The sequence below is a fragment of the Odocoileus virginianus genome, chromosome 3 (genome assembly GCF_023699985.2).
Source record: "Odocoileus virginianus isolate 20LAN1187 ecotype Illinois chromosome 3, Ovbor_1.2, whole genome shotgun sequence".
In the NCBI taxonomy this organism is placed as follows: domain Eukaryota; kingdom Metazoa; phylum Chordata; class Mammalia; order Artiodactyla; family Cervidae; genus Odocoileus; species Odocoileus virginianus.
In genome coordinates, this window is record NC_069676.1 from 4,373,096 (window position 1) to 4,478,233 (window position 105,138).

General features: G+C 51.2%; 6 protein-coding genes and 1 long non-coding RNA gene across 18 annotated transcripts; 5 read left to right on the forward strand and 2 right to left on the reverse strand.

Annotated features, from left to right (window-relative positions):
- Positions 1–318: 318 nt before the first annotated feature.
- On the forward strand, positions 319–2,193 carry JUND (JunD proto-oncogene, AP-1 transcription factor subunit). The gene has a single exon (XM_020884453.2). The coding sequence runs from the start codon at positions 463–465 to the stop codon at positions 1,504–1,506; it is 1,044 nt and encodes a 347-aa protein (XP_020740112.2). The 5' UTR covers positions 319–462; the 3' UTR covers positions 1,507–2,193.
- Positions 2,194–6,375: 4,182 nt separating this feature from the next.
- On the forward strand, positions 6,376–28,005 carry IQCN (IQ motif containing N). 6 transcript variants are annotated; one of them, XM_020884436.2, is made up of 4 exons: positions 6,376–7,081; positions 16,051–16,220; positions 17,262–20,927; positions 26,997–28,005. In XM_020884436.2, the coding sequence occupies exons 2-4, from the start codon at positions 16,164–16,166 to the stop codon at positions 27,918–27,920; spliced, it is 4,647 nt and encodes a 1,548-aa protein (XP_020740095.2). In that variant the 5' UTR covers positions 6,376–7,081; positions 16,051–16,163; the 3' UTR covers positions 27,921–28,005. The 6 variants fall into 6 exon arrangements, with proteins under 6 accessions (XP_020740095.2, XP_020740100.2, XP_020740096.2 ...); XM_020884441.2 differs by having other exon boundaries at positions 16,051–16,176; XM_020884437.2 differs by lacking the exon at positions 6,376–7,081 and adding an exon at positions 7,101–7,254.
- A 1,008-nt stretch (positions 28,006–29,013) lies between these two features.
- Positions 29,014–33,912, forward strand: CIST1 (colon, intestine and stomach enriched 1). The gene is made up of 4 exons (XM_020884462.2): positions 29,014–29,165; positions 31,741–32,145; positions 33,499–33,650; positions 33,766–33,912. The coding sequence occupies exons 1-4, from the start codon at positions 29,066–29,068 to the stop codon at positions 33,811–33,813; spliced, it is 705 nt and encodes a 234-aa protein (XP_020740121.2). The 5' UTR covers positions 29,014–29,065; the 3' UTR covers positions 33,814–33,912.
- A 2,697-nt stretch (positions 33,913–36,609) lies between these two features.
- Positions 36,610–62,837, forward strand: PDE4C (phosphodiesterase 4C). Of its 6 annotated transcripts, none has more exons than XM_070461801.1 (20): positions 36,610–36,672; positions 37,050–37,114; positions 42,041–42,167; positions 42,549–42,597; positions 42,687–42,822; positions 44,086–44,967; positions 54,286–54,477; positions 55,446–55,482; positions 55,570–55,643; positions 55,863–55,915; positions 56,182–56,294; positions 56,374–56,467; positions 57,004–57,167; positions 57,366–57,464; positions 57,888–58,052; positions 58,139–58,238; positions 58,829–58,983; positions 60,354–60,476; positions 60,733–60,915; positions 61,445–62,837. In XM_070461801.1, the coding sequence occupies exons 6-20, from the start codon at positions 44,726–44,728 to the stop codon at positions 61,835–61,837; spliced, it is 2,187 nt and encodes a 728-aa protein (XP_070317902.1). In that variant the 5' UTR covers positions 36,610–36,672; positions 37,050–37,114; positions 42,041–42,167; positions 42,549–42,597; positions 42,687–42,822; positions 44,086–44,725; the 3' UTR covers positions 61,838–62,837. The 6 variants fall into 6 exon arrangements, with proteins under 6 accessions (XP_070317902.1, XP_070317907.1, XP_070317905.1 ...); XM_070461806.1 differs by having other exon boundaries at positions 57,408–57,464; XM_070461804.1 differs by having other exon boundaries at positions 56,185–56,294.
- LOC110131683 (uncharacterized) lies at positions 47,884–51,980 on the reverse strand. The gene is made up of 2 exons (XR_002312250.2): positions 51,892–51,980; positions 47,884–50,284 (listed from the first exon to the last, which is right to left on the reverse strand). It is a non-coding gene; the product is annotated as an uncharacterized lncRNA (long non-coding RNA).
- A 4,365-nt stretch (positions 62,838–67,202) lies between the features above and the next one.
- Positions 67,203–72,893, forward strand: RAB3A (RAB3A, member RAS oncogene family). Of its 2 annotated transcripts, none has more exons than XM_020884467.2 (5): positions 67,203–67,384; positions 68,480–68,707; positions 69,831–69,949; positions 70,968–71,092; positions 72,040–72,893. In XM_020884467.2, exons 2-5 carry the CDS (start codon positions 68,480–68,482, stop codon positions 72,228–72,230), a joined length of 663 nt encoding a protein of 220 aa, XP_020740126.1. In that variant the 5' UTR covers positions 67,203–67,384; the 3' UTR covers positions 72,231–72,893. The 2 variants fall into 2 exon arrangements, with proteins under 2 accessions (XP_020740126.1, XP_020740125.1); XM_020884466.2 differs by having other exon boundaries at positions 67,204–67,364.
- Positions 72,894–72,943: 50 nt separating this feature from the next.
- MPV17L2 (MPV17 mitochondrial inner membrane protein like 2) lies at positions 72,944–76,314 on the reverse strand. Its single transcript, XM_020884468.2, has 5 exons — positions 75,838–76,314; positions 75,016–75,186; positions 73,951–74,027; positions 73,689–73,817; positions 72,944–73,432 (listed from the first exon to the last, which is right to left on the reverse strand). Exons 1-5 carry the CDS (start codon positions 76,067–76,069, stop codon positions 73,340–73,342), a joined length of 702 nt encoding a protein of 233 aa, XP_020740127.2. The 5' UTR covers positions 76,070–76,314; the 3' UTR covers positions 72,944–73,339.
- Positions 76,315–105,138: the final 28,824 nt, after the last annotated feature.

The following is a 105,138-nucleotide window of genomic DNA, read 5'->3' on the forward strand; positions in this document are numbered from 1 at the left end:
GGCCCATCACGCCACCCGGGACGTGCCTTGGCGGGAGGCGGCGCTGGGGGCATTGGTCGTACACGGCACTCCTGGGGCGGAGTGACCAGGCCCGGTGCTCGGCCCGCCCCCATGACGTCAACCCACAAGGCAGCGCGCTGTTGTGCCGTTTACCGCGCGTCACCCGGACAACGGCAGTCGGTGGGGGATGAGGGGGGTGTTATTGACTTGGCCCCACCCCATCATGCAAATGAGAGACGTCACTCGTGCCCAATGGCGAGCGGAGACAGTGAGCTCATCGCGCCGGGCCGAGGCTATAAGGGGGCGCACGGGTTGCGCGGCGCAGGAGCCGCCGCCAGCGGAGGGCCGGGCGCAGCGGCCGCGGCCGGGGCGGGCGCAGGGCCGAGCGGACGGGGGGGGCGCGGGCCCCCGGGCGGCCGCGGCCACTCCCCCCCCGGGCCGGCGCGGCGGGGGAGGCGGAGGATGGAAACACCCTTCTACGGCGATGAGGCGCTGAGCGGCCTGGGCGGCGGCGGCAGTAGCAGTGGCGGCGGTGGCAGCTTCGCGTCCCCGGGTCGTCTGTTCCCCGGGGCGCCCCCGACGGCGGCGGCCGGCAGCATGATGAAGAAGGACGCGCTGACGCTGAGCTTAAGTGAACAGGTGGCGGCAGCGCTCAAGCCCGCGGCCGCGCCTCCCCCGGGCCCTTTGCGCACCGACGGCGCCCCGGGCACGGCGCCCCCCGACGGTCTGCTTGCCTCCCCCGACTTGGGGCTGCTCAAGCTCGCCTCGCCCGAGCTGGAGCGCCTCATCATCCAGTCCAACGGGCTGGTTACCACCACGCCGACGAGCACGCAGTTCCTCTATCCCAAGGTGGCGGCCAGCGAGGAGCAGGAGTTCGCCGAGGGCTTCGTCAAGGCCCTAGAGGACTTACACAAGCAAAATCAGCTGGGCGCGGGCGCGGCCTCCGCTGCAGCCGCCGCCGGGGGACCTTCGGGCACGGCTGCGGGCGCCGCGCCTCCCAGCGAGTTGGCCCCAGCGGCGGCCACGCCCGAGGCGCCCGTCTACGCGAACCTGAGCAGCTACGCGGGCGGCACCGGGAGTGCTGGGGGTGCTGCGACGGTCGCCTTCGCCGCGGAGCCCGTGCCCTTCCCACCGCCGCCACCCCCAGGCACGTTGGGGCCGCCGCGCCTGGCCGCGCTCAAGGATGAACCGCAGACGGTGCCCGACGTGCCGAGCTTCGGCGAGAGCCCGCCGCTGTCGCCCATCGACATGGACACGCAAGAGCGCATTAAGGCAGAGCGCAAGCGTCTGCGCAACCGCATCGCTGCCTCCAAGTGCCGCAAGCGCAAGCTGGAGCGCATCTCGCGCCTCGAGGAGAAAGTGAAGACGCTCAAGAGCCAGAACACGGAGCTGGCGTCCACGGCGAGCCTGCTGCGCGAGCAGGTGGCGCAGCTCAAGCAGAAGGTCCTCAGCCACGTCAACAGCGGCTGCCAGCTGCTGCCCCAGCACCAGGTGCCCGCGTACTGAGCCCGCGCACGGGGCGCATGCGCGGCCCCTTCCCAGAGAGGCGGGCTCGCGTGGGGGGGGGGGGGCGTGGGCGCCCCGGACTCGGAGAGGGCGCGGCCCCGGGGACCCCCCCCCCCAGGGTGCCAGGACTCGAAGAGGGCGCCTCAGACTCGACAAGCTGGACCCCCTGCTCCCGGGGGGGTGAGCGCATGACCTCCCCTGCCCCGCTCTTGCGCTGCCTTTCTCCTGGGCGCGCGGTCACCCCGTGTTGCACAGACCCGCGCGTCCTGGCCGCCCCTTTGTACACACCGCCGCCGAAGGAGGCTCCGAGGGGGCGCAGCCTCAAGCCCTGCGCTTCCTTTTTCTTTTACCTTTTTTTTTTTTTTTTTGACTTTGGAAGAGAGAAGAACAGAGTGTTCGATTCTGCCCTATTTATGTTTCTACTCGGGAACAAACGTTGGTTGTGTGTGTGTGTGTTCTCCTGTGTTGGTTTTTTAAGGAAATGGGAAGAAGAAAAAAAAAAAAACCCTCTCTCCTCCCCTTTCCTCGCTCTCGCTTCCCTTCCCCTTCCATCCCTCCGACACCCCCCTCCTCCCGCCCTTTTTCCTCTGTTTGTTTTTTTGTTTTGTTTTGCTACGAGTCCACATTCCTGTTTGTAATCCTTGGTTCGCCCGGTGTTCTGTTTTCAGTAAAGTCTCGTTAACGCCAGCTCGGCTCTTCGCCTCCTTCTCTTGCAGGGGCCTGACGGGGTGGGCGGGGCCTGGCCGGGTCCCATCCCCTCCTGCCTCCTTCACCTCCTCCCTCCGCCCCTGCTCGGAGGAGGCCGGACTCCGCGTCCGGGAAGAGCCTGTGCATCTGGCGCTCGGCGAGCGCCATCTAGGCGCCCGGCCGACTCTGGTGGGCTTGGGTGGGGGACGTTGGGGTTTGCAACCTGCCTTTGGAAATAGCCAGCCCACGGGTGTCCTCTTTGCGTAGGAGGGACTGCGAGAGGGAAGCGGGGGGCAACTCCAGCCCGAGACTGAGTGAAAGGCAGAAACTTGAACTTGCCGGGCTGCTGTCTGCTTGTCTCTAAGGTGGGCAGAGCAATAGTAAACTTGTCCCATAAAGTTGTGAGGATTAAGAGCGTTTGTTTACAGAGCAGGTCCTGGCTTACAGGTGGTGCTCAATCTAAGCTTGTGTTATTTGTTGTATGGGAAACCTGAATCTCAGGACCAGAAGAAAGGCTGTCTTCCTCCAGGCCTGGGGTGTGGGTAGGTTCTGTGGGACCTCCCTATTATAGCACTAACTTGAAATACCCCTCCCTCAACATCCTATTCTCCCGTTTTGAAGAAACGAAGGTTCAGAGAGGTTGAGTGACTGGCTTGAGGTCACAGCCTTCTTAGGAGCCTGTGCCGGGATGTATGGGTCTTGGACCTCTCACCTCCAGAGCCTTGACTGACTTCCAGGTTCCCCTCTTCCCCTGCCTCCTCTGGCCTTTCCTATTGTGGGGGCGAAAGACCCCAGACCTTGGGCTTCTGCCTCCCTTGAGGTCCCCAGGGACTTGAGCTTTGGTGGCCAAGGACACAGGGCAAGAGAGTTTTGAACTGCAGTTGTGTACCCAACCCTGCTAGGGAAGGTGGGCAATCATGCCTGTTTTACAGATGAGGAAACAGGTACAGAGAAGGAAGGCCTTGTGCCCACAGTCCCCCATGGCCCTCAAAAGAGAGGGGCCTCCACCTACGAGTTCATTTCTCCTCCAGGTCACCCTGGCTGCCCACTTTTCAAGGCTTCGAGAGCTGCTTTGGGGTTTGTTTTTTAACCATGTGACCTCTCCTTGGTACCACCTTCAGGCAGACGTTTCAGGAGAGGGCCGGGGAGTGAGAAGAGGGCTGATAACTGAGCTTGGGGTGTCCACACAGAGGAGACCAAGAAGAATCATGCTTGGGGGGGGCAGAGCTTCACTCTTCAGGAGACTTGGGTCCCAGCCTAAATGCCAGGGTGCCACTGCAACCCTCAGCCAAGTTCCCTCCCTGCTCTGGCCTTCACGTCCTGTGCTGTGAAAAAGGATGTTTCCTGTGTCCAGGTAACAACATGTCTCAGGTCAGAAGTTGGAAGTGCTCAGGAGACAAGCAGTAGAGAAAGGAGTCAGGCGAGGTGCGCCCTGTGCAGCCCCAAATCTAGAGAGAAGGGGGGACCCCAGGGAGGTTACAAGATCTGCTGACGCCCCCTGAGATGCTTTTATTCACAGCACTTCTGACATCAGATGCATGTATGTTTTATTCTTCCCCACACCAAGCAGTTCTCCAACTGGGTATCCTACAATTCTCTACTGGAGTTAAAAGAGACCGCACAGGTGAAGGGTTCAAGACTGCCCCACTTCAGATCAGTCCTAGATTACTGCCTATACTCCTTTATTTTTTAATTAAAAAAAAATTACCTATTTATTTATTTTTGGCCTCGCAGAGTATGCTAACCAGGATTTGAACCTGTGCCCCCTGCAGTGGAAGTGCAGCATCCTAACCACTGGAGCGCTAAGAGGTTCTCTGCCCCTTATACTTCTTAACGACTGATAATAAACCCGAGAGTTTCCACTACCCATTCCTCAGGTTCAGTAATTTGCTAAAACAGCTCACAGACTCATTATTTCCAGTTGATTATGAAGAAAACAACTCAGGGACAAGCACATGGAAGAGACTCACAGGGCAAGGTATGGGAGAAGGGCAGGGAGCTTCCCTGCCCCCTCTAGGTACCTCATCTTCTGAGCATCCCATGTGTTCACCAATGGGATGAAATCACTGGCCTTTGGGGATTAACTCAAAATCCAGCCATAACCTCTCCCAGGAGGTCTGGGAAGTGGGGGCTGAAATTTACAATCACCTAGTCACGCCTTCCGTGGAGTAGGAAATGGCAACCCATTCCAGTATTCTTGCCTGAAGAATCCCACGGACAGAGGAGCCAGTGGGCTAAGGTCTATGAGGTTGCAAAGAGTAAGACACTAAGTGACTTCGCAGCACAATCATACCTTGGTCTTTTTGGAGACCAGCCCCCATTCTGAAGCTACTTAAGTGCCTTGGGCCACTGCTTTTCTTATTAACATACAAAAAACACATCACTCCGGAGTTCATCAAAGTTTTAGAAGCTGTGTGCTAAAAACCAAGGACAAAGATCAGATATATCTTGGGACTTATCTGGTGGTCCAGTGGATAAAGGCCCTATGCTCACAGGGCAGGGAACCCAGGTTGGATTCCTGGTCAGGGAGCTAGATCCCACATGTGAGAACTAAAAGTTTGCATGCTGCAACTAAGACCCTGCACAGCTTGCTAAATGGCAGCACCGGGGCCTTTTACCTCCCTTGAAGGAGACTTGGGCCTTGGTGGAAGGCCAATCTTTTCACTGGAATGTGCCATGAAGGGCTTTTTGGAAACCACAGATCTGATACCTACTTGATACTTTTCTGAAAAAAAAAAAAAAAAAAAAGGCTTTGACTGCACTTGGCCCTGGGCAGGTGTCTCTTTCCAGGCTCCACCTCCCACCCAAACTGTTGCCTTTCCTTCTGGCCTCAGGGCCTTTGCACAGCTGTGTAGCCTGATATACCTCTTCCCTCAGCCACACCGCTCATCTCCACCTTACAGCCTGTGCTGCAGGTGCCCTTGTGGGGCTCCATCGGTGCTGGGTGCTTCTTCTGTTATTGCCCTGATCACCCTGGATTTGTGTTTGGCTCTCTTAGGGCCTAGATAGGCGCTATCCTGGTGACTGCCGAAACAAAAGAGCTAAGTTTTGTCCAACTGCCATGTCGCTGGTTTTGCCCAGAACCACACCCACAGTGTGGAAAACACAGGGTCTTTGCAGGGGAGGGCTGAGCATCTCTGATGGCCCCGTGCTTGGATGTCCCCCCAGCCCTGCAGGCTCCCCAGGGAGGCCAGCCAGAGGCCTGTGGGCCAGGCTGTGTGGCTTTGGCAGGACTTTGCTGAGCCAAAGTGTGTGTCAGCCGGGACCCAGCCAGCAATGATTCACACCAGGCCTTGGCCCAGCCCCAGGAGGTGACTGGAGACGGTGGCCTCACTTCCCCTTCCAGGACTGTGGCTCAGGGTCAGTGCCCACTTTTGCCAAGCAGTGGTAAGTTCCCAAGGGGCCCTGGACCTGGCGCTATCCTAAGGAGGCCCCATCCTCAACAGCGGGAGCCCAGCGCCTGAGCTCCTCTGCTTTAAACCCTCTCGTGGCTTCCCTGCGCCATCTCAACAAAACCTAAGCTGCCATCCTCCTCTCTGAAGCCCCCCCATACCGTCACCCTCCCTCAAGGGCTTAGCCTCCTCCACGTTCTCCACGGTCTTACCTGGCGGCTCAGACAGTAAAGGATTCTTCCTGCAGTGCGGGAGACCTGGGTTTGACCCTAGAGTCAGGAAGATCCCTTGGAGTAGGAAATGGCAACCCACTCCAGTATTCTTGCATGGAGAATTCCATGCACAGAGGAGTCTGGTGGGCCACAGTCCAGGGGTGTGGCAGAGTCTAACAACCGAGCACTAACGCTTTCACTGCGTTCCCTGAACATGACCAGCTTGCTCTCACCTCAGCGCCTTTGCCTGTGCCCTGCCTGCCATCCATCTGGATGCCGTGCTCACAGCAGGCCCCCAGTCAACTCATTTTCTCTCTCCGTGGGGTTCAGCCCATCCTACCCCCTCTTTGGTTTGTGAAATGAAATATTTCCTTCTGAATCCAGTGGGCAAGAAATGTCACTGCCGTCAGCAATTTCTGGCTTCTAAATGTAAATGAGGACTCCCAAAGGGAACAAGATCCCTTGGATCCAGCAGCTGCCCCCCATGGTGATTGCTGAGGAGCTGGGTGGTGGGAGGTTGGGGGGGAATGCAAGAAGCAGCCATTTGCCACACCTGCCACCCCTTACGGTGAACAAGGAAACAGGATTTGGCCCCAGATGGCTGAGGTGCATAGGAAAGAAATTATTTCAGTGAGCCCAGAGGCTTACATCTTTTACATAGTGCACTAAATTCTTTAACTTGATACCTGATTTTTCTTATCTCACAATCATCTTTGATGTTCTGACTTTGTTGCAAACTTGTATATAGCCTGACTCCCCCTCCCGCCTCCTTGGAGCAGTTTTCTCAGCGCTACTGAGAAGCTGGCTCCCGGGCTCGGTGTCCTTAACATTCCTACCAAATAGAACAATTCTCTATTTACAGGTTGTGACTATTTTTTAGTCAACAGGTTCCTTCCTAACAGTTTCACACCCCTAAATTATTTGAGTTGTTTGTGTCCCCAGCACAAAGGTCCCAGCACAGAGTGGGTGTTCAGCAAATGCCCGAGGGATGAGAGAGGCTGAGGCCATCTCTGGACACATGAAGGGGAGAATTTGGGGTCCCCTCTGTGCTCAGAGCCCTAACTTTTCTATTTGGGATGGGCAGGCAGGATGTAGCATCCACCATACCCTTCAGCCCTGACCTGGGTCCCGCCCCTCCCCCACCCCACTGAGTCAGCCTTCTAGAACCCCCTCCCATCAGGAACTGGTGGGGATTGGCCGGAATCTGGCTGAGTCACAAAGCCACCGTGACACCAGCGCCCCAAGGCTGGCCGTTCGGGCTGGTGGGTCCAGCTTCAAGGGCAGGTGAGTGAGGCTGGTGGTGGGCTGGGTAAGGGTGGGTACGTGGAGACCTGGTCATTCTTCCAGGGCCCCCAGGGCCTTCAGGGTCCTCCTGGGCCTTCCAGGCCGCTCTGAGAGGTGGGACAGCCCCACAGCCCCTCACAGCAAAGGTGCAAGGGGCCCCCAAAGCCCTGATGGTGAGTGTGTCTGCCTTGGGGACCCAGCCTGGAGAGCCTATCACATTTTCTTGGGAACCTGGGAAGGTGGTCTTTGCTCATGTGACACTAAATGGAGACCCAGAGGGGTTTACTCAAAATCGCCCACCAGCCCCTCAGCTCATGTATCTGCAGCTCTTACTCCTCCTTCTCATTTCCTGACATCCTGTTTCTGTCCCCCTGTCCTTCCTCTGTCTCATTCTGATTGAGTTTATGGAACAGGCTGAATCATGTGGTTGAGGAAACCTCAGAACCTGAGATGGGCCAATTCAGATCCTGAAGTTGCCGTCTCCAAGTTCTGCATGCTGGGCCACATCCATCCATGTATCCATCCTTCCATTCATTCTTCCATTTATCCATAAACCTCTCTGTTTAAAAAAAATATATTTATTTGGCTATGCTGGGTCTTAATTGTGGCACTCAAGATCTTTGATCTTCCTTGTGGCATGCAGGATCTTTAGATGAGGCATGCACACTCATAGTTGGGGCATGTGAGATCTAGTTTCCCAAACAGGTATCAATCCCTGGGCCCTCTGCATTGGGAGCACAGAGTCTCAGTCACTGGACCACCAGGGAAGTGTCCCCATAAATATATCTTGGGCACCTACTATATGGACTGTTCTAGGCACTGGGACTCAGAAGCAGACAAAGGGCCCTACCTGGTGGTCATCTCATAGTCTAATGGGGGAGGCAAATAAGAAACAATATAAAGAAGTGAGACATGGTATGTTGGCTTCTCTGGACCTCAGTTTCCTCCTCTGTGACATGAGACAGTGACTGTGCAGACCCTCGGGAACCAGCCTCAGGCCAGTTTGCTGTTATGAGTCAGTTCCCATTGATGCCCATTGTGCCTGGGCCTGGCCCATCTTGGGGCCAGATATTCAGACCATCGTACAAGTGAAGTCAAAATGTCTAATGTGAAAGGAGGTGGTGCTTGGGTCTTTGAAAACAAATTGATTGTGATCATCTTTGTCTTAAGGTATTTAGTCCATTACCATATCAGTGATTAATATGATTGAATTTAAATATACCATTTTACTAGTTTTCTTTCTGTGGTCTCTGAATTTTAGTCCTCCATTCCCCCACCTTCTGCCTTTTTTTCTAAAAAAAAATTATTATTTGAATCATTTTTAGAATTCTATTTTAAATTCTACTGCCTCCCCCCCCCCCTTTTTAGGGGCTGCTCAAGGAATTGTAATCCTTAAAAAACATCCTTAAGTCATAACTGAATTAGAGGTACTGCTGTTCTACTTCATCTAAAATGTAAAAATCTTCCTACCATGTAGGTCCTTTTACCCTCAACATTGTTGTTTATTCTCTACTTTTCATGTGAAATACAGCTACATAGATTATAGATGCCACAAGACCATGTGTTAATCTTTGCTTATACTGCCATGTGTTTTTTTAAAAGATGAAAATAATAGTCTTTCCTATTTATGTGAGTATCTATCATCCCTTATGTATTTTTCATTTCTCCCCAGATATGTCTCCCTCAAATAAAATTCTCCTTCAACTTGAAGAAGTTTCTTAGCATTTCTTATAATGCAGATGTACAGGTGACAAATTCTTTTAGTTTTACCTGAAAATGTCTTTAACTTTATTCCCAAAGGACATTTTCACTAGGTATAGAATTATCAGTTGGCAGTATTTTGCTATTGTTGTTTGTTCAGCTCTTTAATTATGTGCATGTCAATCCTCAATCTATTACCTCTTGCCACCAAATGTACCTTTCACTTTGTACCTTATCTGTAATAAAAACAAAGGAGTTCCTTTCATTGTCTCAAGTGAGTATAATATTAGTGTTTCTTAGTAGAGGTTGCTGGTAAGACGTTGCAGGATGGGTCAGTAATAGAAGTGTGAAGATTCCTGGTGAATCTGCCTCACTTCTGAGATTTTGCTGGCTTGGCCTGGTGAAGACCTTTCTGTAGCCTTCTTGTCATCAGAGCCCCCATGGTAGCCCACACACCCTGCAGACCTTCTGCCTCCACCAGCAACTGGATTCCTGATATGTGTTCACATCACCAGTTACTGGTCACCTGTTCCCCCATCTGCACTTCTGGGGGAGGGTGCTTTTGCTTGCTTGGAAACTCCAGACCTGCTTCAGTCTAGCCAAACCAGCTGGTGTCTCTGCCGTCTGGTGAGTCATACCACATCCTCTCCAAGGAAGTCTGAATTTCTTCCCAATTTGCCCTTCTTTGGAGATATAGCTCAACCCTAGGAAACCACATTAGAGTTTCTTTTTACCTTATAGTTACTGTTTTATTGTCATAAACAGTACTTTACATTAAACTTCCTTCATTTAATCTATGGTTGGTTTTGATCTCCTGATTGGGCCCAGACTTGCTTCAAAGTGGTTCCACTGTCTTCTGGCTTCCATAGTTTCGGATGAGAAGTTGGCTGAATCATGGCTCCACGGAAAGTTATCTGTTTTTCTGTGACTGAATTCAAGATCTGATCTTGGCTCTTCAGGATGTTGACTCTGTTGAGCCCAGGTGTGTTTCTTTGTGCTTATCTTGTTTAGGGTTTTCTGAGCTTTTTAAACCTATACATTTTTTTTCAACAAATTTTTGACCACTATTTCTTTACATATTTTTATACCCTCCTCTTTTTTTCTGGGACCCCAATTACATTTATTTGATATTGTCCCATAGGTACCTAAGGCTTGCTCTATGGCCCATTCTTTACCCCTTCTGTGTTCTTCAAATTGGATAATTTCTGTCTATTTTCAAACTCACTGACTCTTCTGTCATCTGCACTCTGCTTTTTAGCCCATCCAGATACTTTCTGAATTCCAGATATTTTATATTTTTAATTTTAGGATTCCCATCTGGTTATTTTCTAATATCTTCATTTTCCTGTTTATCTACTGAGATCCTCCACCTCTATTCCTTATGAGCATGTTTTCCTATTAAGTATAATTATAATAACTACTCTAAAACCCTTGTCTGATAATTACAAGAACTGGGCCTCTTGGGGTCACACTCCACTGATAAACTTTTCTCATGAGAATGTTTCATTTTTTTAAAAATTTATTCAAATTTCCTGTCATTTTGGATTATATCCTAGATATTGCAAATGTTAAGTTGGAGACACTCTGGGTACTGTCATAGTCTTCCAAAAGTATGGGTATTTTTGTTTTAGCAGGATGGTAACTTGGACTCTTTTACCACATGCATTGCAAACTTTTTTCCTAGTCTCTTGTACTTTGGCCTTATTTATGGCATCATTAGTCATACACTTTTTTTTCTTTATGATGTCAAACATGTTTATCTTTTTCAAAGCTCTTGGGTTTCCTGTTTAGTTTCATAAGAGCTCACTAACTTACACACACATAATAATAAATGTTCTTATAATTTTTCAACCCATCTGAATTTTTTAGAATATGGTATGAGGTAGAGGTCTAAGCATATGTTCTTGCAGATAGATTGCCTTGTACCATTTATTTAAACACAGAATTTCCCTCTCTCGAATTGAAATACTTTATATCATTGGTATTTTGGTACATTGGTATTAATTTCTGGTTTCATTTTTCTGTCCCACTGATTTATTTTTCTAGTCATGTATGTGAACCATGCTGTGATTATGATGGCTTTTAAGTCTATACATCTGGCTAGTCAAATTCTCTTATTACTGTTATTTTTTATGATCTTTTTGGCTTCTCTCACTTACTCTTCCATCTGAACACTGAAATTATTCCATTTCCAAAAAACTCCGCTTTGAGATCCTAATTGGACATGAATTATAGTCTGTGAATTGTGACATTGTGTAATAATTGTTATAAGAATTCTTTCTTCCTCCTAAACTGGTGGTACATCAGGTGCTAAGGTACCTGTAGTTTGCAACTTGCATTTTTCATTTAATGTATGCTCTGATTATTTGCTTGTCTCATTACATATTCCTCAAAATCACTTAAGAGTATTTTGGCCTCCATATGGTGATGCAGAGAGAAAAGCCTCCAAGAGATCTTTTGTCTGTTTTCCTAGCCTTCACGTAACTCCTTTGGCTTTTGTGTAATATTTGTTCCTGTGAATTGTATAGTTTTGGACATCACTATGAATTTTTTTTCTCATTTCACATTTGTAGCTCGTTTTTTTTGTATGCAGTCATATGCCTTAGGAACGATGGGATATATATATATACACACATACATGTGTTCTGTATGTGTATACATATATGCTTTTAAAAAATAGACTCTCTTGGATCTTCCAAGTTGACAATTCCTGCTAAGTCTCTTTTCAAACATTTTGTTACCTTGCTTTTGCTGTAATTACCAAAAATAGTGATACCCACAGCAAGGGTGGGCAGCATCTCTCTCCTTTTACCAAAAATGACTTCAGAATTTCAGTTTTAAAATGGCATTTGTTATGGTTTTGTGGTTAGACTTACCATTTTTATGTACTATCTTATCTATTTTTTAAAATACTTATTATAAATAGCTATGGATTTGGGAAAATGCCTTGGGGGCACTATTTGGAAAACCATATGGCTATCTTTTAAATTCCTAGATGTAATGAATTACCTTGTGAATTTAAAGATACTAAACTATTGTTACATCTTTAGAATAAATCCTACTTGGGTATAGTATTATTCTTCTGATAACTGGTCTTTTTTTTTTTTAGAGTATTTGCATCATATCTGTTGGTGAGAGCTAGATTTTGGTAATGTTTTTCTTTTTTCTTCTTTTTTAAAAAGGAAATTACAAAGTTTTTCTTTTCCTTTTTTTATGGAAACTGGTGGCTCATATGGTAAAGCATCTACCTGCAGTGCGGAAGACCCTGGTTTGATCCCTGAGTCGGGAAGATCCCCTGGAGAAGGAAATGGCAACCCACTCCAGTACTCTTGCCTAGAAAATTCCATGGATGGAGGAGCCTGGTGGGCCACAGTCCATGGGGTTGCAAAGAGTTGGTCATGACTGCGCAACTTAACTCTCTTTCTTTCTTTTTTTAGAGTTGGTTTGTTTTTGAGTTATAGTTTTCTTTTTTAAAAAAAAGTTTCCCCCAAGTTTTATTGAAATATAACTGACATACAGCACTGTGTAAATTTAAGGTGTATGGCATAATGACTTGCATATATCATGAAATAATGACCGCAAGAAGTTTAGTGAACATTGGGACTTCCCTGGTGGTCCAGCAGTTAAGTCTCTGAGCTCCCAATGCAGGGGATGCTGACTTGATCTCTGGTTATAGGTCAGTTGGTAAAGAATATGCCTGCAATGCAGGAGACCCTGGTTCGATTCATGGGTTGGGAAGATATGCTGGAGAAGGGAAAGGCTACCCACTCCAGTATCCTGGCCTGGAGAATTCCATGGACTGTATAGAACATGGGGTTGCAAAGATTTGGACATGACTGAGTGACTTTCACTTTCACTTGGGGAATTAATCCACATGCTGCAAGTCATGGCCTTAAATAAGTAAATAAAAGAAAAAAATGTTTAGTGAACATCCATCATCTCATATAGATACAAAATAAAAGAAAAAGAAAATTATTTTCCCTTGTGATGATAACTCAGAATCCATCATGTTGTACATTACATCCCTAATATTTATTTATCTTATAGCTGGAAGTATGTACCTTTTGACTGTCTTCATCCACTTCCCCCTCTCCCTACCCCACTCCGTCTGATCTCTCTTCCTATGAGTTTATTTGTTTTGTTTTGTTTTTGGCGGTACCACAAGGCATGTGGGATTTTAGTTTCCCGACAAGGGATTGAACCCAAGATCCCTGCAGTGGCGGTGTGGAGCCTTAACCACTGGGCCACCAGAGAAACCCATGTTTGTTTGTTTGTTTTTTTCCATTTATTTTTATTAGTTGGAGGCTAATTACTTTACATCATTACAGTAGTTTTTGTTATACATTGAAATGAATTAGCCATGGATTTACATGTATTCCCCATCCCAGTCCCCCCTCCCACCTCCCTCTCCACCCAATCCCTCTGGGTCTTCCCAGTGCACCAGGCCCTAGCACTTGTTGTTTGTTTGTTTTGAAGTGTAAAATTGACACACAGTGTTAAGTTAGTTACTGGTTTACAACTTAGTGATCTCATGTTTCTATGCATTAAACAATAAACACCATGTGGTGACACTGTTTTAAAATATTCCATCATTCTTTCTATGTTTGAGTGAAGGAGTGAAGGAGGCCAGGTTCCCACATCATATCCTTCTGCCACCTTGACTAAGAGGCCAAATTCTAATGTTTTAAGTGAAATTTTGTTTATTAAAGTGCCCCCTAAAAAAAATAAGTACCCCCTGAGTCTACTCCTTACACACACACACACACACACACACACACAATCACTTGTCAATTTAATGTTTATCCTTCCAGATTTTTTTATGCCTATTCTAGTGTGTGTGTGTGTTGTGTGTGCTTTATATGGGCTATTTTTTAAAAAGTCAAGTCCTGGGACCTCCCCAGTGGTCCAGTGGTTAAGAATCCACCTTCCAATGCAGGGGATGTGGGTTTGATCCTGATTGGGGAACTGAGATCCCATATGCCATGGGGGCGGCTAAGGCTGCACACCGCAGCTACTTAGCCCACATGCTGTGAGGAGAGAAGAGCCTGCCTGCCACTACTAAGACCTGATGCAGCCAAACACATGAATAAAAGAAAAAAAAGTCAAGTCCTATAGTGCTTGTTGTTTGTAACTTGCATTTTTCATTTAAGGTATGCTCTGATTATTTGCTTATCTCCTTACGTATTCCTCATTATCACTTAGGAGTATTTTGGCTTCTATATGAAGGTGATGCAAAGAGAAAAGCCAGGCCATGTTTTCACAATCCAAAGAAACCGACGTGACTGGCCTCTCAAGCCCCCTCATGTCCCCTCTCAGTCACCTCATTTCTGTATTTTACTTTTTGGCTGTGATGGGTCTTCCTTGCTACACCCTGGCTTTCTCTAGTTGCCGCGAGCAGGGGCTGCTCCTTGTTGTGATGCGAGGCCTCACTGGGGCGGCTCCTCTCGTGGAGCACAGGCTCTGAGTGTTGGGCTTCAGTATTTGCAGCACATGGGCCCCGTAGTTGTGGCACACAGGCTTAGCTGCACCTTGGCATCGTGGGATCTTCCTGGACCAGGGATCAAACCAGTGTCCCTTACCTTTCAAGGTGGATCTGTAACCACTGGATCACCAGGGGGAGGCCCTGTCCAGACTTTTAACAGCAGAGTTTAATTTCTTCTCTTCTCTTTTGTATGTCCTATAACTGGAGTAACCAGTTTGTCTTCTTTTATGTTCAGTTTCTTTCACTCAAAACAATGTATGTGAGATTCCTCTATACTGTTGACCGCATTCTCACTGACATGTCAAATAGGATCCATTGATTTATAAATAGGTCAATATTTTTAATTCTACTCATTTATATACTAATATATTGATGGATATACAGTTGACTTACTCATTATTCTGTTGATGGACATTTGGATGGTTTCTGGTTTGGGGTGAGTATAAACACTTGAACCTCCTGAGTATATTCATCTGAGTGGAATTGATGAGTTGTCTTCAAGATATGGATCCAAGTGGTTGTAACTTGTTCACCTTTTAAATTTTACCTATTCTTGTGAATGTGGACACCATTTCTTTTTTTAAACGCTTTCTTTTCTTTTAAAAAAATATTATTTGGCTGTGCCATATTTTAGTTGCAGAATGCAGGATCTTCAGTCTTCACTGAGTCATGAGAATTTTAGCTGTGGCTTGTGGGATCTTGTTCCCTGACCAGGGGTCGAACCTGGGTCTCCTGCATTTAAGCCACCTCCTGCTGATAAGCATTGTGGTTTTCAGTTTTGACTCTCACAAACAATACAGTGATGAACGTCCTTGAGCACCCTTCTTTATGCACTTGTTAACTGACCCCCTAGCAATCACCTTTTTGGTTATTTCCAGTTTTTTGGTTTTTTTTTAGGTACAAAATAACACTAGATACATATCAAATCTATAACCAAATGGACCTACAAGATAACACAGGGAACTATGCTCAATATCTTGTAATAACCTATAATGAAAGAGAATGTAAAAAAGGAATATATATGTGCCTTCCCTCATGGTCCAGTGGCTAAGACTCCAAGCTCCCAGTGCAGAGGATCTGGGTTGAATCCCTAGTCAGGGAATTCCCATATGCCCCAGCTAAAGTTCCCACGTGCCGCAGATAAGACCTGGTGCAGCTAAATAAATAAAATAGCACAAATAAATATTTTAAAAAGGAATATAGATATGCATATATAACTGAATCAATTTGCTATATACCTGAAACCAATACAACATTGTAAATCAACTATATTTCAATTAAAAAAATTTTAAAAAGGAATAAATTTCCTTGCACATTCATTTTTTGGACTTAAAATTCTTTGTTTTTGGTGTTTCATTGTTAATCCAAAGACGTGAACATGGAGGATATTCACTGACAGTTATAGCCAAAAATGCCAATTTTTAAAAAAAGATTTATTTATTTATCTGGATGCACTAAGACTTAGTTGTGGCATGTGGGGTCTAGTCCCCTGGCCAGGGACTGAACCCAGGTCCCCTCCACTGGACATGATAATTAGTCACCACATTAGCTACTAAACCACCAGGGAAGTCACACAAAATGCCAATTTCCCCCCACGCCCCCCAGGTTCCAAAATGCCAATTTTTGATGGTGGCTTTACCCTACTCTTTGACTTGATGGGTATTTCTCTAGTTTTACCTCTGAATAAGTGAACTTTGCAATAAAAAAAGGTTTTGTTTTTTAAATAAAATTTAGGTTTTTTTCGTTTGTTTGTTTTAACATGCCTTCACTTTGGTCTTGGGGACAGAGTCCGCCCAGGGCAGTGTTGCTGCACGTTGCGTGGGATGAAGGGCTGAAGGCTGCTGCTTCTTGCAAGCTGGCTTCTGAGATTGCACCTTCTCCTGCTCCTCATCCAACTCTATGATCTTCCAAGGTATGAAGTCTGTGGTTCCAGCCAGAAGGGGGGACTCCTGTAAAGTAAGTGTCTTATGCTCCAGGGCTGCCTGAGTGAATACTCTGCACTGGGGTACTTCTGAAATCTAGTCACCTCTTCATTTTTTCCTCTACCCAGCCTTCCATCTATCATTGATCTATCCATCATCTATGTTATCCCCCATCTATTTACTGATCCATCCAGTCATTCATCAATCCACCTCCTTTTCATTGATCTCTTTACCAATTCCATTACCTTTCTTCATTCACTCACTTATTTATCTACTCATATTTCATCTATTCACCCACCCACTCAACTATCCTCCCTCCCTCCATCTATCCAATTATCCTCTACACACACATTCATCCATTTATCTGTTTACCCTCTCATCCATCCATCCATGTATCCATTTCCTTATTTACTGATCTGTTTGCCAATTCATTCATCAACTTCATTTACTCACCCATTTTCAACCCAAACTCTTTTATCTGTTCCTCCAATCGATCCAATATTCATTCGTCCACTAATTTATCCATTCAGGATCTAGTCATCCATCTATCTTCAATCTGCTCACCTACTCATTTATAGCCAAGCTAGCCACTCAGAACATTTACCTTTTCACAACTGGGAGCCCAGGCCCTGTGACTGAGATGGGGCCACAGAAATGAGTCGGGCTCGGTTCCTACCATCTAAGAATTCAGAATACCATCAGTCAGTGGGAAAAAGCAAATAACACCAAGCATACAGACACAGACAGGGTATTTCCAAAACAGTACGATCAGTGCTGTCCTTATAGTATGTTCCAGATACAGAGGAAAGGTGAGGAGCAGGTGGGTGGTCAGGCATTCAGGTGAGACCGTGCCCTGGGTGCTGACGTCGGAGTAGCCTCAGGATGATGTGGCCTGGGGACGAAAGGCCACCCGGGCATGTGACTGGGAAGGAGTCCCTGCCAAGGAAAGGAGGAAGATGGCAAGATGCCAGGAACCAGAACAAGTAGTTTCTGTGGGGTGAGTACCCACCCCAGCCAGGAGGCCTCCTGCCTGCACCATGCTGCTCCCTGACCACCTCCCTACTGCCCCCCGCAGGCAGAGCTGACCCGCCTAGGAACCAAGACAATGCAGCAAGCAACACAGCTACAGGTGTCCCCCAGCAGGCAGAGCTCCTATCAGTCCATCCCCAACTTCCAAGATAGAGTGGGGACACCATGTTCACAGCCACAGATGTCGCCCAGTGGGCAGAGCTCCCATCAGCCCGATCCCAGTCTCCAAGACAAACCGGGAACACTGCATCCACAGCCCCAGCGTGAACCACCTGCCTCCAAGGAGACCCTTCTGGAACAGCCTGACAAGGACAAGACGGTGGCTCGTCGTATCCCTCGCCTCCGGGCTGTGGTGGAGAGCCAGGCCTTCAGGAACGTCCTGGTGGATGAAATGGACATGATGCTGTCCCGCGCAGCCACCCTCATTCAAGCCAATTGGAGGGGGTACCGCCTCCGGCAGAAGCTCATCTCCCAGATGATGGCGGCCAAGGCCATCCAGGAGGCCTGGCGACGCTTCAACACCAGGCGCCTCCTCCGGTCTGGCAAGACAATGGAGAAAAGAGCGAAGGTGGAGGAGGGGGACATCCCTTACCACCCGCCCCAGCAGGTGCGGTTCCAGCATCCCGAAGAGGGCAAGTCCCTGCTGGCCCAGCCCACCATGGTGAGCAAGGAGACCCAGTTCCCTTCCTCCGACAGCCTGGCCACCTATACCCACCAGCTGGCCCTGCTGCAGTCCCAGGGCATGTCACCGCCTGGGACGTGCTCTGTCGGAGGCCCCAGCGTCACCTTCCTGCCACACCAGACAGTCGCCATCAAACTTCCGTGTCCCGTGAGTCTCGAGGCCAAGTGCCGCCCATGCCTGATGACAAGAACCGTCAGAAGCCCCTGCCTCGTCCAAGTGGAAGGGGACACAACGAAGACCAAGCAAGTAACTGCCAGAGCCAACAAGGCGGGAGCCATGGGGCCACCACCATCTGGAAGGTGCGCCCAGGCAGTTCAAGGACAATTCAAGGCCCAAACCCAGGCCCCCATGGAAGCAGAGGTCCTCAAAATGCTACCCCAGACAGGCCCTGTGATAACCAAGACCCTCTCCCAGCCAGGGCCCACTTTGACCATGACCAGAACTCCCTTCCAGATGTACCCGGCGGCCACGATAACCAAGACTTCGCCCCAGGCTTGCCCAGTGCCCATGGTAACAATAGCCAAGACCCCACCCCAGGTGTACCTGGCAGCTGCAATGACCAAGATCCCCCTGCAGGTGTACCCAGCAGCCCCCATGACCAAGACTGTGGCCCAGATGTCCCCAGCGGCCACCATGATCAAGACTCCCCTCCAGTCGTGCCTGGCTGCCATGATGAACAAGACCCTACCCCAGCCATGCCCAACGCCAGCTGTCACAATAACCAAGGCCCCACCCCAGGTGTACCCCCCAGCCCCAGTGGCCAAGATCCCACCTCAGACGTGCCCGCCAGCCACAGTGACCAAGACCCCACTCCAGTCATGCCTGGCGGCCATGATGAGTAAGATCCAACCCCAGCCGTGCCCAGGGCCCATGATAACCAGCGCCAAATCCCCACCCCAGCCCTGCCCAGTGACCCAAGGGACCAAGACCCCAGGCCCCATGCGACCAACAGCCTCCATGACCAACACTCCACCCCAGACGAGACCGCCAGCCACTTTGACGAAGGTCCCACCCCAGCTCTGCCTCCTGGCCTCGATTTTCAAGTCTCCAACTCAGACACGGCCTGCGGCCACAGCGACCAAAGTCTCGCCCCAGGCGTGTGCAGTGCCCTTGCTGACCAAGATCCCAGCCCAGACACGCCCAGCAGCCATGGGGACCAAGGCCCCACTGCAGACGTGTCAGTTGGCCACAGTGACCAAGACCCCATCTCATCAGATGCTCCAAGGAGCCTCGGTGACCAAAACAGCTCCTCCCCAGACGCGCCTGGCAGCCATGATCAATAAGACTCCCGCTCAGCTACGCTCAGCGGCCGCCATCCTCAGAACCCTGTGCCTGCCCCCATCAGCAGCTGGGAACCTCAAGCCTCCGTTTTCAGCAGCGGCGACAGCTGGGATTTCCGACACCTCATCCCACACGTGTCTAAGCGGACCAAAGGCCAGGGCCACGGTGAATGTGAGACAGGCGACAGGGGTTGTCAAGGTCTCGTCCCGCTCCTACTTGACAGAAGGGAAGGTGAAATGCTTTCCCGCATCGCATCTGGGGTCTGCGGCTCCTAAGCCTGCAGCCAGGCCTCCTTTGGAAGGCGAGAAAATCAAGGCCTTCTCCCAGAAGCAAGTGAAAATGGAAACCATGTCTGACACCAGCATGGCCATGGAAATGCCCGGGGATCTGACCTGGGCAAAAGTGGCCAACGACAGGAACAAGCGGGCACAGCTGAGGACGGACGTCTTGAAGGTTCAATCCCAGCTGTATGGGCCTGCTAGAACAGCTGGGCTGCCGCTGAGCACATGTCTGCCTCAAGCGCAGCTGGCCCCTTGTTCAACCACAGGCTTGCCCCAGGCCCAGCTGCTGGCCGAGCTGACTAAGGCCCTGCCCCAGGAGCACGTGTCTGCCAAGCTGACCAAGGCCCAGGGCCCAGGACACCCAGCGGCCCAAGCCCCCGCAGCCGTGGCCCAGCCACACCTGAGTGAGTGTCTGTCCAAGACGCTGTCCCAGGCCCACCTGCCCGCCAAGCTGGTGAAGGCGCAGTCCCAGGAACAGCTGACCACAGCAGTGATCAAGATACAGTCCCAAGGGCATCTCCCCACGGGATTGACGAAGACGCAGTCCCAGGCCCAGCTGGTCACAGACACAGCTAAGAGCCTCTACGTGGCCCACCAGGCTGCTGAACTCAGCAGCAAGACACAGTCGCAGCCACTCCTGGCGGGCTTCAAGGCTTCCACCCAGCCCTGCCAGCACATCGGCACTCTGCCCCGAGCCAAGCCAGAAGACAGACTGACCCAGCTCCCATCCCACAGCTATGTGCAAGGCAAGGCCACCCTGGGCCTGCGCCAGGGGGCCTCTGAGACCCACAACATGCTGGTGCCTCTGCTGGCCCCTGCTGGCCACACCACGTGCAACGCTGAACCCTGGGGGGACAGTGGGGCTGCCCGGGCCCAGCCGTCAACCACCGGCGCACCCCCGCCCAGCCAGGAGGAGCTAGCGGCCTCCCAACTCGCCTCCCTGTGTGCTGATCTGGCTGCCGTGCTGGGCTCCCAGGAGGACCTCCGCGCCCTGCTGGCCAAAGCCCTCTCCCAGGGGGAAGTGAGGGCGGCACTGAACCAGGCTCTGTCCAAAGAAGTCTTGGGAGCCACGATGGCCAAGGCCTTGCCCCAGGGCATCCTGGGCACGGTGCTGGTGAAGGCGCTCTCTTGGGGCGAGCTGGGCACCAGCCTATCCCGCGCACTGTCCCAGGGTGAGCTCACTAAGGCCATTCAGAGCAGACTGGCGGATGTGCTTAGCAAGGCCCTGACGGAGGAGGAGCGCGCCACCTTGAGCCAGGCCCTGTGTCAGGGTGAGCTGGGTGCAGTCCTCAGCCAATCTCTCTCTCAGGCAGCCCTGAGGTCTGGAGTCGGCCTCCCCAAGGCTGCCTCAAAAACGGTGGGAAGCGGGATGACTGTGATGCCGGCCCCGGTGGAGGTGGACTTCAGGGGGAGCCTGTCGGCCGCGTGGGGGCCCACCTTGGGCCCCATGAGACTACAGCCCAGCAAGGTTAGGGTTCCTTGGGGTGGGGCCTGGGAGGGTTTTGTCACAGGCTGGCCCTTGGGGCTCTTGGAAGAGAGGGGGGATGGGGCCATGCTCGGGGGGTCACCCTGCTCATCGGTGGTCTCTGTAGGTGACTCTTTGATTGCTAGGGTCATCACCATTCACCAGCATCCCCCTATTTCTGCCCCGGGTCCCACTCTGTCATGGGAGACGGGACCTAGCAGAAGCCTCTTACATCTGTACCTGACCCCCAAGGTCTGTGAGCAAAGAGTGTGCCTACACCCCAGGGCGAGGGAATTGGCATCAGCTCTCGGCCCCATGGTGAGTGATGTGGACCCCAACTTGCCCAACATGCCCCACCAGCAGCCGTCCTCCAGTCTGTGGCAACCACTCCTTGCCAATGGCGTGGGCCCAAGCACCAGCCGGCCGTCACTGGCCACTGGCAGCTCAACCACAAGCGCCCACAGTCCACACGAGGTCAGCAGGGTGGCCCCACATGCAAGGGCATCTCCAGGGGAGGGTAGGTTAGCCCCGGGCCAGCTTCCCAGCACCGCCGGTCGTGGGAGGGGCACCCATTCCCACAGCTGTACCGCCAGCTATGGGGGGCCTGTTTGCTGGTGTCAGCCCTCGGGGATCAGCAGGGTACCCCCTTGTGTGGGCCAACCCCAAGGGGCCAAAGTTCCGCAACAGCTACCTGTGGTCCCCAAGGAGACCATGCAGAGAACCCGGTCCCCGAATCATAAACGAGCCTTCAAGGGCCCTAGGCAGATGACCAAAGAGGCGACCCCAATTCCACCACAGGCCTCCACGGTGAGCAAAGCACAACCGCATGCTCCCAAGGCCTGCGTCATAACCCCAGGTCCCTGGCCCAGCCCCATGGCTCCTGGTCGTTGCTGGGCACCCAAGCAATGGGGTCAGGTGGATCCCAGTCTGTTCAAAGCCTCCCCAGGCAATAAGCTGACACCCACCCTTTCCCGAACAGCCATCCCCGGGAAGGAGAAGAATCAAACACGGGGTAGCCTTTCCAGGGCACATGGCCCACAGGAGCAGATAACTGGCCGTATACTTAGTGAACTGCTGGCCAATATGCCACAAGGTCCAGACAATGACCTGTCCAGAAGCTTCTCCCAGGGCTCCACAGACTACGGCCTAAACATGAGCAATTCCCAGAGCTCACTACGCGGCTGCAGCTCACTCAGCCTCTCCACCACGTCTAAGGCCAGCATGGCTGCTATTGACGTGGTGGAGGAGGAGCCCTGGGAAGCCAGCCTGGACAGGGACTTTCATCTAGATGCTCTCCCCTACGCAGAGGCCTTGGAGAGGTCCCAGGGGCCCAGGAATGTGGAAGAGACTGAGGGAGCAGGTCACAGGCACCTGGCCCCGAGCCTCCATGACCAGTCTTTGGCAGACTCAGAACGGATCCCCATTCAACATCATAGCTCAGTGGCCAGTTGCATGACGTTGAGTGTCCACTGGGACTCAGAGGATGAGGAAGACATGTCCTCAGATCAGAGTTCCATGAATCTGAAGGGGAGTTTGTCTCAGGCACCCTTTGGGACTGGGTTGACCAGAAGTTTGTCATTGAGTAATGTATTCCCTACTGTCTATCAGGAGCCATCTGTGGCTGGGAGGCTGACCTCATGCCTATCTCAGCCTACAGTAGCCGGTAAGGTGGCCCCAAATCCAGGCCAGCTCTCTGCGGCCAGTAGAATGACCAGCAGCCTCTCTGAGCCATCGGTGGCCAGTAAGCTGACTCCCAGCTTAGGCCAGATGTCCAGGACCAAGAGGGTGTCCCTCAGCCTAGGCCAGCCACTGATGGTTGGTGGGGCGGGTCCCAGCTTTTCACAGCCGTTGATGGCCTGCAGACTGGCCCTGAGCCTAGCCCAGCCACCTGTGACCAGTGGGGTGACCCCCACACTTGCCCAGCCACCTGTGACCAGTGGTGTGGCCCCCAGCTTAGCCCAGACATCTATGACTGGTGGGGTTGTCCCCAGCCTAGGCCAGGCATCTAAGGCTTCTGGGGTGGAGCCCAGTCTAGCCCAGTCACCTATGACCACTGGGGTGGCCCCTAGCCCAAGCCAGCCATCTTTGACCTTTGGAGTATCCCCCTGCCAAACCCAGCCATCTTTTACCAGTGGGATGGCTCCTAGCCTGGGCCAGCCTTCTCTGACTTGTGTGGTGCGCCCCCGCCTAACCCAGCCATCTGTGGCCACTAGGGGGACCCCCAGCCTGGCCCAGCTACCTGTGATCAGTGGTGCAGGTTGTGCTGTGAGTCAGCTGAGTTGGGCCCCTAGGGTTGGTCCAAATTTACGATCATCGGGGGTGAATGCAGTGGCTCCCGGTCAGCATCATTCATCATTTGCCACTGAAGTCACCTCGTGTGCACCATATTCATCAGTGGCTAATGGCATGGGCCAGCGTCTGAGCCAGCCAGCCGTGTCTGCTAGGGTGGACCCACGTCAAGATCCTCTGGCGGTTAGAGGGGTGGCCTCGCATCCCCAGGCCCCTGAGTTCAGCGAGGTGGCCCTGGGCTTTCATCAGCTGCCTGTGATCAGTGGGAGGCACCCAAGAGTAACTGAACAACCTGCTGTCATCATTTCAGCTCCAAACCTCTACCAGGCACCTGTGGCCAGTGAGGAGGACTCTTGTCTAGGCCAGGAAGCCAGTGTGTCTCTGTTCAGGGGCATGTCTGTGAGCAGATCCCAGGGCACCATAGCCTCCGACACGCTCCCAGATATGTCTCGGGGGACTCTGGCTACTGGCATGTTCCTAAGTGTGTCTCAGGTGTCCCCTGGCAGATCAGGGAGTGTGGGCCAGGGGAGTGTGGCTACCGCACTGGGCCCAAGCCAGTCTCAGATGGGCAGGGGCATGGCTCCCATGACATCCCACGCCTCTGCGGCCGCTGCCCCTTTGACTCGTGAATCAGCCTCAAGGGTGGCTCCTCACTTCTCTCAGGCTTCAGTGTCCGGTAGACTGGATGTGAATTCGTCTAAGTTTTCTGTGACCAGTGTGGGCCCCAGCATATCTCAGGTCAGCGTGGATCTTCCAATATCTCTGGACCACCAGTGTCTTTCTGTGTCCACAACCTCCAGCAGTTACCAACAAGCTGATGTTATCAGCCAGGAGCCTGCAATGGGCATACCCAGTGCTGTGGTGCCAGGTTCTATGGCAGGTAGGATGACCACAACTGTGGCCCCAGGTTCTATAGCTGGTGGCATGGTCTCTAGTCTTCCCCCAGGGTCCATGATCAGAGGCATGGACCAGAGCCTTCCTCCAGGGCCAATATTGAGTTGTGTGGCCCCCAGCCTTCCACCAGGTTATGTGGTCAATGGTGTGGTCCATACTCTTCCCTCAGGGTCTGTGATCAGTGGCGTGGGCCTGAGCCTTCCCCCAGGGTCCGTGATCAGTGGTTTGGGCCCGGGCCTCCCCCCAGGGTCTGTGATCAGTGGCGTGGGCCTGGGCCTTCCCCCGGGGTCTGTGATCGGTGGCATGGGCCTGGGCCTTCCCCCGGGGTCTGTGATCGGTGGCGTGGGCCAGGGCCTTCCCCCGGGGTCTGTGATCGGTGGCGTGGGCCAGGGCCTTCCCCCGGGGTCTGTGATCGGTGGCGTGGGCCAGGGCCTTCCCCTGGGGCCTGTGATCGGTGGCGTGGGCCAGGGCCTTCTCCCGGGGCCTGTGATCGGTGGTGTGGGCCAGGGCCTTCCCCCAGGGTCTGTGATTGGTGGCATGGGCCAGAGCCTTCCCCAGGGGTCTGTGATTGGTGGCATGGGCCAGGGCCTTGCTCTAGATCCCATGACCAGCACTGTAGCCCAGGGCCTTCCTCCAGGGTCTGGGGCAATTGGCATGGCCAGAACTGTGCCTATGAGTTCTGTGGCAACTTCAGTGTCCCCCAGTCTGATTGCAGCATCTGGCACTGGTGGGGAGAAGCCAGGTCTTGCGGTGAAACCGTCAGCTAGTCTAATTGCTCCGGACCTACTCTCAGATTCAGTGGCAGGTGCAGTGGACTCCAGAATCCCTCCTTGTCCTGTGAATTCCAGTGTGGACACAGCATCTGTGCCTGGGGGACTGAGTCAGAACCTAGTTCTGGAGTCCATGGCTAGTACAGCCAGTCCACCCTCCACAGTCGGAGGCGTGGCCCCGAGCCTTCCCCAGGGGTCCCTGCTGATTGGGATCTCTCCTCGTCCATACCATGGGGGCCTGGCAGGGGAAGGGTCCACCACCACCTTGCAGGCATCCCGTCCCCCTGGCCTGGCTCCAGCTCCCCTCCAGGAAGCTCCTGGCACGGCCGGCGGAGTATACCAAATGCCTTCGGTTCTGCAAAGAGCCTCACAGTTGAACCAGGCTCTTGGGGTGACGACGGCATTTGAGACCATAGATCCCAAGACTGTGATGAGGCCAGAGGACCCAGATAGGGCTCCTCGCCAGAGGCCCATATCCAGGCAGGGGTCCGAAGTCCTTGAGGCAACCCCATGGATATACCATAGTCCCCTGGCAATGGACACTGACTACAGCCAAGGAGTCCCTGTAGAGAATGAGGCTCTTCCCAAAGACCAGAGGCCGCTATTGGAGGAGGTAGCTCCCAGCCAAGCTAAGTCAGTGCCCAGCGGTGTGGCCTCTGTCCTTCCCCAGTCCCCGAGTCTTGCCGAGCCCTCCACGGTCAGCAGTGGCGCCCCAACCCTGCAGCAGAGGTCAGTGACCAATTTGGTGGCCCCTGGTTCCCACATTGTGGCTGCTAGCCCCAGTGTGCAGACGGTGCCCATCAAGGGCACTGGGGCCCCACTGGCTCACCTGCAGATGCCAAGCTCTCACACTGCACTCTGGAGCCCCTCGGTGACTCAGGTGTCCCATGGGGTCATGGCTTCTACTGGAGGCTCAGGGTCACCCAGGCCGACCCATGACAATACTGCGGCCACCGGTTTGCACCCAAGGTCTGTGGCTCAGACAGGAACCCCACGCACTTCCCGGAGGTTACAGCCACGTGTTTCACCCCATCCATCCCTGATTAGAAAGATGATGTACAGTGGTTTCCAGAAGGAAGCCATTCCCAGCGCACTCCAGAAGACAGCGGCTGATGGTCTGATTCAGAATGGCCATGGGTTCCTTCACCCTAGAACATCCTTCAGGTCCATGCATGCTATTTCAGTACCAAAAAAGCCAGACAATTCTGCAGCTGGGACTGTGCCCTCCAGTCAGGAGCAGCATGATGCCCCCAAGTCCTCGCAGAAATTTCCTAAACACTCCCTGGGTGCACCGCCAGCCTTAACGCCAATAATCCACACTAATGAGCTGGCACACCGCATGGCCAACTCTAAGCAGAGCCCGGGGATTCGGAGGGTGTCTCTGGGTTATGAGTCTTCACCGAGGGGCTCCCGGCGGCCCCTTTTTAGGCAGGAGTCACAGCAAGAGTCTCCAATTTCCCTTAGCTTCATGGCTCCTGCGGAGAGTCTCGGGGCATCCAAGACTCCCACTGACATTCTTGGAACTTCTGTGACTCCTGCTGAGAGTCTCGGGGCATCCCTGACTCCGGCAGACAGTCTTGGGGTGTCCCTAACTCCAGCAGACAATCTCAGGGCGTCCCTGACTCCAGCTGAGAGTCTTGGGGCATCCCTGACTCTAGCAGACAGTCCTGGGGCATCCCTGACTCCAGCTGACCATCTCGGGGTGTCCCTGACTCCAGCTGACAGTCTCGGGGTGTCCCTGACTCCAGCTGACAGTCTCGGGGCGTCCCTGGCTCCAGCAGACAATCTTGGGGTGTCTCTGACTCCTGCAGATAGTCTCGGGGCATCCCTGACTCCAGATGAACATCTTGGGGTGTCCCTGACTCCAGCTGACCATCTCGGGGCATCCCTGACTCCAGCTGACCATCTCGGGGTGTCCCTGACTCCAGCTGACAGTCTCGGGGCATCCCTGACTCCAGCTGACCATCTCGGGGCATCCCTGACTCCAGCTGACAGTCTCGGGGCATCCCTGACTCCAGCTGACAGTCTCGGGGCATCCCTGACTCCGGCTGACAGTCTCGGGGTGTCCCTGACTCCAGCTGACAGTCTCGGGGCATCCCTGACTCCCACTGTACTTCAGGGCCCGGAGGACACTGCCATGTCTGGTGGCCAAGCGTGGAACTCTACCATCCCCAGCGTAGCGGTTGGGCCCAGGGGCAGCACCGTGGCCCCTGGCGGTGCTTGGGAGCCAGCCAGGGGCACTGTGCCGTGGGACGTCGTGGGCAGTAAGGCAGCGGTGGACCCCAGACAGCCGAGGGAGCTGGTGGCGTCGGTGCAGGCTGTAGAGAAGATAATCATCCATGCGGTGGTCATTATCCAGGCATGTGCACGTGGCTTCCTGGTGCGCCGTACCATCAAGGTGTGGCACCAGTGGGCCATCATCATCCAGGCTGCCTGGCGTGGCTACCGTGTGCGGCGGGACCTGGCCCGCCTCTGCCGAGCTGCCACCATCATCCAGGCTGCGTGGCGAGGCTTCATCATTCGCCAGAGCCGCACCCAGCACATGCTGCTCCAGAATGTGTGGGCTGAGACCGGCAGTGGGGCCAGGATGACGTCTGACCACCGCTGCTTCCAGTCCTGCCAGCCACACGTCTGTGCTCTTTGCCAGTCACTGACCTCTGGACTAGGAAGCCCACCCAGCGTGGTGATGCTCGTGGGTTCCAGCTCCCGCACATGCCACACGTGCGGCCACACGCTGCCCACCCGGGTGGTGCATGGCACGGGCCGGGGTGCTGCCAGCCAGGCCGGCATGCCACGGGGCTGCCTGACCCAGTCAACTGCCTGGAGCCTTCAGCGACCCCATCAGACCAAGGCGGCCACGGCCATCCAGTCTGCCTGGAGGGGCTTCGTTGTGCGACGTCGGCTGAAGCAGCAACAGGAAGCAGCCAAGATGCTTCAGGCCACCTGGCGCGGCCACAGCGCCCGGGCCTCCCTGACCACGGACGCGCTCTTGGGGCCAGCGGCGTGGGACAACTCGCGGCACACGCAGTGGCCCGGCGTCTAGGACCTCGGCTTACTGGTGGGGGGACGTCAGGGGAGGGGCCACATGGCTCTCTGTGTTTCATGAATAAAGCCCTCCACAGCCTGGGTCTTGGCCTCCTGTGCTGTGCGGGTGTCTTGGGCATGGTGTGGGGTGGAAATCTGGGGGACCTAGAACATCCTGGATTGGAGGGGTCCAAAACTTTCAACCATGCCGTTGGCACTTGGGGTCTGTGCCTGGAATCGGGACCCTAAGCCTTCCGCAGAGGTCAGCGCTGCCAGCCTGGACTCACATGTGCCATGGTATTCATCCAGGGTGAGCAGGGCGGCATCCAGTCAGTTGTGGATGGAAGCACTCTAGCCAGAAGCCATTGTCTGGGGGGCCTGACTTGGAATGGCCACCATGAGGCCCTTGTTCCCAGAAAATTCTAGAGGCTTCCAGCCACATCCTGACTTGAGGGGATGCTGGGCCAGCCCTCAAGGGGCCCCGGTCTCAGTGAGAGAGAGCTGGAGGCAGGTGGGATCAGGGACACGGCAGAGGGAGGGCCTGGGGGCAGCCAGAGGGGGCAGCCTGGCCAAGTGGGGGGGAATGGGGGTGAAAACATGTGCATTGGAAAGACACAGAGGGGCAACAGGGTGGTGGCGGCTTCCGTGGAAACCAGAAGGGGCAAGGGCGTCCTGCAGAGACGCGAGTGCAAGCTGAGTCACTCGTGTCCAACACTGTGACCCCACGGACCACCAGGCTCCTCTGTCCATGGGATTCTCCAGGCAAGAATACTGGAGTGGGTTGCCATGCCCTCCTCCAGAGGATCTTCCCCACCCAGGGATCGAACCTGCAGTCTCTTGCGTCTCCTGCACTGGCAGGCGGGTTCTGTACCACTAGCGCCACTTGGGAAGTCCCCTGAGGGGACAGGCAGAGCAGAAGACTTTCGGGTCATGAACCAAGAGGGTTTGTTAGGAGAGGTGGAGGGGTCCAGGTGGAGGGGGGTAAGTCAGGAATATCTCCCCTGGTGAACAGCGGCCCTCAGATGCCCTGCGTCCGGAGGCCCCGCCTCCGCCTCGGCCCTGAACCGTGCCGCGCGCCGACAGCAGGGGGCGCGCAGGTGTAAAGAGCGGGCACCTGACCGCACACCTGTGCGGAGCCGTCTTTCCCCCTCTCCTCACGCAAGAATGGGGAGCTCCCAGCCGCCGCCGCCGCCGCTTCTGTTGCTGGTTCTGCTGCTGCTGCAAGCTTCTGATAGGACTTCCTCTGTTCTCATGAGCAATGCAGGTAAGAACAGGTAAGATCCGGCTTCCAGGAAGCTGGAGGGGGAAGTGGCCTCGCCGCACACCTGGTGTGTGGACACCTCCCTCGGGCCACACTGGTCTGCCACCGCCCCCCCCCCACCCCGCCCCAGAGCTGTGGCTCCTCCTAGAAGCAAGAACAGCCGGAGCACCAGCCCCTCCACCCCCACCCCTCACCCCAGTCCTGAGGGTGCCAGGTCTGCCACCCCAGCATTACATGAACCAGCGACAGGCTGGTGAATGCCTCCTACCCAATTTGAGGTTCCGTTCCTAATCTCAATTTCTCTTAGCCAGCCCCCAAAGGGAGAAGGGTGAGAACCCAGCGACCATGGGGATGCACGTGGGAGAAGGGCTTACTTCCTGGTCACTGAACATCTATGGCTCCCAGGGGGAGGTTCTCGGCCCCTGACTTAATTTCTTTCTGTTTCCCTATAAGACAACTCCTGGGGTGGAGAAGAGTTGAATTTCTCGCATCCGTGGCTCCCATCCTATCCATCCCATCAAGCCTCTGACCAGTGTCCCAGCCCCAAACCTGGAATATCAGAGTGGAGGCCACCACAAATGAGACTCTCGTAGCAGACAAAAGCTTTACTCAGAAGGACCACATAGCTGAGGAATCTGAGGCTCAGACAAGCCAAATTTCCCAACCTGTGCCAGACCCAGATTAAACCAACTGACTTGACTCACGCCAGCCTCCTGGTCTAGGAGTCCCTGGGCAGAGCAAAATCCTGGCACGATGCATAGACTCAGCCCCATTTTACCTTTTGGCGGACTCTCCAGCAGCTCATGAGTACCCTCTCTGTGCCAGGCACTCAGCAGAACTGATGTCCTCCATGACCTCCTCTTTCCAGTTTTCCTTAGTTTGCTTTAGAAGCACAACTCCTCAGAGGTCTTGGGGTCCACTGTGGCCTCCGAATCATCTTCATTTCAGCTGAAACCTCCTGTCATCTGGATTCCTTCTCAAAGAATGGTAGGAGACAGTTTGAGGCTGGACTCTTAGTCTTTGACTCCTTGGAGGTTTTGTTTTGTTTTTTAATTTATTTTTAATCGAAGGATAACTGCTTTACAATATCGGTTTCATTTCTGCCATACACAACATGAATCAGCCATAGGTGTACATACGTCCCCTCTCTCTTGAACCTTCCTCCCACCTCCCACCCTTTGCCACCCCTCTAGGCTGTTAGAGCCCTGGTCTGAGTTCCCTGAGTCAGATAGCAAGTTTCCGTGGGCTGTCTGCTTTACATGTGGTAGCGTATATGCTTCCATGCTATGCTCCCCTGGAGATCATTGAAGAGCCTTCTTCCCAGCCACTGTGGGCCAGACCCTCTACCATTCTGAGCCCCAGTCCCCCAGCTGTAAAATGAGGATAAAGTCAGGCCAGTCTCCTCCTAGACTCATCTGTCATCCCCCCAGGAACTGGGAAACTGGGTGGAGAAACGGGGTCTGCATGTGGACCCAGCCTCCTCCTGGAGCCAGGGCCGGGTGCTATTTCCTCCTTTGTGCTGCTTAGGGTGAGGCAAGCCCAAAGACCCACCCAGGGCAGAGTGGACTGGGTGTGGCAAGATATGGTTGATGAATGAACGTGCAATCAGTTGAGTTTACCAGCAGCCTGCAGCTGGGAAGGGAGTAACTGTGGGAGGTGGCCCGTGAAATCTTTACCCGCCCTCAGCCTGGGCCCTGGGCTTGAAGGCAGGGAGCAGCTAGAACAGGCAGCAGAGGTTCCAGAGTCTTGTTGCTCAGTCGTGTCCGACTCTTTGTGACCCCGTGAACAGCAGCATGGCAGGCTTTCCCGTCCTTCACTTTCTCCTGGAGTTTGCTCAAACTCATGTCCACTGAGCCAGTGATGTCATCCAACCATCTCATCTTCTGTCATCCCCTTCTCCTCCCACCTTCAATCTTTCCCAATATCAGGGTCTTTTCCAATGAGTCAGCTCTTGGCATCAGGTGGCCAAAGTATTGGAGCTTCAGCTACGGCATCAGTCCTTCCAGTGAATATCTGCTGACTGTTCTTAGAGCTCAGGCCTCAGTGCCCCCATTAAAACCTTGAGTTTAGCCATGGGGACCTTCCAGGTACCTGGGAAAGGAGATTAGGGTCGATACTCTCTGGGAGCTCAGAGGTGGATCTCTGCTGCCCAGCATCACTGAGTATCAGACCTGCGTGAGCTCTCAGAGACTCTTTCTGTGATGTCCATTTTACAGATAAGGAAACTGAGTCCCAGACGGGTTGAAAGAGTTGCCCAGCATGCTGCTGGGTTGGCAGCCGTTCCCTGTATCCAGAAGAGTTCTAGAGCCCTGAAGCAGGAGTCGGGGGCGGGGAAGGTCCACCCCAGACTGAAATGCTGGCTGTGGGAGCTCAGATGAGGAACTTCAGACATCAACACCTCAGTTTCCCACTGAGCACTCCCACTGTGCACTCATCCCTCCAAGTCTCCCTACGTGGGTGTTGTCTGCTGGCATAATAGGGAAAGAGGCACCTGGTGGGTTGGGGGCGTCGGGCCAGGGTTGTATACCTTTGTTCCTAATCATCTCCTTCCTATACCCCAATGGTGTTTTCCTTCCAGATGCTACAGCTGCAGGGACAGAGAGCCTGCCTTCCATATCTCTGACTTCTCCCTTCAGCTACAGCTCCTCTATTGTTGGGGAAAACCAGACCAGCTTAGAGAACACAGAGCCAGGCTCCACAGCCCATCCCAACAGCCCTAGTTCAGAGCCCACAACCTCCCCCAGCCCCACAGATTCAGGGACAGCCTCCACCACCCAGCCCACCTCCTCCCAGCCAGAGCTAGGTACCCACCCCAGCCCTGGCTCCCCCAGTTCAGAGCACACCGTCGCCTCCCCGTCCGGCGCCCTGAGCTCTATCTCCGTGGCCACCCTGCCTTGGAGTTCCACTCACCCCAACCCCAGCACGCTGCCTTCCTCTGTGTCCATGACCACCACTGACCGGACATCCGAGACCTCTGGTTATGGTGAGTATTCGGCCACTGGGCCTGTAGGGGGATGGAAAGATTGAAGGGGACAATAGAAGGGGACAATAGAAGACGAGATGGTTGGATGGCATCACCACTCCAATGGACATGAGTTTGAGCAAGCGCTGGGAGCTGGCAAGGGACAGGGAAGCCTGGAGAGCTGCAGTCCGTGGGGTTGCAAAGAGTGGGACACGGCTGAGCGACTGAACAGCAAGGGGGATGGTTGGGAGCACCAAGCTGCAGTTCTGGGGTTGGCCACCAGGGGGAAACATAGTCCTGAGAATGTGCTGGGAGGGGCCTCTTCCCCACCCGACCCCTCCACCTCCTCCCATCACTTAAGCCTCTTCAGACCTTCATTCCAAGCACATTTTATTAAGCATCTATTGTGGGTCAAGTCCTGTGGGAAACGGTTATGTTGGCAGATAGGTTATAAGAGCAGGATAAAGGGTCGAAATGTGAGTGCAAAGGATTTGAAATTTTAAAAGACTACTTGGCAGAGGTCTTAGTTTGAAGGAGGTGAAGGAGGGAACCATGCCGGTACCTAGAGGGAAACAGAACAGGCAGTGAACACAGCACGGGCAAAGGCCCTGGGGTAGGACTGTTCCTGGGGCATCTCAGGTGCAACCAAGGAAAAGTGAGGTGGCCGAAATGGGGTGAGTGGGGTACTAGTTGGGGTGGTGAGGGTGGGGAATTTGTAGAGTCCCTGGGGTCCAACAGAGGCCAGGCATTTTTCAGAGGGTCTAGAAAAATCTGTCATTCAAAATAGTATGTTGTTTCCAAAACGTGCAAAGAAGAGTGCAAACATGAAGTATAACGTTTTGCTATAAATTTAATAACATTTTGTTATAAATTTAGTAACATTTTGCTATAAATAAAAACATTTTTCTTAAAGTCACAGGATATAAAACCATCTTTACAAAGTGTCAAATTTTGCACATTTCCTCAGAAAGTCACTGCATTTGGGAACTAAATTTTAGGTTGAATTTTTTTTTTTTTTTTTTCACTTTGCAAGAACTCCCAGAAGTGGCCAAGAATGGAGTGGGAACACAGCAAACAAAACAAATGCCTTGTAGACAAATATATTCAAAAGAAAAGAAAGAGAAAAACAAAAGTAAAAGGGTAAAAAAATGTGCTTGAAAAGAAGGAAGCGTCGCTTCCTAAGGAGGGACTTAAAGGCTCTGAGGGGCTTCCCTGGCTAAGACTCTACACTTCCACTGCAGGAGATGTGGGTTCGATTCTGGGAACTAAGATCCCACCTGCCTCGCGGCACAGTAAAAAAAAAAAAAGGCCCCGGGGCCCTGGTGTGTCGCAGACGCGATCGGCGCCCTGGCTGACTCGGGGCTCCTCCTTCAGCCCCAGGGGACGCTGGGGCCCCCAAGTTGCAGCGGAACCCCGGCGTGGTGGTGGCCGTGTGTCTGCTGGTGTCTATTTTGCTCATCGGGTGTGTGATCGCCGCAGTGAGGCGCTGTCACAGCGGGGTGTCCGAGTTCCAGAAGCTGGACGAGGTACCCATGGTGGGGGAAGGCTGGACTGGGTGGGGGTGCCCTCTCAAGCAGGGCAGGCCCCTGCTGCAGAGACTGCTGGTGCCTGAACACCTGCTCGTGTGTGTTCCTCCTTCAGGGACTTGTGAGCCGAAGGTCGTCTTCTGCCCATCACACACTGCCATGATCTTCGATCTTTGATGCTTGGGGGGAGGGACTGGGATGAGGCGGGGACATCTGGCGAGGGGCGAAGCTTGTGGCAATAAAGCCCCTATCATTCCTCTGAGGCATCCTGAGTCATGGATTCATTTGACAAACTTTTTAGAGTGTCTACTATATGCTGGGGTCACAGCGGGGACCGTTTCTCCACCCTTATGGAGCCCACAGTCTCAAGAGGGAAGGCTGACAGCAGCCACGTAATCAAGTGATGTAATTTCAGATGGCTGAGGCCATGCAGTGGGGCTGCAGCTGGGTCCCAGGGTCCTGTGTGTCTGGGTTTGCCGAGAGGGCAGGGAGGTCTCTCTGGAAGGTGATACTGTTTTCCCTGGCCATACTGTGCAGCTTGTGGGATCTTAGTTCCCCAACCAGGGATTGAACCCAGGCCCTCAGGAGTGAGAACATGGAGTTCCTAACCATTGGACAACCAAGGAGTTCCCTGGAAGGTGATATTTGTGCTAGGACGTGAAAGAGATAAAGGGGCCGCTGTGGGGAATGCCAGGGAAGGCGTGCCTGGGAGCAGGCACAGCAAGTGCAAAGGCCCTGTGGTAGGTGGGAAAAACTTGGGGTGTTTGGGAAACACGGAGATGAGTAAGGTCAGAGTTGGGTGAGGGAGGGATACATGGAGCACCAGGTGGGCTGCAGGAAGGAGCGTGAGTTTTAGCCAGAACACCGTGGGGGCATTTCCAGGCAGCAAGTGCCAGAACCCAACTTCAGGTCTTTAGGAGGGCAGATCAGCGCGGGGAGAGGCTCTGCAGGAGGCAGGGGCAGCCTGTGCAAAGGCTTGGAGACTGGACAGGGCCAGAAGCGGGCAGAGAACAGGGAGTCAAAACAATCCCCATCCCCCTGCCCCAGTCTTGTGGTCCAGTGGTTAAGAAACTGCCTCCCAGTACAGGGGATGTGGGTTCGATTCCTGGCTGGGGAACTAAGATCCTACATTCCAGGGGGCAGCTAGGCCCTCATGTGGCAACTACTGAGCCTGCACATCACAACTAAGGGCTGATACAGCAAACATAAATAAACAGTTAAGAAAACAGCCACCACTACCACCCCCCCCACCCCCCACCCCCCGCCCCAATCCCTCCATTATCTCAGTCCCCTTTCCCAAGGTCTGAGCCGGAGCATCCATTCTCTTCCCTCTCATTCTCAGGAGGAAAAGCTGAGTTCAGGGCAGGGCAGGCCTGGGGCTCGCCCCCCGCCCCCCCGCCCGTGGTTATGGGCTTTTCCTTCTAAGGGGACCTTCCAGGATTCTCTAGCAGCTTGGGACATGGAGGCTTCAGGCTGGGTCTTGGCCATGTCCCTTGGCCACAATTCAGGTCTGGAGCTGCCCGCTCAGGGCTGGGTTTACCGTGCAGTGAAAATGGGTGGTCAGAGAGGCTGGGGGTCAAGGTCACCCAGTACATGGAGGTGAAACCTGCCCAGGGGAGGGTCACGCTGTGACAATTCTTGGAGGCAGAGGAGACAGCAGGGCCTCCTGGGCAGGCGGCGGGTCTGGTGAAACATTAACTTGTGGCAGCTTGGGGGGTGGCCTTTCCCCTGGCCACAGCGCCCCGTCACCCCACAGCTGCTCCTGGAGGCCCCCAGATCCTGCTGCAGCCCCAGCCCCCACTGTCTGTGAAGTGGGTGGTAACCAGAGGGCCAGAGGTCATCCGTCTGCTGGGGCAGCAGAGAGTGACAAGTAATTTCCCAGAGCCTCCAGGGACCCCCTGAAAGCCCTCATGTTCCTGAAGCCATTCCTCATGGGTTCTGCTGTGAAGCCCGCGTCCCAGACCCCAGGGACTGGGATAAACAAAATCCTCCCACCCTCTTCTTTCTGGAGAACGGTTGCTTTGCGTGTCATGCTAGTTCCCACTGTACAATGAAGCGAATCAGTTTTATGTGCATATATATCCGCTTAGGGCTTCCCCGGCGGCTCAGATGGTAAAGAGTCTGCCTGCAGTGCGGGAGACCTGGGTTCAATCCCTGGGTCGGGAAGAACCGCTGAAGAAGGAAATGGTATCCTCTTAAGAGGGTGGCAAAGCATGAATCGGTTGGATAACATCTCTGACTCTATGGACATGAATTTGAGCAAATTCCAGGAGATAGTGAAGGACAGGGAAACCTGGCGTGCTGCAGTCACTGGGCTCGCAAAGAATCAGACACGCCTCAGTGACTGAACAACAAATACATATCTCCCGTCCCTCCAGGCCCTCCCTCCCACTCTGCCAGGCCACCCCTCACAGAGCACCGAGCTGACCCCCTGTGCATTACAGCATCTTCCCACTGATTACCTGTTTAACACATGGTAGTGTGTATACGTCAACCCTAATCTCCTAATCTGCCCCACCTTCCCCAAATCCTCCATTCTGACCTCAAAACTGCGCTTCCCTCTGCCTCTCTGTCTCTCTTTCTCTGTCTCCATCTTTCTCTTTCCCACTCTCTCTCTGGGTCTGTCCTCTTCTCTCTCTGTCTCCCTCCCTCTCTCATAAGCAAACACAAGAACAATAACTTAACGCCTGCCCACTCCAGGCTCACCCCACCCCCCTGTCTCCCCCCACAAACACAGATGTTCAACATTCCTGTCCACTCTGTCTCACACCATCTCCGTGGCACTTTCACACCTTCCCGGTCTCTCTGCCCGCCACTTCCGGCTGGGTCCTGAGAGTAGCACGTGGGTGTGGGTGTGTGCTGCTCAGGGCTGGCGCTCAGACAGTCAAGGGGCTCCACCAGGGGCGGGGACCCTGGGCTGCCTCTTGGGCAGGCTTAGTCCTCCGCGCCCCCACTTCCTGCTGGGTCACAGGACTCAGCCGTGGCAGTGAGCTCAGACCTACCCAGGCCTCTCAGAGCTCGTGTGAGTTTGAGGGGTTCCCAAGTGGTGGGCTGGGGTCCCTGAACTGTCCAGAGCTGGGCTGGGAGCTAAATGGACAGCCCGTGGGGCCAGGGGACTTCTTCCTGAGGGGCCTGATGCTCCAAGGCTGCTGACTCCAGGAGGGAGTCTGGAGGGGCTTGGGGAGTACGTGTGGGTGCCAGAGCCGCTGCCCCTGGACAGAGGCCCCTGAGGAAGGCTGGGCGGTTGTCCCACACTGGTGCCAGAGGCCTGGCCCAGGCTTCCGTGATTGTCTGCCAGGAGAGGGTGCAGGGTGTGGGAGTGGGCTCCCTGTCTAGGGGAGTCTCGCAGGGAAATAACTGGGCTCCCGGAGCCCAGAGATCTCACGTTCATCTCCCCAGGTTCAAAGACACCTCAGGCTTCCCTGAGGCAGAGCAGAACGGTGCCCTCCTTCTTGCTAAGCAAGGTGAGCAGTAGCGGTGGGGCTGTGACTGAGGTGGGGTGGTCTTGTTTGTGCCGTGGGGGCGGGGGTCCCAGTACTTAGGAACACCCAGAGCAGCCTGAAGACCCGCTTGCAGGTGAGGAGACCGAAACCATGAGAGGCCGCAGGAGGCTGCTTGCTCCAAGGACCCAGCCCCCGGCTGCAGCCATTGCTTTAGGGGCAGGGGACCAGTGGAGGGGCTGAGGAGGGAAGGCAGTAGGGTCCCCTTGGGTCTGGATACAAGGTTTTGCCCAAGGAAAGGGGGTCTGGGTGTCCTCTGTCCAGGGTGAGGAGGGTGTGAAGCCTCTCGCACTTCCTTTCTTTACAGGGCAGGGAAACTGAGGCAGGAGTAAAAGACAGTAATGAGTGAGGAACTGGGGAGAGGCTGGGCTTGAATCCCAGGCTGATGCACGAGCGGCTGGTAAGCTCTCTGGGACACTCACACCCTGTGAGCATGTGTGCTGAATCGCTTCGGTCGTGTCCACCTCTGTGCGACCCCATGGACAGTAGCCTGCCAGGCTCCTCAGTCCATGGGATTCTCCAGGCCAGAGTCCTAGAGTGGGTTGCCATGCCCTCCTCCAGGGGATCGTCACATTCCAGGGGAATCTTCCTGACCCAGGAATTGAACCTGTGTCTTTACATCTCCTGCAATGGCAGGTGGGTTCTTTACCACCACCTGGGAAGCCCCTGGGACTCTGTATATGCTTGTGTTTAAAAAGGCTAAAACTGTGTGGCTGGAGAGAAGTCAGTATGAGGTGGTCCCAGCAGCAGGCAAGGTCCCACAACTTAGCCATGCCCCAGCTGCTAGCAGGTGGAGGAGAAAGATAAAGGGGGCGCCAGCTTACAGATGAGAAAACTGAGGCACCGAGAGGTTCTCTCCCCCTTAAGCTGAGTGACCGAGTGAGTTTGAACCTGAGTCTTCGGGACCCTTTTCTGCGCTCTGAACCCCTGTCACCTGAGATGAATCCCCAGCTGCTCCAATGGCCCAGGAACCCTCTGGCTGCCCTCTCTACTGTGGTGTGTGATCAGGCAGCCCTGGTGAACCCCAGCGGCCGGCTCCTTCTCCAAATTGCACCTTCCTTCTCTTTAAAGTGGGGATCTTTGACATTTCCTGAAACCGTCTTTTATAGAATCATGCATTCCACTTGCATGTGGAGTGCCTCCTGCCCTGGGCCTGGGGACATAGAGACTAACAGGCTGGGAAGACAGACCTTAAACCAAGAAAAAGGGTAACCTCCGAAGGTGGGTGGATGTGAGTGAGGCTTCCCAGATTGGGCAGGGAGGGCTTCTCTGAGGAGGTGATCTTTGAGTTGAAGAATGGATGTAAAGAAGGAGCCAGCCATGGGGAGAGCTGGGGGCAGGGCATTTCCTACAGAGGGCACAGCCTGTGCAAAGGCCCTGAGACAGGTTTAAGGGAGCAGCTGCGACAAGGCTGATGGTGCTGGGGCAGGTAGCCTGAGGGGAGGAGGAGGAAGGTGAGAGGCAGTGGTGGGCAGGGCATGTGGGGCCTCTGGGGCCGTGGTGAGGGGTGTGGGTTGTGATCTAGGGGTGTTGGGAGCCACAGGAGGGTCAGGAGTAGGCAAGAAACAGATTGGAGGCTAGTCTTAGAGGCAAGACTGGCAGCCAGGGCTAGGGCATATCAGGATTTCAGAGACAAGAGACATGCACAAACCAAGCCAGCTTCTCAGCCTCTCAGCAATCTCTTCCCCATCCTCACCCACCCCCACTTCCTCCGCTAGGCTTTCTGTCCCCACTCCAGCCTCTCAATGAGGAAAGCAATTAGTCTGGAGTGGCCGCTTGATTAATCTGCAGCCGAGAGGCCCAGAGGACCCTCCCCTCCCCCACCTACAGCTCTGAGTGTTCCACCCTCCCGCCACCCCCACCCTACCCTCAGCTGGATGAGGGGGAAGCGGTCGGGCTGGATCCTAGGAGTCGGAGCTTTGCTGAAGGACCAGCCACCCCACCCACTGCAGGGCTACCGGCTGCTCCCTACAGGGCCTGGCTTGTCTATTTCACCCCCAAACCAGCCATCTCCCCACCCCAACGAGCCCAGATCCAAACTTCAAGCTGCCTCCTCTGGTTTCTCCTGGGAGTCATGTGACGCCCAAATGGAACCTGAGTTCACCAGCTCTTTGGTGCTTCCTCCCCTTCCCCATCTAGGTCGTGGAAGCCCCACCCACCCAGAGAACTGTGTGACTAGTCACCCATCGAAATCATGAGTTCCCTTTGAATCCCCTTGAACAGCCTATAGCTATGGCCTGCCTCTCAACCACCAAAACATGTCCCAAATCCAGTCATGGGCCCCAGGCTGGCACACATACCCCCCACCCCAAGATGCTGCCCCAGCCTCTATGCTCCCCCAGTGGTGCCTGCTCCCTGGCAGGCACAGAGGCTCCTTAATATCATAAAGGGAAGGACTTCCCTGGTAGTTCAGTGGATAAGACTCTGAGTTCTTAATTCAGGGGGCCCAGGTTCAATCCATGGTCAGGAAACTAGATCCCAAATGTCACAACTGAGACCTGGCTCAGCCTAAATAAATAAATAAAATATGTGTTTTTTAAAAACTCATAAAGCAAGTGGTGTGTCTTGAGAGCTCCCAATCCGCACCCAGAAGCAACACCCAACTCATCACCCCACTCCTGAGGCCCCACATCAATTTACCCCCAACTTACCTCCTCTCACTCCATTCCCGCCTCCCCTCACTGTTCATCTAACCGGCCAGCTTGATCCCGCCTCAGGGCCTTTGCATGTTCTGTTCCCCCTGCCTGGTACGCTACTTCCCTAGCTCTCCCCTGGCCTGCTCCTTTTCCTCTTTCCAGTCTCAGCTCGAAGTCCCCTCCTCAAAAGACCCTCAATTATGTCTGAACAACACTGATGGCCCCTCCCCAATCACACTCCCAGTCCCTGCAGTGGTTTCCTTTTCTTCCTAGCACCATAAAACTGTCTTTTTGTATTCAATGAAGAAACAAATGAACATAAATGTGGGCAAGTGATTTTCCCATCTGGAAATCAGTTTCCTGAAGAAGAGGCAGCTGACGTCTCCATGGGCCCCCCATCCTGGGAGGAGCCCACTGTTTCCGTGCTCTCCACCTTCAGCTTTCCCTGCACATCCTCTGGCTGCCAGGCATCCTCCCTGGGGAACCCAGGATGGAACACTTTGGTTTCTGCATTAGAGTTCAGATGCCCCTGGGAGAGAGGGATGACGTGTGTGTGGGAACAGTCAGGTGCTCTGCATCCTAGGAGGATCAGATTTGTGCAAAGAGCTGAAGGGAGAGTGGGGAGCTGAGCCGCCCCCAGCTGCATGACCCTCAGCAGCTCATTTCCTCTGAGCTTTAACATCCTCCTCTGGGACATGGGAATAAGAGGGACCACCTCACAAGGAAGGAAGTGAACCTAGGAGAGGTTCAACTGATGTCCCCTTCTCCTACCTTCTTCCCCATCCCCCTTTGCCCTGGCTCTGGCCCAGTTTAGCTTTCTGTTCTTGGCCTTCAGGGCTTCCCCGGTGGCTCAGTGGTGAGTAAAGAATCTTTTTGCAATGCATGAGCCACAGGAGATGCTGGTTCGATCCCTGGGTTGGGAAGATCCCCTGGAGAAGGAAATGACAACCCATTCCAGTATTCTTGCCTGGAGAATCCCATGGACAGAGAAGCCTGGTGGGATACAGTCCATAGGGTTGCAAAGAGTTGGACACAAGACTCAAGTGACTTAGTATGCACGCACACTTGGATCTCAGTTTCCCTATCTGAATATTGAGTCTGATGGTGGGGACACACTCACTTGTGTGGTGCAGGGACAGAGCAGGAGGAGGCTGGTTCTGAGCTCTGCCTGCCTCTCCCAAGTTCTCATTTGTGCCTTTGGCTCCTACCTCTATCCCCACGGCCGTGGGTTCCAGTTTTGATGCTACTTCCTGAGGTCAGCACTGCAGACAGTTCCCAGCCTATGGCTGGCATATGCCTGCTGGACGATTCTGTTTACCCAGAGCACGTTTGCAAACACTATCTCATTCAATTTTTCCTGTTCAGTCCTTCCAACAAGAAACCTCAGAATCCAGAATCTCATCTCCACCATTTCCTTACCACCTGCAACCTTGGGCAAGTTACTTAACCTCTGAGCCTCACTTTTCTTGTTTGTACAATGAGGATAATTGTACAAAATGGTCTCATTGTGTTCTTGTGAGCTGATCCATGAGGGATCCTTAGAACACGACGTATGTGGAATGAGTGTGTAAGAAAGAGTAGCTATTGGTACTGTCATTATTCACTTGTTTATTTACTGCATGTCTTACCTTTATATTTTAATAGTAATAAGACATGCTAGAATACCATTACACAGCATATTGTTATAATAAATAGTGATATATATATAATGGTATAAACAATAAATATACTGTATATGAACTGATTGATAAAAAATATTTTTTCAGTGTCTACTGTGGGCCAGGCACTATTCATATCCTGCAAGGTTTGAGATTCAGACCCCCACTTCATTGGCGGGGTAACTGAGGCCGAGAGAAAGAAATTCACTGAGGAAAAAGAAGGACTGAGATACAACTCTCTGCATCAGTCCAGGAATCTGGGCTGACAGAATGTCAGTTCCTGGAAGAATGTTTTCTGGAAGAAACAGAATGTGCAAAGTCTCGGAGTCAAGGGGATCAGGTGCATGAGCTGAACATAGATCAGTGTGGCTGGAAGGTGGAAGGGGAGCCTGGAGAGATGGGCAGGGGCTTGACCACACAAGACCTGGTGAAGATATCTCAGAGGTTCCTTGTCCCCAGGGTTCCAGAGAGCTCCCATGCCTGGGAACTTGCTCATGTTTTGCTTCTGTCTCCCCAGCCAGTCCGGGAGCTGGCTGATTCTGGCTTGGCCCCCATGAGTCCCTTTGTCAATGGTGTCATCCGGATATGCTTCTCAGGGACCCCATTGCTGCCACCAGTGTCAAGCCGCCTCAGGACCATTGCAGACATGGAGCCCAGAGCCTGTGTGGTGTTCAACATTGAGGCTGGAGGGAGCTAACAAAGTCACGGCCTGGCCCCAGGCAGGTCAGGAGGCTTGTGGGGATCAAGGGGGGCTGTCCCAGGAGAAAGAGAGTGCCTTGTCTAGCTGGACCTTTCTTTAACTTGTTCAACAAGCATTTATTAAGCACCTACTTTCCCAGACCTCATACTGGGAATATAGCCATAGGCATATAGGTGTTCACAGGATGATGGTGGAGATAGACTCATACTAACTGGAGAGATCAGGGTGATAAGGGAGCCCAGAGGAGGCTTCCAACCCAGCACTGTGGAGGGAGGGGGAGGGGATGAGGAAGGAATGCTAGGAAGAAGTGGTATCTAAGCTTAGCCTAAAGGATGAAGAGGGGTCAGCCAGGAGGAGTACAGAGAGTGGTGGTCTAGTTGCTAAGTCATATCCCACTCTTGCAGCTCCATGGACTGTGCCCTGCCAGGCTCCTCTGTACATGGGATTTTCCAGGTAAAAATACTGGAGTGGGTTGCCATTTCCTTCTCCAGGGGATCTTCCCAACCCAGGGATTAAACCCAGGTCTCCTTCATTGCAAGCAGATTCTTTACCGACTGAGCCAGAAGTGTGTGCCAATGAGAAGAAACAGAATGTGTGGAGTCTTGGACTCAAGAGGATCAGCTGCATGAGTTGAACATAGACCAGTGTGGCTGGAAGATAGGAGGGGAGCCTGGAGAGGTGGGCAGGGGCTTGACCACACAAGATCTCATGGGGTATAAGGGGGAGCCATGGGTGGGTTTTCAAGGGAGTGAGTTGATCAGATTGGCATTTTTAAAAAAATTCCCTGTGGCTACTGTAGGGAGCACTGTCAAGAGCAGAAGTGAAAATAACAGGAGCCCAATTAAGACACCTTGGCAGTTCTAGGCAGTAGATAGTGGTGCCTGGACCAGGGTGGGAGACCTTGGCTGGAGAGAAATGGGAAGATCCAGAAGTTATTTATAAGATAGACACACCAGGCTTTGGTGGGCACCAGCAGTGGGTGGAGAGAGGGGGTCTGGTGTGGACAGCCCTGGTCTTTGACCCTTCACATGTGACACTCCTTCTCATCCTTGTAACAAAGCCAAGAGATGGGAACACCAGCACTATCCCCATTTTCTGGAACAGAAACAGCTTTGGGAAAGCAAGAGCCAGCCAGTGCCAGAGCCCGCATCCCCCGCCACTGGACCAAGTTGTCCCCCACTATCAGCTTTGGAGGCCAGGGGACTGAGCCAGATGTAATGGACAGAGAGGAGCAATTTGTTTGGCACCACCCAGCAAGACATGGTAGTATTGTAGCTGGGGCTCATCCTGTCTGATTCCCTGGTACAAGCATTTCCCATTCTTCCCACTCGAGGACACAACTAGGGTAGATGATAGACAGTCTTCGTGGGAATATCCTTGAGATGTCCTTGTGAGCTCTCTGAAAAGATCAGAGCTCTTCCTACCTCCAAATCTGTTGCACCAAATGGTCCCAAATACCTCCCTGCCTCAGCCCACACCCACCCTCTTACACCTGCTCTTGTCCATGTCTACTTCTGTTAACTGTGATAGAAAATATGCTCGCCCTCCCTTTGCCACTTCCCAGAAAATTACCCCTGAGATTAGAGTACCTGGTGGGCAGGGCCTTGAGTTTCTAGAACTAGGGAAGGGAGGGGCAGGCCTGAGATTTGACAGCAGGAATTGTGACTGTAAGGAGGGGCCCAGGGCGTCAAGGGGCAAATGAGATCCTGCCATTTCCGCTGAGGGTCTGGGCGTCAGTGTGGTTATAAAAGAGTGCCCCTCTCTACCCACCCCAGCCAGAGGCAGCTTCTTGTGTGCGCACCCCAGGCATTGGAGCACCCTTCCATAGCCCTTCCCCATTTCTCTTTACTTCTCCGATTCCTGCCTAGCATGTATGGGGCTTTTAAGATCCCAAAGAGATTAGAGACCTCTGAAGACCAGAGCCCTTGATTCTGCTTCCAGACACCTCTTTGCTACAGTCACAGGGGAAGGCTGAAGACCCACTACTGCTTTCAGCATTTCCTGGGCCATCAACACCCTGGTCTGGAGGTCTTCCTGAAACCCTGTCTGTCTTCCTGCACCGCCTTCAGAACCGACAGGTCGCGGACAGCTCCTCTCCGTCTCTGCCATTCGGAGCTGCTGAATCTACTACACTTTCAGCATCAGGAGTAGGATCAATGCTTCGGTGCTGGGGGTTTCCAGAGACTCTGTTTCCCTGCTCTCTGTTTGGCTGAAAACGGAAGGACAATTTCTGTCTTCACTCCAAGTCCATGTCTTGAACCTATTTCGTTCAGCTCTAGAGGGGACGGCAGACCATTCTTGGCGCAGGGGTCCTCCCCAGCCTCTTCCTCCAACCCCCACCCTCAAGTTCTTTTTGCCCTGCTATCTATCCTTCAGCACCACCTCAGTGAGGACAGCTCCTCGGGATCAGCCCCACCTTGAGACCCTGTTGCCACCTTTTCCTGCCTCAGCACCTTCAGCGCGGACAGCTCCTCGCTGTCGTCTCCACTCTCGGCTCTGGCCGGGACTTCGGCTCAGACGCTCTTCCCTCCCGGGGACGGCTCTCGAGCCCTGCTCTCCGCTTGCTCCCCAGTCGTGGCGCATGGAGACCCCGAGGGTCCAAGAAGGGCTAGAGGCATCCGGCGAGTTGAATCGCGCTCGCGGCCGCCAAGGCATAGCCAGGGCCCCGAAGCACCTGTGGCGGCAGCCCCGGCGCCCCATCCGCATCCAGCAGCGCTTCCACTCAGACCCGGACAAGTCTGCGGGCCGCAGGGAGCGGGACTTGAGCCTGCGGCCGGCCCTCGAGAAGTCGCGGCGCTCCTGGCCCACCTCCTTCCGCAGGCGGTAGGTGGGCGGGGGCAGGGCCCTCCCGCGGAGCGGGGGCGGGCGCGCAGGGCCTGGCGGGAGCAGGGGAGGGTCTTCGCTTTTCCAGCCGGGCGGCTGCGGCCGGCGCTTTAGAGGAAAAGGCTGTTTTACGCGGGGGCGGAGCTGGGGGGCGGTGGTGTCAAGACCGCTTATGGTGTGTGTGGCCCCGTGCTTCTGCATCCGAGGATGTGTGGGTCTGAGCAGTTACGAATCAATGTGTGCTCCGAGCTGGTGTCCACAGCTGGCCGGGCCTCTGGGTGGCGGGGTGTGTTCGGGTGTGTGTATACCGCTAATTATGCGCTTGTATACCAGTTATGTGCCTGCTTGAGTGTTTCCCCCTGTGTCCGTGTGTGTTAGCGGCTGGGTGTGTCCTCGCTGTGATCCAGTTGGGTGTCCAAGGGTCCTCCAGACCCTGGATTGTCCTCGGGTGTTTGTGGGGTTCGTGGTCACAGAGAACATTTGAGGGGAGCTTGGGCTAGATATACTAGAGGGCCAGGGTCAGCTGTCTGCTGTGCTGGGGGGGGAGGAGCCTCCTCCGTTGTATATCCTGCCACACACACACACACACACACACACACACACACGCATCCCCTGCTATCAGAGGGAAGCCTCTTGGGGAGCCTGAGCACAGGTTGTTTCTTCCAATGTGAGAATGTGGAGGAGAAGAGGGGAGTAGAGGTGTGTAGGGGGCTGCCCCTGATTCATATAAACTGGGAGAGGGGGCAGAATTAGACAAAGGCAGAAGAAAAGCACAGAGAAACAGGGGCCTTGGGGGGCCAGAGGAGTCTCAGCACCACCAAAGAGCAGGGTCTGGGAGTCCCAGGCCCTCCTTGGATGGGTGTGTGGGTGTGTGTGCTTACACCTGTCAGACTCTTTGCAACCCCCTGGACTACATGTGGCCACCAGGCTCCTCTGTCAGTGGGATTTCATAGGCAAGAATATGAGAGCGAGTTGCCATTTCCTCCTCCAGGGGATCTTCCCGACCCAGGGACTGAACCTGCGTCTCCTGTATCTCCTACATTGGCAGGCTGATTCTTTACTACTGTGCCATTTGGGAAGCCCTTGGATGGGAGAGGGAGCTAAATCAGGCCAGACTCAGAGCTCTGGGTTTGAGGCCAGGCTAGGTGACCTTGAATGAGTCATTTTCTTCTCTAGCATGCGTGCTTACTCGTTCAGTCATATCTGATTCTTTGTGTCCCTGTGGACTGCAGCCTGCCAGGCTCCTCTGTCCATGGAATTTTTCAGGCAAGAGTACTGGAGTGGGTTACCATTTCCTCCTCCAGGGGATCTTCCCAAACCAATGATCAAACCCATGTCTCCTGTGTCTCCTGCATTGCAGGTGGATTCCTTACCTGCTGAGCTACTGGGGAAGCCCTTCCTCTCTGGGCTTTTCTCCTATTAATACTTTGGTCCACGGACCTCTCAGGGCTACTGACTTCTTGGTCAACAAGCCTGGCCTAACACCACAGGCTGGCCCTCCAGCAGCCTTGGTTGGTGTTCGGGGCAGCTGGGCCCACAGCCCGCAGAGTTGGCACTTTCCCAGGTGACCCAGCAGGGCCCTTGCCCCCATCCTCCAACCCCTCAGTTCCTCCTCCCCTCCCTCCCGGTGACTCACGATTTTCCATCTTCCAGAGAGAACAAACAGAAACTAGGTTTGGGTCCCTCTTGGGGGGAGAACCCCGCGGCCCTGGAAGGCAGGAGTGGTGGGCTGTGTTCCTGTGAGTGTGTGTGTGTCCTGCCTGTGCGTATATGTCCACGTATGGTGGGAGAGGCTCAGCCCTGGGGAAGCTAGGTTCATGGCTGGTGTTCTGCGCACTTCCAAGTGAGCGTGGTGCTTCCCTGAGTCTCGCTGTCATCACTGAAATGTAAACACAAAAACTCACAGGTTTTGAATTTTGTCAAGCACATTCTGTGCCAGAGCATAGTCCTCAGCTGTGGCTCACCTCCCCACCACCCCAGGTGGGTCACATAAGTCTGGGAGGGTCTGAGTATCTTGTTCAGCAAACGTTTATTTAGCAGCTATTGTGTGCCACACCCTGGACTGGGGACACAGCCCAAGGGCAAGTAGGTGCTCACAGGCAAATGGTAGAGGCAGACCTACCAGCTGGAGACCAGACAGGGTGATCTATACTGTGATGGAATGAGATCAGGGTGCTGTAGGGCCCAGAGGAGGCTTCTGATCCAGCAGCTGGGGCCAGGAGGTGAGGAAGGACTGCTTGGAAGAAGTGACATCTAAGCTTAGCCTGAGGATAAAGTGAAGTCCACTGAGGAGTGTAGGGAAGGGTATGCCAAGGAGAAGGAATAGAAAGTGCAAAGCCTCAGACTCAAGAAGATCAGATGTGTGAGGAGCCGAACACAGATCAGTGGGGCTGGAGGGTGGGAGGGGAGGTTCTCTAATCATTTCTCAAGCATTTACTGAGTACCTACTAAGTGCTGGCCACGGAGGGCGCAATGGGGAAGGAGGCAGACCTGGTCCTTCCCTCAAGGGACTGCTGGGTGAAAGTGAAAGTCGCTCAGTCGTGTTCGGCTCTTTGCGACCCCATGGACTGTAGCCCACAGGCTCCTCTGTCCGTGGGATTCTCCAGGCAAGAATACTGGAGTGGGTAGCCGTTCCCTTCCCCAGAGGATCCTCCCAACCCAGGGATTGAACACAGATCTCCTGCATTGCAGGCAGATTCTTTACTGTCTGAACCACCAGGGAAGCCCAAGAATACTGGAGTGGGTAGCCGTTCCCTTCTTAGGGGGATCTTCCCGACCCAGGGATTGAACCAGGGTCTCCAGCATTGCAGGTGGATTCTTTACCAGCTGAGCTACCTGGGAAGCTTTGGTGAGTGAGGCAGACACAGATCAAATAATCAGGACATTACATAGGAAAATGTACCAGTAAGAGGAGGGTGCTCTGAAGATATTCATTTATTTAGCTGGTCAGGGAGGGCTTCTTGCAGAGGCAGTGCTTCAACTGTGACCTAAAAAACAAAAAAGTTAGCAGGGGAAGAGGCTTCTGGCAGGGGCATGGGATAGGAATGAGCCTGGATGCTTCCAAAAAAACAGCAAGGAGCGGGAGATGATGAGCCTGGAGCAGAGTGAGCCAAGAGGAGGAGGCTGGGGAGAAGACAGGCAGGGGGTAGGCTACACAGAGCCTCCAGGGAGGTGTGGATTCAGAAGTGAGGACAATGGGGAGCCACGGGAGGATCTGGAGCAGAGGAGAGTGAGATCTCACCCCTGTGAGCACCCGCACGTGGGACTCAGCCTCCACTCTCCTCTCTCTCTAGATTCTTCAGGGAGACTTGGGCAAGTCATCTCTCCTCCCCAGACCCAGGTGTATTTGTTCGGAAAACGGGGTAACAGCACCCACCTCCTGTCTCACTAGGGTCACCTAGTGGCAGAGGAGATAAGTGCTTGCCCAAGGAAGGGGCTCACTCAAATAGGGGAAATGGAGACATTGATGTGTTAAGGGCGCTAGAGACTGCAGGTCACTTCCCTAGGTCACATAGCGTACAGAGACAAAGTTAGGGTGAGACAAAGTCATGTCAGCACTTCCTTTGGCCTCTGCCCTCCTGGGTGAAGCTTGGAGTCCCCAGGGTCAGGCAGGCCAGGCCTTGAATGCTGAGTCTTGGCTCTGCAGCTGTTTCTCCACCCAAAAAGCAACTGGTAACAGTAAAAGCATTGCTGTTAAAACTGGTCATAAAATATTTAAAGTTGAATCTATTAATGAAACATTAACACTGAAATTATCGATAAAGCATTTAATGTCAGAGTAGCATCTGGGACTACACAGGGGATGGCGCTCAGTTCAGTTCAGTTGCTCAGTCGTGTCCAACTTTTTGCGGCCCCATGGACTGCAGCATGTGAGGGTTCCCTGTCCATCACCAAGTCCCGGAGCTTACTCAAACTCAGGGGATGGAGCTAGTTAAGCATTAAGTTGGGAGAGGCTGGGGAGCCTGCCAACCCAGGCTTGAGTGACTTCAGGCAATAAGCACCCTTCTCTGTGCCTCAATTTACCCATCCACGAAATGAGAATACCAGCCCCCACTTTATAGAGCTGCTCTGAAAATCAAATGACTTTTACACACACAGCCCTTGGCTCAGCACCAGAAGAGCAAGAAATGCTCAGTTTATTCCTATGTGTTTAGTCTTCACCTTCTATTCTGTGAATTCAGGAAAGGGACTGAATCTCTCTGTGCCTCAGTGTCTCCTTGGGGCCACGAGAGCATCCTGAGCCCCTCCCACAGGGCTGGGGGTGGTGTCAAGCCGCCTTGGCCCCAACCCCAGTCTCTCCACTAGGCTGAGCCCGGCGGCCTTTATCCCCTGGGGACCAGCTATAATTAGGTCCAGTCACAGCAGCTACAGATGGTATTTTTGTCTTGGGGACAGAGAGTCTGATTCCCACCAGGTGTCCGGTTGCAGGGCCCTGGGGACAGAAGGGGGTTCCTGGCCAGACCCTTGAGACTCCCTGTACTCCTGGGCCCCAGCATGACTCCTCTGTGAGCCTCCTCCAGTTTCTCATCTAAACAAGAGGGACCACAGTATGATCGAGATGTCAGGGGAGGGTCAGGGTCTCCCCACTGAAGCCCGTTCTCCTGAAATAATATCTCACATCCCCCCAGGACTGCCAGAAACCTGGGTGGCATTTGTCTGGGGACCCCCAAACTGGTGAAGTGCCCTGGAGCAAGCTCAGGCAGAGGGTTGCTATCACACAGCAGGACAGAGTCAAGCCCAGAGCTCCTGTGGGGCCTCGGCTAGGAGGCCTAGCCTCCTTGCACTTGGGGACTGCTGTCACCAGCAGGTGGGTGTTCTGGGTCTCACCTCCAAGCATTCTCACCTCCAAGCACCTCCAAGACACTCTCTGAGACTTGGTTTCGTTTTCTGAAGAATGAGGCAGGGCCACCTGACCCCAGCAATCTGAGAGTAGGCCAGTTTGTACAGACTCTTGAATGCCCCCTATCCCCAACACTAGGGGCGAAGCTTCCCTTTTCGGGGATCCTTCCTGGGGTGGGCTGTGGCAACTGAAGCTTCACAGGGCGGACGGCTTGGCAGGAGTAGAGTGCGGATGTTTGTCCAGTGGAGACAGCAGGAGAGGGGAAAGGATCCAGAGACAGGGCTTGGAGAATGTCAGAGCAGGTGGAGGTCACGTGGGGGCTTGTGGAGGGGGACAGATAGAGGGGGAGGAGACTTGCAGTGAAGACTTGAGTCTGTTTCCACCTTTCCCCAAGCCTCAGTTTCGCCACCCGACAAAAGACTCAAGGATTGTAGTTTCTGAGCAGGCTCTTGGTGGCTCTGGCCTCAGTTTCTCCATCTGGAAAATGGGTAGAGGAGGATTGAAAGTATTGTGTGGTATCTGGGCAGCCCCTTGGCATACTCGGAGACTCCCTGATAACGGAGGGCACTTCCTTTTCCGACTTCCGTATCTCTCTTTTCAGCCCAGCAAGCTGCACCTCTGGGGTACATGCTGACAGAGGGAAGTGGTCTAAAGATGCGGTTTCTGGGCTCCCCCAAAGAACGGAAGCAGAGAGCCCCGTCTAGTTCAGTGCCTCAGTTTCCCCATGTGTCCCCGTGGGGGCGTCTCTGAGCGGGTCCCGCCGCGAAGGCGGGGCGGGTGCGCCTTGGGTTCGCTCCCCGCCGGGCCCCGCCCCCGCGGCTGTCCAGAAAAGGTCCCGCGCAGCCAGTGCTGCGTCCAGCCTCCACGCGATCTTGGCGATGCAGGGTACCCCTGCTCCCGCCCCGGCCCCTGGGCCCAGCTCTCCTCGGGGCTCCCCGCGCGGCTCCCCCGGGCTCTTCAGGAAGCTGCTGGTGAACCAGAGCATCCGCCTGCAGCGGCGCTTCACCTTGGCCCATCCGCTGTGGTGAGGCGAGACAGGGCCTCGCAGGGGTCATCGGAACCGCCGGGCTGGAGGTGGGAAGGGCAGAGTCAAGGACAGTGGGAGCCAGGTTGGAGGGTCAGGGCATAAAAGCTCTGCTCCTTTGCCCTTTTCTCGGGGTTATGTCTCTGCCCCTGCTCTATCTCTGTCTCTTTTAGTTGATGACTGCCTGTCTCTCTCCATCTGTTTCCCTCCACCCACCGCCTGGATACATGCCCAGGGGACCAGCCGTCTGTCCCTTTCCAGCTGCGTGGCCTGGAGCAGAACGGGCCGAGGCTCACGTCTCCTTCTGACCCTTGCCAACCCGGGGCGGGCGGGCTGAACGTCCAGGCAGTGAAGGGATGAGGGTCACTCCCCGCCTTGGTCTGCGCCGGCCATCCGCCCCAGTGCCAACACCGGGGTGGCCTGGCGGCCTCACACTAAGCCCTCGGTGTCCTCGGGGGAAGACGTGATTTGATGGAGGCCTTTGAGGCAGGGAGCTCGCGATATAAGCGGGCTTGTTGCATGTCCCAAGCTGAAAGCTGACAGGCGCGGAGCGCCACTTCTGCACAGCCCCACTTGGTTGCCCCCTTCAGAGACTCGTCCAATCGCTTTGGGTTTAAATTCCGGCCCTTCAAGAAGCCACTGTAACATCGTGGGTTGCGGGGCAGAAGCTGGGGTTGGAGGTGGGGCTGGTGGGCGCAGACTGGGTCTGGTACCAGGCGCTTGGTTCGCACGGCTTTAGCACTCAACTTGGTAACTTGGCACCTGGAGGCTCAGAGACCAAAGGTCCCTTCTCCAAGGTCACACGGCCAGTGACAGCTGGTGGTGGTGGGGAGCAGTCATGACGGTGGTCCCTGATGGCACCATTTCAGGCCAGAGTGGGGTTCCGGGTTCGGGAGAACCCCCCCCCTCGGGAGAACCCCCCCCCCCCCCCCCCCGCCAGGTGCACCAGCCGCCTGCGAAGAGGGATCCCAGTCGAGGGCTTGGGAGTGAGCACAAAGGCGTCGAGAACGTCAACGGTGAGGCTGGGGGAGGGCGAGTCTCTCCTTGTGCCTCAGTTTACCTGTCTAACCGATGGATGGACGCGCCGTTCCCACAGTCCGTGCGACTTTCTCCCCGCCGCCCGCGTCATGGAACCACGGCTTGACCCCGCCGCTCTTGGCTAAGTTTAGAGCACAAAGATAAACAGCGTCGTCCGCAGCGAGAAAACCGCGGCTCAGCCCTAACTCTCCGCACTCGCTTTTGGATTCGAACCCAGCACCCTGTGACCTCTCCTGGCCTCAGTTTCCCTATTTATCCACAGTTGCGCCTTTCCCAGAACATTTGGGGAGAGGAGAGGGAGAGGTAGGTGGTAGCCATTCCCGGGCCTCCCCCTCGGATCGCAGGTTTAGGGTAGCCACAGCCAGCAGCCCGCCCCCAAGAGTCTCCGCCAGTCACTCAGCCCGCTCCAAGGCTGGGGAAGCGCAAGGAAACCCCGCCCCTCCGGGAGATGTCACGAGGCGGGAATTCAGAAGCTCTGGAAGTAGGGACTTCAGCGAGAGCCCGGCTCTAACCGACCGAGAGCGATCGGACACAGCCGATCACCCGAATGAGGCCGGACTAAGCCGAATGTGCCCGACGTGGCTTGAGCGCCACCCCGACTTGCTCGAAAACCTCGTGGGCCGGACACAGCCGAACATGCCCGAAAGCTTCCGAACATACCCGAGTGCAGTCGGAGGTAGCCAAATTCGCCCGAACTCACCCGACCGAACTCAGCCGGAAGAGGCCCAATCCTGTAAGACCAGACCCTCAGAGAACCCAGATCCTTGGGCTTCCCGGTGGCTCAGACGGTAAAGAATCCGCCCGCAATGCGGGAGACCCGGGTTCGGTCCCTGGGTTGGGAAGACGCAGTAGAGGGCATGGCATTCCATTCTAGTATTCTTGCCTGGAGAATCCCATGAGCAGAGGAGGCTGGCTGGCTACAGCCCATGGACTCGCAAAGAGTCGGACACGACTGAGCGACTAAACGCAGCAAAGCAAACCTCCCTAAGTCAGAGGGAAGAGGCCCAGTTCTGTATGACCGGACCCAACTCAGTCAAACTCGGCCGTTCATGACTGAATCAGGCAGGACCCTGCCGAATTCCTGACCCCCAAGTCGGTCTGAGCTGAATTCCCTGCTCAGACTCTTCCTTCCGGCAGGCGCGGTCCCAGCCCGTGGACTTGGGGATGGCCTGGCAGGGGACCAGGTGGACACTGGCCCTTGGCTAGGAGCCCTGTGTCTAGGGGCGTCCCCCAGGGTCTTCTGTCTCCGCCTCACCTGCCTGCTCCCTTCTCTGTGACCCACTTGCAGCCCCTCTCTCCTTGTCTCACACTTTTGTTCTAGCCCCACGTCCCCTGCCATTCTTTCTCTGATCCCTCTCACTTCGTCAGAGTGTGGCTGGAGGGAGAGACGGGGCTGAGAGATAGGGGGTGGGGTTGGGGATTGCCTTGAACAGGGGAGGACCGTGCCCTGGGTCAAGGGCACAGCCTGTGCAAAGGCCTGGAGGAAGAAGAGAACAGACAAAGCATTCAGGCCAAAAATAAAGCTGAGGAACTGGGGAGCTAAGGCTGGGGCTGAGTGAGCTGGAGGTGGGGTTGATGAGATGGGGGCGAGGCTACACTATGGTTTAGGGTGAGGGCCTGGAGCTGGGTAAGGGATGGGTGGTCCAGGGCATAGCCAAGGAGAGCTGAGGGTGGGGCTCTCCTGGCTGTGGGGCGCCTTCCAATGTGCCCCATCTAGGCAAAACCCAGCTGCCCTCCTGAGAGGAAAGCCCAGGAAGTCATTTCCGGCCCCCAAGAACTTACCCTTAGTAATCTGGGTAAGTTACGGGCGCCCTGTCGCCCTCCTCAGGTGTTCGGTGGTAACTCCCTAAAAGTGCCCTGGGGATGAAGGCTGCATGCGTGCTAAGTTGCTTGAGCTGTGTTCTACTCTTGGCGACCCTCTGGACTGTAGCCCACCAGGCTCCTCTGTCCTCTGTCCATGGGGTTCTCCATACTGGAGTGGGTTGCCGTGTCCTACCCAAAGGGATCTTCCCAACCCAGGGACCAAACCCATCTCCTGCATTGGCAGGTGGGTTCTTTACCACTAGCGCCACCTGGGAAGCCTGGATGTAGTCTACGATGCCCATATTATAAACGGAGTGGTTGATGTCCACAGAAAAGCTGTGACTCATGCTCGCACAGCCACCTGGAGACAAATCCAAAACTCACGTGCTGGACCCCAGATTAATCCCCGTGGAAAAGACTCGGGTTCAGAGGCAGAAATGGAGGCGTGAGGGGCACTGTGTCTCTTAGTGCGGGTATGACTGTAAGACAGACGGACAAGCTGCAGGCTACTCCTGGCCTGCCCCGGGGAGGACATGAGAAAATGGATTTAGACTAGGATGTGGCATCCATGTGCCAGGACCCTCGGCTCTGACTATGTCTCCCTTGCCTTCAGCTTGGACCTGGAAAATGGGCTCCCGTGTGGGAGAAGCATCCTGGACCCTCAGGCCGGGTCTGGCTTTGGCCGGATCGCCCAGGCGCCTGCGCAGCACAGTCAGAGGCGAGAGTCGTTCCTCTACCGCTCGGACAGTGACCACGAACTCTCATCCAAAACCATGTCTCGGAACTCCTCTGTGGCCAGCGACCTGTGAGTTTGAGGCTGGTGGGATAACACCCCCTCCTACTTTCTTCTTTCCTTTATTCCTCCGTTTCACACACCTCCTTCAGGTGACCATTTGCGCTGGGCTTTGAAGTATAGATAGCAGTTTGCCAGACAACTAACTCACTTACTCAGCTGAGCAGGACAATGCTATCCTGCGATCCTTTGTGCTTGACTCCAGGTTGGGGTTGGGTGGTAATCCAGAAACATTAAAGTCAATTAACAGCAACCCAACAAACTCCTTGATTTGAGATTCCTCAGTTCAGTTCAGTTCAGTCACTCAGTTGTGTCCGACTCTTTGCGACCCCGTGAATCGCAGCACACCACGCCTCCCTGTCCATCACCAACTCCCGGAGTTTACTCAAACTCATGCCCATCTAGTCGGTGATGCCATCCAGCCATCTCATCCTCTGTCGTCCCCTTCTCCTCCTGCCCCCAATCCCTCCCAGCATCAGGGAGTCCAACGAGTCAACTCTTCGAATGAGGTGGCCAAAGTATTGGAGTTTCAGCTTCAGCATCAGTCCTTCCAATGAACACCCAGGACTGATCTCCTTCAGGATGGACTGGTTCGATTTCCTTGCAGTCCAAGGGACTCTCAAGAGTCTTCTCCAACACCATAGTTCAAAAGCATTAATTTTTCAGCGCTCAGCTTTCTTCACAGTCCAACTCTCACATCCATACATGACCACTAGTAGCCATCATTTCCTGCGTCTACTGAGACCTCTGTTGTCCCTGGTACTCAGATTCTCCATTTGTGAGATGGGGATAAAGTGAGTGATTGGTCAGAGGGGCTATGGTGGCCTTCAGAGAAGCATCGGATGAGGGAGACCAGGGACTTCCAGGAAGACATTCCAAGGACGCGTTCAGCTGAGGGCACAGTGTGGGTAAAAGCTGGAAGATGGGGAGGTTTGGGAGGGCTCCTCCTGACCACCCTTCCATGTCCCGTCTCCCCGCAGACACGGAGAAGACCTGATTGTGACGCCCTTTGCCCAGGTGAGTGCGCATCTCTTCCTTCCGTCGTGTGCCAAGCAGGCAGAGCCGACCCCTCTTTTCCAACGCTGACCACCCCTCTCCCGGCAGGTCCTAGCCAGTCTGCGGACAGTTCGGAGCAACGTTGCGGCCCTTGCCCACTTGCAAGATCGCGGGGCAGCCAAGTACGCAGGGGGCGGGGCGGGGGGCGGGGCCTGGCAAAGAGGGGCGGGTTCAAAAGACAAGGTGGGCCAAGCAGAGTTGGGCGTGGGCGGAAGGGGCGCAGCTGGCAACTCTCCGGGGCGGGCAGAGGGGGGAAGCAGCGTAGGAGGGGCGGGGCCTGGAGGTCTTGGGGGCGGGCCCTATGGGTGGGGCGGGCCACTCCTGAGCCTACTGTACTGCAGGCAGGCGTGCGTCTGTAACACCCCATCTGGCAGCCAACCCCCTCCACCAACAGGTAATGTGCCTACTCCTATCCCCTCCTTCCACTGTGGGACAACTGCGAACTTCCTCTCTATGGTGACCTCTCCAGTCCATGAATCTTTAAGCTGTGCTAATTCTAAGCCCTCTTCCCCCAAACACCCTTGGGGATGGAGAGAGCCCGGGGTCCTGAGTGGCCTCATTAGGAAGAGCTGCAGGGTCCAGATGCAGAGACGGGGGCAGGAGGGGTGCGGGGTTCCCGAGTGGGGGGTGGGGCAGACCCCTGATCAACTTGGCCCCCAGAAGACACTGGGCAGAAGCTGGCTTTGGAGACACTGGACGAGCTGGACTGGTGTCTGGATCAGCTGGAGACATTGCAGACGCGGCACTCAGTGGGGGAGATGGCCTCCAACAAGGTGAGGGAGGCCAGATGACTGCGACCCCTTGCCGCTGTCCACAGGGCCCCATCATCACTGTCCTCATCTTCCCCTGCAGTTCAAGCGGATGCTGAACCGGGAGCTGACTCACCTGTCTGAAACCAGCCGCTCAGGGAACCAAGTGTCCGAGTACATATCCCAAACCTTCCTGGGTGAGCTATGGTGGGTCACTGCCTAGGCCAGATTGCAGAGATAGGAAGAGGGAAGAGAAAGAAAGGCTTCCACTACAGAGCTCAACTGAGGAAGATAGAACCAGACACGGACACCTCCAGCCCTGTGGGGTAAGGCTGGACCAGAAGGAGGAATAGGAGGATCTTCCAGGAGGAGGGGGACATTAAAGTTAGGGTTTTGAAGCGTGAGTAGAAGTTTGCCAAGGAGGTGCTAGCAGGAACCATGCAGCTGGGTCTCCAGTTTGGGAGATGGAGAGGACATTTGGCTTTCCAGAAAAAATACTAAGCTACAGATGCCCAGAGGCCATGTCCAACAGAAGGGGTTACTGAGATCAACCTTAAACAGAGGGGAAGGGTAGCTACAGGTCAGACAGGACTTTACTCTGAGATTACTTTGATTCAGGTAAAAAGGCAATAAGTTGATCTCAAGGCTTGGCAAGGTGCAGTACCTGAGGCCAAGCAGACTAATGCTAGCAGGTGAACTGACTTTTCTGAGTCCTACCCTGCCCCACCTACAGAGAAGCAGACTGAGGTGGAGTTATCCAGGGCGACCCCTGCAGAGCCCCTGAAGCCCGTGTCCCAGATCAGCAGCCTGCGTGGACTTCCCCACAGTTCCAGTCTTTCCACAGCCACTGTCCCACGCTTTGGGGTCCAGACGGATCAGGAGGGGCAACTGGCCAAGGTGGGTTTCCAGTGGGGATGCTGAAACCCAGGTTTGAGTGCTTGCTCTGTGTGGATACCCTATTTTGGGCCTCAGTTTGCCCACCTGTATACTGACCAGGTGGGGCTCATGGGAGGACCTGAGGCCTGGGAGGGGGGTCGAGGCTCCAGAGTCTCTGGAAGCTGGGCTGGAGTTAAGCTCCAGTCCCCCACATTTTAGGAACTGGAAGACCCCAACAAGTGGGGGCTTGATGTGTTCAAGGTGGCAGAGCTCAGTGGGAACCGGCCTCTCACAGCGATCATGTTCAGCATCTTTCAGGTACCTCCCCTGCCCGTGGCTTCTGATACCCTGTGTCTCCTTCACTTCTTCCTACCTCAGGACCTCAGGGGCCACATAGTCCTCAAATCCTCCCTAACATGTCTGAATGGGGTCATTTGAGTAGGGGCATTGAAGGATGGATAGGAGTTCATTAGGTTTAACATTTCATTGCTGACTATCAACAAAACTCAGCCTTAGGCCAGGCCTGAAGAGACCCAGCCTGGAGGGAATAACTGTGTGGTCAGAGATGAGAAAGAGGGGAAGGACAGAGACCAAGGGAATTCAGAGGGAAAGCAGAGAAGGCATCCTGGAAGAGGGGGCACTTGAGAGATGACTAGGGATTCAGAAGGAGAGAAGGCATAGGAATAGTGTGTGCTGCCACCCAGAGGCCGAGGCCCTGACTAGGGGCCTGTGATGGCCCAGGAACGGGACCTGCTCAAGACATTTCAGATCCCAGCAGACACGCTTGCCACCTACCTACTGATGCTGGAGGGTCACTACCACAATGATGTGGCCTACCACAACAGCCTACATGCTGCTGATGTGACCCAGTCCACACACGTGCTGCTGGCCACTCCTGCGCTCGAGGTACGGCCCTGGGGCTGCAGGCGGCTCTGGTGGGTGCAGGGCACAGAGACCCTATCCCTCACCTCTCATGCTCCATGCCCACTCAGGCCGTGTTCACAGACCTGGAAGTCCTGGCTGCCATCTTTGCAAGTGCCATCCATGACGTGGACCATCCGGGGGTCTCCAATCAGTTTCTCATTAACACCAGTGAGTTAGGGAGCTGGGCCCTGCCACCACCTGTCAATCAAGTGTTGTTAGGTGGTCCCATACCTGCTCTGAGTCTCCCTGTTTGTGAAACAGCTGCCACAATCTTCCCTCCCTTAGGTGCTCAGAGCAAGCCTAGATATACAGCAGATACCCGATAAATGAGAGAATAATAAATGTGGCAGAGCTGATGTGAGCCCACTGAGATTTAAAGTTTAGGATCCTTTAGGAGGTGTAAGCAATGGTTAGGTACCTCATATACATTAATACATCCCTGGAGAGGTGGAAATAAAGAGTGGAGCCCTGACTCAGTAGTTCATTCAACCAGCACTCAGCACTCTCTCCTGCCATGCCGAGTCTCCAAGGAGTCACCAGTCTCAAGGAGGCAGAGCTGAACACAGATGCTCCCAGCCCTGAAGAACCAGGTCAGGGCCATGGGGAGAGACAGGGTCCTAGAAGGCTTCCTAGAGGAAGGGGGCATTAAAGTTGGGGCTTTAATGCATGAGTAGGAGTTTGCCAAGACTTTCCAGAACCAGCCTTTGGGTGGAGTGGGTTGGGTGTGTGGGTCTTGAGACTCTCCACCTCCCCCACAGACTCAGAGCTTGCACTTATGTACAATGATGCCTCTGTGCTGGAGAACCACCACCTGGCTGTGGGCTTCAAGCTGCTGCAAGCAGAGAACTGTGACATCTTTCAGAACCTCAGCACCAAGCAGCGGCTGAGTCTGCGCAGGATGGTCATTGACATAGTGAGATCACAGTGATGGATGGGAGGGTGATTTTGGCATGGCTAGGGGTTCGGTTGGAAGAGGGCATCTCCCCATTCTGAGCCTGAGCTTCCTGGTTTTGTAAAATGAGACGATGACTGTCCAAGCCTTGGGTGGGACTGATGGCCCTTGGTTAGGCTAATCAAGTCTTGGATGCAATTCACATGCAAACTATGTGGAAACTCTTTTTTTCTGGGAAACTCTTTCTTTCCCAGAAACTTTTCTTTCTGGGATTTCAGGTGTGCATTTGATATTTTCAAGTTGGGAGACACCAGTAAGTTCTGTGATCTATGTCTCAATTCATTTAACTAGCATTTATTGAGCATCTACTGTGTGCTGGCCCTTTGCCAGCGACCATTAGAATTCTTACCTTCATGAGACTTACACTCTGTGAGGGAGATGGACACACAGGCATAGCCATGATGGGGGACCTGTAGACAGACCCTGTGACAGAGAGGTGTTCAGGGTGGGAGGACTTCCCCAAGAGGGAACAATGAAGCCAGGGCCTGCAGAGTGCAGGGGATCATGGGATGGGGAGGAGTGTTTCCAGCAGAGGGAATAGCATGTGGGGAGGGCTCAGAGGAAACCAAGGCTCCAAGTGAAGAAGAACTAAAAGTTTGCTAAGGGAGAGTGGGAGCTTTGGGCAGTAGGCACCCCCAGCAGAAGCATCTTTTGGGCCCGATGGGAGGTTTGGGGAGAAGATTTGAGACTTCTGTCTGATCCTCAGAGAAACCCGTGGGTCATTCCTGGGCTGGGCCTGTAGGGGTACAGCTAAGTAATTTTTAAACAATCATGTTCAAGGCTGAACTTTCTTTCTAATGGCTGAAAACAACCCTCCAGCCACGCAGCAGCCACAGAGAAGTTTGGGGAGTACCAAGGACACCTGTGACTCCCACAGCCCTCTGGATAAATCCCCCGCACCCCCTGAGGCCCTCCCCACTCTTATCACCCTCACTTGCTCCTCTATTGCTCCTGCGCTCATTTGTTCCAGGCACAGCTGTCTCCTCTGTGTAGCCTCAGGGCCTTTGCACTGGCCGTGTCATCAGTGGGGTCTCTCTACTGCCCTCAGGCACACTCATCTCAGCCCCCAGGTTTAATCTCCTTCCTCCATGCCCTGTCCCATGTGTGGGATGCACCCCACAAGTCCAGCAACCTTGGAGAAGGGACTATTGACTCAGCCTCTTTGTGAGCTGGTTTTGCAACGAATCTCGTTACATGCCCCCATTTCTCAGGTGAGGACACTGAGGCTCAGAGGGTTGAAGAACCGAGTGGGTCCAGCATCTGCGAGGTGGGGAATGGGGATGGGGCAGGCATTATCTTCATACCTATCACCTTCCCTCGCCTGCCCCCAGGTGCTGGCCACAGACATGTCCAAACACATGAACCTCCTGGCTGACCTCAAGACCATGGTGGAGACCAAGAAGGTGACAAGTCTTGGAGTCTTGCTGCTAGACAACTACTCTGACCGCATCCAGGTGTGTGGTTGGGCAGCCCTGGGCTGATTTCCACAGCTCTCCTTTAGCTCCATGTATGAAATGCCGACTGAATGCCCAACTTGAAGAAACAGAGGCACCTACGGTCATGTGCCTTTGTCTTAGCTACCTCTTCCCCTCCCTGGCCTCAGCTTCCCCACCTGTAAGATGGGTGTGTCCATGGCACCAGCCTCTTTAGGGCAGGTACCAGGCCTGGGGGTGGCCTGGCCTGAGCCCTCCCGAGCCTCGATCTCACTAGGTCTTGCAAAGCCTGGTACACTGTGCTGACCTCAGCAACCCCACCAAGCCGCTACCACTCTACCGCCAGTGGACAGACCGTATCATGGCCGAGTTCTTCCAGCAGGGCGACTCTGAACGGGAATCAGGCCTGGACATCAGCCCCATGTGTGATAAGCACACGGCTTCAGTGGAGAAGTCCCAGGTCTGAGAGTGACTGATTCGAGCTGGTGGGCACTGGGGAGAGGGGAGAGAAAGGAGTGGCCGAGCTGACTCTATGATTCTTGGCTTGACCCCAGGCTGGCAAATGAGGCAATGTGGCCTAAGGGTCTGCACTGGGCTGGGTCTGATGTGACCTGGGATATATTCCCTCTGGGATGCTTTAAGAGAGATCTGCACTTACTTGTGGAGTTTGGAAATGCTTGTTCTGGGTGACATGGAGTATTTTAGAGGGGGTCCCAGTCTGAGGGCACATTCATCAGCTCTGAGGAGTCAGGAGTCAGGGCTAAGGTAGATGGAAAGACTTAGGTGTTGGAGAAGCCTAGAAGGGGCAGGGGAGGTGTCCAAGAGGAGGGGTTTTTTGAAGAGGGTTTTGAAGGGTGAATAGGAGTTGGGAAATGGCATTCCAGGCAGAGGGGAACAACCTGGGCAAAGGCCTGCCTGGACTGGGCTTAGGTTCCACAGTGACGCACCATTCAGCAACCTCTACCCCCTCAACTTTGCATTACCCACAGGTGGGTTTCATTGACTATATTGCACATCCACTGTGGGAGACATGGGCTGACCTGGTACACCCAGATGCACAGGACCTGCTGGACACTCTGGAGGACAACCGCGAGTGGTACCAGAGCAAGATCCCACGCAGCCCTGAGGACCCCACCAGCCCCAAGCAGGGCAGCCCTGACAGATTTCAGTTTCAGCTCACTCTGGAGGAGGAAGAAGAGGAGGAAGCATTGGATGGGGAGGCCTCAAAGCCACCTGACACTGAGCTCCTACCCTCTGAGGCCAGTCCAGACCCTGGAGCTAGCCCAGACCCTGGGGCCCCACACCTGGATTACCAGAGGACTGTGGGCAAGCCCTGCATGGACCATGAGGGCAATGTAATGGCTGAGCCTTTGGGCACCTAATGGCCCCTGGTGGGTGGGTGGATTTTCCAGGAAGAGGTCCCAGGTGGCCCCACTTTGCCTCCCAGGGAGACAACTGGGATTTTTGCTACAGGCAGGTCTCAGGGTTGAATTGGAGGCACCTGACTGGGGTCCACTCTGACCCTGGGATCGGCTGAGAGAGCTCTCCAAGGAGCTGGGCTGGAGGAGGGGCAGCTTCTTCCAGGGCCCTTGAGTTCTCCCTCCTGGACTTCCACCCCTGGTGTAGAAAGTGTCTGCCAGGCACCTTTGTCCATCTTGCCCAGTGGTCACTCTTGAGCCACTCCATCACTTTATTCTTTCATGCTTTATCAGATATTTACTGGGCACGTACTGTGTGCCAGGCCTGTGCCTGTTATGTGCCTCTGGGGTACCTCTGCACAAGAAGATGGGGAATCAGTCTCGAGGAGATGACCCCCTCCCTTAGACACCTCCCCTAAGTCTGCCAGGCAGCTCACTGAAAGACAACGAGAATTTGGATGGGGGAGTTCTCAGCACCAAACTTCATCTGGACCCAATCCTGGCTCTGGAGTTCTGGTGGTGATGGGGGGTGATGGTAGGGGCCAAGAAAGAGAGGGATCTGTGTCAGGAACTGTCTCTGAACATTGATTTGGCCTTCACTGCTTGTGCACTGGCCACTGCTTTAAGTTGCTGTGGTTTCTGTCTTCAGGTCTGAGGATGCTGGTTCTCCCTGGCCCCAGGGCCTCTGGCTGTCTCCCTCATGTTCTGTCCCTTTTCTAGCACAGTAACAAAAGCACAGAATTCTCCTCCAAGGAAGGTCCATCTGCTGATTCTGAGGCTGTCTAGACTCCCCATAGAGAAAAGGAGGCCTCTGACACTTTCTTGTGAGTCATCACCCCTTCTGGGCCTCAGTTCCCCTCTACTTGGGTAAATTGTGGTTGGAGGGTGATGTGTGTGACCTCCCTGAAATACCTTAGAAATATGGGGCATTTGCTTGGATTAAAATAAACTCTATCACACAGAATTAGTACCGTGCCCGTTTCACGAATGGGGAAACAGGAGCGGGGAGTCTGTCCTGTGGTCTCAGGGCTCAAGGCCGTGCTGCTTGCTGGACTCCAGACGTGAGCCAGCGGCGCCCCCTGGTGGCACGAGGCGCAGAGGGGAGGCGGGGAGAATTTGGGGGTCCTCGCCTTGCGGGAAGTCTCTCCGTGCCCGGCTAGGTGGAGTTCATCCTGAAAGTTGCGGGCCTGGCGCGGAGCAGGTGAGGTGGCTGTGTGCTCACGTCTCAGATTCAATTTTCACTTCCGCAGTCCTCAGTGTCTCCCATCCCCCCACCCCGCTACCCCCCCTCCCTGCGTGTCTGAAGATTTATACATGACAGAAGTCATTACGGAGCAGCCTCTAGCTTCAAGAACAGCTGGCTTCATTCCTAAATAATTTCATTAATAATTCCATTCCATTGATAATTCATTGTCATCACAATTAATCATCTAACTTCACTGAGGGAGAATTAAAGGGCATCTGGATCATGAACTTGGTACATTTCCTTCCAGGCTTTTAAAAGGCAGAGATTTATAGGATTTTTATTTATAATTTTTTTATCCTTCCCCCTTTATTTGCAAGTAATACATGGTCACTGTAGAGAATTTGCAAATAATGGAAACATGTAAGGATGAAAATAAACTTCTGCTGTAACCTCACCCCTAGATCATCTGCCTTCAGCATTTCACCTTATTTCTGTTTTTTTCTCTCCCTCATTCATAAAAACATTCATATGTTCTCCTTTAATCTGGGCCACAGCTATTCCTCCGTCTCCTCACCGTGAACACTATGCATGCTGGCTTTTCATACCCCAAGCACAATGCCACCTCAGGCCCATTGCACATGCTGTGCCCGCCACCTGGAATACTTCTGTGCCCGCCACCTGGAATACTTCTTTGCCCGCCACCTGGAATACTTCTGTGCCTCATCCTCACCCTTTGGGTCTCAGCTCAGCCTCCCCTCCTCCAGGAAGTCCTTCCTGACTCTCCGCCTCCCACTCCAGGCTGGCAATAGTAGAAGCTCTCTGGGACTCTTTGCTTTGTTTCTACAACTTTCTCCAGACTGAGATCTTCAGACTCCCCCAGAGACTGACTTTGACAACTTCAACAAATCTCTTAACATTCCTGAGCCTTTGTCATTTCACAGGTGGAATGGGCTTGCTTTGTGCATGTGTGTGTGCTAAGTCGCTTCAGTCATATCTGACTCTTTGTGACCCTGTGGACTGTAACCCACCAGGCTCCTCTGTCCATGGGACTCTCCAGGCAAGAATACGGGAGAGGGTTGCCATGCCCTCCTCCAGGGGGTCTTCTCGACCCAGGGATTGAACTGCATCTGTTATGTCTCTTGCAGTAGCAGGACGGTTCTTTACCATTAGTGCCCTTTTTATTCTTTCCATTTCACAGAAGTAGGAACTGAAGCTCACAGAGAGAGGGAGGAAGTCACTCGCATGCTCCATGTCCCCCATTTTCTCCTGTTTAGGGTCTTTCCTGAGGGATACACTCTTTGCCTTTGTGGCCCACCCTAGACCCAAAGGGAAAGGATAAGTTCTTTAGGGCCCCTGGGAACTTTCAGGCCTTGACTCTAGGACCTGTTTGCCCTCTGTTTAGGAAGAAAATATTGCCTGGCCCCCCTTACAGAGCTGAAGAGGGGCTGTCCCTTGAGCTTATTTAGTGAGTTCCAGCCTCAAGGCCTTTGCACTTGCTGGTCCCTCTGTCCAGAGTACTGTTCCCCCACTTCTCCCAGTGGCCAGCTCCTTTTCCTCCTTCAGATTCCTGCTCAAATGTCATTTCCTCGGAGAGGCCTTCCCTAACCTCAATGGCCAAAGTCACCCTCCCTTCAATCATTCATTGAGTCATTGATTCATTCATATCATACCCTCCCAGGGTGCCTACTGTGTCTACAGGTGAGGTGCTAAGACACCCATCCCTGACTCTCAGAGCTCACAGCTGGCTACTGAATAAATGAGTTAGCATGACATTTCTGATGGCGATGTGTCAGGAAGGAGAAATACATGACATGATAGGAAGTGACGGGCTGAATCAGAGCTTCCAGAGGGAGGTGGGTGTTTATTGGAGACCTGAAGATGATGAGAGAGCCAGGCACAGGGAGAGCCAGGGAAACAGCTTAGGCAGAGGAAACAGCAGGTGCAAAGGCCCTGAGGCAAGATTGCATCTGGAACCTAAAAGATGGAGTGACTCACCAGAGGAGAAAGATGAGTTAGTGGGGAGGTAGTGGGGTGGGATCTGAGAGGATTTGGAGCCCTTCTCCCCCCTGCCCCCCGCCCTGCTATGTCTCCCAGGCTCATAGGACATCTCCCCTTAAGTCTGTAGCTCCCACCTCCAATTCAACCATCCCTAACTTCAGATCCTTTTGCTGATTCTTAACAATAAAGTCCTTCCATTAGTTTTACTTTTTTTTTTTTCATTAGTTTTACTTTTAAATACCAAATACCTTTGGGCAGAAGCTGGTACACATTGTTGTGAGCTTTTACCCTTTGGGGGAAAAATAAGTGGGTCGACTACCGCCCCGAACATGCATCTGGGAGGTCAGGGAGCCTAGCAAACTCGCATGCCTTCACCTCCACCAGGGCAACGGCTGGGCCCCCCCACTCCCCACCCCAAAGCGGGAACTCGACTGCTGGTCTTCCAGTGGGGAGTTGGAGGTGGATTTATATTTATATTTAAAAAATTTTCTCAATTCGCCGCAGTTGGTTTGTGATACTTTTATAGTCCGAGTGAGGAGGAGGGACAAAGATGTTATCCTTTGGAAAAAATAGATTTCCCAACTGCAGGGAGAGCAGGAGGGACTTCTCCGCACTTCCGGGGCGCTGGGGGTGGGGGGCGGCCTCCAGGCGCTAAATTATTCTGTTCTCTAGGCTCCTCTGCAGCTGGTGAGCTTTTTATAAACAGGACCAGCCCCGCCCCTCGTCTCCAGAGGAGGAATAAGGGAGATCAGAATTTTCCTGGGACCACACGCCCCCTGCCGGGAGTGGAGACCGGAGCTGGGGCGGACGGTAGCGCCCTGGAATGGAGGCCGAGGTCTCATTCTTCCGCGCCACCGCCTACTCTGACTTCTTAACATCAAGATCGTTGGGGAATGACGGGTCATCTTGGACCCCAGTCTCCATCTCCGAGTCTCGTTTTGCCAGGATGGTAGAGGGAGGACTCTCCATCCCCGTCGTTTAGCTCAGGAGTCCGTCAGGAGTACATCATCTCCCACCCCACCCCACTTCTTTATTGCAGGGTCTTTGAACCTCGCTGTTTCCTACGTTTTTGTTTTTGTTTTTTTAACCGCAGACTTTGCGAGATTAGGGGACAGGCTGTTTTCCTGCCCTGCTCCCGCAATTTGAATTTTTCTTTGAATTTTTTTCTGGAAAATGGGGCGCAGGAAGGAGAGGGGTTCCCGGAGCGTCCCTCAGCCCCCCTTTTCCGGAAATCGGTGGCGGAGGGTGGCTCTCTTGATCCCGATTTCTCTCTTCTTCATCTCAGAAACAGGGTGGAGCATCTACTAGCCCGACCCCCTTCAGGGGTCTTGAGTGTGTTAGTCGCTCAATCGTGTCCAGTTCTTTGCAACCCCATGGACTACAGCCCACCAGGTTCCTCTGTCCATGGAATTATCCAGGCAAGAATACTGGAATGGGTTGCCATTCTCTTCGCCAGAGGATCTTCCCAACCCAGGGATCGAACCCAGGTCTCCCGCATTGCAGTCAGATTTTTTACCGTCTGAGCCACCAGGGTACATATCAGAAATGAGACGGGGTCTATCTTGATCCCTATTTCCGCTATTTCTTCTTTTATACTTACTTTGAACCCCGTAAATAGGAGATACGGAGTATTTTCTCGAACCTCGCTTACTCTTCCCTGAAATTGGGAATAGGGGGAGTTTAATGAGCGGTCACAGCACCTTGGACTGACCGGGGACCCCCTGAGTCTAAGACCTGGGGTGCGTGGGGGCAGGGAAGGGGAACGCCCCCAGAAGACTGAGGCTCTGTTGAGGCCTCAACCTCAGGGCCCTTCAATCGCCCGAAAACCACCATTGGACAGGAGGAGGGGGGTGGCAATCTTTGTTTGGTTACTTACCCCGTCGCTCGAGCATTTAAGCCAGTGAGAAGGCGCTGCGAAGCCCCGCCTCCCTTATACTGAAGAGAGGCGGAGCCAGCAAGCGATTCCTCCCCTCCTGCACCGCTTCTGCTAGCTACTGGATGCGCTCTCTGGGCCCCGCCCCGTTCTCGCGTCAATCTGTGCAAGAGCCCCGCCCCTCCCGGCTCAGCCTGCGACCGTAGACCATATCTCCATCCGTGGCTCCGCCCTAGAATGGCATCACGGCCTTATCTGCATGTGAGGCCCCGCCCCGCCCTTTGCAGGACGTCACCGAGGACTGCAGGGGCCTCAGCTGCTGCCGCCGCCTCCGCTGCAGCGCAGCCCCACATCAGCACACCGTGGGCCCCGTCACCGCCACTGCCAAAAAAGTCGCCGCCGCTAGGGTCGCCACAGCATCAGTGCAGAACAAGGTGAGCTCCCAGGCCTCCAGGTGAGCTTCCGCGCCGAGCACCTACATAACCTTCATTTGACTGATGGTCAGGTTGGGATAGGGGACGAAGTTGGCCCGCCTTAAATGAGACAGAAGGATGAGGCGGTCGCGAGCCTGGGGAGGGGGAGGGCCTCGGCTCCCTCTACCTGCCCTGTCCTCACCCCACCCCCATCCCTCCACCCCCGGCTCTGCGGTGGAGGGGGAGGGGAGATGAGGCGAGTGCCTTGCGGGAAGCTGTGCGCGCGGGAGGCTCAGTGCGTGCGCGTGCGCGTGAAGTGCACACGCGTGTGCGCGCCCGCCTGTGCAAGAGGGTCTGTGTGTACCCTTGCTGTTTACCAGGGTATGCTCGTGCATACCCTGGGGATCCCGACCCAAGATTGTGAGTGTTACAGGCATGTGGAGGCCGACGCGTGGACTGCGCGTGTGCGTGCACAACAGTGTGCCTATGTGCACAGATGTGTGCCCGTGTGGGTGACGTGTACTGGGCTGCATGGGTGGAGGACGCATTGCGCACGGGTGGGTTTGCACATTTGTATATACATATTGGCGTGCAGATAGGTGTCTGGCTCTTTCCCGTGCACTGAGCGTGTCCCAGTGTGTGCCCTGCTGTGTGCACGTGAGCGTGTGCATGCCCCGTGCCTATCACGTGATATAGCTGTCACAGCTCGAGCTCTCCCAGCCTGGGAGTCTGGCAAAAGAACGGCAGAGACGCGTCTCCGCGGTACCGTACACGCGTGTGCACGTGCGCCCGCTCAGTTCTGAGGAACATGAATGATTGATGGGGGGCGGGGCCGGCCACAGTTAGTCACTTCTCCTAGCGCAGCTGTAGAGCTTAGGTTACAACCGGACCGGGGCGCAGGCCTGATGGAGGGGGCTGCAAGTTGTCTCCATCCCCTTCGCTCTGAGGTCCTCCCCCGGAACCTCGGGCCTTTCAAGGTCACGGCCCGCCCTCTGCGGTGGGGCGCACCGTTAGTACTGGGGCTCCTGATGGGATAAGAGTAATCTCTGTCTCTCGCTGGAAGCTCTCTAGCCTGAGCCTGGGCGTTTGGGGATGGAGGGGAATCCCTCACCTTCGCCTACGCCCCACACCCCCAGATGGCATCCGCCACAGACGCTCGCTATGGGCAGAAGGAATCTTCGGACCAGAACTTCGACTACATGTTCAAAATCCTCATCATCGGAAACAGCAGCGTGGGCAAGACATCTTTCCTCTTCCGCTATGCAGACGACTCCTTCACGCCTGCCTTTGTCAGCACTGTAGGCATCGACTTCAAGGTCAAGACCATCTACCGAAACGATAAGAGGATCAAGCTGCAGATCTGGGTGGGTCCAGCTAGGGGGCCTTCTGGCTCCATTATTCTCCCTCCCAGGGACAGCAGTCCCAGTTCTACCTATTTCTTTCCTGTCTAGATTCACTCATTACACACTGGGCATTTATGAGGCGCTTACTGTGTACCAAGGGCTAAACGCACAGAAGAGAGTGTCCCCTTTCTCCCACCAGTGCTCTCCAGGGGTGGGGAAGGGGTAAATGCTGGGTCCTGTCCTACCCCTGACATCATCAGATGCATCACCTGCTGAGTGCCTCAGTTTCCCCATATTCAAGTTCCTCCACGAGTGTCTGGATGAGGTTTCAGAGGTCCAACCTCATTCCCTGGGCCAAGAGCAGTCTCCTCCACCAGGGTCTTCTGGCCACCTCCCTCAGCACCTCTGAGTCCTAAAGGAGTCTGATAAATCCCAAGCCAGAGCTTGTTGTTCCCTGCCCACAGTCCTTCCATGGCTCCCACCTCACTCTTGGTAACGCCTGCAACCTTCCCCTGGCTGAGGAGACCCTGCCACCTGGTCAGCCCCTGTTGATATCTCATCTGTCTCCCTCCATCTCCACCTCAGCCTCTTCATTGTTCCTCAAATGTACCAGACCCAGTCCCACTTCAGGGCATTTGCCTAGACTTTCCTTCCCCTGACCCTCATATGACTCCCTCCCTCATCCTTCAAGTTTTTAAATTGTCCCCCAACCCACACTGCCCATCCTTGCCTGGTTTTTTCCCTTCTCCTGTCTCATTACTTTCTGACGATACATTTCCGTGATCTGAGGATACATTTTCTTTCTTGTCATGGATTGATTCTCTGTTTCCTGCACAGAGCTGTCAGTTCCAAAAGGGCAGTGATTTTGGCCCATTTTGTTAACAGCTGTGTACTCAGTGCCCAGCACGCACAGGTCCATGTGTGTCAAATGGGTGAAGGAATGATGCTGTAGGTACCTTGGGATCACTGATACTGCATTCCCTGGGACAGGCAGCTGAATCACCCTTCCTGACCCACTGTGCCTCTGGGCATGCCCCTGCTCCTCTGAACCTCAAGGGGGCTGGACTCCACCATCTCAGAGTTCATTCCCATGCTGAGGAACTTGCATGTATCTCCTCTCTGACACCCCACCTCTTCTTCCCAGGACACAGCGGGGCAAGAGCGGTACCGGACCATCACGACAGCCTACTACCGGGGCGCCATGGGCTTCATCCTCATGTACGACATCACCAATGAGGAGTCCTTCAATGCGGTGCAGGACTGGTACGTGCGCCCCCACCCGCCCTCTTCTGAGCCAGGCTTCGTGCAAAGCCTGGGGTACAGGCCGAGATGAGAGAGTCCCAGCCCCTTGGCAGAAATGTAAATAACAATATTGGGGTCTCAGCTATACTATCAATCTATAATCATTAAAACAATGTGGCATCAGCTCAAAATAACGTGAAAGAAAGATTTTAGGTAGGAAAATGAAACTACAAACATAAAAGGAAAAAAAAAAAGGTCTGGGAGGGACAGAAAATATAAAGATAGCTTGCAAGTTTTGAAGGTATAAACATTTACATTTTCTGCTGAGAGTAATGATAACTTTTGAGAAACTGTTTGAATTTGTTCAAGAGGGAGAATTCTCTGGGGGTTGGGGGATCTGGGAAGGGTGGGAAAGACTTCTTGAAAGAGGGACTCTCAAGTTCACGAACTGTGGGAGCAGGCCCCTACAGAGAGAAGTGTTCCTGGTAGGACAAAGGCAGGAGGAGAGACTGAGCCTGCCTTCCTCAAGAATTAATGGGACAGGATTTCCCTGGTGGTTCAGTGGGCTTCCCTGGTGGCTCAGATGGTAAAGAATCTGCCTGCAATGCAGGAGACCCAGGTTCCATCCCTGGGTTGGGAAGATCCCTGGAGAAGGGAATGGCTACCTACTCCAGTATTTTTGCCTGGAGAATTCCATGGACAGAGTAGCCTGGTAGGCTGCAGTCCATGGGGTCACTAAGAGCCAGGCATGACTAAGCGACTAACACTTTCACTTTCCAGTGGCTAAGACTTTGCACTCCCAGGGCAGGGGGCCCAGGTTCCATCCCTGGTCAGGTAACTAGATCCCACATCCCGCAAGGAAGATCAAAGATCCTGCGTGCCGCAGCTAAGACCTAGCAGAGCCAAAGAAATAAATATTAAAAGTAGAGAATTAATGGGGGTGGGGGGCTTGAGTAGGATGAGTGACAAGGAGATGGGGGAGGGTGGTGGTGCTCAGATTCTCCAAGCCCTAACCTTCCTCTGTCACTACCTCCTCCAGGTCAACCCAGATCAAGACCTACTCATGGGACAATGCCCAGGTGCTGCTGGTAGGGAACAAGTGTGACATGGAGGATGAGCGGGTTGTGTCGTCGGAACGTGGTCGACAACTGGCAGACCACCTGGGTGAGTACCCAGTGACGCTGGACATCACAGGCCAGGAAAGGGACACTGAGGCCCTGAAAGGGGAAGACACACACCCAAGGTCTCACAGCTAAGCCACGATGTGGCCTGGATTTGAATCCCGATAATTCATACTCTCTGCGAGCTGGCCTTTGATCCAGGGGCCATTTCGGGTGGATATTGAGGGATGTTTAGGAGTTCACTCTGCAAGAAGTTAATGATTCATTCTGATACTGTCACTGCACAGCCTAGTGCTGGGTGTTGCTGGGCCCCTGAGAGGCCTCCAGATTTGTGAGAGAGGGAGGGATCTGGGCTGGCAGAACAAGCAAGGAGCCAGGCTCTGCCTGGCATAACTAAGGCTTCCTGGAAGTGGGGCATTGGAACTGGTATTTGAAGAAAAAGGGTTATCTTTCAGACAGAAGAAACAGCGTGACCAAATGTGGGAAAGATCTTTTTGGCAAATAGTTTTACATGACTGGAAAACGGGGATCACTTGGAGGAAATATGGTTGATCATGCAGGACCTGAACTACACACTGGGGAGTCAGACTCTTCAGAGGGCAGTAGGAAGCCACGGAGTGTGTGTGAGCTGGAAAGGCCTGGATCTGTGTCAGATGCTGCCAGGACCAGGGCTGGGCCGGATGGTGGGAGCAGGGAATTAGCCCATCACCCTATTTATTATCGTAGCTATTTATTTACTGGAGATGTCCCCCAGGGGCTTGGGCACCCCCTTGTTCTGTGCAGGGGCTCTGGGGACAATGAGAGGAGGAGGGTTTTAGGGTGAAGAAAGGAGTCTAGGCTGACTCAGTCCACCGTTGCTTCGCCATGGGACTTCTCCATGCCTTTAACATGCATCTGGCACTGGGAAACTCCAGGTGTTACCTGTCCTCAGCAAAGTGTGTCTGAACGTGGGGGGTCCAGCGTCCTCACCCCTCCCTTCCCCGACCACAGGGTTCGAGTTCTTTGAGGCAAGCGCCAAGGACAACATTAATGTCAAACAGACCTTTGAGCGCCTTGTGGATGTCATCTGCGAGAAGATGTCTGAGTCATTGGACACGGCCGATCCTGCAGTCACGGGCGCCAAGCAGGGCCCACAGCTCACGGATCAGCAGGCGCCTCCGCATCAGGACTGCGCCTGCTGAGTGATGCCCTGCCCCGCCCCACCCTGGCCCCGCCCCTGCCCGCCCCCTGGGCCTGAGCCAGCGCCCCTACTGGCTGTGGGCGTGAGTCCCCTGCCCCGATTTAGCCCATCACCCTATTTATTATCGTAGCTATTTATTTATTTATTGGAGATGTCCCCCAGGGGCTTGGGCACCCCCCTTCTCCGCATCCCACCCTGTACATACAGCCCTGTTCTCGCTCCGCAGTGGCGTGCCGTGGCCCCGTGAACTCACCGCTCACTCTTCCCTCCAGACCCCACCTTTTTATAAATTCACCCCCATCAACAGTTATCAGTTTTGAAGAGGGGGCCAGATGACACCCCAGGGCAGGCTGGTTGGGTGATGGGAGGTAGCCAGCCTCCTGGCTGTGGCATGGTGGGTCCAGGTGGCTGCAGGCATCTCAACGTGGACCACTGGGTGGGTCAGAGCCAGTAAATGGCCCACCTGGCTCTTGGCCCCCAAGGTTGTATCTTTTATGGGAGCAGGGTGGGGGGGGGGGGGAGCTGCTGCAGATATGCACCACCCTGGGATACCACTCCCCACCAGACCTGTTCTGACGTCATGAGTGTCAAACATGCCCCCCAGCCCCCCAGGAGATGTCATGACAACACTACACACACCCAATAAAGTGAATGGATGACACAATGTCCCTATCAGCGCCAGCCTGATAATGCTGGCTCTGTTCATCCACAATATTTTCAATTACAAAGAAAATTTAATGGTACTTCCACACTCCGTGACTAGAGGATGAGACTGGAGACTCCAAATTCTGGGGCCCGGCTCCAAAGGGATGAGTGATATCCCCCACCTTAGTCCCAGCGCCCAGCCTACAGTAGTGTTGAGGGCTTGGTGCTAGCTGGCTGGCTGAGACCCAGAGCTGAGGATGGCCCATCATGAGTCACTTGAAGCTGTCCCAGAAAGGCTGAGGTACAACTGTCCATCTTCATGGTTGTGTTCCAGAGGGAGGAACTGAGGCCTGGCAGTGGGCTTGGCAGGGGCAGCCCAAGCAGATGCCCAGGAGTCAGGGTGCGGCTAGGACTTGGCCTAGGAGTCGGTTCCCCTTCCTGCCCAGGTGGCTGGTCGGCGGAGGCTCAGTCAGTCTTGCCTTGCTGTCTGGCATCTGGGGGCTCAGTCTGCATGGTGCCGAGGGCCACACAGCCTGGGGGTGTCAAGGGGCCTGGGATCTGACCGCACAAGAGAATCCGGTTACATGTGCTGCTCCTCCCCCTAGGCACCCCACTGAGCCCTCCTCGCTGGACAGATGCAGGCTTGGTCCTCACCTCCTTGGTGATCAGCAACCTGCCCACCCACCACGGGGCGCGGGCAGACTGTCACTGGCACAGGCAGCCCTCACCCTGAAGGGCAGCTGTACTGCCATTTGGGGCTCTCACATGCGGCCCCCCCCCCCCCAGAAGCCCCCTGGGTGCCCACTGCACTCACCCGGTATTTCAGGTAGGAGAGGTAGGTGTCCCACCCTAGCGTCAGGCCGTTGATGTAGGTGACTCGGAACTGGGGGGGCACGAATAGGAAATTCACCAGCTGCGCAGCAGGCCACACGCACCAGTCAGCCTATCGGGAGGGGCGGAATGTAGTGAGGGGCGGAGCCAGGAGGGACTTGGGTGGGGCCTGAAAGGAGGGTCAGAAGCAAGATGAAAGCGGGTGGAGGTGAAGGGGTAGGCGGGGCCTGGGCAGGCATGCCCACCTTGTAGAATTCCCAGAACTTGTCCCGCAGCTCCTGACAGCTGTCGTCCAGGGTCTGGCCCTCCAGGCAGCCAAGGCCTAGGAAGGAAACCAAGAAATGAGAGTGTCAGGGGCTGGGGAGTATGGAGTACAGTGGTAAAGAGGGTGGGGTAGGACCCCCGAGGAACAGCTTCGAAGATGGCTCAGCAGGTGAAGAATCCACCTGCAGTGTAGGAGACACAGGAGACTCGGGTTTCATCCCTGGGTCAGGAAGATCCCCTGGAGGAGGAAATGGAAACCCACTCCAGGATTGCTTGAAAAATACCATGGGGAGGAGCCTGGCAGGCTACAGTCCACAGGGTCGCAAAGAGTCGGACACAACTGAACGACTAACCACCACCCCAGGCAGCGGAACAGTGCCCCAAGCAGAGGAACCGGGACATTTAAAGGCCTTGCAGTGGGAAGTGGGGCACAGCGGGGAGGCTGAAACGGGTAAACAAGAAGTCAGAGGTCTGTCCTGTATACACTCGTACCCTGCGGGGTGGTGACACACCCTTGCTGAGGCGGTTTTATTACCAGTCAGGTACCTTCCTTTACCTTTACAGATAATGAAATAAAACTGACCCTGTGTGGCAAGGAATGAACAGCTCTCCAGAGCCAAGGGTTAGGATGATTGTGCCCTGTCAACCTCAGTCTCAGTTCACCTTCCTCCAGCCCCAGGGCCTTTGCACCAGCTGTCCTCCCCCTCCGCCCCACCCCCACTCCCGGCCCGCTGGCTCCTTCTTCATGTCTCATCTCAGCATCTTCTCCTTGGAGAAGTTCTCCCAACCATCATCCAGGGCAGCCCTATCAGACACTGTCTTCATCCTTCCTACATGTAGCACCACTGTCTGTGATTCTGCCATTCACACCTGACTCCATTGGGTCTGTCCTGTCACCACTGAACCCCAGCCTCCAGTCCTGGGCCACCCACATAGGAGGTACATCAATAACACATCTCCACATTCTGGACACAAAACTGGCTCTACCCCCCCCCCCCCCCCCCCGATCCAGGAGGGACCAAGCCCAAGTTCACAGAACTCCTTACCCAAGAAGTACCAGACGCCAAGCATAGGAGAAGCCACCAGTTGGTCAATGAGGACCTTCTTGAGGACGTTTGGGAGGCCAGGGAAGCCGGACGCAGGGAGCAGGCGGTCCAGCCAGAGATACCAATAGTGCAGGAAGGGGCCCATGCTGCAGCCGACTGCAAACATGCTCGCTGTGGACAGTCCAAGAGTTAAGGGGGGCACGTTAGGCCAGCAACCTTCCCCCCCCTAATCCACTCCCTCCCTAGCTAAGAGCTGGGTAAGCCGGACACCCCTCCAGGGCAGAACCAAATATTCTTTCATTACTAGCTCCACCGCCAGGTACCATTCCAAGAGGTGCTTTTGCATCTTCTTCCCTCATTCCCTCACTACCCTATCAAAGGGTACTACCATCGCCCCGCTTTCCGAAGGAGGAAACAGAGGCACAGCTGATAGGGAAGTGTGGGACCAGGGTGCGACCCAAGGCTGGCTGGCAGCCAGACGCTGTGCCTTTGACTACCCCGGGTGCAGCATATCGTGTTCAATGCTAAGTCTGTCAGTGCAAGAGAGAGGGTAGCAGATCAGGGGGTGGGCGAGGACCTGACCGTCAGGACGGCAGCGGACAGAAACCCTACGTATTGGAGATGAGATGAAGACTCGAGGGGGAAGGGACGCAGAGAACGGGGAGGGGGTGTCTAGGGTGCATGATGAGGTCAAGGGTCTTGCCAGGAACTGAGGTCACGGGACATGGTCACGGAGCTCAGGTCCGGTTCACAGGTCTCCGGATCAGAAGTTGGGGGCAAAGAGCTCCTGGGGTGAAAAGCCAGCAGCACCGGTCCCCTTACCTGAGCGCCGGGGGTCGAACTTCTGGCCGGGCCGGGCGCGAATCTCCCAGGACTGGCGCGCCCCATCCCCGGCCGCCATGAGAACGCCGCATCCCAGGGTGTTGGTGACGAGCAACGCACGGCCTTGGAACAGGGGCTGACCGGCAGCCCAAAGGCCGCGCAGCCAGCGCCAGCCGCCGGACGGCATCGTCCGCCGGACACAGGAACCGGCACAGCGGACCGCCCCGCCCATGCCGGCCAATCCCAAGTACCCCGCGCGGTGGTAGCCAATCGAACAGTGCCTTCGTGATTTGTATGCCCGCCCCGAATCGCTCCAGTCAATCGCCGACTGCTTCGAAGCCTCACACCGCCTTCTGCGCCTTACGAACCAATCACAAGGCTTCGCGTCACACCGCGCACGCCAATTACTGTCGTTCCACCCTTGTTTCCCCGCCCCTTTCTGCTCTGGCCTGTGTAGCCGTAGTCATACTCTTATTTGACCGCCAACTTCACTGACCAATCACTGACTTCAGGCTGGAAAAATCACAACCTGTTGTCCTGCCTCCCGCGTTGAGATGGCCAATCTACGGTAGTTACCGAGTTCTCCCGTGTAAATTGCCCCTCAGATTTCCAGATTCTCCGGCAATTCCTGAAAAGTGATGGCTACCGGGGCGGAAATCCAATCCCGCAAAGATTCGGGGACGCGGAGGCGGGGCTCCAGTTCTGCTGCGCGCTAAGGCTGCCGGGATAAGTTCCGCTGCGCGCGCAGGCTGCGCGGATTCCTCTCTGGACGTTGACCTTGGTCCTGACTACTGCTGGGCATCTGACCCAAGTTCCACAATACTACTACTTAAAACGCTACGCACTGTTCTGGGCACATGACATGCTTTAAGAAATTTGACAGCAGCTTTGCGTTGCTGCAGTGATAATTATATCACCATATTACCTCCTATGTTCCTGTAGGGGAAAATCTGTGTCTCAGTGGAAATCTGCATTACTTACAGGAGCAGGGTGTCTGGAGCCTGTGGGCCGAATTCTGTCACCACCTGTTTTGGTGAGGCTCAAGAGCTAAGAATTTTCTTAATTTTTTTGATTGGTTGATGAAAAAAATCCAGGTACTGTTCTGGGACGTGTGAGAATTGTATGAAATTCCAATTTTCGAATCCCTAAATAAAGATATATTGGAACACAGTCATGCCCATTTGTTTTTTCTTAATTGTCTACTCTCAACTACAATGAGTAGTAGCGACAAAGATTGTATGGTCTACAAAAACTAAACTGTTTTACTCTTTACAAAAGAAATGTTTTTGATTTGTTTTGTTTGCTCTTTGTTAGAGGACACTCTTCAGTTTTTAATTTTGATTCTATGAGAGAGAATTTATAAACCCTGTGGTTATAACTGAGAACACCAAAAAGTAATTCTTACTTATAGACATGCAAATGAATTCTGCCAAGTAAAGAGACTCTCACCCCCCCCCTTTTTTTTTTTGCTTTTATTTGCGCGTTCATTTTACACTTCCTGTTCTGTCTCTTTTTTGGAACTTCTCTGAAATGGTTTTAATGCCTGACAAGTTCCCTTTATTAATAACGAGTTAACAGTAGTTTCTAACACATGCTCATTTTTACACCTGTATGAGAGGTGTGATTTTAACTTTTTGGGAAAGATGATCCTTCAAACACTTCCTATTGCTGTCAAGTACCTCATTCTGGTATTCCAGGCTCCAGATTTTACTGCATTTTGGTGGAAAACCTTCAGAATGGTTTAAAGAGGGGAAAAAGTCAAGTTATGGTTCACAAAACAGAGTCAGAAAACTTTATCCATGGGAAAGTACATTTCATGGTAGCTGAAGCCCTGGCAACTCCAAATAAGTAAGAGAATTTTGCTGTTTCTCTATTTTTCTCATTTCTGTTTTCCTTCCTCTAAAATATGATTTTGTTGCCTTTGAAACAGGAGGGAAGGAGGCATAGCACAACCTTTGAAAGAATGACATAGCTCAAGGATACAACATAAACTGATTAGAACCAAATGGGTTCAAGATGGTGGACAAGACAATTTCTACTAGACCTTGAGCCTCAATATATGCTCACTATAGTGAGCAAGCTAAGTGACACGGCTATAGGCACCATGACAGTTCTAAGGTAAACCAAAGATCAGAACATGGGCAGTGGCCCAATTCCTAGAAATTTCTGCCCACTTCCCCAAAATAGTTGAAATAACCCTCCTGTTTATTAGTTTATGAAATTACCCAACCCATAAAAGCTAATCACAGTACACTTGAGGCTGCACTCACCTTCTGCATCCCACACTCTTGTCGGTGGAGTGTTTCTCACTCTTGGCTTCTGAGACAGCCTACAGTCTGTCTGTGGAGTGTTTCTCTCTGGGTAGAGCCACTTCTTACCTATCACTTTGTCTCTCACTGACTTCTTTCTGCAATAAGACATCAAGAACCTGAGCTTCATTAGGTCCTGAAACCAGGCACTGTGGGTTTTGGCTGGGTCTGTGTCCCAGCCCCTTGGGTTTAAGTCCCAAGCAGGATTTTGGCTGAGTCCTGGCACATGGGTTCAAGTCTCAGTCTGAAGTAAATGGTTTTAGCTGGCAACCATAAAGGGACAGTGAAAAGGTAAGAAGAGGTTTGGAGTTAGCCCTTGGTCCTATAGAGGCCCTTGGGAAACCATGAGCCAAGCATATGGGAGAGGACCTTTTACGGTTGTCTGCTCATTTCCCCACCCCGCCCCCAACTCTAATTCTAGGTTTATTCAACACAATTACTTTACTCTACACAACAAAATACTAACACAACATTATCTCAAATGCTAATGACTAGTGAAAGTCGCTGAGTCTCTCTTTGGGACTCCAGGCCAGAATACTGAAGTGGGTAGCCTTTCCCTTCTCCAGGGGATCTTCCGGTTGGGATCAAACCCAGGTCTCCCACATTGCAGGCAGATTCTTTATCAGCTGAGCCACAAAGGAATCTCAAATACTACAAAGTTACAAAACTCAAAACCAAGAATTTATAGTACAATAAAGCCACCAGGGCTTTCCTGGTGGCGCAAAGAGTAAAGAATCTACCTGCAATGTAGGTGACGTGAATTCAGTCCCTGGGTCAGGAATTTCCCCTGGAGAAGGGAATGGCTTCCCAACTCCAGCATTCTTGCCTGGAGAATGCCATGGACAGAAGAGCCTGGTGGGCTACAGTCCATGAGATTGCAAACAGTCAGATGCAGCTGAGCGACTAAACATGCACACACGTATAATAAACATCAAAAAAAGCAATGGACACGTTGCCAAGGTAACCTTCACCACTGCCATGAATACCAACACAATGAGGGTTTCAGTGATGATCTAGATTTAAACTCATAGTTTCAGAGAGGGTGGAAACGTGTGCGTGCGCACACACGCACGGGCACATCTACACATGCACATGAGTACATGGGAAAAGAACTCTTGGGGCAGGTAACATCTGCTCACTTTTAACCTAGTGGGTAAAATCCATATGCTTTTGCACATCTGTGAAATATTTCCTGCCATAGGGCATGAAATGCCACAGCTATCCAATATTCTGAATTTCTGAGCCATGTGGATAAGGGCAAGTTCCCTATACAAAGAACTTGAGGACGTCACAGTCATCATGACTACAGCCCTTCAGTGTGACCTAAGGGAATTCAAGAAGAGAATACTGCTTTAAAAATGCAGGATGCTGGCCCCAGATAGCTGAGATACATATGAAAGGGTTGACGTCAATAATCCCAGACTCTTGCATCTTTCCTTGCATAGAACTCTAAATTCCTTAACTTGATATCTGGTTTTCCATATTTAACAATAATCTCTGATGGTCAGGCTGCTTGCCCCCGTTGTTGCAAACTTGTAAATAGCCTGACTCCCTCTCCTGCCTGCTTGGAGCAGTTTTACTGGGCTACTAAAATACTACCTCTTGGGCTTGGAGTTCTTAACATTCCCACAAAATAAAATAACTCTCTACTTTCAGGCTGTGACTGTTTTTCTTAGTCTACACATCCAACAGCAGGTCTAGGACAGAATTGTTAATATCTACACTCTTCTCCTTGACTCTTAGGTTGCTCTCCTACGTTCTCGCTTTCTTGTTCACTCCTGCCGCACTTTTTTCCTTCTGTTAACCCCAGATCACCTGTGTGACCACCAAGGTGGACTGTTCTTGCTCTTGCTCCTCTCCCTCTAACCCTTACCAGTGCCGACTCTTTGTTGTTGTTCAGCTGTTCAGTCCGAATCTTTGCCAACCCATGGATGGCAGTACGCTCGGCTTCCCTGTCCTTCACCATCTCCCGGAGTCTGCTTGTTGTAGCCACGCGTTCCGGGAAACGAACTCACTCAGAAGGACAGTGCAGAAAGTGGAGTGCAGTTTATTACACCAGCGGGCCCAAGGCAGAGTCTCCTCTTAGCCAAGGACCCCGCCCAGTTTTTGTGAAAACTTTATGTACCCTATGTGCACCTGCCCAAACCCACCTCCCCAAATTCCCTGAAACTAGACTGAACAAAGGAAAAAGAAAGATACAATCAAAGTTAACCTGTGATTCATATGCCTTAAGCCTAGGTAGTTAACAGTGGACAGTTATTAATAGGCCTATGGTCATACCCCAATAAGCATAATAGAATGTATGATTCTATTCAGTTACACAGATGATTAGGGCATTCTTCTAGGTGATGGAGCGCCCTGGGGCTCTTCCTTCCAGGGGCACGGTTTTCCAATTGGTATGTCATTTCCATAGATACTGGGCATAGAGCTCAAAGTCCACAGTCCGGCCCAAGATGGAGTCCTGCTTTCAAGACAGAGCCTGTTCTGTTTCCTCCTTCATGCTCAGACTTATGTCCATTTTGTTGATGATGTCATCCAACCACCTCATCCGCTGTTGCCCCCTTCTCCTCCGGCCCTCAATCTTTCCCAGCATCAGTCTTTTCCAATGAGTCAGCTCTTTGCATGAGGTGGCCAAAGTATTGGAGCTTCAGCTTCAGCATAGTCCTTCCAATGAGTATTCAGGGTTGATTTCCTTTAGGATTTACTGGTTTGATCTCCTTGCTGGCCAAGGAATTCTTAAGAATCTTCTCCAGCATCACCGTTCGAAAGCATCAGTTCTTCGGGGCTCAGCTTTATTTATGGTTCAACTCTCACATCCATACACTGCTGGAGAAACTGTAACTTTGACTAGCTATAACTTTGTATAGTCTCTGCTTTTTAATATGCTGTCTAGGTTTGTCATAATTTTTCTTCCAAGGAACAAGCGTCTTTTAGTTTAGTGACTGTAATCACTGTCTGCAGTGATTTTGAAGCCCAAGAAAATAAAGTCTGTCACTGTTTTCGTTTTTTCCCTGTCTATTTACCATGAAGTGTTGGGACTGGATGCCATGATCTTTGTTTTCTGAAAGTTGAGTTTTGTGGCAGCTTTTTCACTCTCTTCTTTCACCTTCATCAAGAGGTTTTTTAGTTCCTCTTCACATTCTGCCCTAAGGGTGGTGTCATCTGCATATCTGAGGTTATTGATATTTCTTCAAGCAATTTTGATTCCAGCTTGAGCTTCATCCTGCCAGCATTTCACATTATGTACTCTGCATATAAGTTAAATAAACAAGGTGACAGTATACAGCCTTGACATACTCCTTTCCCGGTTTGGAACCAGTCCATTGTTTCATGTCCAGTTCTAACCCTTGCTTCTTGACCTGCCTACAGGTTTCTCAAGAGGCAGGTCAGGTGGTCTGGAATTCCCATCTCTCTAATTTCCACAGTTTGTTGTGATCCACACAGTCAAAGGCTTTCACATAGTCAATGAAGCAGAAGTAGATGTTTTTCTGGAATTCCCTTGTTTTTCTACAATCCAGTGGATGCTGGCAATTTGTTCTCTGGTTCCTCTGCCTTTTCTAAATCCAACTTGAACATATGGAAGTTCTTGGTTCACATACTGTTGAAGCCTAACTTGAAGGATTTTGAGCACTACTTTACCAGCCTGTGAAATGAGTTCAATTGTGCAGTAGTTTGAACATTCTTTGGCATTGCTCTTCTTTGGGATTGGAATGAAAACTGACATTTTTCAGTCCTGGGGTCACTGCTGAGTTTTCCAAAGGTGCTGGCATATTGAGTGCAACACTTTCACAGATTCATCTTTTAGGATTTGAAATAGCTCAACTGGAATTTATCACCTCCACTAGCTTTGTTGGTAGTGACGCTTCCTAAGGCCCACTGACTTGCATTCCAGGATATTTGGCTCTAGGTGAGTGCTCACACCATCATGGTCATCCAGGTCATTAAGACCTCTTTGCTGTGTATTCTTGCCACCTGTTCTACTTCTGTTCGGTCTGAGGTTGGAAATAGATGAGCTCCCGTTCGGACATTACCATCAGCCAGCCTCCTCCTTGCATTTCCTGAGGCAACAGGCAGGTGGACTCAAGTTGAGGAATTTACAGCCCACCCCCTGTTTGCTCTCTGAAATGGAACTAACCACAGAAACACGGTCAATAGCCAGTCTTTGTCGCTTGTAACATCTCATGGGAATAATCATGGCAAGGACAAAGAGAGGGATGAGAAAACCCCTCACAGTAAAGGATAAGGGAGGCGCTACACCTGTGCAGAAAGGCTCCTTGGAGTCAAAAGTCAGAGGATAATTCCAGACCATATTGCGTCTTGCTCCTCCCAGAAAGTCTCACTTGGAGATCCATCTTGGCTAGGGTGTGCCTGCACACCCCAGGGGAGGGTCCTGAGACAAATTAACCAGGGAGGGGACAGAGCAAGACAACTGGCCTGAGTGAAGACAAAGATCCGGAGGACTGCCCCCTTATATACCATTTTAACTTCCCAAAGCTGCAACTCTCTGAGCTCGTCTGTGTGACTTACCGCATATAATTTTCTTTTCAATAAACTTTTTACTTTACGCTTTACCTTCTTCCTCCTTGCCTGAATTCATTCTTGACTAGGGAGGAAAGGACTAGGGATGCTAGTCCTAGCTGCTCGTCCTTGTGGTTAAGTCCAGTGGTTAAGGCTCCAGATCTGGGAAACTAAAACCTTGCTTTCAGGTACACCTTGCTTCTGCTTGCCTCAAACTGCTGTTAACTGCTGCGCAAGTCCAAAATCATGTCCATATCATTTCTGTCCTTTATTCTGCTCATCTTTGCATGAAATGTTCCTTTGGTATCTCTAATTTTCTTGAAGAGATCTCTAGCCTTTCCCATTCTATTATTTTCCTCTATTTCTTTACATTGATCACTGAGGAAGGCTTTCTAATCTCTCCTTGCTTTTCTTTAGAACTCTGCATTCAGATGGGTATATATTTCCTTTTCTCCTTTGCCTCTCACTTCTCTGCTTTTCTCAGCTCTTTGTAAGGCCTCCTCAGACAACTATTTGACTTGTTGCATTTCTTTTTCTTGGATGAATTTGGTCACCGCCTCCTGAACAATGTCACAAACCTCCGTCCACAGTTCTTCAGGCGTTCTATCAGATCTAATCCCTTGAATCTATTTGCCTCTTCCCCTGTATAATCCTAAGGGATTTGATTTAGGTCATACTTGAATGATCTAGTGGTTTTCCCTATGTTCTTCAATTTAAATCTGAATTTTTTGATAAGGAGTTCATGATCTGACAAACAGTCAGCTCTCGGTCTTGTTTTTGCTGACGGTATAGAGCTTCTCCATCTTTGGCTGCAAAGAATATAATCAATCTGATTTCAGTATTGACCATCTGGTGATGTCCATGTGTAGAGTCTTCTCTTGTGTGGTTGGAAGAGGGTGTTTGCTATGACCAGTGCATTCTCTTGGCAAAACTCTGTTAGCCTTAGCCCTGCTTCATTTTGTACACCAAAGCCAAATTTGCCTGTTACTCCAGGTATCTCTTGAGTTCCTATTTTTGCATTCCAGCCCCCTATGATGAAAAAGACATCTTTTTTTTCAGTATTATTTCTAGAAGGTCTTGTAGGTCCTCATAGAACGGTTCAGCTTCTTCACCATTACTGGTTGGGGCATAGACTTGGATTACTGTGATATTGAATGGTTTGCCTTGAAAACGAACCGAGTTCATTCTGGCATTTTTGAGATTGCATCCAAGTACTCATTTCGGACTCTTGTTGACTGTGAGGGCTACTCTATTTCCTCTAAGGGATTCTTGCCCACAGTAGTAGGTATAATGGTATCTGAATTAAATTAAATGGATCCCTGAGTTACAATACTATATTGCTGTTAGATTTATGTTGTAAAAAGAAACCTAAATGGAGTGAGATTCTGTACATTCAAATTTTCATAGCCTTGTGTTTAGACGATGAGACCCAAAAGGAATTTAAGACGTGTGTAGCTCACGGGGAGAATTCTAGTAAGGACATGGAAGACATTTTAATTTACCCAATGGGGCCATGCAAGCAAAGAGGAGCTACTCCCTGCCTTCTGGGAGTGGCTGTTGCCCCAGAAGAAGCCACAGTACCAGCAGCCGCTGTGGCTCCGACAGAGGCCGCCCCTCAGACAGGAGACCCTCCTCCAGCCAAGGCTTTTGGCCGAAGGGAAGACACATCTGGGGATGAAACGAGGCCCCACCCACATTCAGGAACCTCTTCTTTGTACCCTGGGTTACCCGCGGGGCCATCCTCAGTCCAGCGAGCACTCGCGGCAGTTTGCGTTACCCACCAGCTGCCCCTACAGCTTTGCCTCTCAGAGCTCCTGACGGAAATCAAGGAAGAATAGGAGCCCGTGTACCTTTCTCAGCGTCTAATCTAAAGATGGGGGAAGACGAATTGGCAAGTTTTTCTGAGGACCCTGGACTTTTTAACACAGGGGTTACCCGACTATTGAGATCTTTTGATCTCACCTGGGAAGACTTACAGATCTTACTGTCCCATCACAACGGTGAAGCCAGGAGTACCGGTGGCCGGAGCCCATGAGGACCAGCTGGCAGCCCAACCCAACGGGGACGTGCAGAGCACCGGTGGGAATGAGGCTGTCCTTCAGGCAGTGAACGGGAAAGGCACTCAGTCGCGTCCGACTCTTTGCAACCCCGTGGACTGCACAGTCCATGGGATTCTCCAGGCCAGAATGCTGAAGTGGGTAGCCTTTTCCACCTCCAGGGGATCTTCCTGACTCAGGGAGCAAACCCAAGTCTCCTGCATTGCAGGGGGATTCTTTACCAGCTGAGCCACAAAGGAAGCCCCAAGAGCCACAGTGAAATTACCAGATGAATTCTTCTGATAGATGGGATCATATGATTAACTGTTTAATAGAGGGTATGAAGAAACAGTGAAGCCTGTCATTATGAAAAGGTGAAAGAGGTCCCACAGGCAGAGCATGAAAATCCTGCAGTCTTCCAAAGGAGATTAGTGGAGGCTTTGAGGAAGTGTGCAAACATGGATCCTTTCTCCTCTGAGGGACAATACCTTTCAGTTCAGTTCAGTCGCTCAGTTGTATCTGCGACCCCATGAATCACAGCACGCCAGGCCTCCCTGTCCATCACCAACTCCCGGAGTTTACTCAAACTCATGCCCTTTGAGTCGGTGATGCCATCCAACCATCTCATCCTCTGTCGTCCCCTTCCCCTCCTGCCCCCAATCCCTCCCAGCATCAGGGTCTTTTCCAATGAGTCAACTCTTTGCATGAGGTGGCCAAAGTATTGGAGTTTCAGCTTCAGCATCAGTCCTTCCAATGAACACCCAGGACTGATCTCCTTTAGGATGGACTGGTTGGATCTCCTTGCAGTCCAAGGGACTCTCAAGAGCCTTCTCCAACACCACAGATCAAAAGCGTCAATTCTTTGGCGCTCAGCTTTCTTCCCCATCCAACTCTCACATCCATATATGACCACTAGAAAAATCATAGCCTTGACCAGACGGAACTTTGTTGGCAAAGTAATGTCTCTGCTTTTTAATATGCTATCTAGGTTGGTCATGACTTTCCTTCCAAGGAGCAAGCATCTTTTAATGTCATGGCTGCAGTCACCATCTGCAGTGATTTTGGACCCCAAAAAATAAAGTCTGCCACTGCTTCCACTGTTTCCCCATCTATTTCCCATGAAGTGATTTCATAGCCCAGTCTCCCCCAAATATCAGATGCATGTGAAATGAAATATTTCATGCCATGTCAGTGGGGAAGAAATGTTACAGCTATCTGAGAGTCCATGTCCCCTCCCCCCTAAAAATGTGAATTTCTGAGCCATGCTGGCAAATAGCAACTGTAAATTTCTGAGTCATGTGGACAAGAGGCACCACTCTCTACATGAGAAACTTAAGGATGTCACAGTCATCAGTGATTACAGTCCTCTGATGTGACCTAAGGGATTTCAAACAGAGAAGAAAACTGCTGTAAAAATGCAGGATGCTGGCCCCAGATAACTGAGATACATTTAAAGACTTCAGTAACTCCAGACTCTTTTATCTTCTCATACATGGAACACTAAATTCCTTAACTTAATATCTGGTTTTCCTTACTTAACAATAATCTTTGATGTTCAGACTGTCTGCCTCCTTTGTTGCAAACGTGTAATAGCCTGATTCTCTCTTCTGCTTGCTTGGAGCAGTTTTCCAGGGCTATTGAGATACTGTCTCTCGGGCTTGGAATCCTTAACATTCCCACCAAAAATTCAGACTGTCTGTCTCCTTTGTTGCAAACTTGTAATAGCCTGATTCTCTCTTCTGCTTGCTTGGAGCAGTTTTCCAGGGCTATTGAGATACTGTCTCTCGGGCTTGGAATCCTTAACATTCCCACCAAATAAAATTTATTGTTGTTCAGTTGCTAAGTCATGTCTGACTCTTTGTGACCCCATGGACTGCAGCACACCAGGCTTCCCTGTCCTTTGCTATCTCCCTGAGTTTTCTCAGACTCATCTCCATTAAGTCAGTGATGCCATCCAACCATCTCATCCTCTGTTGCCCCCTTTTCCTCCTGCACTCAATCTTACCCAGCATCAGGGTCTTTTCCAGTGAGTTGGCTCTTAGCATCATGTGGCCAAACTATTGGAGCTTCAGCTTCAACATCAGTCCTTCCAATGAATATTCAAGGTTGATTTCCTTTAGGATTGACTGGTTTGATCTTGCTGTCCAAGGGACTCTCAAGAGTATTGTCCAGCACCACAGTTTGAAATCATCAATTCTTTGGCGCTCAGGCTTATTTATGGTCCAACTCTCATATCCATACATGACTACTGGAAAAACCATAGCTTTGACTAGACAGGCTTTTGTAGGCAAAGTGACATCTGCGTTTTTAATATGCTGTCTAGGTTTGTCATAGCTTTTCTTCCAAGTAGCAAGGATCTTTTAATTTCATGGCTGCAGTCATTATCTGCAGTGATTTTGGAGTCCAAGAAAATAAAGTCTGTCACTCTTTCCATTATTGCCACATCTATTTGCCAAGAAGTGATGGGACCAGATGCCATGATCTTCGTTTTTTGAAAGTTGAGTTTTAAGTGAGCTTTTACACTCTCTTTTTTCACCTTCATCAAGAGGCTCTTTAGTTCCTCTTTGCTTTCTGCCATCAAGGTGGTTCAGTTCAGTTCAGTTCAGTCGCTTAGTCGTGTCCGACTCTTTGTGACCCCATGGACTGCAGCATGCCAGGCTTCCCTGTTCATCACCAACTCCCGGAGTTTGCTCAAACTCATGTCCATCAAGTCAGCGATGCCATGCAACCATCTCATCCTCTGTCGTCCCCTTCTCCACCTGCCTTCAATCTTTCGGCATCAGGGTCTTTTCCAATGAGTCAGTTCTTCACATCAAGTGGCCAAAGTATTGGAGTTTCAGCTTCAACATCAGTCCTTCCAATGAATGTTCAGAACTGATTTCCTTTAGGATTGACTGATTTGATCACCTTGCAGTCCAAGGGACTCTCAAGAGTCTTCTCCAACACTACAGTTCAAAAGCATCAATTCTTCAGTGCTCAGCTTTCTTTATAGTCCAGCTTTCACATCTACACATGACTAGTGGAAAAATCATAGCTCTGACGAGATGGACCTTTGTTGGCAAAGTAACATCTCTGCTTTTTAATATGCTGTTTAGATTGGTTATAGCTTTTCTTCCAAGGAGCAAGTGTTTTTTAATTTCATGGCTGCAGTCACCATATGCAGTGATTTTTGAGCCCAGGAAATTAAAGTCTCTCACTATTTCGATTGTTTCCCTATTTATTTGCCATGAAATGAAGGGACCAGTTGTCATGATCTTAGTTTTTTGAATGTTGAATTTTAAGCCAGCTTTTTCACTCTCCTCTTTCACTTTCATCAAGAAGCTCTTCAGTTCCTCTTCGTTTTCTGCCATAAGGGTGGTGTCATCTGCTTATATGAGGTTATTGATATTTCTCCTGGCAATCTTGATTCCAGCTTGTGCTTCTTCCAGCCTGGCATTTCTCATGATGTACTCTGCATATAAGTTAAATAAGCAGGGTGACAATATATATCCTTGATGTACTCCTTTCCCAATTTGGAACCAGTCTCTTTTCCCATGTCCAGTTCTAACTGTTGCTTCCTGACCTGCATACAGATTTCTCAGGAGGCAGGTCAGGTGGTCTGGAATTCCCATCTCTTTCACAGTTTTCCACAGCTTGTTGTGATCAACACAGTCAAAGGATTTGGCAAAGTCAATAAAGCAAAAATAGATGTTTTTCTGGAACTCTCTTGCTTTTTCGATGATCCAGTGGATGTTGGCAATTTGATCTCTGGTTCCTCTGCCTTTTCTAAATCCAGCTTGAACATCTGGAAGTTCACAGTTCACATACTGTTGAAGCGTGGCTTGGAGGATTTTGAGCACTACTTTGCTAGCATGTGAAATGAGTGCAATTGTGAGGTAGTCTGAACATTCTCTGGCATTGCCTTTGGGATTGGAATGAAAACTGACCTTTTCCAGTCCTGTGACCACTGCTGAGTTTTCCAAATTTGCTGACATATTGAGTGCAGCACTTTCACAGCAGCATCTTTCAGGATTTGAAATAGCTCAACTGAAATTCCATCACCTCCACTAGCTTTGTTCATAGTGATGTTTCCTAAGGGCCACTTGACTTCACATTCCAGGATGTCTGGCTCTAGGTGAGTGAACACAACATCATGATTATCTGGGTCATGAAGATCTTTGTTGTATCATTCTTCTGTGTACTCTTGCCACCTCTTCTTAATATCTTCTGCTTCTTTTAGGTCCATATCATTTCTGTCCTTTATTGAGCCCATCTTTGCATGAAATGTTCCCTTGGTATCTCTAATTTTCTTGAAGAGATCTCTAGTCGTTCCCATTCTATTGTTTTCCTGTTTCTTTTCATTGATCAATGAGGAAGGCTTTCTAATCTCTCTGTGCTATTCTTTGGAATGCTGCATTCAAATGGGTATATCTTTCCTTTTCTCCTTTGCCTTTTGCTTCTCTTCTTTTCTCAGCTATTTGTAAGGCCTCCTCAGACAACTGTTGGTCTTGTGGCATTTCTTTTTCTTGGATGATTTTGGTCACTGCCTCCTGAACAATGTCACAAACCTCTGTCCATAGTTCTTCAGGAGTTCTCTCTATCAGATCTAATCCCTTGAATTTATTTGTCACTTCCCCTGTATAATCCTAAGGGATTTGATTTAGGTCATACTTGAATGATATAGTGGTTTTCCCTACTTTCTTCAATTTAAGTCTGAATTTTTCAATAAAGAGTTCATGATCTGAGCAACAGTCAGCTCCTGGTCTTGTTTTTGCTGACTGTATAGAGCTTCTCCATCTTTGGCTGCAAAGAATATAATCAATCTGATTTCAGTATTGACCATCTGGTGATGTCCATGTGTAGAGTCTTCTCTTGTGTGGTTGGAAGAGGGTGTTTGCTATGACCAGTGCATTCTCTTGGCAAAACTCTGTTAGCCTTAGCCCTGCTTCATTTTGTACACCAAAGCCAAATTTGCCTGTTACTCCAGGTATCTCTTGAGTTCCTACTTTTGCATTCCAGCCCCCTATGATGAAAAGGACATCTGTTTTTTCATATTAGTTCTAGAAGTTCTTATAGGTCTTCATAGAACTGTTCAACTTCACCTTCTTCAGTGCAACTGGTTGGGGCATAGACTTGGATTACTGTGATATTGAATGGTTTGCCTTGGAAACGAACAGAGATCATTCTGTCGTTTTTGAGATTGCATCCAAGTACTGCATTTCGGACTCTTTTGTTGACTATGATGGCTACTTCAATTCTTCTAAGGGATTCTTGCCCACAGTAGTAGATATAATGGTCATCTGAGTTAAATTCACCCACTCCAGTCCATTTTAGTTCACTGATTCCTGAAATGTCGACGATCACTCTTGCCATCTCCTGCTTGACCACTTCTAACTTACCTTGATTCATGGACCTAACATTCCAGGTTCCTATACAATATTGCTCTTTACAGCATCAGACTTTACTTCCATCACCAGTCACATCCACAGCTGGGTGTTGTTTTCTCTTTGGCTCTGCCTCTTCATTCTTTCTGTAGTTATTTCTCCATTCTTCTCCAGTAGCATATTTGCACCTACTGAACTGGGGAGTTCATCTTTCCTTGTCATATCTTTTTGCCTTTTCATACTGTTCATACTCTTCATTAAGGTGGTGTCGTTGCATATCTGAGGTTGTTGATATTTTTCCCGGCAATCTGATTCCAGTTTGTGTGATTCGTCCAATGCAGCATTTCTCATGATGTACTCTGCATATAAGTTAAATAAGAAGGGTGACAATATATAGCCTTGACATAGTGCTTTCCTCATTTGGAACAAGTCCATTGTCCCAAGTCTAGTTCTGTTGCTTCTTGACCTGCATACAGGTTTCTCAGGAGGCAGGTAAAGTGGTCTGGTATTCCCATAACTCTATACTTCCAAGTTGTGACTAGTTTTTTAGTCAACACAGAAAATTCAAAAAGCAACTGCTGGTCTTCAGACTCCAATGAGCGGTCATTACTCCAATTGCCTTATTTAGTTTTCAATAACAGGGATATGGCCACGAAGGCTGAAGGAGCCCAGAGAAATATGCATAAGGCCCAAATGATCGCAGTGGCTTTGTGTGCTCAGAGTCGACCAACTGGGAGACTGCTTTTTCTGGGCCAGTCTGGCCCTGGTAGACCACTAGGTCCATGGGTACCCAAACAAGGAAGGTGTATTCTATGCAGACAAAAAGGACCCTGGAGGGAAGATTGTGATCAACGTGGTCTTTGCACAGAGGCGGGGCGTTGGCAGATGGATGCCCCAGGGGCCAGCAAGTGAGGTGGGGAGGCCCTCTGCCCTAGTTGGTTTCACAGTGGTAGGTCAGAAGACCTACCAGCTGGAAGCTAAAAGGGGCTCTGCCTGGAGATACTATCTACATAACTAGTCTCAGGTGGTTATTGATGTGGCAGGCTACTTGACAGAATTTCTTGTAGACAACCTTCTCAATCTTAACCCAAAGGACTGGAAAATTTAGCAATCATAAGGAATATGTAATGAGGTTGTCAAGGAAGAAACAGGGGCACACTTTCCTGGAGCCCCTTTTATGCAACGTCAATGACCAGCTGTTTTTACATTCCTTTCAGCCTGTGCCTTATTGTCCCATTCCTTTGATGGGAAGAGATTGATTAACTAAGTCAGGCTCATTCTGTTTCTCAAGGGGCAAGGGAACCACCCTTATCACTAAATGGCTCTAACAGAAAGCAGAAAGCAACAGACTGAATCTGAAGTTGAGATAGAAGCCTTAGTAGACCCTGGGGTGTGGAGTATCAAAGATCCAGGCCTGGCCGAAGATATCCAGCCAGTGGTTATTAAACAAGATCCTCAAGAAATGGCTGCTGTTCACTATAGGGGACATCAGTCTCAGGTTCCCAGGTCTGAGACTGGAAAGGGAAATCACCACATTGACCAAGAAGCAAAGAAAGCAGCCTGCATACCAACAGATAAAATAAAAGCAGTTTTACACGTCCCAGGCTTGATAGAGGAAATGCCACAACCCTGTTACATGAAGGAAGAAGAATGGGTTAAAAATAGGGGATTAATAAGTCAACAGATATGGTATATGTTAGATGAAAAGATTATGATCCCACAAACTCAGTGATGGAAAGTAATCAAGGCTTTACCTGAAACCATCCATGATGGACATGAAGCTCTTTGGAATTTACTGCAAAGTGAGAATATCGTGCTTTTATTCCAGATAACTCTGCTAATGTATCTCAATTACTGAGTCACATTGCACAAAAAATAGAGGCTGTAAATGACCCTCTCCAGATTTAAGAACTATTTTGGGAAAATGGTTCAAGTCCCCAAGATCATGGCTAAAATTTTGGAACAGGAACTGTGATGCCTGTGTTTGCTTGTGTGTTCATGTGTGTCTGTGTGTGTTATAGACATATAATACAGTACTGCCAAAAGTTAATTCATAAAACGGCTCTACCTGATTGACTTAGAGGAAGTTAAACACATATAAATAGTCAGAAATACAAAATAATCTGGCCAGAATAGATTTCAGGTTCATGTTATCTGGAAAATATTCAGGATAAAGCTAATATCTGATATTGAAGGTAGCTTAAACTTGTTGGATGATTAATACAGACATGTCTTTAGAGTCATCAATGTTAAGTATAATGCTTCTGTTGTATCTAGGTTTACTAGATCTAATTATATCTATTGAACATTTGTTAGCAAGAAAAGTAACTCAACATGGAAACGAAAACTTTTAAGGAAAATCAGATATGTGTTTTTAGTTAAAAAAAAAAAAAGGTGTGAAGAATGAAAAGATACTGACAAGAATTATGCATTATCAGGATTTTCTAAGACTGGATTAAATTTAGTTGGGTAAATCGATTTTGTTGGGAATGGGCTAGGACAAGACTGGATTTGGATTCTCCCTCCGAAATAGTCTTGAAATGCTGCTTTTCACAACAGATTGTGTGAGTTTCTCAGCCTTTAATTGATTTGTATTTGCTTGTGAGATCTTCTGTAACTTTGGTTAAGGAATAAGTGTTGTCTCACAGTGACCTATAGTCTGATTTGACAAGTTTTAAAACTTTTTGACAAAAAAAATAAACAAACTTTTTGACAAATACCTGGAATACCAAATTTTAATTAGTTTCAATTAAAGTTCTGATTTCCAGCTTTAGAGGGTCCCTGAGATATCTCAAAGAGATATATTTAACACACACATACTTTGTATGTTATGTTAAATATTATTGTAATGTAATGCAATGTAAATGGTTATTGTAACCAAGATTTTTTTTATCAGTTACACTGTATGCTGTGTGCTTAAGTCGCTCAGTTGTGTCCAACTCTCTGCGACCACATGGACTGTAGCCCGCCAGGTTCCTCTGTCCATAGGGATTCTCCAGGCAAGAATACTGGAGAGGGTTGCCATGCCCTTCTCCAGGGGATCTTCCCAACCCAGGGATCGAACCCAGGTCTCTCACATTGCAGGCGAATTCTTTACGATTACACTGTAATCAGATATTTAACCATGGCTTTTAAACCTTTTGTCATTTATAGATATTTTTGTACTCTGGTGCTGTTACCAAAAGTGCTTCATCACCCAGAAGATTCTCAAGAAGGCTAAGGAAGTTTTTGCTGCAGCAAATACTAATTGAGGGACCCTGTTACGTTAGCGCTTATCCAGTCCTTGTTCTCTCCACCCATTTAACCTGCAGATGTCTGTTCTCCCTCTCCTTCTTGCTTAACTGCACTCTGAAAATGATTGCCATCTAGCTACACTTGATGTTTATCCTCCCAAGACAACACTCTGTAACCCTCCTTTCCTCTGGGAGCATTCTTCATTCCAGAAAGAATGTTACAGGAGGCTGACCTCTAGGGCCGCCAGAACCTGTCTTGGAATCACATGATGCCAGTCCTCATGATCTCAGTGGCCCCAGGAGGAGGAGAATATAAGACCACAGCAACTCTGATACTTCTCTTCAGCCTTATTTTCCACCCTAAAACTCTTAAGGCCTCTTCTAACATCCCAGGAGGTGGGGCACAGTCTTGAAAGCATTAGCTTGCTGTGGTCCCCCATTGCCTTGCAAAGTGATAAACCTACTCCTTTCTACTTCTCGAAAACTCTTGTCCCCATATTCATATTCGGCATCGGTGAACAGAGCCCAGGTTATTTTTTGCGACACAGTGGCATCAGTCTCACATGAAGATGCTGGCTATGTGGGGGTTCCAGTCCATATGGATTAAAACAAGAAGCTGTCCTGAACCGGGGCCCCTAGGTCAGGCATCTGGAGATTTCTGCTTGCTGACGGGAAGGTCCACACCCCTGTTCAGCCTTGAAGCAGTTACAGAAGATACGACCGTTGTCCTTCTGCTTCTCATAAGATTATGGGAGTCAAATCTCTGAGGGAAAACGAAACAGGATGGGAGGAGACAGGGCACAGTCTTTGAAAGAATGACAAAGCCCAAGGACACAACATAAACCGATAAGAAACAAATGGGTTCAAGATGGTGGACAAGCCAACTTCCACTAGAGCTTGAGCCTCAGTATACGCTCACTGTAACACATCAACAAGCTAAGTGACGCGCTCGCACACGCCATAACAGTTCCAAGGCTGACCATCAGATATCAAAACATGGCGGCCCAATTCCTGGAAATCTGCCCCTTCCCAAATAGTTGGAATGATCCTGCTCGTTAACTTATGTAATTACCCAGCCCCTAAAAGCTTACCACACCACATTTTGAGGCCACACTCTGCCTCTGCGACAGCCCACCCGCTTGTCTGTGGAATGTGTTTCTTTCTAAATAAATCCACTTCTTACCTATCATTTTGTCTCTCACTGAATTCTTTCTATGATGAGACATCAAGAACCTGAGCTTCATTAGGTCCTGAAACTGGGTGCTGTGATCTCAGTTGGAAGACTGGGTTTTGGCTGTGTTTCAGTCCCAGTCCCATGGGTTCAAGTCCCAGTCTGAGCTGAAAGTGAAGTGAAAGTGAAAGTCGCTCTTTGTGACCCCATGGACGATATTCCTGCCAGGGTCCTCTGTCCATGGAATTCTCCAGGCCAGAATACTGGAGTGGGTAAGCCAATTCCCTTTTCCAGGGGATCATCCCAACCCAGAGATCAAACCCTGGTCTCCCACATTGCAGGCGGATTCCTTACCGTCTGAGGCACCAGAGAAGACCACAGCCTGAGCTGATGGATGACATCGTTGGCAGGGCTTCCCAGGTGACGCCAGTGGTAAAGAACCCATCTGCCAGTGCAGGAGACACCAGAGACACGGGTTCAATCCCCGGGTGGGGAAGATCCCCTGGAGGAGGGCGTGGCAGCCCACTCCAGCATTCTTGCCTGGAGAACCCCATAAACAGAGGAGCTTAGCGGGCTACAGTCCATAGGGTCTCAAAGAGTCAGACACGACTGAAATGACTTAGCATGCACACACATGATGCCATCAGGGATTGGGAATTTGGCTTTATCTGACCAGTTGGCATGCCCTGTCAATGGATTACTGATTTCTGGTTGAAAAGAAATGGAACATCCATTAAGGATGTAGTGGCCAGGGACTAGTTAGGGACTTCTTTGACCATCCAGTGGTTAAGATTCTGTACTTCCACCCCAGAGGGGTCGAGTATGATCCCTGTTCAGGGAACTAAGAACCCACATGGTGTGGACAAAGTTTTTTTTTAAAGATTAAAATGTCAAAAGAATTTAGCACCCATCAGAAGAAACAGCTTTTGATGTCTGGACCAGTGATTTTGGGTGTTTCTGTTGAAAGAATTCAGAACATGCCACCCCCCTCCCCACCAATATGCTACTCTAGTAGATTGATTATTTTGAGTTCAAGGCATTAGTATAACAGCAAGATGCAAAAAGGGCTCTGGGAATTTCCTTTCCCTTCCTGAAATCAAGAAATAAACTTCCCACGGGAAAGTTTTCTTCCCTGAACTGGAAGAAACCTTTCATCCTCAGAGACAGAGTCAGATTTTTCTCAGAAGAATTTTTTCCGTGAGGAAAATCCATACCAACAGGTCTTTTGAAATAACTTATCTTCCTTGTCTCCCCAGGTATTTCAATAGCTTTTCTGTAGTTGTTCCTCTGTTCCACCTAGAATATAACAAGCCTTTTGGTCTTCATTTTCTTTTTTGGCAAAGATTCCCACATACACATAAATACATTTTGTGGCTTTTCCCCCTGTTAAGCTGTCTTGTATGTCAGTTTCAGCTGGAGACATAGAAGATGGAGGAAAATTCTACATCCATGATGGTTCTGGAGACAAGAACGGGCTAGCATTGGCAGGGACGCAACTGACTTCTGGGTCTGCAAGTTAGAGATCCGAGGACCAGACTGGAGCAGGAGCTAGAATCCTTACCATGTCTGTCTCCCTAATTGCTGTCTGTGGTACCTCGCAGAGAGAGGATGTTAAACGATTTCTCCTTATCCTTTTCTTTCCGGGTGGATTGGCCAGAGAAAAGCATTTGTAAGGATTAGTTCTTTGGGGTTAACTCTTGTGAGCTGTTTTTCTTTTTTTGGCCATGCTGTAAGGAAAGCAGGATCTTAGTTCTTTGACCATGGATGGAACCTGTGCCCCTGGAAGTGGAAGCTCTGAGTCCTAACCACTGGATCATGAGGAAATTCCCAGAACTCTTGTAAATTTTGTGTGGGGTACTCACTTGTTGACCCCTTCCCTCCCAGGGACAGCTACTTCCTCTTTGTCTCCTTTTGGGTGCTGAGAGCTTGGCTTGGCTTTCTGTCTGCCAGGACATGCCGGCATGTTTGTCCTGAGAGTCAGACTCTCAGGTGAGAACCTTGAGAATATGCTGATGGCCACACACAAATGTATATTGCACCCCATTTGTGGCTAGGGTCCTACCGACCACTGGGCCCTGCTGCCAGCCTCTGAGGGAAATTGTCCAAGTCTTTCTCTCTTTTGGTCATCTTTGAGATAGGGTCTGGATCTTGAAAGGGCTTCCCAGGTGACACTAGTAGTAAAGAACCCACCTGCCAATGCAGGAAACATCAGAGACGTGGGTTCGATCCCTGGGTCGGGCAGATCCGCTGGAAGAGGGCATGGCAATGCACTCCAGTATTCTTGCCTAGAGAATCCCCTGGGCAGAGGAGCCTGGTGGGCTACAGTCCATGGGTCCCAAAGAGCTGGACACGACTGAAGCGACTTAGTGCACTTGCTGGATTTGAGAGGGCGCCATTTTTTGCACTCTTTGGGAAAATCTCCTGCATTCATGAGAGACCTTCTCTGGTGGCTCAGATGGGAAAGAATCTGCTTGAAATGTGGGAGACCTGAGTTTGATCCCGGGTCAAGAAGATTCCCTGGAGAAAGGAATAGCTACCCATTCCAGTATTCTAGCCTGGAGAATTCCATGGATTGAGAAGCCTGGTGGCGTTACAGCCCATGGGGTCACAAAGAGTCAGACACGACTGAGTGATTAACACTTTCACTTTACTTCATGCACCCGTGGTTTAGTCACAGTAGACTGACTGATTTTGAATCACTTGAAATAAGTACGCTTTTGGTTTAAAAAAAGTAGAAAAAAAAATGAGTTCAGTACTCTTGGGAAAATTTACTGTTTGTCTGAGCTGAAGCCAGATATTGAAAGGATTTTTTTTTTTTTTTAAAGCAAGTCAATGGCTTATTTGGAGAAATTGGCTTAATTGGAGATATATTCAGAGTCTGATTGGAAGGATAATCAAGACCTTCTCTCCTAAGCTAAAATGGAATTATATATCAGAGGGCTATTTGGAAAGACACCGGCAAGCAAAAAAGTTTTAAAAACCTTTTTTCAAGGGCTTCCGTCGTGGCTCAGTGGTAAAAAATCCCTCTGACAACGCAGGAGACATGAGTTGAATCCTTGGTTGAGGAAGGTCCCACGTGCCTTGGAGCAACTAAGCCCATGTCCACCACTTCTCCACAGTGAGAAGCCTGCGAGTCTACTAGAGAATCAGATCAAGCGCAGCCACCCCTCTCCGCAACTAGCGAGAGGCCCTTGCAGCAACGAAGATTCAGCGTGGCCATAAAGAAATCAATAAAATGATTTCAATGAAGCCTTCTTCACAAATATTAGTAAACTTGTTCCATCTGCCAGAAACACAATTTGCATCCAACTGTTTTTTCTTAAATAATGATTTTAAATTTCTTTTTCTTTTTTTTTTTTTTTGAGTTTAAAATTCTTGTACCTGCTTCATGGCTAAACTTTAAAAATAAAAGCCAAAAACTCTGTTTGCTTCTGTCTCTATGATTGTTTGTCTGTATATCTATGTTACATGTATGTAATATTTTTCTACCTCTATGAAGTATTGCTACAAATTAACTTGTAAAAGAGCTCTATTTAGTTGACTTAAAAAAAGGTACTTACATCAATTGATTAGTCAAACAAATTTAGTTGTCTCGGCTAAATGATTAAGATTTTAAAACCATAAACTCAACTTAAGGACAAAACAGATGATAAAAGTGAGTTGTTTGACATATATCAGCAGTAAATTTTAAAATAACAGAAGTCTGGACTTCCCTGGTGGCGCAGTGAAGAAGAATCCGCCTGCCAGTGCAGGGGACACGGGTTCGATCCCTGGTCTGGGAAGATCCTCTTGCTGGGGAGCAATTCAGCCTGTGTGCCACAGTGCTCTAGAGCCTGTGATCTGCAGCAAGAGAAGCCGCCACAATCAGAAACCCGGCCCTGCAGCGAAGAGTAGCCCCCACTCACCACACCTAGAGAAAGCCCGGGCCCAGCAGCGAGGATCCTGCAGATCCAAAAATAATCCGTCAATTAAAAAATAACATAAAGGAAGGCATTTATTTAACTTTTTACATTCTTTGCTTCTGTGATTTTTGACACTTGCCTGATTTATCAACAAGAAAAACAGCGTAAGATCATGGCTAGCTATTTAACAACTCATGAAAATTTCACAAGTATGATTGTTAGAAAACAAGTAATATATATAAATGAGATACATGTTTATAAGTGAGCTTTTCAACAATAATTATGTGTTACAAAATGTGTACTTTAAAATAGCTTCCAGACGGAGAAGGCAATGGCACCCCACTTCAGTACTCTCGCCTGGAAAAATCCCACGGACAGAGGAGCCTGGTAGGCTGCAGTCCATGGGGTCGCTAAGAGTCGGACACCACTGAGCGACTTCACTTTCACTTTTCACTTTCACGCATTGGAGAAGGAAATGGCAACCCACTCCAGTGCTCTTGCCTGGAGAATCCCAGGGATGAAGGAGCCTGGTGGGCTGCCGTCTATGGGGTCACACAGAGTCGGACACGACTGAAGTGACTTAGCAGCAGCAGCTTGTGGAAAAACCCAAATGAACTTTGCAGTCTACCCAACATATTAGTTTCAGGTGTACAAAATAGTGATTCAATATTGTTATACGTTATATACTCCATTTAAAGTTATTACAAAATAATGGCTATTATTTCCCTGCACAGTAAAATCTTGAAATGCTTTTAAAGTAAAAAATATATAATCATTTGCATATAAAAAAATAGCTTCCAGAATCATTATGGAAACTTGAAACCTTGGAGTTACACTAAGTTAAGAAATGATGGATATTCTTTGAATATCTAGATCATTTTCAAATAAGGGAAAATACTACAATATTAATTACTAAACAGAAGCTTATCTCCTTGGCTTCTTAATTTTCACGGAGGCACTAATGATGTTTAGATTACTAACGTGTCCCTTGCCACTTCAAAAAATTGTATCATAAGGAAGCATATGTCTACAAATTATTAAATGACATATTCATAGTTTTGTGAGTCTACTGAAGAATACTGGGATAGACATTAGTATAAATGTTGGTATGGCCACAGACAGTTTACAATTGCTTGCTTCCTAGTTTTCATTGGAAATTAGAGTTACTAATTACTATACAGTCCATGGAAAGCTGCAGGCCAGAATACTGGAGTGGGTAGCCTATCCCTTCTCCAGCGGATCTTCCCGACCCAGGAATCGAACCGAGGTCTCCTGCATTGCAGGTGGATTCTCTACCAGCTGAGTCACCACAGAAGCCCATAATCAAGGTAAGTTAAAAAAAAAAAAAAGGAAGAAGAAGAAGAGGACACGAGTCTGAGCAAATTCTGGCTGATAGCAAAGGGTAAGGAAGTTTGGTATGCCGAAGTCCATGGGTCCCAAAGAGTCAGACACGACTTAGTGACTAAATAACACGAAAGTAAATGAAACTACTAGGAATAATAGAGGCACAGAAATAACCTTGTATGTGAAATATGTAAGGAAAATAAGATGTGTTTTTGTTATGAGGTCTGAAGGATCATTCTTTTTTAAAAATATTTTAAAAATGTATTTGATTTTTATCTGCTCTGGGTCTTCGTTGCTGTGCACACAGGCTCTAGGGCACGGGGCTTCAGCATTTGCAGCTTCCAGGCATAGAGTGCAGGTTCAGTAATTGTGGTTCAGGGGTTTAGCTGCTCTGTGGCATGTGGAATCTTCCCTGACCAGGGATGGAACCCTCGTCCTCTACACTGGCAGGCTGATTCTGAAGTCTGAAGCATCGGGGAAGGGTGAAGGCCCATTCTTAAGAAGGAAAAAGAAAAGTGATTCTATCCTTGTTTAAAAGTATTTAATGATTGTTTCAAAATACAAAAGAGGAAAATAAAAAAGAGGAAAACCTAAACGGATTTAGAAAGTGGAAGAGGAAGAAAGAAGAAATCTTATCTAGTGTGGTTGAACTGGTGAAAAATAAATGGATTACTACAAGAATTTTAACAATGAGCTTTATTTTTTAAATTTTTATTGAAGTGTAGTTGATTTACAATGTTGCATTAGCTTCAGATATATAGCAAAGTGATTCAGTTATACATATATATCTTCTATTCTTTTTTAGATTCTTTTCCACTGTGGGTTATCACAAGATATTGAGTATAGTTCCCTGTACTATACAGTAGGGCCTTGTTAGTTATCCACTATGAAAAACACAAATTTGATTTTCTTTCTCTGCTAAAAGGACATTTTCTTGGATTACTGTAAAAGATTTTTCTTTACCTGTTAAGTAATTCATATTGAAAACAAAGATTCTATTTTTATCAAAATGTTGTCTTTATTGGATCTCTAATTAGGAAAACTGAGTCATCTCAAAGTTATAAGACCTGGAAGTTTTTCTTTTATTATGTAACTTACTGTATTTGTCTATAAGATCTTTTACTGTCACTTTGGTTAAACAGGTAACTAAGAATGGTTGCATAGTAATCTATGGACTTATTTAACCTACTGTTCAAATCTTTGATGTTTTGGACAAGTTTCCCAAAATCAAATTCTAAATTTTACCTCCTCTATGCTGTTTCCTCTTGACCCACAGCTGCACTTTATGAAGCTATAAACGCTGTCTGCATGCCTGGTGATGGTTTAGTCACTCGGTCCTTATCTGACTCTTTCAGATTCCATGGACTCTTGCCTGCCAGGCTCCTCTGTCCATGGGATTCTCCAGGCAAGAATACTGGAGTGGGTTGCCAGGCCTGCCTCCAGGGGCTCTTCTCCAACCAAGGATTGAACTTTCATCTGCTTCCATCTCCTGCACTGCAGGCAGATTCTCTACCCACTGAGCCACCAGGGAAGCCCCTTTGGAGCATATTTTATACCTGAGAGTCTGTACCTCTTAATTCCTTACCTCTATATTGCCTCTCCACCCCTCTCCACCGGTAGTCACTATTTTGTTCTCCATATCTGGGAGTTTGCCTCTTTTTTGTTATATTCACTAGCAGGTTGTAGTTTTTAGCTCTGGGAAACATTTCTATGTGGTGGATTCCTGAAGGGGCGTTTACTGATATTAGGGAACCACAGCACAGACTTCTCAGTCCAAATTCCAGTTATTTGTTCAAATGTAAACTTGGCCATGATCTCACCACATTGCGTTTAGCTATCCCTCACCTTAGGCTCCTCTGGGTCTGTGATCTTTCTGATTTTTTTCCTTGTCTTTCAGGGTTTTTTCTTGTTTTTTATGACCATGACACCTTTGAAGAGGACTGGTGGGGCATTTGGTAGAATGTCCCTCCATCTGGGTTCAGGTGCTGTTTTCTCGTGGTTAGATTGGGGTTCACAAAGTTGGTGTCCTTGTGAAAGTGCATGATACTGCACGGCTTACTCCTGGAGATGCTCGCCTGAAGCACGTGGCCCTCACCTGGACCAGTGGCTCAGGCCAGCTGCTTCCGCTCCACTGTTGAGTCACCATTTCTCACCTTCCCTTCCTTGGAATTGAGTCCCCAGATCCAGCCCACTCTCAGGGTGGAATTAAGCTCCACTTTCAGGAAGAGAGACCATCCCCAGATAGGATTTCACCAACCAGTGTCTAGAGACTAAGTCTGACTTTTGGGAGCGAGCGCTACAAAACCCTCTCAGGAAAGTCCCTAGCTTGCAGGGTAAGCCTTAAAGATCCAGCCAGGCCAACCAAGATCCTTGGCATGTTTCGGGGACGTCAAAGAAGAGCCAAATTCATCAAAAGGCATAGATACAGCTGGTGAAGCTTGGGCTCTTATCTTCAGTTAGCAAAGGATGGAGGCTTTTGGAAGTCCACTTTGAGATTCCTCACGGAAACTTCCAGTAAAGCAAGCTGAACTCTTGTCGTAACTCTGTAAAATAATCAGGGCAAATTCAATGAGACCTGGCAAGGAAGGTCTTTCTTTGAGATTATTCTTAACAAAAGGGACAGCTCAAATATTATTTAGTCATTAAAAAACAGAAGGAAATCCTGCTATTTGTGGCACAGTAGATGAAGCTGGTAGGTGTTACTTATGCTAAGAGAAATTAGCCAGACAGAGAACGATTAAAATCTGCATGATTTCACTTATGTGTGAAAGTTAAAATAGCCAAACTCACAGAAACAGAAGAACGTCAGTTTTCAAGAGATAGGGGATGGGGTGAGGAATGGGGCGATGTTGGTCAAATGGTACAAACTTTTACCATAAGTCCTGAGGATCTAAGGTACAGCATGGTGACTATAGTTAAGAGTGCTGTATTGTTAGGTGTGAAAGTTGCTAAGCAAGTAAATTTTAACCATTCTAACCACACACACCACTGCAGATCATGTCAGTTCAGTCACTTCAGTTCAGTCGCTCAGTTGTGTCAGACTCTTTGCGACTCCATGAATCACAGCACACCAGGCCTCCCTGTCCATGACCAATTCCCAGAGTTTACTCAAACCCACGTCCATCGAGTTGGTGATGCCACCCAGCCATCTCATCCTCTGTTGACCCTTTCTCCTCCTGCCCCAATCCTTCCCAGCATTAGGGTCTTCTCCAATGAGTCAACTCTTTGCATGATGTGGCCAAAGTATTGGAGTTTCAGCTTCAGCATCACTCCTTCCAATGAACACCCAGGACTTATCTCCTTCAGGATGGACTGGTTGATCTCCTTGCAGTCCAAGGGACTCTCAAGAGTCTTCTCCAACACCACAGTTCAAAAGCATCAATTCTTCTGTGCTCAGCTTTCTTCACTGTACAACTCTCACATCCATACATGACTACTAGAAAAAACCATAGCCTTGAATAGATGGACCTTTGTTGGCAAAGTAATGTCTCTGCTTTTTAATATGCTATCTAGGTTGGTCATAACTTTCCTTCCAAGGAGTAAGCACCTTTTAATTTCATGGCTGCAATCACCATCTGCAGTGATTTTGGAGCCCAAAAAAATAAAGTCAGCCACTGTTTACATTGTTTCCCCATCTATTTCCCATGAAGTGATGGGACCAGATGCCATGATCTTAGTTTTCTGAATGTTGAGCTTTAAGCAAACTTTTTCACTCTTCTCTTTCACTTTCATCAAGAGGCTCTTTAGTTCCTCTTCACTTTCTGCCATAAGGGTGGTGTCATCTGCATATCTGAGGTTATTGATATTTCTCCCGGCAATCTTTATTCCAGCTTGTGCTTCCTCCAGCCCAGCATTTCTTATGATGTACTCTGCATCATGTACCCTTAAGTTAAATAAGCAGGGTGACAATATACAGCCTTGACGTACTCCTTTACCTATTTGGAACCAGTCTGTTGTTCCATGTCCAGTTCTCACTGTTGCTTCCTGACCTGCATACAGGTTTCTCAAGAGGCAGGTCAGATGGCCTGGTATTCCCATCTCTTTAAGAATTTTCCACAGTTTATTGTGATCCACACAGTCAAAGGCTTTGGCATAGTCAATAAAGCAGAAATAGGTGTTTTTCTGGAACTCTCTTGCTTTTTCTATGATCCAATGGATGTTGACAATTTGATCTCTGGTTCCTCTGCCTTTTCTAAAACCAGTTTGAACATCTAGAAGTTCACGGTTTACATATTGCTGAAGCCTGGCTGGGAGAATTTTGAGCATTACTTTACTAGCGTGTGAGATAAGTGCAATTGTGCGGTAGTTTGAGCATTCTTTGGCATTGCCTTTGTTTGGGATTGGAATGAAAACTGACCTTTTCCAGTCCTGTGGCCACTGCTGAGTTTTCCAAATTTGCTGGCATATTGAGTGCAGCACTTTCACAGCATCAGCTTTCAGGATTTGAAATAGCTCAACTGGAATTCCATCACCTCCACTAGCTTTGTTCGTAGTGATGCTTTCTAAGGCCCACTTGACTTCACATTCCAGGATGTCTGGCTGTAGGTGAGTGATCACACCCTTGTGATTATCTGGGTCATGAAGATCTTTTTTGTACAGTTCTTCTGTGTATTCTTGCCACCTTTCCTTAATATCTTCTGCTTCTGTTAGGTCCATACCATTTCTGTCCTTTATCGAGCCCATCTTTGCATGAAATGTTCCCTTGGTATCTCTAATTTTATTAAGAGATCTCTAGTTTTTCCCATTCTTTTGTTTTCCTCTATTTCTTTGCATTGATTGCTGAGGAAGGCTTTCTTATCTCCCCTGGCTATTCTTTGGAACTCTGCATTCACATGGGAATATCTTTCCCTTTCTCCTTTGCTTTTTGCTTCTCCTCTTTTCATAGCTATTCGTAAGGCCTCCTCAGACAACCATTTTGCCTTTTTGCATTTCTTTTCTACAGGGATGGTCTTGATCCCTGTCTCCTGTAAAATGTCACGAACCTCCATCCATAGTTCTTCAGGCACTCTATCAGATCTAGTCCCTTAAATCTATTTCTCACTTCCACTGTATAGTCATAAGGGATTTGATTTAGGTCATACTTGAGTGGTCTAGTGGTTTTCCTTACTTCCTTCAATTTGTCTGAATTTGGCAATAAGGAGTTCATGATGTGAGCCACAGTCAGCTCCTGGTCTTGTTTTTCCTGACTGTATAGAGCTTCTTCATCTTTGGCTGCAAAGAATATAATCAGTCTGATTTCAATGTTGACCATCTGGTGATGTCTACGTGTAGAGTCTTCTCTTGTGTTGTTGGAAGAGGAAGCAGACCATGTAGGACTATATTTATTGGGGGGAAAAATCTGTGTAGGGTGTTTCCCTGGTGGTCTGGCGGTTAAGAGTCCGCCTTGCAATGCATGGACACCGGTTCTATCTCTGGTCTATAAGAT

What these genes read in the sequence shown, in the direction of transcription:
- JUND (XM_020884453.2), top strand. Translation starts at nt 463, where the DNA reads ATGGAAACACCCTTCTACGGCGATGAGGCGCTGAGCGGCCTGGGCGGC.
- RAB3A (XM_020884467.2), top strand. Translation starts at nt 68,480, where the DNA reads ATGGCATCCGCCACAGACGCTCGCTATGGGCAGAAGGAATCTTCGGAC. An exon ending in TTCAATGCGGTGCAGGACTG is followed by an intron (nt 69,950 to 70,967) that starts GTACGTGCGCCC and finishes TACCTCCTCCAG; the next exon opens with GTCAACCCAGATCAAGACCT. An exon ending in ACAACTGGCAGACCACCTGG is followed by an intron (nt 71,093 to 72,039) that starts GTGAGTACCCAG and finishes CCCCGACCACAG; the next exon opens with GGTTCGAGTTCTTTGAGGCA.
- PDE4C (XM_070461801.1), top strand. Translation starts at nt 44,726, where the DNA reads ATGGAGACCCCGAGGGTCCAAGAAGGGCTAGAGGCATCCGGCGAGTTG. An exon ending in TCCTCTGTGGCCAGCGACCT is followed by an intron (nt 54,478 to 55,445) that starts GTGAGTTTGAGG and finishes GTCTCCCCGCAG; the next exon opens with ACACGGAGAAGACCTGATTG. An exon ending in CATATCCCAAACCTTCCTGG is followed by an intron (nt 56,468 to 57,003) that starts GTGAGCTATGGT and finishes CCCCACCTACAG; the next exon opens with AGAAGCAGACTGAGGTGGAG.
- MPV17L2 (XM_020884468.2), bottom strand. Translation starts at nt 76,069, where the DNA reads ATGGGCGGGGCGGTCCGCTGTGCCGGTTCCTGTGTCCGGCGGACGATG. An exon ending in GTTCGACCCCCGGCGCTCAG is followed by an intron (nt 75,187 to 75,837) that starts GTAAGGGGACCG and finishes GACTGTCCACAG; the next exon opens with CGAGCATGTTTGCAGTCGGC. An exon ending in TGGCGTCTGGTACTTCTTGG is followed by an intron (nt 74,028 to 75,015) that starts GTAAGGAGTTCT and finishes TTTCCTTCCTAG; the next exon opens with GCCTTGGCTGCCTGGAGGGC.
- CIST1 (XM_020884462.2), top strand. Translation starts at nt 29,066, where the DNA reads ATGGGGAGCTCCCAGCCGCCGCCGCCGCCGCTTCTGTTGCTGGTTCTG. An exon ending in TGTTCTCATGAGCAATGCAG is followed by an intron (nt 29,166 to 31,740) that starts GTAAGAACAGGT and finishes TTTTCCTTCCAG; the next exon opens with ATGCTACAGCTGCAGGGACA. An exon ending in AGTTCCAGAAGCTGGACGAG is followed by an intron (nt 33,651 to 33,765) that starts GTACCCATGGTG and finishes TTCCTCCTTCAG; the next exon opens with GGACTTGTGAGCCGAAGGTC.
- IQCN (XM_020884436.2), top strand. Translation starts at nt 16,164, where the DNA reads ATGATCTTCCAAGGTATGAAGTCTGTGGTTCCAGCCAGAAGGGGGGAC. An exon ending in GAAGGGGGGACTCCTGTAAA is followed by an intron (nt 16,221 to 17,261) that starts GTAAGTGTCTTA and finishes TGCCCCCCGCAG; the next exon opens with GCAGAGCTGACCCGCCTAGG. An exon ending in TGAGACTACAGCCCAGCAAG is followed by an intron (nt 20,928 to 26,996) that starts GTTAGGGTTCCT and finishes ACTGTACTTCAG; the next exon opens with GGCCCGGAGGACACTGCCAT.